This window comes from Lepisma saccharinum, chromosome 7, assembly GCF_977018435.1.
Source record: "Lepisma saccharinum chromosome 7, izLepSacc3.1, whole genome shotgun sequence".
NCBI classification, from domain to species: domain Eukaryota; kingdom Metazoa; phylum Arthropoda; class Insecta; order Zygentoma; family Lepismatidae; genus Lepisma; species Lepisma saccharinum.
The window spans coordinates 56,957,186-57,101,364 of NC_139235.1; positions in this window are offsets into that span (position 1 = coordinate 56,957,186).

A 144,179-nucleotide genomic window follows, 5' to 3' on the forward strand; every position below is an offset into this window, starting at 1 on the left:
ATTGATTGTAAAATCACTTCAGTATCTTCTATAGTAACGGAGATATGCGAGTTTGAAATTTTATATAATGTTATTTTAAAACGTGATTCCTTAGTTTGTATTACATTTTTTCAACAATGAAAATTGTTATTTCAGATCTTCACGACGACGACTACAATCACGCAAAAAAATATTGTTTACTTTATTGTTATGAGAGTTTCCATGGTAACTAAGCATGAATATTACACATGGATTCAATTTTTCCGGATGTGCCAATAGAGAGCGTCGACCTGATTCCATTGATTGTAAAATCACTTCAGTATCTTCTATAGTAACGGAGATATGCGAGTTTGAAATTTTATATAATGTTATTTTAAAACGTGATTCCTTAGTTTGTATTACATTGTTTCAACGATCAAAATGTTTTTTTCAAATCTCCAGGACGACGGCTACAATCACGCACAAATAGATTGTTTACATGATTGTTATGAGAGTTTACATGGTAACAAAGCATGAATATTACACATGATTCAATTTTTCCGGATGTGTCAATAGAAAGCGTCGACCTGATTCCATTGAGTGTAAAGTACACTTCAGTATCTTCTATAGTAACGGATATAAGCGAGTGTGAAATTTTATATAATGTTATTTTAAAACGTGATTCTTTATTTTGTATTACATTGTTTCAACAATCAAAATGGTTATTTCAAATCACGACGACGACTACTACATTGGCGCACAAATAGATTGTTTACCTGATTGTTATGAGAGTTTCCATTCTAACTAAGCATGAATATTACACATGGATTCAATTTTTCGGGATGTGCCAAAAGAGAGCGTTGACCTGATTCCGTTGAGTGTCAAGTCACTTCAGTATCTTCTATAGTAACGGAGATATGCGAGTTTGAAATTTTACATAATGTTATCTTAAAACGTGATTCCTTAGTATGTATTACATTGTTTCAAAAATCAAAAGGGTTATTTCAAATCTCCACGACGACGACTACGATCACGCACAAATAATTGTTTACATGATTGTTATGAGAGTTTCCATGGTAACTAAGCATGAATATTACACATGGATTCAATTTTTCGGGATGAGCCAATAGAGAGCGTCGACCTGATTCCATTGAGTGTAAAATCATTTCAGTATCTTCTATAGTAACGGAGATATGCGAGTTTGAAATTTTATATAATGTTATTTTAAAACGTGATTCCTTAGTTTGTATTACATTTTTTCAACAATGAAAATTGTTATTTCAGATCTTCACGACGACGACTACAATCACGCAAAAAAATAGTGTTTACTTTATTGTTATGAGAGTTTCCATGGTAACTAAGCATGAATATTACACATGGATTCAATTTTTCCGGATGTGCCAATAGAAAGCGTCGACCTGATTACATTGAGTGTAAAATCATTTCAGTATCTTCTATAGTAACGGATATAAGCGAGTGTGAAATTCTATATAATGTTATTTTAAAACGTGATTCTTTATTTTGTATTACATTGTTTCAACAATCAAAATGGTTATTTCAAATCACGACGACGACTACTACATTGGCGCACAAATAGATTGTTTACCTGATTGTTATGAGAGTTTCCATTCTAACTAAGCATGAATATTACACATGGATTCAATTTTTCGGGATGTGCCAAAAGAGAGCGTTGACATGATTCCGTTGAGTGTCAAGTCACTTCAGTATCTTCTATAATAACGGAGATATGCGAGTTTGAAATTTTATATAATGTTATTTTAAAACGTGAGGCCTTAGGTTGTACTACATTGTTTAAACAATGAAAATGGTGATTTCAAATCTCCACGACGACGACTACAATCATTCACAAATAGATTGATTACATGATTGTTATGGGAGTTTCCATGGTAACTAAGCATGAATATTCTACATGGATTCAATTTTCCTGATGAGCCAATAGAGAGTTTCGACCTGATTTCATTGAGTGTAAAATCACCTCTGTATCTTCTATAGTAACGGATATATGCGAGTTTGAAATGTTATATAATGTTATCGTAAAGCGTGAGGCCTTAGTTTGTATTACATTGTTTCAACAGTCAAAATGGTTATTTCAAATCTCCACGACGACGACTACAATCACGCAAAAATAGATTGTTTACATGATTGTTATGAGAGTTTCCATGGTAACTAAGCATGAATATTACACATGGATTCATTTTTTTCGGATGAGCCAATAGAGAGCGTCGACCTGATTCCATTGAGTGTAAAATCACTTCAGTATCTTCTATAGTAACGGAGATATGCAAGTTTGAAATTTTACATAATGTTATCTTAAAACGTGATTCCTTAGTTTGTATTACATTGCTTCAACAATCAAAAGGGTTATTTCAGATCTCCACGACGACGACTACAATCACGCAAAAAAATATTGTTTACTTTATCGTTATGAGAGTTTCCATGGTAACTAAGCATGAATATTACGCATGGATTCAATTTTTCCGGATGAACCAATAGAGAGCTTCGAATTGATTCCATTGATTGTAAAATCACTTCAGTATTTTCTATAGTAACGGAGATATGCGAGTTTGAAATTTTATATAATGTTATCTTAAAACGTGATACCTTAGTTTGTATTACATTGTTTCAACAATGAAAATGGTTATTTCAGATCTCCACGACGACGACTACAATCACGCAAAAAAATATTGTTTACTTTATCGTTATGAGAGTTTCCATGGTAACTAAGCATGAATATTACACATGGATTCAATTTTTCCGGATGAGCCAATAGAGAGCGTTGACCTGATTCCATTGAGTGTAAAATCATTTCAGTATCTTCTATAGTAACGGAGATGTGCGAGTTTGAAATTTTATATAATGTTATCGTGAAACGTGAGGCCTTAGGTTGTATTACATTGTTTCAACAATCAAAATGTTTATTTCAAATCTCCACGACGACGACTACAATCATGCACAAATAGATTGCTTACTTGATTGTTATGAGACTTTCCATGGTAACTAAGCATGAATATTACACATGATTTCAATTTTTCCGGATGTGCTAATAGAGAGCGTCGACCTGATTCCATTGAGTGTAAAGTACACTTCAGTATCTTCTATAGTAACGGATATATGCGAGTGTGAAATTTTATATAATGTTATTTTAAAACGTGTTTCTTTGGTTTGTATTACATTGTTTCAACAAACAAAATGGTTATTTCAAATCACGACGACGACTACTACATTGGCGCACAAATAGATTGTTCACCTGATTGTTATGAGAGTTTCCATTGTAACTAAGCATGAATATTACACATGGATTCAATTTTTCGGGATGAGCCAATAGAGAGCGTCGACCTGATTCCATTGATTGTAAAATCACTTCAGTATCTTCTATAGTAACGGAGATATGCGAGTTTGAAATTTTATATTATGTTATTTTAAAACGTGATTCCTTAGTTTGTATTACATTGTTTCAACAATGAAAATTGTTTTTTCAGATCTCCACGACGACGACTACAATCACGCAAAAAAATATTGTTTACTTTATTGTTATGAGAGTTTCCATGGTAACTAAGCATGAATATTACACATGGATTCAATTTTTCCGGATGAGGAAATAGAGAGCGTTGACCTGATTCCATTGATTGTAAAATCACTTCAGTATCTTCTATAGTAACGGAGATATGCGAGTTTGTAATTTTATATAATGTTATCGTAATGCGTGAGGCCTTAGTTTGTATTACATTGTTTCAACGATCAAAATGTTTTTTTCAAATCTCCACGACGACGGCTACAATCACGCATAAATAGATTGTTTACATGATTGTTATGAGAGTTTACATGGTAACAAAGCATGAATATTACACATGGATTCAATTTTTCCGGATGTGCCAATAGAGAGCGTCGACCTGATTCCATTGAGTGTAAAGTACACTTCAGTATCTTCTATAGTAACGTATATAAGCGAGTGTGAAATTTTATATAATGTTATTTTAAAACGTGATTCTTTAGTTTGTTTTGCATTGTTTCAACAATCAAAATGGTTATTTCAAATCACGACCACGACTACTACATTGGCGCACAAATAGATTGTTTACCTGATTGTTATGAGAGTTTCCATTCTAACTAAGCATGAATATTACACATGGATTCAATTTTTCGGGATGTGCCAAAAGAGAGCGTTGACCTGATTCCATTGAGTGTAAAATCACCTCAGAATCTTCTACAGTAACGGATATATGCGAGTTTGAAATGTTATATAATGTCATCGTAAAACGTGATTACTTAGTTTGTATTACATTGTTTCAACAATCAAAATTGTTATTTCAAATCTCAACAACGACGACTACAATCATTCACAAATAGATTGTTTACATGATTGTTATGGGAGTTTGCATGGTAACTAAGCATGAATATTCCACATGGATTCAATTTTCAGGATGAGCCAATAGAGAGTTTCGACCTGATTCCATTGAGTGTAAAATCACCTCAGTATCTTCTATAGTAACGGATATATGCGAGTTTGAAATGTTATATAATGTTATCGTAAAGCGTGAGGCCTTAGTTTGTATTACATTGTTTCAACAGTCAAAATGGTTATTTCAAATCTCCACGACGACGACTACAATCACGCAAAAATAGATTGCTTACTTGATTGTTTTGAGACTTTCCATGGTAACTAAGCATGAATATTACACATGATTTCAATTTTTCCGGATGTGCCAATAGAGAGCGTCGACCTGATTCCATTGATTGTAAAATCACTTCAGTATCTTCTATAGTAACGGAGATATGCGAGTTTGTAATTTTATATAATGTTATCGTAATGCGTGAGGCCTTAGTTTGTATTACATTGTTTCAACGATCAAAATGTTTTTTTTCAAATCTCCACGACGACGGCTACAATCACGCATAAATAGATTGTTTACATGATTGTTATGAGAGTTTACATGGTAACAAAGCATGAATATTACACATGGATTCAATTTTTCCGGATGTGCCAATAGAGAGCGTCGACCTGATTCCATTGAGTGTAAAGTACACTTCAGTATCTTCTATAGTAACGTATATAAGCGAGTGTGAAATTTTATATAATGTTATTTTAAAACGTGATTCTTTAGTTTGTTTTGCATTGTTTCAACAATCAAAATGGTTATTTCAAATCACGACCACGACTACTACATTGGCGCACAAATAGATTGTTTACCTGATTGTTATGAGAGTTTCCATTCTAACTAAGCATGAATATTACACATGGATTCAATTTTTCGGGATGTGCCAAAAGAGAGCGTTGACCTGATTCCATTGAGTGTAAAATCACCTCAGAATCTTCTATAGTAACGGATATATGCGAGTTTGAAATGTTTTATAATGTTATCGTAAAACGTGATTACTTAGTTTGTATTACATTGTTTCAACAATCAAAATTGTTATTTCAAATCTCAACGACGACGACTACAATCATTCACAAATAGATTGTTTACATGATTGTTATGGGAGTTTCCATGGTAACTAAGCATGAATATTCCACATGGATTCAATTTTCAGGATGAGCCAATAGAGAGTTTCGACCTGATTCCATTGAGTGTAAAATCACCTCAGTATCTTCTATAGTAACGGATATATGCGAGTTTGAAATGTTATATAATGTTATCGTAAAGCGTGAGGCCTTAGTTTGTATTACATTGTTTCAAAAATCAAAAGGGTTATTTCAAATCTCCACGACGACGACTACGATCACGCACAAAAAATTGTTTACATGATTGTTATGAGAGTTTCCATGGTAACTAAGCATGAATATTACACATGGATTCAATTTTTCAGGATGAGCCAATAGAGAGCGTCGACCTGATTACATTGAGTGTAAAATCATTTCAGTATCTTCTATAGTAACGGATATAAGCGAGTGTGAAATTCTATATAATGTTATTTTAAAACGTGATTCTTTATTTTGTATTACATTGTTTCAACAATCAAAATGGTTATTTCAAATCACGACGACGACGACTACAATCACGCAAAAAAATATTGTTTACTTTATTGTTATGAGAGTTTCCATGGTAACTAAGCATGAATATTACACATGGATTCAATTTTTCCGGATGTGCCAATAGAGAGCGTCGACCTGATTCCATTGATTGTAAAATCACTTCAGTATCTTCTATAGTAACGGAGATATGCGAGTTTGTAATTTTATATAATGTTATTGTAATGCGTGAGGCCTTAGTTTGTATTACATTGTTTCAACGATCAAAATGTTTTTTTCAAATCTCCAGGACGACGGCTACAATCACGCACAAATAGATTGTTTACATGATTGTTATGAGAGTTTACATGGTAACAAAGCATGAATATTACACATGGATTCAATTTTTCCGGATGTGCCAATAGAAAGCGTCGACCTGATTACATTGAGTGTAAAATCATTTCAGTATCTTCTATAGTAACGGATATAAGCGAGTGTGAAATTCTATATAATGTTATTTTAAAACGTGATTCTTTATTTTGTATTACATTGTTTCAACAATCAAAATGGTTATTTCAAATCACGACGACGACTACTACATTGGCGCACAAATAGATTGTTTACCTGATTGTTATGAGAGTTTCCATTCTAACTAAGCATGAATATTACACATGGATTCAATTTTTCGGGATGTGCCAAAAGAGAGCGTTGACCTGATTCCGTTGAGTGTCAAGTCACTTCAGTATCTTCTATAGTAACGGAGATATGCGAGTTTGAAATTTTACATAATGTTATCTTAAAACGTGATTCCTTAGTATGTATTACATTGTTTCAAAAATCAAAAGGGTTATTTCAAATCTCCACGACGACGACTACGATCACGCACAAATAATTGTTTACATGATTGTTATGAGAGTTTCCATGGTAACTAAGCATGAATATTACACATGGATTCAATTTTTCGGGATGAGCCAATAGAGAGCGTCGACCTGATTCCATTGAGTGTAAAATCATTTCAGTATCTTCTATAGTAACGGAGATATGCGAGTTTGAAATTTTATATAATGTTATTTTAAAACGTGATTCCTTAGTTTGTATTACATTTTTTCAACAATGAAAATTGTTATTTCAGATCTTCACGACGACGACTACAATCACGCAAAAAAATAGTGTTTACTTTATTGTTATGAGAGTTTCCATGGTAACTAAGCATGAATATTACACATGGATTCAATTTTTCCGGATGTGCCAATAGAAAGCGTCGACCTGATTACATTGAGTGTAAAATCATTTCAGTATCTTCTATAGTAACGGATATAAGCGAGTGTGAAATTCTATATAATGTTATTTTAAAACGTGATTCTTTATTTTGTATTACATTGTTTCAACAATCAAAATGGTTATTTCAAATCACGACGACGACTACTACATTGGCGCACAAATAGATTGTTTACCTGATTGTTATGAGAGTTTCCATTCTAACTAAGCATGAATATTACACATGGATTCAATTTTTCGGGATGTGCCAAAAGAGAGCGTTGACATGATTCCGTTGAGTGTCAAGTCACTTCAGTATCTTCTATAATAACGGAGATATGCGAGTTTGAAATTTTATATAATGTTATTTTAAAACGTGAGGCCTTAGGTTGTACTACATTGTTTAAACAATGAAAATGGTGATTTCAAATCTCCACGACGACGACTACAATCATTCACAAATAGATTGATTACATGATTGTTATGGGAGTTTCCATGGTAACTAAGCATGAATATTCTACATGGATTCAATTTTCCTGATGAGCCAATAGAGAGTTTCGACCTGATTTCATTGAGTGTAAAATCACCTCTGTATCTTCTATAGTAACGGATATATGCGAGTTTGAAATGTTATATAATGTTATCGTAAAGCGTGAGGCCTTAGTTTGTATTACATTGTTTCAACAGTCAAAATGGTTATTTCAAATCTCCACGACGACGACTACAATCACGCAAAAATAGATTGTTTACATGATTGTTATGAGAGTTTCCATGGTAACTAAGCATGAATATTACACATGGATTCATTTTTTTCGGATGAGCCAATAGAGAGCGTCGACCTGATTCCATTGAGTGTAAAATCACTTCAGTATCTTCTATAGTAACGGAGATATGCAAGTTTGAAATTTTACATAATGTTATCTTAAAACGTGATTCCTTAGTTTGTATTACATTGCTTCAACAATCAAAAGGGTTATTTCAGATCTCCACGACGACGACTACAATCACGCAAAAAAATATTGTTTACTTTATCGTTATGAGAGTTTCCATGGTAACTAAGCATGAATATTACGCATGGATTCAATTTTTCCGGATGAACCAATAGAGAGCTTCGAATTGATTCCATTGATTGTAAAATCACTTCAGTATTTTCTATAGTAACGGAGATATGCGAGTTTGAAATTTTATATAATGTTATCTTAAAACGTGATACCTTAGTTTGTATTACATTGTTTCAACAATGAAAATGGTTATTTCAGATCTCCACGACGACGACTACAATCACGCAAAAAAATATTGTTTACTTTATCGTTATGAGAGTTTCCATGGTAACTAAGCATGAATATTACACATGGATTCAATTTTTCCGGATGAGCCAATAGAGAGCGTTGACCTGATTCCATTGAGTGTAAAATCATTTCAGTATCTTCTATAGTAACGGAGATGTGCGAGTTTGAAATTTTATATAATGTTATCGTGAAACGTGAGGCCTTAGGTTGTATTACATTGTTTCAACAATCAAAATGTTTATTTCAAATCTCCACGACGACGACTACAATCATGCACAAATAGATTGCTTACTTGATTGTTATGAGACTTTCCATGGTAACTAAGCATGAATATTACACATGATTTCAATTTTTCCGGATGTGCTAATAGAGAGCGTCGACCTGATTCCATTGAGTGTAAAGTACACTTCAGTATCTTCTATAGTAACGGATATATGCGAGTGTGAAATTTTATATAATGTTATTTTAAAACGTGTTTCTTTGGTTTGTATTACATTGTTTCAACAAACAAAATGGTTATTTCAAATCACGACGACGACTACTACATTGGCGCACAAATAGATTGTTCACCTGATTGTTATGAGAGTTTCCATTGTAACTAAGCATGAATATTACACATGGATTCAATTTTTCGGGATGAGCCAATAGAGAGCGTCGACCTGATTCCATTGATTGTAAAATCACTTCAGTATCTTCTATAGTAACGGAGATATGCGAGTTTGAAATTTTATATTATGTTATTTTAAAACGTGATTCCTTAGTTTGTATTACATTGTTTCAACAATGAAAATTGTTATTTCAGATCTCCACGACGACGACTACAATCACGCAAAAAAATATTGTTTACTTTATTGTTATGAGAGTTTCCATGGTAACTAAGCATGAATATTACACATGGATTCAATTTTTCCGGATGAGGAAATAGAGAGCGTTGACCTGATTCCATTGATTGTAAAATCACTTCAGTATCTTCTATAGTAACGGAGATATGCGAGTTTGTAATTTTATATAATGTTATCGTAATGCGTGAGGCCTTAGTTTGTATTACATTGTTTCAACGATCAAAATGTTTTTTTCAAATCTCCACGACGACGGCTACAATCACGCATAAATAGATTGTTTACATGATTGTTATGAGAGTTTACATGGTAACAAAGCATGAATATTACACATGGATTCAATTTTTCCGGATGTGCCAATAGAGAGCGTCGACCTGATTCCATTGAGTGTAAAGTACACTTCAGTATCTTCTATAGTAACGTATATAAGCGAGTGTGAAATTTTATATAATGTTATTTTAAAACGTGATTCTTTAGTTTGTTTTGCATTGTTTCAACAATCAAAATGGTTATTTCAAATCACGACCACGACTACTACATTGGCGCACAAATAGATTGTTTACCTGATTGTTATGAGAGTTTCCATTCTAACTAAGCATGAATATTACACATGGATTCAATTTTTCGGGATGTGCCAAAAGAGAGCGTTGACCTGATTCCATTGAGTGTAAAATCACCTCAGAATCTTCTACAGTAACGGATATATGCGAGTTTGAAATGTTATATAATGTCATCGTAAAACGTGATTACTTAGTTTGTATTACATTGTTTCAACAATCAAAATTGTTATTTCAAATCTCAACAACGACGACTACAATCATTCACAAATAGATTGTTTACATGATTGTTATGGGAGTTTGCATGGTAACTAAGCATGAATATTCCACATGGATTCAATTTTCAGGATGAGCCAATAGAGAGTTTCGACCTGATTCCATTGAGTGTAAAATCACCTCAGTATCTTCTATAGTAACGGATATATGCGAGTTTGAAATGTTATATAATGTTATCGTAAAGCGTGAGGCCTTAGTTTGTATTACATTGTTTCAACAGTCAAAATGGTTATTTCAAATCTCCACGACGACGACTACAATCACGCAAAAATAGATTGCTTACTTGATTGTTTTGAGACTTTCCATGGTAACTAAGCATGAATATTACACATGATTTCAATTTTTCCGGATGTGCCAATAGAGAGCGTCGACCTGATTCCATTGATTGTAAAATCACTTCAGTATCTTCTATAGTAACGGAGATATGCGAGTTTGTAATTTTATATAATGTTATCGTAATGCGTGAGGCCTTAGTTTGTATTACATTGTTTCAACGATCAAAATGTTTTTTTTCAAATCTCCACGACGACGGCTACAATCACGCATAAATAGATTGTTTACATGATTGTTATGAGAGTTTACATGGTAACAAAGCATGAATATTACACATGGATTCAATTTTTCCGGATGTGCCAATAGAGAGCGTCGACCTGATTCCATTGAGTGTAAAGTACACTTCAGTATCTTCTATAGTAACGTATATAAGCGAGTGTGAAATTTTATATAATGTTATTTTAAAACGTGATTCTTTAGTTTGTTTTGCATTGTTTCAACAATCAAAATGGTTATTTCAAATCACGACCACGACTACTACATTGGCGCACAAATAGATTGTTTACCTGATTGTTATGAGAGTTTCCATTCTAACTAAGCATGAATATTACACATGGATTCAATTTTTCGGGATGTGCCAAAAGAGAGCGTTGACCTGATTCCATTGAGTGTAAAATCACCTCAGAATCTTCTATAGTAACGGATATATGCGAGTTTGAAATGTTTTATAATGTTATCGTAAAACGTGATTACTTAGTTTGTATTACATTGTTTCAACAATCAAAATTGTTATTTCAAATCTCAACGACGACGACTACAATCATTCACAAATAGATTGTTTACATGATTGTTATGGGAGTTTCCATGGTAACTAAGCATGAATATTCCACATGGATTCAATTTTCAGGATGAGCCAATAGAGAGTTTCGACCTGATTCCATTGAGTGTAAAATCACCTCAGTATCTTCTATAGTAACGGATATATGCGAGTTTGAAATGTTATATAATGTTATCGTAAAGCGTGAGGCCTTAGTTTGTATTACATTGTTTCAAAAATCAAAAGGGTTATTTCAAATCTCCACGACGACGACTACGATCACGCACAAAAAATTGTTTACATGATTGTTATGAGAGTTTCCATGGTAACTAAGCATGAATATTACACATGGATTCAATTTTTCAGGATGAGCCAATAGAGAGCGTCGACCTGATTCCATTGATTGTAAAATCACTTCAGTATCTTCTATAGTAACGGAGATATGCGAGTTTGAAATTTTATATAATGTTATTTTAAAACGTGATTCCTTAGTTTGTATTACATTTTTTCAACAATGAAAATTGTTATTTCAGATCTTCACGACGACGACTACAATCACGCAAAAAAATATTGTTTACTTTATTGTTATGAGAGTTTCCATGGTAACTAAGCATGAATATTACACATGGATTCAATTTTTCCGGATGTGCCAATAGAGAGCGTCGACCTGATTCCATTGATTGTAAAATCACTTCAGTATCTTCTATAGTAACGGAGATATGCGAGTTTGTAATTTTATATAATGTTATTGTAATGCGTGAGGCCTTAGTTTGTATTACATTGTTTCAACGATCAAAATGTTTTTTTCAAATCTCCAGGACGACGGCTACAATCACGCACAAATAGATTGTTTACATGATTGTTATGAGAGTTTACATGGTAACAAAGCATGAATATTACACATGGATTCAATTTTTCCGGATGTGCCAATAGAAAGCGTCGACCTGATTCCATTGATTGTAAAATCACTTCAGTATCTTCTATAGTAACGGAGATATGCGAGTTTGAAATTTTATATAATGTTATTTTAAAACGTGATTCCTTAGTTTGTATTACATTTTTTCAACAATGAAAATTGTTATTTCAGATCTTCACGACGACGACTACAATCACGCAAAAAAATATTGTTTACTTTATTGTTATGAGAGTTTCCATGGTAACTAAGCATGAATATTACACATGGATTCAATTTTTCCGGATGTGCCAATAGAGAGCGTCGACCTGATTCCATTGATTGTAAAATCACTTCAGTATCTTCTATAGTAACGGAGATATGCGAGTTTGAAATTTTATATAATGTTATTTTAAAACGTGATTCCTTAGTTTGTATTACATTGTTTCAACGATCAAAATGTTTTTTTCAAATCTCCAGGACGACGGCTACAATCACGCACAAATAGATTGTTTACATGATTGTTATGAGAGTTTACATGGTAACAAAGCATGAATATTACACATGATTCAATTTTTCCGGATGTGTCAATAGAAAGCGTCGACCTGATTCCATTGAGTGTAAAGTACACTTCAGTATCTTCTATAGTAACGGATATAAGCGAGTGTGAAATTTTATATAATGTTATTTTAAAACGTGATTCTTTATTTTGTATTACATTGTTTCAACAATCAAAATGGTTATTTCAAATCACGACGACGACTACTACATTGGCGCACAAATAGATTGTTTACCTGATTGTTATGAGAGTTTCCATTCTAACTAAGCATGAATATTACACATGGATTCAATTTTTCGGGATGTGCCAAAAGAGAGCGTTGACCTGATTCCGTTGAGTGTCAAGTCACTTCAGTATCTTCTATAGTAACGGAGATATGCGAGTTTGAAATTTTACATAATGTTATCTTAAAACGTGATTCCTTAGTTTGTATTACATTGTTTCAAAAATCAAAAGGGTTATTTCAAATCTCCACGACGACGACTACGATCACGCACAAAAAATTGTTTACATGATTGTTATGAGAGTTTCCATGGTAACTAAGCATGAATATTACACATGGATTCAATTTTTCGGGATGAGCCAATAGAGAGCGTCGACCTGATTCCATTGAGTGTAAAATCATTTCAGTATCTTCTATAGTAACGGAGATATGCGAGTTTGAAATTTTATATAATGTTATTTTAAAACGTGATTCCTTAGTTTGTATTACATTTTTTCAACAATGAAAATTGTTATTTCAGATCTTCACGACGACGACTACAATCACGCAAAAAAATATTGTTTACTTTATTGTTATGAGAGTTTCCATGGTAACTAAGCATGAATATTACACATGGATTCAATTTTTCCGGATGTGCCAATAGAAAGCGTCGACCTGATTACATTGAGTGTAAAATCATTTCAGTATCTTCTATAGTAACGGATATAAGCGAGTGTGAAATTTTATATAATGTTATTTTAAAACGTGATTCTTTATTTTGTATTACATTGTTTCAACAATCAAAATGGTTATTTCAAATCACGACGACGACTACTACATTGGCGCACAAATAGATTGTTTACCTGATTGTTATGAGAGTTTCCATTCTAACTAAGCATGAATATTACACATGGATTCAATTTTTCGGGATGTGCCAAAAGAGAGCGTTGACATGATTCCGTTGAGTGTCAAGTCACTTCAGTATCTTCTATAATAACGGAGATATGCGAGTTTGAAATTTTATATAATGTTATTTTAAAACGTGAGGCCTTAGGTTGTACTACATTGTTTAAACAATGAAAATGGTGATTTCAAATCTCCACGACGACGACTACAATCATTCACAAATAGATTGATTACATGATTGTTATGGGAGTTTCCATGGTAACTAAGCATGAATATTCTACATGGATTCAATTTTCCTGATGAGCCAATAGAGAGTTTCGACCTGATTTCATTGAGTGTAAAATCACCTCTGTATCTTCTATAGTAACGGATATATGCGAGTTTGAAATGTTATATAATGTTATCGTAAAGCGTGAGGCCTTAGTTTGTATTACATTGTTTCAACAGTCAAAATGGTTATTTCAAATCTCCACGACGACGACTACAATCACGCACAAATAGATTGTTTACATGATTGTTATGAGAGTTTCCATGGTAACTAAGCATGAATATTACACATGGATTCATTTTTTTCGGATGAGCCAATAGAGAGCGTCGACCTGATTCCATTGAGTGTAAAATCACTTCAGTATCTTCTATAGTAACGGAGATATGCAAGTTTGAAATTTTACATAATGTTATCTTAAAACGTGATTCCTTAGTTTGTATTACATTGCTTCAACAATCAAAAGGGTTATTTCAGATCTCCACGACGACGACTACAATCACGCAAAAAAATATTGTTTACTTTATCGTTATGAGAGTTTCCATGGTAACTAAGCATGAATATTACGCATGGATTCAATTTTTCCGGATGAACCAATAGAGAGCTTCGAATTGATTCCATTGATTGTAAAATCACTTCAGTATTTTCTATAGTAACGGAGATATGCGAGTTTGAAATTTTATATAATGTTATCTTAAAACGTGATACCTTAGTTTGTATTACATTGTTTCAACAATGAAAATGGTTATTTCAGATCTCCACGACGACGACTACAATCACGCAAAAAAATATTGTTTACTTTATCGTTATGAGAGTTTCCATGGTAACTAAGCATGAATATTACACATGGATTCAATTTTTCCGGATGAGCCAATAGAGAGCGTTGACCTGATTCCATTGAGTGTAAAATCATTTCAGTATCTTCTATAGTAACGGAGATGTGCGAGTTTGAAATTTTATATAATGTTATCGTGAAACGTGAGGCCTTAGGTTGTATTACATTGTTTCAACAATCAAAATGTTTATTTCAAATCTCCACGACGACGACTACAATCATGCACAAATAGATTGCTTACTTGATTGTTATGAGACTTTCCATGGTAACTAAGCATGAATATTACACATGATTTCAATTTTTCCGGATGTGCTAATAGAGAGCGTCGACCTGATTCCATTGAGTGTAAAGTACACTTCAGTATCTTCTATAGTAACGGATATATGCGAGTGTGAAATTTTATATAATGTTATTTTAAAACGTGTTTCTTTGGTTTGTATTACATTGTTTCAACAAACAAAATGGTTATTTCAAATCACGACGACGACTACTACATTGGCGCACAAATAGATTGTTCACCTGATTGTTATGAGAGTTTCCATTGTAACTAAGCATGAATATTACACATGGATTCAATTTTTCGGGATGAGCCAATAGAGAGCGTCGACCTGATTCCATTGATTGTAAAATCACTTCAGTATCTTCTATAGTAACGGAGATATGCGAGTTTGAAATTTTATATTATGTTATTTTAAAACGTGATTCCTTAGTTTGTATTACATTGTTTCAACAATGAAAATTGTTATTTCAGATCTCCACGACGACGACTACAATCACGCAAAAAAATATTGTTTACTTTATTGTTATGAGAGTTTCCATGGTAACTAAGCATGAATATTACACATGGATTCAATTTTTCCGGATGAGGAAATAGAGAGCGTTGACCTGATTCCATTGATTGTAAAATCACTTCAGTATCTTCTATAGTAACGGAGATATGCGAGTTTGTAATTTTATATAATGTTATCGTAATGCGTGAGGCCTTAGTTTGTATTACATTGTTTCAACGATCAAAATGTTTTTTTCAAATCTCCACGACGACGGCTACAATCACGCATAAATAGATTGTTTACATGATTGTTATGAGAGTTTACATGGTAACAAAGCATGAATATTACACATGGATTCAATTTTTCCGGATGTGCCAATAGAGAGCGTCGACCTGATTCCATTGAGTGTAAAGTACACTTCAGTATCTTCTATAGTAACGTATATAAGCGAGTGTGAAATTTTATATAATGTTATTTTAAAACGTGATTCTTTAGTTTGTTTTGCATTGTTTCAACAATCAAAATGGTTATTTCAAATCACGACCACGACTACTACATTGGCGCACAAATAGATTGTTTACCTGATTGTTATGAGAGTTTCCATTCTAACTAAGCATGAATATTACACATGGATTCAATTTTTCGGGATGTGCCAAAAGAGAGCGTTGACCTGATTCCATTGAGTGTAAAATCACCTCAGAATCTTCTACAGTAACGGATATATGCGAGTTTGAAATGTTATATAATGTCATCGTAAAACGTGATTACTTAGTTTGTATTACATTGTTTCAACAATCAAAATTGTTATTTCAAATCTCAACAACGACGACTACAATCATTCACAAATAGATTGTTTACATGATTGTTATGGGAGTTTGCATGGTAACTAAGCATGAATATTCCACATGGATTCAATTTTCAGGATGAGCCAATAGAGAGTTTCGACCTGATTCCATTGAGTGTAAAATCACCTCAGTATCTTCTATAGTAACGGATATATGCGAGTTTGAAATGTTATATAATGTTATCGTAAAGCGTGAGGCCTTAGTTTGTATTACATTGTTTCAACAGTCAAAATGGTTATTTCAAATCTCCACGACGACGACTACAATCACGCAAAAATAGATTGCTTACTTGATTGTTTTGAGACTTTCCATGGTAACTAAGCATGAATATTACACATGATTTCAATTTTTCCGGATGTGCCAATAGAGAGCGTCGACCTGATTCCATTGATTGTAAAATCACTTCAGTATCTTCTATAGTAACGGAGATATGCGAGTTTGTAATTTTATATAATGTTATCGTAATGCGTGAGGCCTTAGTTTGTATTACATTGTTTCAACGATCAAAATGTTTTTTTTCAAATCTCCACGACGACGGCTACAATCACGCATAAATAGATTGTTTACATGATTGTTATGAGAGTTTACATGGTAACAAAGCATGAATATTACACATGGATTCAATTTTTCCGGATGTGCCAATAGAGAGCGTCGACCTGATTCCATTGAGTGTAAAGTACACTTCAGTATCTTCTATAGTAACGTATATAAGCGAGTGTGAAATTTTATATAATGTTATTTTAAAACGTGATTCTTTAGTTTGTTTTGCATTGTTTCAACAATCAAAATGGTTATTTCAAATCACGACCACGACTACTACATTGGCGCACAAATAGATTGTTTACCTGATTGTTATGAGAGTTTCCATTCTAACTAAGCATGAATATTACACATGGATTCAATTTTTCGGGATGTGCCAAAAGAGAGCGTTGACCTGATTCCATTGAGTGTAAAATCACCTCAGAATCTTCTATAGTAACGGATATATGCGAGTTTGAAATGTTTTATAATGTTATCGTAAAACGTGATTACTTAGTTTGTATTACATTGTTTCAACAATCAAAATTGTTATTTCAAATCTCAACGACGACGACTACAATCATTCACAAATAGATTGTTTACATGATTGTTATGGGAGTTTCCATGGTAACTAAGCATGAATATTCCACATGGATTCAATTTTCAGGATGAGCCAATAGAGAGTTTCGACCTGATTCCATTGAGTGTAAAATCACCTCAGTATCTTCTATAGTAACGGATATATGCGAGTTTGAAATGTTATATAATGTTATCGTAAAGCGTGAGGCCTTAGTTTGTATTACATTGTTTCAAAAATCAAAAGGGTTATTTCAAATCTCCACGACGACGACTACGATCACGCACAAAAAATTGTTTACATGATTGTTATGAGAGTTTCCATGGTAACTAAGCATGAATATTACACATGGATTCAATTTTTCAGGATGAGCCAATAGAGAGCGTCGACCTGATTCCATTGATTGTAAAATCACTTCAGTATCTTCTATAGTAACGGAGATATGCGAGTTTGAAATTTTATATAATGTTATTTTAAAACGTGATTCCTTAGTTTGTATTACATTTTTTCAACAATGAAAATTGTTATTTCAGATCTTCACGACGACGACTACAATCACGCAAAAAAATATTGTTTACTTTATTGTTATGAGAGTTTCCATGGTAACTAAGCATGAATATTACACATGGATTCAATTTTTCCGGATGTGCCAATAGAGAGCGTCGACCTGATTCCATTGATTGTAAAATCACTTCAGTATCTTCTATAGTAACGGAGATATGCGAGTTTGTAATTTTATATAATGTTATCGTAATGCGTGAGGCCTTAGTTTGTATTACATTGTTTCAACGATCAAAATGTTTTTTTCAAATCTCCATTACGACGGCTACAATCACGCACAAATAGATTGTTTACATGATTGTTATGAGAGTTTACATGGTAACAAAGCATGAATATTACACATGGATTCAATTTTTCCGGATGTGCCAATAGAAAGCGTCGACCTGATTCCATTGAGTGTAAAGTACACTTCAGTATCTTCTATAGTAACGGATATAAGCGAGTGTGAAATTTTATATAATGTTATTTTAAAACGTGATTCTTTATTTTGTATTACATTGTTTCAACAATCAAAATGGTTATTTCAAATCACGACGACGACTACTACATTGGCGCACAAATAGATTGTTTACCTGATTGTTATGAGAGTTTCCATTCTAACTTAGCATGAATATTACACATGGATTCAATTTTTCCGGATGAGCCAATAGAGAGCGTCGACCTGATTCCATTGAGTGTAAAATCACTTCAGTATCTTCTATAGTAACGGAGATATGCAAGTTTGAAATTTTACATAATGTTATCTTAAAACGTGATTCCTTAGTTTGTATTACATTGTTTCAAAAATCAAAAGGGTTATTTCAAATCTCCACGACGACGACTACGATCACGCACAAAAAATTGTTTACATGATTGTTATGAGAGTTTCCATGGTAACTAAGCATGAATATTACACATGGATTCAATTTTTCCGGATGAACCAATAGAGATCTTCGAATTGATTCCATTGATTGTAAAATCACTTCAGTATTTTCTATAGTAACGGAGATATGCGAGTTTGAAATTTTATATAATGTTATCTTAAAACGTGATACCTTAGTTTGTATTACATTGTTTCAACAATGAAAATGGTTATTTCAGATCTCCACGACGACGACTACAATCACGCAAAAAAATATTGTTTACTTTATCGTTATGAGAGTTTCCATGGTAACTAAGCATGAATATTACACATGGATTCAATTTTTCCGGATGAGCCAATAGAGAGCGTTGACCTGATTCCATTGAGTGTAAAATCATTTCAGTATCTTCTATAGTAACGGAGATGTGCGAGTTTGAAATTTTATATAATGTTATCGTGAAACGTGAGGCCTTAGGTTGTATTGCATTGTTTCAACAATCAAAATGTTTATTTCAAATCTCCACGACGACGACTACAATCATGCACAAATAGATTGCTTACTTGATTGTTATGAGACTTTCCATGGTAACTAAGCATGAATATTACACATGATTTCAATTTTTCCGGATGTGCTAATAGAGAGCGTCGACCTGATTCCATTGAGTGTAAAGTACACTTCAGTATCTTCTATAGTAACGGATATATGCGAGTGTGAAATTTTATATAATGTTATTTTAAAACGTGTTTCTTTGGTTTGTATTATATTGTTTCAACAAACAAAATGGTTATTTCAAATCACGACGACGACTACTACATTGGCGCACAAATAGATTGTTCACCTGATTTTTATGAGAGTTTCCATTGTAACTAAGCATGAATATTACACATGGATTCAATTTTTCGGGATGAACCAATAGAGAGCGTCGACCTGATTCCATTGATTGTAAAATCACTTCAGTATCTTCTATAGTAACGGAGATATGCGAGTTTGAAATTTTATATAATGTTATTTTAAAAAGTGATTCCTTAGTTTGTATTACATTGTTTCAACAATGAAAATTGTTATTTCAGATCTCCACGACGACAACTACAATCACGCAAAAAAATATTGTTTACTTTATTGTTATGAGAGTTTCCATGGTAACTAAGCATGAATATTACACATGGATTCAATTTTCCGGATGAGCCAATAGAGAGTTTCGACCTGATTCCATTGAGTGTAAAATCACTTCAGTATCTTCTATAGTAACGGAGATATGCAAGTTTGAAATTTTACATAATGTTATCTTAAAACGTGATTCCTTAGTTTGTATTACATTGCTTCAACAATCAAAAGGGTTATTTCAGATCTCCACGACGACGACTACAATCACGCAAAAAATATTGTTTACTTTATCGTTATGAGAGTTTCCATGGTAACTAAGCATGAATATTACGCATGGATTGAATTTTTCGGGTTGAACAAATAGAGAGCTTCGAATTGATTCCATTGATTGTAAAATCACTTCAGCATTTTCTATAGTAACGGAGATATGCGAGTTTGAAATTTTATATAATGTTATCTTAAAACGTGATACCTTAGTTTGTATTACATTGTTTCAACAATGAAAATGGTTATTTCAGATCTCCACGACGACGACTACAATCACGCAAAAAAATATTGTTTACTTTATCGTTATGAGAGTTTCCATGGTAACTAAGCATGAATATTACACATGGATTCAATTTTTCCGGATGAGCCAATAGACAACGTTGACCTGATTCCATTGAGTGTAAAATCATTTCAGTATCTTCTATAGTAACGGAGATGTGCGAGTTTGAAATTTTATATAATGTTATCGTGAAACGTGAGGCCTTAGGTTGTATTACATTGTTTCAACAATCAAAATGTTTATTTCAAATCTCCACGACGACAACTACAATCATGCACAAATAGATTGCTTACTTGATTGTTATGAGACTTTCCATGGTAACTAAGCATGAATATTACACATGATTTCAATTTTTCCGGATGTGCTAATAGAGAGCGTTGACCTGATTCCATTGAGTGTAAAATACACTTCAGTATCTTTTATAGTAACGGATATATGCGAGTGTGAAATTTTATATAATGTTATTTTAAAACGTGTTTCTTTGGTTTGTATTACATTGTTTAAACAAACAAAATGGTTATTTCAAATCACGACGACGACTACTACATTGGCGCACAAATAGATTGTTCACCTGATTGTTATGAGAGTTTCCATTGTAACTAAGCATGAATATTACACATGGATTCAATTTTTCGGGATGTGCCAAAAGAGAGCGTTGACCTGATTCCATTGAGTGTCAAGTCACTTCAGTATCTTCTATAGTAACGGAGATATGCGAGTTTGAAATTTTATATAATGTTATTTTAAAACGTGAGGCGTTAGGTTGTACTACATTGTTTAAACAATGAAAATGGTGATTTCAAATCTCTATGATGCCGACTACAATCGCGCACAAATAGATTTTTTTACATCATTTTTATGAGAGTTTCCACGGTAACTAAACATGAATATTACACATGGATTCAATTTTCCGGATGAGCCAATAGAGAGTTTCGACCTGATTCCATTGAGTGTAAAATCACCTCAGTATCTTCTATAGTAACGGATATATGCGAGTGTGAAATGTTATATAATGTTATCGTAAAACGTGATTACTTAGTTTGTATTACATTGTTTCAACAATCAAAATTGTTATTTCAAATCTCCACGACGACGACTACAATCATTCACAAATAGATTGTTTACATGATTGTTATGGGAGTTTCCATGGTAACTAAGCATGAATATTCCACATGGATTCATTTTTCCGGATGAGCCAATGGAGAGCGTCGACCTGATTCCATTGAGTGTAAAGTACACTTCAGTATCTTCTATAGTAACGGATATATGCGAGTGTGAAATTTTATATAATGTTATTTTAAAACGTGTTTCTTTGGTTTGTATTACATTGTTTCAACAATCAAAATGGTTATTTCAAATCACGACGACGACTACTACATTGGCGCACAAATAGATTGTTCACCTGTTTGTTATGAGAGTTTCCATTGTAACTAAGCATGAATATTACACATGGATTCAATTTTTCGGGATGAGCCAATAGAGAGCGTCGACCTGATTCCATTGATTGTAAAATCACTTCAGTATCTTCTATAGTAACGGAGATATGCGAGTTTGAAATTTTATATAATGTTATTTTAAAACGTGATTCCTTAGTTTGTATTACATTTTTTCAACAATGAAAATTGTTATTTCAGATCTTCACGACGACGACTACAATCACGCACAAATAGATTGTTTACATGATTGTTATGAGAGTTTCCATGGTAACTAAGCATGAATATTACACATGGATTCAATTTCTCGGGATGTGCCAAAAGAGAGCGTTGACCTGATTCCGTTGAGTGTCAAGTCACTTCAGTATCTTCTATAGTAACGGAGATATGCGAGTTTGAAATTTTATATAATGTTATTTTAAAACGTGAGGCCTTAGGTTGTACTACATTGTTTAAACAATGAAAATGGTGATTTCAAATCTCCACGACGACGACTACAATCATTCACAAATAGATTGTTTACATGATTGTTATGGGAGTTTCCATGGTAACTAAGCATGAATATTCCACATGGATTCAATTTTCCTGATGAGCCAATAGAGAGCGTCGACCTGATTCCATTGAGTGTAAAATCACTTCAGTATCTTCTATAGTAACGGAGATATGCAAGTTTGAAATTTTACATAATGTTATCTTAAAACGTGATTCCTTAGTTTGTATTACATTGTTTCAAAAATCAAAAGGGTTATTTCAAATCTCCACGACGACGACTACGATCACGCACAAAAAATTGTTTACATGATTGTTATGAGAGTTTCCATGGTAACTAAGCATGAATATTACACATGGATTCAATTTTTCCGGATGAACCAATAGAGAGCTTCGAATTGATTCCATTGATTGTAAAATCACTTCAGTATTTTCTATAGTAACGGAGATATGCGAGTTTGAAATTTTATATAATGTTATCTTAAAACGTGATACCTTAGTTTGTATTACATTGTTTCAACAATGAAAATGGTTATTTCAGATCTCCACGACGACGACTACAATCACGCAAAAAAATATTGTTTAATTTATCGTTATGAGAGTTTCCATGGTAACTAAGCATGAATATTACACATGGATTCAATTTTTCCGGATGAGCCAATAGAGAGCGTTGACCTGATTCCATTGAGTGTAAAATCATTTCAGTATCTTCTATAGTAACGGAGATGTGCGAGTTTGAAATTTTATATAATGTTATCGTGAAACGTGAGGCCTTAGGTTGTATTACATTGTTTCAACAATCAAAATGTTTATTTCAAATCTCCACGACGACGACTACAATCATGCACAAATAGATTGCTTACTTGATTGTTATGAGACTTTCCATGGTAACTAAGCATGAATATTACACATGATTTCAATTTTTCCGGATGTGCTAATAGAGAGCGTCGACCTGATTCCATTGAGTGTAAAGTACACTTCAGTATCTTCTATATAACGGATATATGCGAGTGTGAAATTTTATATAATGTTATTTTAAAACGTGTTTCTTTGGTTTGTATTACATTGTTTCAACAAACAAAATGGTTATTTCAAATCACGACGACGACTACTACATTGGCGCACAAATAGATTGTTCACCTGATTGTTATGAGAGTTTCCATTGTAACTAAGCATGAATATTACACATGGATTCAATTTTTCGGGATGAGCCAATAGAGAGCGTCGACCTGATTCCATTGATTGTAAAATCACTTCAGTATCTTCTATAGTAACGGAGATATGCGAGTTTGAAATTTTATATAATGTTATTTTAAAAAGTGATTCCTTAGTTTGTATTACATTGTTTCAACAATAAAAATTGTTATTTCAGATCTCCACGACGACAACTACAATCACGCAAAAAAATATTGTTTACTTTATTGTTATGAGAGTTTCCATGGTAACTAAGCATGAATATTACACATGGATTCAATTTTCCGGATGAGCCAATAGAGAGTTTCGACCTGATTTCATTGAGTGTAAAATCACCTCAGTATCTTCTATAGTAACGGATATATGCGAGTTTGAAATGTTATATAATGTTATCGTAAAGCGTGAGGCCTTAGTTTGTATTACATTGTTTCAACAGTCAAAATGGTTATTTCAAATCTCCACGACGACGACTACAATCACGCACAAATAGATTGTTTACATGATTGTTATGAGAGTTTCCATGGTAACTAAGCATGAATATTACACATGGATTCATTTTTTTCGGATGAGCCAATAGAGAGCGTCGACCTGATTCCATTGAGTGTAAAATCACTTCAGTATCTTCTATAGTAACGGAGATATGCAAGTTTGAAATTTTACATAATGTTATCTTAAAACGTGATTCCTTAGTTTGTATTACATTGCTTCAACAATCAAAAGGGTTATTTCAGATCTCCACGACGACGACTACAATCACGCAAAAAATATTGTTTACTTTATCGTTATGAGAGTTTCCATGGTAACTAAGCATGAATATTACGCATGGATTCAATTTTTCCGGATGAACCAATAGAGAGCTTCGAATTGATTCCATTGATTGTAAAATCACTTCAGCATTTTCTATAGTAACGGAGATATGCGAGTTTGAAATTTTATATAATGTTATCTTAAAACGTGATACCTTAGTTTGTATTACATTGTTTCAACAATGAAAATGTTTATTTCAGATCTCCACGACGACGACTACAATCACGCAAAAAAATATTGTTTACTTTATCGTTATGAGAGTTTCCATGGTAACTAAGCATGAATATTACACATGGATTCAATTTTTCCGGATGAGCCAATAGAGAACGTTGACCTGATTCCATTGAGTGTAAAATCATTTCAGTATCTTCTATAGTAACGGAGATGTGCGAGTTTGAAATTTTATATAATGTTATCGTGAAACGTGAGGCCTTAGGTTGTATTACATTGTTTCAACAATCAAAATGTTTATTTCAAATCTCCACGACGACAACTACAATCATGCACAAATAGATTGCTTACTTGATTGTTATGAGACTTTCCATGGTAACTAAGCATGAATATTACACATGATTTCAATTTTTCCGGATGTGCTAATAGAGAGCGTTGACCTGATTCCATTGAGTGTAAAGTACACTTCAGTATCTTTTATAGTAACGGATATATGCGAGTGTGAAATTTTATATAATGTTATTTTAAAACGTGTTTCTTTGGTTTGTATTACATTGTTTCAACAAACAAAATGGTTATTTCAAATCACGACGACGACTACTACATTGGCGCACAAATAGATTGTTCACCTGATTGTTATGAGAGTTTCCATTGTAACTAAGCATGAATATTACACATGGATTCAATTTTTCGGGATGTGCCAAAAGAGAGCGTTGACCTGATTCCATTGAGTGTCAAGTCACTTCAGTATCTTCTATAGTAACGGAGATATGCGAGTTTGAAATTTTATATAATGTTATTTTAAAACGTGAGGCGTTAGGTTGTACTACATTGTTTAAACAATGAAAATGGTGATTTCAAATCTCTATGATGCCGACTACAATCGCGCACAAATAGATTTTTTTACATCATTTTTATGAGAGTTTCCACGGTAACTAAACATGAATATTACACATGGATTCAATTTTCCGGATGAGCCAATAGAGAGTTTCGACCTGATTTCATTGAGTGTAAAATCACCTCAGTATCTTCTATAGTAACGGATATATGCGAGTGTGAAATGTTATATAATGTTATCGTAAAACGTGATTACTTAGTTTGTATTACATTGTTTCAACAATCAAAATTGTTATTTCAAATCTCCACGACGACGACTACAATCATTCACAAATAGATTGTTTACATGATTGTTATGGGAGTTTCCATGGTAACTAAGCATGAATATTCCACATGGATTCATTTTTCCGGATGAGCCAATGGAGAGCGTCGACCTGATTCCATTGAGTGTAAAGTACACTTCAGTATCTTCTATAGTAACGGATATATGCGAGTGTGAAATTTTATATAATGTTATTTTAAAACGTGTTTCTTTGGTTTGTATTACATTGTTTCAACAATCAAAATGGTTATTTCAAATCACGACGACGACTACTACATTGGCGCACAAATAGATTGTTCACCTGTTTGTTATGAGAGTTTCCATTGTAACTAAGCATGAATATTACACATGGATTCAATTTTTCGGGATGAGCCAATAGAGAGCGTCGACCTGATTCCATTGATTGTAAAATCACTTCAGTATCTTCTATAGTAACGGAGATATGCGAGTTTGAAATTTTATATTATGTTATTTTAAAACGTGATTCCTTAGTTTGTATTACATTGTTTCAACAATGAAAATTGTTATTTCAGATCTCCACGACGACGACTACAATCAAGCAAAAAAATATTGTTTACTTTATTGTTATGAGAGTTTCCATGGTAACTAAGCATGAATATTACACATGGATTCAATTTTTCCGGATGTGCCAATAGAGAGCGTCGACCTGATTCCATTGATTGTAAAATCACTTCAGTATCTTCTATAGTAACGGAGATATGCGAGTTTGTAATTTTATATAATGTTATCGTAATGCGTGAGGCCTTAGTTTGCATTACATTGTTTCAACGATCAAAATGTTTTTTTCAAATCTCCACGACGACGGCTACAATCACGCATAAATAGATTGTTTACATGATTGTTATGAGAGTTTACTTGGTAACAAAGCATGAATATTACACATGGATTAAATTTTTCCGGATGTGCCAATAGAGAGCGTCGACCTGATTCCATTGAGTGTAAAGTACACTTCAGTATCTTCTATAGTAACGTATATAAGCGAGTGTGAAATTTTATATAATGTTATTTTAAAACGTGATTCTTTAGTTTGTATTGCATTGTTTCAGCAATCAAAATGGTTATTTCAAATCACGACCACGACTACTTCATTGGCGCACAAATAGATTGTTTACCTGATTGTTATGAGAGTTTCCATTCTAACTAAGCATGAATATTACAAATGGATTCAATTTTTCGGGATGTGCCAAAAGAGAGCGTTGACCTGATTCCATTGTGTGTAAAATCACCTCAGTATCTTCTATAGTAACGGATATATGCGAGTTTGAAATGTTATATAATGTTATCGTAAAACGTGATTACTTAGTTTGTATTACATTGTTTCAACAATCAAAATTGTTATTTCAAATCTCAACGACGACGACTACAATAATTCACAAATAGATTGTTTACATGATTGTTATGGGAGTTTCCATGGTAACTAAGCATGAATATTCCACATGGATTCAATTTTCAGGATGAGCCAATAGAGAGTTTCGACCTGATTCCATTGAGTGTAAAATCACCTCAGTATCTTCTATAGTAACGGATATATGCGAGTTTGAAATTTTATATAATGTTATCGTAAAGAGTGAGGCCTTAGTTTGTATTACATTGTTTCAACAGTCAAAATGGTTATTTCAAATCTCCACGACGACGACTACAATCACGCACAAATAGATTGTTTACATGATTGTTATGAGAGTTTCCATGGTAACTAAGCATGAATATTACACATGGATTCAATTTTCCGGATGACCCAATAGAGAGTTTCGACCTGATTGCATTGAGTGTAAAATCACCTCAGTATCTTCTATAGTAACGGATATATGCGAGTTTGAAATGTTATATAATGTTATCGTAAAGCGTGAGGCCTTAGTTTGTATTACATTGTTTCAACAGTCAAAATGGTTATTTCAAATCTCCACGACGACGACTACAATCACGCACAAATAGATTCTTTACATGATTGTTATGGGAGTTTCCATGGTAACTAAGCATGAATATTACACGTGGATTCAATTTTCCGGATGACCCAATAGAGAGTTTCGGTCTGATTCCATTGAGTGTAAAATCACCTCAGTATCTTCTATAGTAACGGATATATGCGAGTTTGAAATGTTATATAATGTTATCGTAAAACGTGAGGCCTTAGTTTGTATTACATTGTTTCAACAGTCAAAATGGTTATTTCAAATCTCCACGACGACGACTACAATCACGCACAATTAGATTGTTTACATGATTGTTATGAGAGTTTCCATGGTAACTAAGGATGAATATTACACATGGATTCATTTTATTCGGATGAGCCAATAGAGAGCGTCGACCTGATTCCATTGAGTGTAAAATCACTTCAGTATCTTCTATAGTAACGGAGATATGCAAGTTTGAAATTTTACATAATGTTATCTTAAAACGTGATTCCTTAGTTTGTATTACATTGCTTCAACAATCAAAAGGGTTATTTCAAATCTCCACGACGACGACTACAATCACGCACAAATAGATTGTTTACATGATTCTTATGAGATTTTCCATGGTAACTAAGCATGAATATTACACATGGATTCAATTTTTTCGAATGAGCCAATAGAGTGTTTCGACCTGATTCCATTGAGGGTAAAATCACTTCAGTATCTTCTATAGTAACGGAGATATGCAAGTTTCAAATTTTACATAATGTTATCTTAAAACGTGATTCCTTATTTTGTATTACATTGTTTCAAAAATCAAAAGGGTTATTTCAAATCTCCACGACGACGACTACAATCACGAACAAAAAATTGTTTACATGATTGTTATGAGAGTTTCCATGGTAACTAAGCATGAATATTACACATGGATTCAATTTTTCCTGATGAGCTAATAGAGAGCGTCGACCTGATTCCATTGAGTGTAAAATCATTTCAGTATCTTCTATAGTAACGGAGATGTGCGAGTTTGAAATTTTATATAATGTTATCGTAAAACGTGAGGCCTTAGGTTGTATTACTTTGTTTCAACCATCAAAATGTTTATTTCAAATCTCCACGACGACGACTACAATCACGCAAAAATAGATTGCTTACTTGATTGTTATGAGACTTTCCATGGTAACTAAGCATGAATATTCCACATGGATTCATTTTTCCGGATGAGCCAATGGAGAGCGTCGACCTGATTCCATTGAGTGTAAAGTACACTTCAGTATCTTCTATAGTAACGGATATATGCGAGTGTGAAATTTTATATAATGTTATTTTAAAACGTGTTTCTTTGGTTTGTATTACATTGTTTCAACAATCAAAATGGTTATTTCAAATCACGACGACGACTACTACATTGGCGCACAAATAGATTGTTCACCTGATTGTTATGAGAGTTTCCATTGTAACTAAGCATGAATATTACACATGGATTCATTTTATTCGGATGAGCGAATAGAGAGCGTCGACCTGATTCCATTGATTGTAAAATCACTTCAGTATCTTCTATAGTAACGGAGATATGCGAGTTTGAAATTTTATATTATGTTATTTTAAAACGTGATTCCTTAGTTTGTATTACATTGTTTCAACAATGAAAATTGTTATTTCAGATCTCCACGACGACGACTACAATCACGCAAAAAAAAATTGTTTACTTTATTGTTATGAGAGTTTCCATGGTAACTAAGCATGAATATTACACATGGATTCAATTTTTCCGGATGAGGAAATAGAGAGCGTTGACCTGATTCCATTGAGTGTAAAATCATTTCAGTATCTTCTATAGTAACGGAGATGTGCGAGTTTGAAATTTTATATAATGTTATCGTAAAACGTGAGGCCTTAGGTTGTATAACACTGTTTCAACAATCAAAATGTTTATTTCAAATCTCCACGACGACGACTACAATCACGCAAAAATAGATTGCTTACTTGATTGTTATGAGACTTTCCATGGTAACTAAGCATGAATATTACACATGATTTCAATTTTTCCGGATGTGCCATAAGAGAGCGTCGACCTGATTCCATTGATTGTAAAATCACTTCAGTATCTTCTATAGTAACGGAGATATGCGAGTTTGTAATTTTATATAATGTTATCGTAATGCGTGAGGCCTTAGTTTGTATTACATTGTTTCAACGATCAAAATGTTTTTTTCAAATCTCCACGACGACGTCTACAATCACGCATAAATAGATTGTTTACATGATTCTTATGAGATTTTCCATGGTAACTAAGCATGAATATTACACATGGATTAAATTTTTCCGGATGTGCCAATAGAGAGCGTCGACCTGATTCCATTGAGTGTAAAATCACCTCAGTATCTTCTATAGTAACGGATATATGCGAGTTTGAAATGTTATATAATGTTATCGTAAAACTTGATTACTTAGTTTGTATTACATTGTTTCAACAATCAAAATTGTTATTTCAAATCTCAACGACGACGACTACAATCATTCACAAATAGATTGTTTACATGATTGTTATGGGAGTTTCCATGGTAACTAAGCATGAATATTACACATGGATTCAATTTTTCCGGATGAGCCAATAGAGAGCGTTGACCTGATTCCATTGAGTGTAAAATCATTTCAGTATCTTCTATAGTAACGGAGATGTGCGAGTTTGAAATTTTATATAATGTTATCGTGAAACGTGAGGTCTTAGGTTGTATTACATTGTTTCAACAATCAAAATGTTTATTTCAAATCTCCACGACGACAACTACAATCATGCACAAATAGATTGCTTACTTGATTGTTATGAGACTTTCCATGGTAACTAAGCATGAATATTACACATGATTTCAATTTTTCCGGATGTGCTAATAGAGAGCGTCGACCTGATTCCATTGAGTGTAAAGTACACTTCAGTATCTTCTATAGTAACGGATATATGCGAGTGTGAAATTTTATATAATGTTATTTTAAAACGTGTTTCTTTGGTTTGTATTACATTGTTTCAACAAACAAAATGGTTATTTCAAATCACGACAACGACTACTACATTGGCGCACAAATAGATTGTTCACCTGATTGTTATGAGAGTTTCCATTGTAACTAAGCATGAATATTACACATGGATTCAATTTTTCGGGATGAGCCAATAGAGAGCGTCGACCTGATTCCATTGATTGTAAAATAACTTCAGTATCTTCTATAGTAACTTAGATATGCGAGTTTGAAATTTTATATAATGTTATTTTAAAACGTGATTCCTTAGTTTGTATTACATTGTTTCAACAATGAAAATTGTTATTTCAGATCTCCACGACGACGACTACAATCATTCACAAATAGATTGTTTACTTTATTGTTATGAGAGTTTCCATGGTAACTAAGGATGAATATTACACATGGATTCATTTTATTCGGATGAGCCAATAGAGAGCGTCGACCTGATTCCATTGAGTGTAAAATCACTTCAGTATCTTCTATAGTAACGGAGATATGCAAGTTTGAAATTTTACATAATGTTATCTTAAAACGTGATTCCTTAGTTTGTATTACATTGCTTCAACAATCAAAAGGGTTATTTCAAATCTCCACGACGACGACTACAATCACGCACAAATAGATTGTTTACATGATTCTTATGAGATTTTCCATGGTAACTAAGCATGAATATTACACATGGATTGAATTTTCCGGATGAACCAATAGAGAGCGTCGACCTGATTCCTATGAGTGTAAAATCACTTCAGTATATTCTATAGTAACGGAGATATGCAAGTTTGAAATTTTACATAATGTTATCTTAAAACGTGATTCCTTAGTTTGTATTACATTGCTTCAACAATCAAAAGGGTTATTTCAAATCTCCAAGACGACGACTACAATCACGCACAAATAGATTGTTTACATGATTGTTATGAGTGTTTCCATGCTAACTAAGCATGAATATTACACATGGATTCAATTTTTTCGGATGAGCCAATAGAGTGTTTCGACCTGATTCCATTGAGGGTAAAATCACTTCAGTATCTTCTATAGTAACGGAGATATGCAAGTTTCAAATTTTACATAATGTTATCTTAAAACGTGATTCCTTAGTTTGTATTACATTGTTTCAAAAATCAAAAGGGTTATTTCAAATCTCCACGACGACGACTACAATCACGAACAAAAAATTGTTTACATGATTGTTATGAGAGTTTCCATGGTAACTAAGCATGAATATTACACATGGATTCAATTTTTCCTGATGAGCTAATAGAGAGCGTCGACCTGATTCCATTGAGTGTAAAATCATTTCAGTATCTTCTATAGTAACGGAGATGTGCGAGTTTGAAATTTTATATAATGTTATCGTAAAACGTGAGGCCTTAGGTTGTATTACTTTGTTTCAACCATCAAAATGTTTATTTCAAATCTCCACGACGACGACTACAATCACGCAAAAATAGATTGCTTACTTGATTGTTATGAGACTTTCCATGGTAACTAAGCATGAATATTCCACATGGATTCATTTTTCCGGATGAGCCAATGGAGAGCGTCGACCTGATTCCATTGAGTGTAAAGTACACTTCAGTATCTTCTATAGTAACGGATATATGCGAGTGTGAAATTTTATATAATGTTATTTTAAAACGTGTTTCTTTGGTTTGTATTACATTGTTTCAACAATCAAAATGGTTATTTCAAATCACGACGACGACTACTACATTGGCGCACAAATAGATTGTTCACCTGATTGTTATGAGAGTTTCCATTGTAACTAAGCATGAATATTACACATGGATTCAATTTTTCGGGATGAGCGAATAGAGAGCGTCGACCTGATTCCATTGATTGTAAAATCACTTCAGTATCTTCTATAGTAACGGAGATATGCGAGTTTGAAATTTTATATTATGTTATTTTAAAACGTGATTCCTTAGTTTGTATTACATTGTTTCAACAATGAAAATTGTTATTTCAGATCTCCACGACGACGACTACAATCACGCAAAAAAAAATTGTTTACTTTATTGTTATGAGAGTTTCCATGGTAACTAAGCATGAATATTACACATGGATTCAATTTTTCCGGATGAGGAAATAGAGAGCGTTGACCTGATTCCATTGAGTGTAAAATCATTTCAGTATCTTCTATAGTAACGGAGATGTGCGAGTTTGAAATTTTATATAATGTTATCGTAAAACGTGAGGCCTTAGGTTGTATAACACTGTTTCAACAATCAAAATGTTTATTTCAAATCTCCACGACGACGACTACAATCACGCAAAAATAGATTGCTTACTTGATTGTTATGAGACTTTCCATGGTAACTAAGCATGAATATTACACATTATTTCAATTTTTCCGGATGTGCCATAAGAGAGCGTCGACCTGATTCCATTGATTGTAAAATCACTTCAGTATCTTCTATAGTAACGGAGATATGCGAGTTTGTAATTTTATATAATGTTATCGTAATGCGTGAGGCCTTAGTTTGTATTACATTGTTTCAACGATCAAAATGTTTTTTTCAAATCTCCACGACGACGGCTACAATCACGCATAAATAGATTGTTTACATGATTCTTATGAGATTTTCCATGGTAACTAAGCATGAATATTACACATGGATTCAATTTTTCCCGATGTGCCAATAGAGAGCGTCGACCTGATTCCATTGAGTGTAAAATCACCTCAGTATCTTCTATAGTAACGGATATATGCGAGTTTGAAATGTTATATAATGTTATCGTAAAACTTGATTACTTAGTTTGTATTACATTGTTTCAACAATCAAAATTGTTATTTCAAATCTCAACGACGACGACTACAATCATTCACAAATAGATTGTTTACATGATTGTTATGGGAGTTTCCATGGTAACTAAGCATGAATATTACACATGGATTCAATTTTTCCGGATGAGCCAATAGAGAGCGTTGACCTGATTCCATTGAGTGTAAAATCATTTCAGTATCTTCTATAGTAACGGAGATGTGCGAGTTTGAAATTTTATATAATGTTATCGTGAAACGTGAGGCCTTAGGTTGTATTACATTGTTTCAACAATCAAAATGTTTATTTCAAATCTCCACGACGACAACTACAATCATGCACAAATAGATTGCTTACTTGATTGTTATGAGACTTTCCATGGTAACTAAGCATGAATATTACACATGATTTCAATTTTTCCGGATGTGCTAATAGAGAGCGTCGACCTGATTCCATTGAGTGTAAAGTACACTTCAGTATCTTCTATAGTAACGGATATATGCGAGTGTGAAATTTTATATAATGTTATTTTAAAACGTGTTTCTTTGGTTTGTATTACATTGTTTCAACAAACAAAATGGTTATTTCAAATCACGACAACGACTACTACATTGGCGCACAAATAGATTGTTCACCTGATTGTTATGAGAGTTTCCATTGTAACTAAGCATGAATATTACACATGGATTCAATTTTTCGGGATGAGCCAATAGAGAGCGTCGACCTGATTCCATTGATTGTAAAATAACTTCAGTATCTTCTATAGTAACTTAGATATGCGAGTTTGAAATTTTATATAATGTTATTTTAAAACGTGATTCCTTAGTTTGTATTACATTGTTTCAACAATGAAAATTGTTATTTCAGATCTCCACGACGACGACTACAATCATTCACAAATAGATTGTTTACTTTATTGTTATGAGAGTTTCCATGGTAACTAAGCATGAATATTACACATGATTTCAATTTTTCCGGATGAGCCAATAGAGAGCGTTGACCTGATTCCATTGAGTGTAAAATCATTTCAGTATCTTCTATAGTAACGGAGATGTGCGAGTTTGAAATTTTATATAATGTTATCGTAAAACGTGAGGCCTCAGGTTGTATTACATTGTTTCAATAATCAAAATGTTTATTTCAAATCTCCACGACGACGACTACAATCACGCAAAAATAGATTGCTTACTTGATTGTTATGAGACTTTCCATGGTAACTAAGCATGAATATTACACATGATTTCAATTTTTCCGGATGTGCCAATAGAGAGCGTCGACCTGATTCCATTGATTGTAAAATCACTTCAGTATCTTCTATAGTAACGGAGATATGCGAGTTTGTAATTTTATATAATGTTATCGTAATGCGTGAGGCCTTAGTTTGTATTACATTGTTTCAACGATCAAAATGTTTTTTTCAAATCTCCACGACGACGGCTACAATCACGCACAAATAGATTGTTTACATGATTGTTATGAGAGTTTCCATGGTAACTAAGCATGAATATTACACATGGATTCAATTTTTCGGGATGAGCCAATAGAGAGCGTCGACCTGATTCCATTGATTGTAAAATAACTTCAGTATCTTCTATAGTAACGGAGATATGCGAGTTTGAAATTTTATATAATGTTATTTTAAAACGTGATTCCTTAGTTTGTATTACATTGTTTCAACAATGAAAATTGTTATTTCAGATCTCCACGACGACGACTACAATCATTCACAAATAGATTGTTTACATGATTGTTATGAGAGTTTACATGGTAACAAAGCATGAATATTACACATGGATTCAATTTTTCCGGATGTGCCAATATTGAGCGTCGACCTGATTCCATTGAGTGTAAAGTACACTTCAGTATCTTCTATAGTAACGTATATAAGCGAGTGTGAAATTTTATATAATGTTATTTTAAAACGTGATTCTTTAGTTTGTTTTGCATTGTTTCAACAATCAAAATGGTTATTTCAAATCACGACCACGACTACTACATTGGCGCACAAATAGATTGTTTACCTGATTGTTATGAGAGTTTCCATTCTAACTAAGCATGAATATTACACATGGATTCAATTTTTCGGGATGTGCCAAAAGAGAGCGTTGACCTGATTCCATTGAGTGTAAAATCACCTCAGAATCTTCTATAGTAACGGATATATGCGAGTTTGAAATGTTTTATAATGTTATCGTAAAACGTGATTACTTAGTTTGTATTACATTGTTTCAACAATCAAAATTGTTATTTCAAATCTCAACGACGACGACTACAATCATTCACAAATAGATTGTTTACATGATTGTTATGGGAGTTTCCATGGTAACTAAGCATGAATATTCCACATGGATTCAATTTTCAGGATGAGCCAATAGAGAGTTTCGACCTGATTCCATTGATTGTAAAATCACCTCAGTATCTTCTATAGTAACGGATATATGCGAGTTTGAAATGTTATATAATGTTATCGTAAAGCGTGAGGCCTTAGTTTGTATTACATTGTTTCAAAAATCAAAAGGGTTATTTCAAATCTCCACGACGACGACTACGATCACGCACAAAAAATTGTTTACATGATTGTTATGAGAGTTTCCATGGTAACTAAGCATGAATATTACACATGGATTCAATTTTTCAGGATGAGCCAATAGAGAGCGTCGACCTGATTCCAATGATTGTAAAATCACTTCAGTATCTTCTATAGTAACGGAGATATGCGAGTTTGAAATTTTATATAATGTTATTTTAAAACGTGATTCCTTAGTTTGTATTACATTTTTTCAACAATGAAAATTGTTATTTCAGATCTTCACGACGACGACTACAATCACGCAAAAAAATATTGTTTACTTTATTGTTATGAGAGTTTCCATGGTAACTAAGCATGAATATTACACATGGATTCAATTTTTCCGGATGTGCCAATAGAGAGCGTCGACCTGATTCCATTGATTGTAAAATCACTTCAGTATCTTCTATAGTATCGGAGATATGCGAGTTTGTAATTTTATATAATGTTATCGTAATGCGTGAGGCCTTAGTTTGTATTACATTGTTTCAACGATCAAAATGTTTTTTTCAAATCTCCAGGACGACGGCTACAATCACGCACAAATAGATTGTTTAAATAATTGTTATGAGAGTTTACATGGTAACAAAGCATGAATATTACACTTGGATTCAATTTTTCCGGATGTGCCAATAGAAAGCGTCGACCTGATTCCATTGAGTGTAAAGTACACTTCAGTATCTTCTATAGTAACGGATATAAGCGAGTGTGAAATGTTATATAATGTTATCGTAAAGCGTGAGGCCTTAGTTTGTATTACATTGTTTCAAAAATCAAAAGGGTTATTTCAAATCTCCACGACGACGACTACGATCACGCACAAAAAATTGTTTACATGATTGTTATGAGAGTTTCCATGGTAACTAAGCATGAATATTACACATGGATTCAATTTTTCAGGATGAGCCAATAGAGAGCGTCGACCTGATTCCATTGATTGTAAAATCACTTCAGTATCTTCTATAGTAACGGAGATATGCGAGTTTGAAATTTTATATAATGTTATTTTAAAACGTGATTCCTTAGTTTGTATTACATTTTTTCAACAATGAAAATTGTTATTTCAGATCTTCACGACGACGACTACAATCACGCAAAAAAATATTGTTTACTTTATTGTTATGAGAGTTTCCATGGTAACTAAGCATGAATATTACACATGGATTCAATTTTTCCGGATGTGCCAATAGAGAGCGTCGACCTGATTCCATTGATTGTAAAATCACTTCAGTATCTTCTATAGTAACGGAGATATGCGAGTTTGAAATTTTATATAATGTTATTTTAAAACGTGATTCCTTAGTTTGTATTACATTGTTTCAACGATCAAAATGTTTTTTTCAAATCTCCAGGACGACGGCTACAATCACGCACAAATAGATTGTTTACATGATTGTTATGAGAGTTTACATGGTAACAAAGCATGAATATTACACATGATTCAATTTTTCCGGATGTGCCAATAGAAAGCGTCGACCTGATTCCATTGAGTGTAAAGTACACTTCAGTATCTTCTATAGTAACGGATATAAGCGAGTGTGAAATTTTATATAATGTTATTTTAAAACGTGATTCTTTATTTTGTATTACATTGTTTCAACAATCAAAATGGTTATTTCAAATCACGACGACGACTACTACATTGGCGCACAAATAGATTGTTTACCTGATTGTTATGAGAGTTTCCATTCTAACTAAGCATGAATATTACACATGGATTCAATTTTTCGGGATGTGCCAAAAGAGAGCGTTGACCTGATTCCGTTGAGTGTCAAGTCACTTCAGTATCTTCTATAGTAACGGAGATATGCGAGTTTGAAATTTTACATAATGTTATCTTAAAACGTGATTCCTTAGTTTGTATTACATTGTTTCAAAAATCAAAAGGGTTATTTCAAATCTCCACGACGACGACTACGATCACGCACAAAAAATTGTTTACATGATTGTTATGAGAGTTTCCATGGTAACTAAGCATGAATATTACACATGGATTCAATTTTTCCGGATGTGCCAATAGAGAGCGTCGACCTGATTCCATTGATTGTAAAATCACTTCAGTATCTTCTATAGTAACGGAGATATGCGAGTTTGTAATTTTATATAATGTTATCGTAATGCGTGAGGCCTTAGTTTGTATTACATTGTTTCAACGATCAAAATGTTTTTTTCAAATCTCCACGACGACGGCTACAATCACGCACAAATAGATTGTTTACATGATTGTTATGAGAGTTTCCATGGTAACTAAGCATGAATATTACACATGGATTCAATTTTTCGGGATGAGCCAATAGAGAGCGTCGACCTGATTCCATTGATTGTAAAATAACTTCAGTATCTTCTATAGTAACGGAGATATGCGAGTTTGAAATTTTATATAATGTTATTTTAAAACGTGATTCCTTAGTTTGTATTACATTGTTTCAACAATGAAAATTGTTATTTCAGATCTCCACGACGACGACTACAATCATTCACAAATAGATTGTTTACATGATTGTTATGAGAGTTTACATGGTAACAAAGCATGAATATTACACATGGATTCAATTTTTCCGGATGTGCCAATATTGAGCGTCGACCTGATTCCATTGAGTGTAAAGTACACTTCAGTATCTTCTATAGTAACGTATATAAGCGAGTGTGAAATTTTATATAATGTTATTTTAAAACGTGATTCTTTAGTTTGTTTTGCATTGTTTCAACAATCAAAATGGTTATTTCAAATCACGACCACGACTACTACATTGGCGCACAAATAGATTGTTTACCTGATTGTTATGAGAGTTTCCATTCTAACTAAGCATGAATATTACACATGGATTCAATTTTTCGGGATGTGCCAAAAGAGAGCGTTGACCTGATTCCATTGAGTGTAAAATCACCTCAGAATCTTCTATAGTAACGGATATATGCGAGTTTGAAATGTTTTATAATGTTATCGTAAAACGTGATTACTTAGTTTGTATTACATTGTTTCAACAATCAAAATTGTTATTTCAAATCTCAACGACGACGACTACAATCATTCACAAATAGATTGTTTACATGATTGTTATGGGAGTTTCCATGGTAACTAAGCATGAATATTCCACATGGATTCAATTTTCAGGATGAGCCAATAGAGAGTTTCGACCTGATTCCATTGAGTGTAAAATCACCTCAGTATCTTCTATAGTAACGGATATATGCGAGTTTGAAATGTTATATAATGTTATCGTAAAGCGTGAGGCCTTAGTTTGTATTACATTGTTTCAAAAATCAAAAGGGTTATTTCAAATCTCCACGACGACGACTACGATCACGCACAAAAAATTGTTTACATGATTGTTATGAGAGTTTCCATGGTAACTAAGCATGAATATTACACATGGATTCAATTTTTCAGGATGAGCCAATAGAGAGGGTCGACCTGATTCCAATGATTGTAAAATCACTTCAGTATCTTCTATAGTAACGGAGATATGCGAGTTTGAAATTTTATATAATGTTATTTTAAAACGTGATTCCCTAGTTTGTATTACATTTTTTCAACAATGAAAATTGTTATTTCAGATCTTCACGACGACGACTACAATCACGCAAAAAAATATTGTTTACTTTATTGTTATGAGAGTTTCCATGGTAACTAAGCATGAATATTACACATGGATTCAATTTTTCCGGATGTGCCAATAGAGAGCGTCGACCTGATTCCATTGATTGTAAAATCACTTCAGTATCTTCTATAGTAACGGAGATATGCGAGTTTGTAATTTTATATAATGTTATCGTAATGCGTGAGGCCTTAGTTTGTATTACATTGTTTCAACGATCAAAATGTTTTTTTCAAATCTCCAGGACGACGGCTACAATCACGCACAAATAGATTGTTTACATGATTGTTATGAGAGTTTACATGGTAACAAAGCATGAATATTACACTTGGATTCAATTTTTCCGGATGTGCCAATAGAAAGCGTCGACCTGATTCCATTGAGTGTAAAGTACACTTCAGTATCTTCTATAGTAACGGATATAAGCTAGTGTGAAATGTTATATAATGTTATCGTAAAGCGTGAGGCCTTAGTTTGTATTACATTGTTTCAAAAATCAAAAGGGTTATTTCAAATCTCCACGACGACGACTACGATCACGCACAAAAAATTGTTTACATGATTGTTATGAGAGTTTCCATGGTAACTAAGCATGAATATTACACATGGATTCAATTTTTCAGGATGAGCCAATAGAGAGCGTCGACCTGATTCCATTGATTGTAAAATCACTTCAGTATCTTCTATAGTAACGGAGATATGCGAGTTTGAAATTTTATATAATGTTATTTTAAAACGTGATTCCTTAGTTTGTATTACATTTTTTCAACAATGAAAATTGTTATTTCAGATCTTCACGACGACGACTACAATCACGCAAAAAAATATTGTTTACTTTATTGTTATGAGAGTTTCCATGGTAACTAAGCATGAATATTACACATGGATTCAATTTTTCCGGATGTGCCAATAGAGAGCGTCGACCTGATTCCATTGATTGTAAAATCACTTCAGTATCTTCTATAGTAACGGAGATATGCGAGTTTGAAATTTTATATAATGTTATTTTAAAACGTGATTCCTTAGTTTGTATTACATTGTTTCAACGATCAAAATGTTTTTTTCAAATCTCCAGGACGACGGCTACAATCACGCACAAATAGATTGTTTACATGATTGTTATGAGAGTTTACATGGTAACAAAGCATGAATATTACACATGATTCAATTTTTCCGGATGTGCCAATAGAAAGCGTCGACCTGATTCCATTGAGTGTAAAGTACACTTCAGTATCTTCTATAGTAACGGATATAAGCGAGTGTGAAATTTTATATAATGTTATTTTAAAACGTGATTCTTTATTTTGTATTACATTGTTTCAACAATCAAAATGGTTATTTCAAATCACGACGACGACTACTACATTGGCGCACAAATAGATTGTTTACCTGATTGTTATGAGAGTTTCCATTCTAACTAAGCATGAATATTACACATGGATTCAATTTTTCGGGATGTGCCAAAAGAGAGCGTTGACCTGATTCCGTTGAGTGTCAAGTCACTTCAGTATCTTCTATAGTAACGGAGATATGCGAGTTTGAAATTTTACATAATGTTATCTTAAAACGTGATTCCTTAGTTTGTATTACATTGTTTCAAAAATCAAAAGGGTTATTTCAAATCTCCACGACGACGACTACGATCACGCACAAAAAATTGTTTACATGATTGTTATGAGAGTTTCCATGGTAACTAAGCATGAATATTACACATGGATTCAATTTTTCGGGATGAGCCAATAGAGAGCGTCGACCTGATTCCATTGAGTGTAAAATCATTACAGTATCTTCTATAGTAACGGAGATATGCGAGTTTGAAATTTTATATAATGTTATTTTAAAACGTGATTCCTTAGTTTGTATTACATTTTTTCAACAATGAAAATTGTTATTTCAGATCTTCACGACGACGACTACAATCACGCAAAAAAATATTGTTTACTTTATTGTTATGAGAGTTTCCATGGTAACTAAGCATGAATATTACACATGGATTCAATTTTTCCGGATGTGCCAATAGAAAGCGTCGACCTGATTACATTGAGTGTAAAATCATTTCAGTATCTTCTATAGTAACGGATATAAGCGAGTGTGAAATTTTATATAATGTTATTTTAAAACGTGATTCTTTATTTTGTATTACATTGTTTCAACAATCAAAATGGTTATTTCAAATCACGACGACGACTACTACATTGGCGCACAAATAGATTGTTTACCTGATTGTTATGAGAGTTTCCATTCTAACTAAGCATGAATATTACACATGGATTCAATTTTTCGGGATGTGCCAAAAGAGAGCGTTGACATGATTCCGTTGAGTGTCAAGTCACTTCAGTATCTTCTATAATAACGGAGATATGCGAGTTTGAAATTTTATATAATGTTATTTTAAAACGTGAGGCCTTAGGTTGTACTACATTGTTTAAACAATGAAAATGGTGATTTCAAATCTCCACGACGACGACTACAATCATTCACAAATAGATTGATTACATGATTGTTATGGGAGTTTCCATGGTAACTAAGCATGAATATTCTACATGGATTCAATTTTCCTGATGAGCCAATAGAGAGTTTCGACCTGATTTCATTGAGTGTAAAATCACCTCTGTATCTTCTATAGTAACGGATATATGCGAGTTTGAAATGTTATATAATGTTATCGTAAAACGTGATTCCTTAGTTTGTATTACATTGCTTCAACAATCAAAAGGGTTATTTCAGATCTCCACGACGACGACTACAATCACGCAAAAAAATATTGTTTACTTTATCGTTATGAGAGTTTCCATGGTAACTAAGCATGAATATTACGCATGGATTCAATTTTTCCGGATGAACCAATAGAGAGCTTCGAATTGATTCCATTGATTGTAAAATCACTTCAGTATTTTCTATAGTAACGGAGATATGCGAGTTTGAAATTTTATATAATGTTATCTTAAAACGTGATACCTTAGTTTGTATTACATTGTTTCAACAATGAAAATGGTTATTTCAGATCTCCACGACGACGACTACAATCACGCAAAAAAATATTGTTTACTTTATCGTTATGAGAGTTTCCATGGTAACTAAGCATGAATATTACACATGGATTCAATTTTTCCGGATGAGCCAATAGAGAGCGTTGACCTGATTCCATTGAGTGTAAAATCATTTCAGTATCTTCTATAGTAACGGAGATGTGCGAGTTTGAAATTTTATATAATGTTATCGTGAAACGTGAGGCCTTAGGTTGTATTACATTGTTTCAACAATCAAAATGTTTATTTCAAATCTCCACGACGACGACTACAATCATGCACAAATAGATTGCTTACTTGATTGTTATGAGACTTTCCATGGTAACTAAGCATGAATATTACACATGATTTCAATTTTTCCGGATGTGCTAATAGAGAGCGTCGACCTGATTCCATTGAGTGTAAAGTACACTTCAGTATCTTCTATAGTAACGGATATATGCGAGTGTGAAATTTTATATAATGTTATTTTAAAACGTGTTTCTTTGGTTTGTATTACATTGTTTCAACAAACAAAATGGTTATTTCAAATCACGACGACGACTACTACATTGGCGCACAAATAGATTGTTCACCTGATTGTTATGAGAGTTTCCATTGTAACTAAGCATGAATATTACACATGGATTCAATTTTTCGGGATGAGCCAATAGAGAGCGTCGACCTGATTCCATTGATTGTAAAATCACTTCAGTATCTTCTATAGTAACGGAGATATGCGAGTTTGAAATTTTATATTATGTTATTTTAAAACGTGATTCCTTAGTTTGTATTACATTGTTTCAACAATGAAAATTGTTATTTCAGATCTCCACGACGACGACAACAATCACGCAAAAAAATATTGTTTACTTTATTGTTATGAGAGTTTCCATGGTAACTAAGCATGAATATTACACATGGATTCAATTTTTCCGGATGAGGAAATAGAGAGCGTTGACCTGATTCCATTGATTGTAAAATCACTTCAGTATCTTCTATAGTAACGGAGATATGCGAGTTTGTAATTTTATATAATGTTATCGTAATGCGTGAGGCCTTAGTTTGTATTACATTGTTTCAACGATCAAAATGTTTTTTTCAAATCTCCACGACGACGGCTACAATCACGCATAAATAGATTGTTTACATGATTGTTATGAGAGTTTACATGGTAACAAAGCATGAATATTACACATGGATTCAATTTTTCCGGATGTGCCAATAGAGAGCGTCGACCTGATTCCATTGAGTGTAAAGTACACTTCAGTATCTTCTATAGTAACGTATATAAGCGAGTGTGAAATTTTATATAATGTTATTTTAAAACGTGATTCTTTAGTTTGTTTTGCATTGTTTCAACAATCAAAATGGTTATTTCAAATCACGACCACGACTACTACATTGGCGCACAAATAGATTGTTTTCCTGATTGTTATGAGAGTTTCCATTCTAACTAAGCATGAATATTACACATGGATTCAATTTTTCGGGATGTGCCAAAAGAGAGCGTTGACCTGATTCCATTGAGTGTAAAATCACCTCAGAATCTTCTACAGTAACGGATATATGCGAGTTTGAAATGTTATATAATGTCATCGTAAAACGTGATTACTTAGTTTGTATTACATTGTTTCAACAATCAAAATTGTTATTTCAAATCTCAACAACGACGACTACAATCATTCACAAATAGATTGTTTACATGATTGTTATGGGAGTTTGCATGGTAACTAAGCATGAATATTCCACATGGATTCAATTTTCAGGATGAGCCAATAGAGAGTTTCGACCTGATTCCATTGAGTGTAAAATCACCTCAGTATCTTCTATAGTAACGGATATATGCGAGTTTGAAATGTTATATAATGTTATCGTAAAGCGTGAGGCCTTAGTTTGTATTACATTGTTTCAACAGTCAAAATGGTTATTTCAAATCTCCACGACGACGACTACAATCACGCACAAAAAATTGTTTACATGATTGTTATGAGAGTTTCCATGGTAACTAAGCATGAATATTACACATGGATTCAATTTTTCAGGATGAGCCAATAGAGAGCGTCGACCTGATTCCATTGATTGTAAAATCACTTCAGTATCTTCTATAGTAACGGAGATATGCGAGTTTGAAATTTTATATAATGTTATTTTAAAACGTGGTTCCTTAGTTTGTATTACATTGTTTCAACGATCAAAATGTTTTTTTCAAATCTCCACGACGACGGCTACAATCACGCATAAATAGATTGTTTACATGATTGTTATGAGAGTTTACTTGGTAACAAAGCATGAATATTACACATGGATTAAATTTTTCCGGATGTGCCAATAGAGAGCGTCGACCTGATTCCATTGAGTGTAAAGTACACATCAGTATTTTCTATAGTAACGTATATAAGCGAGTGTGAAATTTTATATAATGTTATTTTAAAACGTGATTCTTTAGTTTGTATTGCATTGTTTCAACAATCAAAATGGTTATTTCAAATCACGACCACGACTACTTCATTGGCGCACAAATAGATTGTTTACCTGATTGTTATGAGAGTTTCCATTCTAACTAAGCATGAATATTACACATGGATTCAATTTTTCGGGATGTGCCAAAAGAGAGCGTTGACCTGATTCCATTGAGTGTAAAATCACCTCAGTATCTTCTATAGTAACGGATATATGCGAGTTTGAAATGTTATATAATGTTATCGTAAAACGTGATTACTTAGTTTGTATTACATTGTTTCAACAATCAAAATTGTTATTTCAAATCTCAACGACGACGACTACAATAATTCACAAATAGATTGTTTACATGATTGTTATGGGAGTTTCCATGGTAACTAAGCATGAATATTCCACATGGATTCAATTTTCAGGATGAGCCAATAGAGAGTTTCGACCTGATTTCATTGAGTGTAAAATCACCTCAGTATCTTCTATAGTAACGGATATATGCGAGTTTGAAATGTTATATAATGTTATCGTAAAGCGTGAGGCCTTAGTTTGTATTACATTGTTTCAACAGTCAAAATGGTTATTTCAAATCTCCACGACGACGACTACAATCACGCACAAATAGATTGTTTACATGATTGTTATGAGAGTTTCCATGGTAACTAAGCATGAATATTACACATGGATTCAATTTTTCCGGATGAGCCAATAGAGAGCGTCGACCTGATTCCATTGAGTGTAAAATCACTTCAGTATCTTCTATAGTAACGGAGATATGCAAGTTTGAAATTTTACATAATGTTATCTTAAAACGTGATTCCTTAGTTTGTATTACATTGTTTCAAAAATCAAAAGGGTTATTTCAAATCTCCACGACAACGACTACAATCACGCACAAAAAATTGTTTACATGATTGTTATGAGAGTTTCCATGGTAACTAAGAATGAATATTACACATGGATTCAATTTTTCAGGATGAGCCAATAGAGAGCGTCGACCTGATTGCATTGAGTGTAAAATCACCTCAGTATCTTCTATAGTAACGGATATATGCGAGTTTGAAATGTTATATAATGTTATCGTAAAGCGTGAGGCCTTAGTTTGTATTACATTGTTTCAACAGTCAAAATGGTTATTTCAAATCTCCACGACGACGACTACAATCACGCACAAATAGATTCTTTACATGATTGTTATGGGAGTTTCCATGGTAACTAAGATTGAATATTACACATGGATTCAATTTTCCGGATGACCCAATAGAGAGTTTCGACCTGATTCCATTGAGTGTAAAATCACCTCAGTATCTTCTATAGTAACGGATATATGCGAGTTTGAAATGTTATATAATGTTATCGTAAAACGTGAGGCCTTAGTTTGTATTACATTGTTTCAACAATCAAAATGGTTATTTCAAATCTCCACGACGACGACTACAATCACGCACAATTAGATTGTTTACATGATTGTTATGAGAGTTTCCATGGTAACTAAAGATGAATATTACACATGGATTCATTTTATTCGGATGAGCCAATAGAGAGCGTCGACCTGATTCCATTGAGTGTAAAATCACTTCAGTATCTTCTATAGTAACGGAGATATGCAAGTTTGAAATTTTACATAATGTTATCTTAAAACGTGATTCCTTAGTTTGTATTACATTGCTTCAACAATCAAAATGGTTATTTCAAATCACGACGACGACTACTACATTGGCGCACAAATAGATTGTTTACCTGATTGTTATGAGAGTTTCCATTCTAACTAAGCATGAATATTACACATGGATTCAATTTTTCGGAATGTGCCAAAAGAAAGCGTTGACCTGATTCCATTGAGTGTCAAGTCACTTCAGTATCTTCTATAGTAACGGAGATATGCGAGTTTGAAATTTTATATAATGTTATTTTAAAACGTGAGGCGTTAGGTTGTACTACATTGTTTAAACAATGAAAATGGTGATTTCAAATCTCTATGATGCCGACTACAATCGCACACAAATAGATTTTTTTACATCATTTTTATGAGAGTTTCCATGGTAACTAAACATGAATATTACACATGGATTCAATTTTCCGGATGAGCCAAAAGAGAGTTTCGACCTGATTCCATTGAGTGTAAAATCACCTCAGTATCTTCTATAGTAACGGATATATGCGAGTGTGAAATGTTATATAATGTTATCGTAAAACGTGATTACTTAGTTTGTATTACATTGTTTCAACAATCAAAATTGTTATTTCAAATCTCCACGACGACGACTACAATCATTCACAAATAGATTGTTTACATGATTGTTATGGGAGTTTCCATGGTAACTAAGCATGAATATTCCACATGGATTCATTTTTCCGGATGAGCCAATGGAGAGCGTCGACCTGATTCCATTGAGTGTAAAGTACACTTCAGTATCTTCTATAGTAACGGATATATGCGAGTGTGAAATTTTATATAATGTTATTTTAAAACGTGTTTCTTTGGTTTGTATTACATTGTTTCAACAATCAAAATCGTTATTTCAAATCACGACGACGACTACTACATTGGCGCACAAATAGATTGTTCACCTGATTGTTATGAGAGTTTCCATTGTAACTAAGCATGAATATTACACATGGATTCAATTTTTCGGGATGAGCCAATAGAGAGCGTCGACCTGATTCCATTGATTGTAAAATCACTTCAGTATCTTCTATAGTAACGGAGATATGCGAGTTTGAAATTTTATATTATGTTATTTTAAAACGTGATTCCTTAGTTTGTATTACATTGTTTCAACAATGAAAATTGTTATTTCAGATCTCCACGACGACGACTACAATCACGCAAAAAAATATTGTTTACTTTATTGTTATGAGAGTTTCCATGGTAACTAAGCATGAATATTACACATGGATTCAATTTTTCCGGATGAGGAAATAGAGAGCGTTGACCTGATTCCATTGAGTGTAAAATCATTTCAGTATCTTCTATAGTAACGGAGATGTGCGAGTTTGAAATTTTATATAATGTTATCGTAAAACGTGAGGCCTTAGGTTGTATAACACTGTTTCAACAATCAAAATGTTTATTTCAAATCTCCACGACGACGACTACAATCACGCAAAAATAGATTGCTTACTTGATTGTTATGAGACTTTCCATGGTAACTAAGCATGAATATTACACATGATTTCAATTTTTCCGGATGTGCCATAAGAGTGCGTCGACCTGATTCCATTGATTGTAAAATCACTTCAGTATCTTCTATAGTAACGGAGATATGCGAGTTTGTAATTTTATATAATGTTATCGTAATGCGTGAGGCCTTAGTTTGTATTACATTGTTTCAACGATCAAAATGTTTTTTTCAAATCTCCACGACGACGGCTACAATCACGCATAAATAGATTGTTTACATGATTCTTATGAGATTTTCCATGGTAACTAAGCATGAATATTACACATGGATTCAATTTTTCCGGATGTGCCAATAGAGAGCGTCGACCTGATTCCATTGAGTGTAAAATCACCTCAGTATCTTCTATAGTAACGGATATATGCGAGTTTGAAATGTTATATAATGTTATCGTAAAACGTGATTACTTAGTTTGTATTACATTGTTTCAACAATCAAAATTGTTATTTCAAATCTCAACGACGACGACCACAATCATTCACAAATAGATTGTTTACATGATTGTTATGGGAGTTTCCATGGTAACTAAGCATGAATATTCCACATGGATTCAATTTTCAGGATGAGCCAATAGAGAGTTTCGACCTGATTCCATTGAGTGTAAAATCACCTCAGTATCTTCTATAGTAACGGATATATGCGAGTTTGAAATGTTATATAATGTTATCGTAAAGCGTGAGGCCTTAGTTTGTATTACATTGTTTCAACAGTCAAAATGGTTATTTCAAATCTCCACGACGACGACTACAATCACGCACAAATAGATTGTTTACATGATTGTTATGAGAGTTTCCATGGTAACTAAGCATGAATATTACACATGGAATCAATTTTTCCGGATGAGCCAATAGAGAGCGTCGACCTGATTCCATTGAGTGTAAAATCACTTCAGTATCTTCTATAGTAACGGAGATATGCAAGTTTGAAATTTTACATAATGTTATCTTAAAACGTGATTCCTTAGTTTGTATTACATTGTTTCAAAAATCAAAAGGGTTATTTCAAATCTCCACGACAACGACTACAATCACGCACAAAAAATTGTTTACATGATTGTTATGAGAGTTTCCATGGTAACTAAGAATGAATATTACACATGGATTCAATTTTCTGGATGAACCAATAGAGAGCGTCGACCTGATTCCATTGAGTGTAAAATCACTTCAGTATCTTCTATAAAAACGGAGATATGCAAGTTTGAAATTTTACATAATGTTATCTTAAAACGTGATTCCTTAGTTTGTATTACATTGCTTCAACAATCAAAAGGGTTATTTCAAATCTCCAAGACGACGACTACAATCACGCACAAATAGATTGTTTACATGATTGTTATGAGTGTTTCCATGGTAACTAAGCATGAATATTACACATGGATTCAATTTTTTCGGATGAGCCAATAGAGTGTTTCGACCTGATTCCATTGAGGGTAAAATCACTTCAGTATCTTCTATAGTAACGGAGATATGCAAGTTTGAAATTTTACATAATGTTATCTTAAAACGTGATTCCTTAGTTTGTATTACATTGTTTCAAAAATCAAAAGGGTTATTTCAAATCTCCACGACGACGACTACAATCACGCACAAAAAATTGTTTACATGATTGTTATGAGAGTTTCCATGGTAACTAAGCATGAATATTACACATGGATTCAATTTTTCCTGATGAGCTAATAGAGAGTGTCGACCTGATTCCATTGAGTGTAAAATCATTTCAGTATCTTCTATAGTAACGGAGATGTGCGAGTTTGAAATTTTATATAATGTTATCGTAAAACGTGAGGCCTTAGGTTGTATTACTTTGTTTCAACCATCAAAATGTTTATTTCAAATCTCCACGACGACGACTACAATCACGCAAAAATAGATTGCTTACTTGATTGTTATGAGACTTTCCATGGTAACTAAGCATGAATATTACACATGATTTCAATTTTTCTGGATGTGCCAATAGAGAGCGTCGACCTGATTCCATTGAGTGTAAAGTAAAATTCAGTATCTTCTATAGTAACGGATATAAGCGAGTGTGAAATTTTATATAATGTTATTTTAAAACGTGATTCTTTAGTTTGTATTACATTGTTTCAACAATCAAAATGGTTATTTCAAATCACGACGACGACTACTACATTGGCGCACAAATAGATTGTTTACCTGATTGTTATGAGAGTTTCCATTCTAACTAAGCATGAATATTACACATGGATTCAATTTTTCGGAATGTGCCAAAAGAGAGCGTTGACCTGATTCCATTGAGTGTCAAGTCACTTCAGTATCTTCTATAGTAACGGAGATATGCGAGTTTGAAATTTTATATAATGTTATTTTAAAACGTGAGGCGTTAGGTTGTACTACATTGTTTAAACAATGAAAATGGTGATTTCAAATCTCTATGATGCCGACTACAATCGCGCACAAATAGATTTTTTTACATCATTTTTATGAGAGTTTCCATGGTAACTAAACATGAATATTACACATGGATTCAATTTTCCGGATGAGCCAATAGAGAGTTTCGACCTGATTCCATTGAGTGTAAAATCACCTCAGTATCTTCTATAGTAACGGATATATGCGAGTGTGAAATGTTATATAATGTTATCGTAAAACGTGATTACTTAGTTTGTATTACATTGTTTCAACAATCAAAATTGTTATTTCAAATCTCCACGACGACGACTACAATCATTCACAAATAGATTGTTTACATGATTGTTATGGGAGTTTCCATGGTAACTAAGCATGAATATTCCACATGGATTCATTTTTCCGGATGAGCCAATGGAGAGCGTCGACCTGATTCCATTGAGTGTAAAGTACACTTCAGTATCTTCTATAGTAACGGATATATGCGAGTGTGAAATTTTATATAATGTTATTTTAAAACGTGTTTCTTTGGTTTGTATTACATTGTTTCAACAATCAAAATGGTTATTTCAAATCACGACGACGACTACTACATTGGCGCACAAATAGATTGTTCACCTGATTGTTATGAGAGTTTCCATTGTAACTAAGCATGAATATTACACATGGATTCAATTTTTCGGGATGAGCCAATAGAGAGCGTCGACCTGATTCCATTGATTGTAAAATCACTTCAGTATCTTCTATAGTAACGGAGATATGCGAGTTTGAAATTTTATATTATGTTATTTTAAAACGTGATTCCTTAGTTTGTATTACATTGTTTCAATAATGAAAATTGTTATTTCAGATCTCCACGACGACGACTACAATCACGCAAAAAAATATTGTTTACTTTATTGTTATGAGAGTTTCCATGGTAACTAAGCATGAATATTACACATGGATTCAATTTTTCAGGATGAGCCAATAGAGAGCGTCGACCTGATTCCATTGATTGTAAAATCACTTCAGTATCTTCTATAGTAACGGAGATATGCGAGTTTGAAATTTTATATAATGTTATTTTAAAACGTGGTTCCTTAGTTTGTATTACATTGTTTCAACGATCAAAATGTTTTTTTCAAATCTCCACGACGACGGCTACAATCACGCATAAATAGATTGTTTACATGATTGTTATGAGAGTTTACTTGGTAACAAAGCATGAATATTACACATGGATTAAATTTTTCCGGATGTGCCAATAGAGAGCGTCGACCTGATTCCATTGAGTGTAAAGTACACATCAGTATTTTCTATAGTAACGTATATAAGCGAGTGTGAAATTTTATATAATGTTATTTTAAAACGTGATTCTTTAGTTTGTATTGCATTGTTTCAACAATCAAAATGGTTATTTCAAATCACGACCACGACTACTTCATTGGCGCACAAATAGATTGTTTACCTGATTGTTATGAGAGTTTCCATTCTAACTAAGCATGAATGTTACACATGGATTCAATTTTTCGGGATGTGCCAAAAGAGAGCGTTGACCTGATTCCATTGAGTGTAAAATCACCTCAGTATCTTCTATAGTAACGGATATATGCGAGTTTGAAATGTTATATAATGTTATCGTAAAACGTGATTACTTAGTTTGTATTACATTGTTTCAACAATCAAAATTGTTATTTCAAATCTCAACGACGACGACTACAATAATTCACAAATAGATTGTTTACATGATTGTTATGGGAGTTTCCATGGTAACTAAGCATGAATATTCCACATGGATTCAATTTTCAGGATGAGCCAATAGAGAGTTTCGACCTGATTTCATTGAGTGTAAAATCACCTCAGTATCTTCTATAGTAACGGATATATGCGAGTTTGAAATGTTATATAATGTTATCGTAAAGCGTGAGGCCTTAGTTTGTATTACATTGTTTCAACAGTCAAAATGGTTATTTCAAATCTCCACGACGACGACTACAATCACGCACAAATAGATTGTTTACATGATTGTTATGAGAGTTTCCATGGTAACTAAGCATGAATATTACACATGGATTCAATTTTTCCGGATGAGCCAATAGAGAGCGTCGACCTGATTCCATTGAGTGTAAAATCACTTCAGTATCTTCTATAGTAACGGAGATATGCAAGTTTGAAATTTTACATAATGTTATCTTAAAACGTGATTCCTTAGTTTGTATTACATTGTTTCAAAAATCAAAAGGGTTATTTCAAATCTCCACGACAACGACTACAATCACGCACAAAAAATTGTTTACATGATTGTTATGAGAGTTTCCATGGTAACTAAGAATGAATATTACACATGGATTCAATTTTTCAGGATGAGCCAATAGAGAGCGTCGACCTGATTGCATTGAGTGTAAAATCACCTCAGTATCTTCTATAGTAACGGATATATGCGAGTTTGAAATGTTATATAATGTTATCGTAAAGCGTGAGGCCTTAGTTTGTATTACATTGTTTCAACAGTCAAAATGGTTATTTCAAATCTCCACGACGACGACTACAATCACGCACAAATAGATTCTTTACATGATTGTTATGGGAGTTTCCATGGTAACTAAGCATGAATATTACACATGGATTCAATTTTCCGGATGACCCAATAGAGAGTTTCGACCTGATTCCATTGAGTGTAAAATCACCTCAGTATCTTCTATAGTAACGGATATATGCGAGTTTGAAATGTTATATAATGTTATCGTAAAACGTGAGGCCTTAGTTTGTATTACATTGTTTCAACAGTCAAAATGGTTATTTCAAATCTCCACGACGACGACTACAATCACGCACAATTAGATTGTTTACATGATTGTTATGAGAGTTTCCATGGTAACTAAAGATGAATATTACACATGGATTCATTTTATTCGGATGAGCCAATAGAGAGCGTCGACCTGATTCCATTGAGTGTAAAATCACTTCAGTATCTTCTATAGTAACGGAGATATGCAAGTTTGAAATTTTACATAATGTTATCTTAAAACGTGATTCCTTAGTTTGTATTACATTGCTTCAACAATCAAAATGGTTATTTCAAATCACGACGACGACTACTACATTGGCGCACAAATAGATTGTTTACCTGATTGTTATGAGAGTTTCCATTCTAACTAAGCATGAATATTACACATGGATTCAATTTTTCGGAATGTGCCAAAAGAGAGCGTTGACCTGATTCCATTGAGTGTCAAGTCACTTCAGTATCTTCTATAGTAACGGAGATATGCGAGTTTGAAATTTTATATAATGTTATTTTAAAACGTGAGGCGTTAGGTTGTACTACATTGTTTAAACAATGAAAATGGTGATTTCAAATCTCTATGATGCCGACTACAATCGCACACAAATAGATTTTTTTACATCATTTTTATGAGAGTTTCCATGGTAACTAAACATGAATATTACACATGGATTCAATTTTCCGGATGAGCCAATAGAGAGTTTCGACCTGATTCCATTGAGTGTAAAATCACCTCAGTATCTTCTATAGTAACGGATATATGCGAGTGTGAAATGTTATATAATGTTATCGTAAAACGTGATTACTTAGTTTGTATTACATTGTTTCAACAATCAAAATTGTTATTTCAAATCTCCACGACGACGACTACAATCATTCACAAATAGATTGTTTACATGATTGTTATGGGAGTTTCCATGGTAACTAAGCATGAATATTCCACATGGATTCATTTTTCCGGATGAGCCAATGGAGAGCGTCGACCTGATTCCATTGAGTGTAAAGTACACTTCAGTATCTTCTATAGTAACGGATATATGCGAGTGTGAAATTTTATATAATGTTATTTTAAAACGTGTTTCTTTGGTTTGTATTACATTGTTTCAACAATCAAAATCGTTATTTCAAATCACGACGACGACTACTACATTGGCGCACAAATAGATTGTTCACCTGATTGTTATGAGAGTTTCCATTGTAACTAAGCATGAATATTACACATGGATTCAATTTTTCGGGATGAGCCAATAGAGAGCGTCGACCTGATTCCATTGATTGTAAAATCACTTCAGTATCTTCTATAGTAACGGAGATATGCGAGTTTGAAATTTTATATTATGTTATTTTAAAACGTGATTCCTTAGTTTGTATTACATTGTTTCAACAATGAAAATTGTTATTTCAGATCTCCACGACGACGACTACAATCACGCAAAAAAATATTGTTTACTTTATTGTTATGAGAGTTTCCATGGTAACTAAGCATGAATATTACACATGGATTCAATTTTTCCGGATGATGAAATAGAGAGCGTTGACCTGATTCCATTGAGTGTAAAATCATTTCAGTATCTTCTATAGTAACGGAGATGTGCGAGTTTGAAATTTTATATAATGTTATCGTAAAACGTGAGGACTTAGGTTGTATAACACTGTTTCAACAATCAAAATGTTTATTTCAAATCTCCACGACGACGACTACAATCACGCAAAAATAGATTGCTTACTTGATTGTTATGAGACTTTCCATGGTAACTAAGCATGAATATTACACATGATTTCAATTTTTCCGGATGTGCCATAAGAGTGCGTCGACCTGATTCCATTGATTGTAAAATCACTTCAGTATCTTCTATAGTAACGGAGATATGCGAGTTTGTAATTTTATATAATGTTATCGTAATGCGTGAGGCCTTAGTTTGTATTACATTGTTTCAACGATCAAAATGTTTTTTTCAAATCTCCACGACGACGGCTACAATCACGCATAAATAGATTGTTTACATGATTCTTATGAGATTTTCCATGGTAACTAAGCATGAATATTACACATGGATTCAATTTTTCCGGATGTGCCAATAGAGAGCGTCGACCTGATTCCATTGAGTGTAAAATCACCTCAGTATCTTCTATAGTAACGGATATATGCGAGTTTGAAATGTTATATAATGTTATCGTAAAACGTGATTACTTAGTTTGTATTACATTGTTTCAACAATCAAAATTGTTATTTCAAATCTCAACGACGACGACCACAATCATTCACAAATAGATTGTTTACATGATTGTTATGGGAGTTTCCATGGTAACTAAGCATGAACATTCCACATGGATTCAATTTTCAGGATGAGCCAATAGAGAGTTTCGACCTGATTCCATTGAGTGTAAAATCACCTCAGTATCTTCTATAGTAACGGATATATGCGAGTTTGAAATGTTATATAATGTTATCGTAAAGCGTGAGGCCTTAGTTTGTATTACATTGTTTCAACAGTCAAAATGGTTATTTCAAATCTCCACGACGACGACTACAATCACGCACAAATAGATTGTTTACATGATTGTTATGAGAGTTTCCATGGTAACTAAGCATGAATATTACACATGGAATCAATTTTTCCGGATGAGCCAATAGAGAGCGTCGACCTGATTCCATTGAGTGTAAAATCACTTCAGTATCTTCTATAGTAACGGAGATATGCAAGTTTGAAATTTTACATAATGTTATCTTAAAACGTGATTCCTTAGTTTGTATTACATTGTTTCAAAAATCAAAAGGGTTATTTCAAATCTCCACGACAACGACTACAATCACGCACAAAAAATTGTTTACATGATTGTTATGAGAGTTTCCATGGTAACTAAGAATGAATATTACACATGGATTCAATTTTCCGGATGAACCAATAGAGAGCGTCGACCTGATTCCATTGAGTGTAAAATCACTTCAGTATCTTCTATAAAAACGGAGATATGCAAGTTTGAAATTTTACATAATGTTATCTTAAAACGTGATTCCTTAGTTTGTATTACATTGCTTCAACAATCAAAAGGGTTATTTCAAATCTCCAAGACGACGACTACAATCACGCACAAATAGATTGTTTACATGATTGTTATGAGTGTTTCCATGGTAACTAAGCATGAATATTACACATGGATTCAATTTTTTCGGATGAGCCAATAGAGTGTTTCGACCTGATTCCATTGAGGGTAAAATCACTTCAGTATCTTCTATAGTAACGGAGATATGCAAGTTTGAAATTTTACATAATGTTATCTTAAAACGTGATTCCTTAGTTTGTATTACATTGTTTCAAAAATCAAAAGGGTTATTTCAAATCTCCACGACGACGACTACAATCACGCACAAAAAATTGTTTACATGATTGTTATGAGAGTTTCCATGGTAACTAAGCATGAATATTACACATGGATTCAATTTTTCCTGATGAGCTAATAGAGAGCGTCGACCTGATTCCATTGAGTGTAAAATCATTTCAGTATCTTCTATAGTAACGGAGATGTGCGAGTTTGAAATTTTATATAATGTTATCGTAAAACGTGAGGCCTTAGGTTGTATTACTTTGTTTCAACCATCAAAATGTTTATTTCAAATCTCCACGACGACGACTACAATCACGCAAAAATAGATTGCTTACTTGATTGTTATGAGACTTTCCATGGTAACTAAGCATGAATATTACACATGATTTCAATTTTTCTGGATGTGCCAATAGAGAGCGTCGACCTGATTCCATTGAGTGTAAAGTAAAATTCAGTATCTTCTATAGTAACGGATATAAGCGAGTGTGAAATTTTATATAATGTTATTTTAAAACGTGATTCTTTAGTTTGTATTACATTGTTTCAACAATCAAAATGGTTATTTCAAATCACGACGACGACTACTACATTGGCGCACAAATAGATTGTTTACCTGATTGTTATGAGAGTTTCCATTCTAACTAAGCATGAATATTACACATGGATTCAATTTTTCGGAATGTGCCAAAAGAGAGCGTTGACCTGATTCCATTGAGTGTCAAGTCACTTCAGTATCTTCTATAGTAACGGAGATATGCGAGTTTGAAATTTTATATAATGTTATTTTAAAACGTGAGGCGTTAGGTTGTACTACATTGTTTAAACAATGAAAATGGTGATTTCAAATCTCTATGATGCCGACTACAATCGCGCACAAATAGATTTTTTTACATCATTTTTATGAGAGTTTCCATGGTAACTAAACATGAATATTACACATGGATTCAATTTTCCGGATGAGCCAATAGAGAGTTTCGACCTGATTCCATTGAGTGTAAAATCACCTCAGTATCTTCTATAGTAACGGATATATGCGAGTGTGAAATGTTATATAATGTTATCGTAAAACGTGATTACTTAGTTTGTATTACATTGTTTCAACAATCAAAATTGTTATTTCAAATCTCCACGACGACGACTACAATCATTCACAAATAGATTGTTTACATGATTGTTATGGGAGTTTCCATGGTAACTAAGCATGAATATTCCACATGGATTCATTTTTCCGGATGAGCCAATGGAGAGCGTCGACCTGATTCCATTGAGTGTAAAGTACACTTCAGTATCTTCTATAGTAACGGATATATGCGAGTGTGAAATTTTATATAATGTTATTTTAAAACGTGTTTCTTTGGTTTGTATTACATTGTTTCAACAATCAAAATGGTTATTTCAAATCACGACGACGACTACTACATTGGCGCACAAATAGATTGTTCACCTGATTGTTATGAGAGTTTCCATTGTAACTAAGCATGAATATTACACATGGATTCAATTTTTCGGGATGAGCCAATAGAGAGCGTCGACCTGATTCCATTGATTGTAAAATCACTTCAGTATCTTCTATAGTAACGGAGATATGCGAGTTTGAAATTTTATATTATGTTATTTTAAAACGTGATTCCTTAGTTTGTATTACATTGTTTCAATAATGAAAATTGTTATTTCAGATCTCCACGACGACGACTACAATCACGCAAAAAAATATTGTTTACTTTATTGTTATGAGAGTTTCCATGGTAACTAAGCATGAATATTACACATGGATTCAATTTTTCCGGATGAGGAAATAGAGAGCGTTGACCTGATTCCATTGAGTGTAAAATCATTTCAGTATCTTCTATAGTAACGGAGATGTGCGAGTTTGAAATTTTATATAATGTTATCGTAAAACGTGAGGCCTTAGGTTGTATAACACTGTTTCAACAATCAAAATGTTTATTTCAAATCTCCACGACGACGACTACAATCACGCAAAAATAGATTGCTTACTTGATTGTTATGAGACTTTCCATGGTAACTAAGCATGAATATTACACATGATTTCAATTTTTCCGGATGTGCCATAAGAGTGCGTCGACCTGATTCCATTGATTGTAAAATCACTTCAGTATCTTCTATAGTAACGGAGATATGCGAGTTTGTAATTTTATATAATGTTATCGTAATGCGTGAGGCCTTAGTTTGTATTACATTGTTTCAACGATCAAAATGTTTTTTTCAAATCTCCACGACGACGGCTACAATCACGCATAAATAGATTGTTTACATGATTCTTATGAGATTTTCCATGGTAACTAAGCATGAATATTACACATGGAATCAATTTTTCCGGATGAGCCAATAGAGAGCGTCGACCTGATTCCATTGAGTGTAAAATCACTTCAGTATCTTCTATAGTAACGGAGATATGCAAGTTTGAAATTTTACATAATGTTATCTTAAAACGTGATTCCTTAGTTTGTATTACATTGTTTCAAAAATCAAAAGGGTTATTTCAAATCTCCACGACAACGACTACAATCACGCACAAAAAATTGTTTACATGATTGTTATGAGAGTTTCCATGGTAACTAAAAATGAATATTACACATGGATTCAATTTTTCAGGATGAGCCAATAGAGAGCGTCGACCTGATTGCATTGAGTGTAAAATCACCTCAGTATCTTCTATAGTAACGGATATATGCGAGTTTGAAATGTTATATAATGTTATCGTAAAGCGTGAGGCCTTAGTTTGTATTACATTGTTTCAACAGTCAAAATGGTTATTTCAAATCTCCACGACGACGACTACAATCACGCACAAATAGATTGTTTACATGATTGTTATGAGAGTTTCCATGGTAACTAAGCATGAATATTACACATGGAATCAATTTTTCCGGATGAGCCAATAGAGAGCGTCGACCTGATTCCATTGAGTGTAAAATCACTTCAGTATCTTCTATAGTAACGGAGATATGCAAGTTTGAAATTTTACATAATGTTATCTTAAAACGTGATTCCTTAGTTTGTATTACATTGTTTCAAAAATCAAAAGGGTTATTTCAAATCTCCACGACAACGACTACAATCACGCACAAAAAATTGTTTACATGATTGTTATGAGAGTTTCCATGGTAACTAAAAATGAATATTACACATGGATTCAATTTTTCAGGATGAGCCAATAGAGAGCGTCGACCTGATTGCATTGAGTGTAAAATCACCTCAGTATCTTCTATAGTAACGGATATATGCGAGTTTGAAATGTAATATAATGTTATCGTAAAGCGTGAGGCCTTAGTTTGTATTACATTGTTTCAACAGTCAAAATGGTTATTTCAAATCTCCACGACGACGACTACAATCACGCACAAATAGATTCTTTACATGATTGTTATGGGAGTTTCCATGGTAACTAAGCATGAATATTACACATGGATTCAATTTTCCGGATGACCCAATAGAGAGTTTCGACCTGATTCCATTGAGTGTAAAATCACCTCAGTATCTTCTATAGTAACGGATATATGCGAGTTTGAAATGTTATATAATGTTATCGTAAAACGTGAGGCCTTAGTTTGTATAACATTGTTTCAACAGTCAAAATGGTTATTTCAAATCTCCACGACGACGACTACAATCACGCACAATTAGATTGTTTACATGATTGTTATGAGAGTTTCCATGGTAACTAAGCATGAATATTACACATGGATTCATTTTATTCGGATGAGCCAATAGAGAGCGTCGACCTGATTCCATTGAGTGTAAAATCACTTCAGTATCTTCTATAGTAACGGAGATATGCAAGTTTGAAATTTTACATAATGTTATCTTAAAACGTGATTCCTTAGTTTGTATTACATTGCTTCAACAATCAAAAGGGTTATTTCAAATCTCCACGACGACGACTACAATCACGCACAAATAGATTGTTTACATGATTCTTATGAGATTTTCCATGGTAACTAAGCATGAATATTACACATGGATTGAATTTTCCGGATGAACCAATAGAGAGCGTCGACCTGATTCCTATGAGTGTAAAATCACTTCAGTATATTCTATAGTAACGGAGATATGCAAGTTTGAAATTTTACATAATGTTATCTTAAAACGTGATTCCTTAGTTTGTATTACATTGCTTCAACAATCAAAAGGGTTATTTCAAATCTCCAAGACGACGACTACAATCACGCACAAATAGATTGTTTACATGATTGTTATGAGTGTTTCCATGGTAACTAAGCATGAATATTACACATGGATTCAATTTTTTCTGATGAGCCAATAGAGTGTTTCGACCTGATTCCATTGAGGGTAAAATCACTTCAGTATCTTCTATAGTAACGGAGATATGCAAGTTTGAAATTTTACATAATGTTATCTTAAAACGTGATTCCTTAGTTTGTATTACATTGTTTCAAAAATCAAAAGGGTTATTTCAAATCTCCACGACGACGACTACAATCACGCACAAAAAATTGTTTACATTATTGTTATGAGAGTTTCCATGGTAACTAAGCATGAATATTACACATGGATTCAATTTTTCCTGATGAGCTAATAGAGAGCGTCGACCTGATTCCATTGAGTGTAAAATCATTTCAGTATCTTCTATAGTAACGGAGATGTGCGAGTTTGAAATTTTATATAATGTTATCGTAAAACGTGAGGCCTTAGGTTGTATTACTTTGTTTCAACCATCAAAATGTTTATTTCAAATCTCCACGACGACGACTACAATCACGCAAAAATAGATTGCTTACTTGATTGTTATGAGACTTTCCATGGTAACTAAGCATGAATATTACACATGATTTCAATTTTTCCGGATGTGCCAATAGAGAGCTTCGACCTGATTCCATTGAGTGTAAAGTAAACTTCAGTATCTTCTATAGTAACGGATATAAGCGAGTGTGAAATTTTATATAATGTTATTTTAAAACGTGATTCTTTAGTTTGTATTACATTGTTTCAACAATCAAAATGGTTATTTCAAATCACGACGACGACTACTACATTGGCGCACAAATAGATTGTTTACCTGATTGTTATGAGAGTTTCCATTCTAACTAAGCATGAATATTACACATGGATTCAATTTTTCGGAATGTGCCAAAAGAGAGCGTTGACCTGATTCCATTGAGTGTCAAGTCACTTCAGTATCTTCTATAATAACGGAGATATGCGAGTTTGAAATTTTATATAATGTTATTTTAAAACGTGAGGCGTTAGGTTGTACTACATTGTTTAAACAATGAAAATGGTGATTTCAAATCTCTATGATGCCGACTACAATCGCGCACAAATAGATTTTTTTACATCATTTTTATGAGAGTTTCCATGGTAACTAAACATGAATATTACACATGGATTCAATTTTCCGGATGAGCCAATAGAGAGTTTCGACCTGATTCCATTGAGTGTAAAATCAACTCAGTATCTTCTATAGTAACGGATATATGCGAGTGTGAAATGTTATATAATGTTATCGTAAAACGTGATTACTTAGTTTGTATTACATTGTTTCAACAATCAAAATTGTTATTTCAAATCTCCACGACGACGACTACAATCATTCACAAATAGATTGTTTACATGATTGTTATGGGAGTTTCCATGGTAACTAAGCATGAATATTCCACATGGATTCATTTTTCCGGATGAGCCAATGGAGAGCGTCGACCTGATTCCATTGAGTGTAAAGTACACTTCAGTATCTTCTATAGTAACGGATATATGCGAGTGTGAAATTTTATATAATGTTATTTTAAAACGTGTTTCTTTGGTTTGTATTACATTGTTTCAACAATCAAAATGGTTATTTCAAATCACGACGACGACTACTACATTGGCGCACAAATAGATTGTTCACCTGATTGTTATGAGAGTTTCCATTGTAACTAAGCATGAATATGACACATGGATTCAATTTTTCGGGATGAGCCAATAGAGAGCGTCGACCTGATTCCATTGATTGTAAAATCACTTCAGTATCTTCTATAGTAACGGAGATTTGCGAGTTTGAAATGTTATATAATGTTATCGTAAAGCGTGATTACTTAGTTTGTATTACATTGTTTCAACAATCAAAATTGTTATTTCAAATCTCAACGACGACGACTACAATCATTCACAAATAGATTGTTTACATGATTGTTATGGGAGTTTCCATGGTAACTAAGCATGAATATTCCACATGGATTCAATTTTCAGGATGAGCCAATAGAGAGTTTCGACCTGATTCCATTGAGTGTAAAATCACCTCAGTATCTTCTATAGTAACGGATATATGCGAGTTTGAAATGTTATATAATGTTATCGTAAAGCGTGAGGCCTTAGTTTGTATTACATTGTTTCAACAGTCAAAATGGTTATTTCAAATCTCCACGACGACGACTACAATCACGCACAAATAGATTGTTTACATGATTGTTATGAGAGTTTCCATGGTAACTAAGCATGAATATTACACATGGAATCAATTTTTCCGGATGAGCCAATAGAGAGCGTCGACCTGATTCCATTGAGTGTAAAATCACTTCAGTATCTTCTATAGTAACGGAGATATGCAAGTTTGAAATTTTACATAATGTTATCTTAAAACGTGATTCCTTAGTTTGTATTACATTGTTTCAAAAATGAAAAGGGTTATTTCAAATCTCCACGACGACGACTACAATCACGCACAAATAGATTGTTTACATGATTCTTATGAGATTTTCCATGGTAACTAAGCATGAATATTACACATGGATTGAATTTTCCGGATGAACCAATAGAGAGTGTCGACCTGATTCCTATGAGTGTAAAATCACTTCAGTATATTCTATAGTAACGGAGATATGCAAGTTTGAAATTTTACATAATGTTATCTTAAAACGTGATTCCTTAGTTTGTATTACATTGCTTCAACAATCAAAAGGGTTATTTCAAATCTCCAAGACGACGACTACAATCACGCACAAATAGATTGTTTACATGATTGTTATGAGTGTTTCCATGGTAACTAAGCATGAATATTACACATGGATTCAATTTTTTCTGATGAGCCAATAGAGTGTTTCGACCTGATTCCATTGAGGGTAAAATCACTTCAGTATCTTCTATAGTAACGGAGATATGCAAGTTTGAAATTTTACATAATGTTATCTTAAAACGTGATTCCTTAGTTTGTATTACATTGTTTCAAAAATCAAAAGGGTTATTTCAAATCTCCACGACGACGACTACAATCACGCACAAAAAATTGTTTACATTATTGTTATGAGAGTTTCCATGGTAACTAAGCATGAATATTACACATGGATTCAATTTTTCCTGATGAGCTAATAGAGAGCGTCGACCTGATTCCATTGAGTGTAAAATCATTTCAGTATCTTCTATAGTAACGGAGATGTGCGAGTTTGAAATTTTATATAATGTTATCGTAAAACGTGAGGCCTTAGGTTGTATTACTTTGTTTCAACCATCAAAATGTTTATTTCAAATCTCCACGACGACGACTACAATCACGCAAAAATAGATTGCTTACTTGATTGTTATGAGACTTTCCATGGTAACTAAGCATGAATATTACACATGATTTCAATTTTTCCGGATGTGCCAATAGAGAGCTTCGACCTGATTCCATTGAGTGTAAAGTAAACTTCAGTATCTTCTATAGTAACGGATATAAGCGAGTGTGAAATTTTATATAATGTTATTTTAAAACGTGATTCTTTAGTTTGTATTACATTGTTTCAACAATCAAAATGGTTATTTCAAATCACGACGACGACTACTACATTGGCGCACAAATAGATTGTTTACCTGATTGTTATGAGAGTTTCCATTCTAACTAAGCATGAATATTACACATGGATTCAATTTTTCGGAATGTGCCAAAAGAGAGCGTTGACCTGATTCCATTGAGTGTCAAGTCACTTCAGTATCTTCTATAATAACGGAGATATGCGAGTTTGAAATTTTATATAATGTTATTTTAAAACGTGAGGCGTTAGGTTGTACTACATTGTTTAAACAATGAAAATGGTGATTTCAAATCTCTATGATGCCGACTACAATCGCGCACAAATAGATTTTTTTACATCATTTTTATGAGAGTTTCCATGGTAACTAAACATGAATATTACACATGGATTCAATTTTCCGGATGAGCCAATAGAGAGTTTCGACCTGATTCCATTGAGTGTAAAATCACCTCAGTATCTTCTATAGTAACGGATATATGCGAGTGTGAAATGTTATATAATGTTATCGTAAAACGTGATTACTTAGTTTGTATTACATTGTTTCAACAATCAAAATTGTTATTTCAAATCTCCACGACGACGACTACAATCATTCACAAATAGATTGTTTACATGATTGTTATGGGAGTTTCCATGGTAACTAAGCATGAATATTCCACATGGATTCATTTTTCCGGATGAGCCAATGGAGAGCGTCGACCTGATTCCATTGAGTGTAAAGTACACTTCAGTATCTTCTATAGTAACGGATATATGCGAGTGTGAAATTTTATATAATGTTATTTTAAAACGTGTTTCTTTGGTTTGTATTACATTGTTTCAACAATCAAAATGGTTATTTCAAATCACGACGACGACTACTACATTGGCGCACAAATAGATTGTTCACCTGATTGTTATGAGAGTTTCCATTGTAACTAAGCATGAATATTACACATGGATTCAATTTTTCGGGATGAGCCAATAGAGAGCGTCGACCTGATTCCATTGATTGTAAAATCACTTCAGTATCTTCTATAGTAACGGAGATATGCGAGTTTGAAATTTTATATTATGTTATTTTAAAACGTGATTCCTTAGTTTGTATTACATTGTTTCAATAATGAAAATTGTTATTTCAGATCTCCACGACGACGACTACAATCACGCAAAAAAATATTGTTTACTTTATTGTTATGAGAGTTTCCATGGTAACTAAGCATGAATATTACACATGGATTCAATTTTTCCGGATGAGGAAATAGAGAGCGTTGACCTGATTCCATTGAGTGTAAAATCATTTCAGTATCTTCTATAGTAACGGAGATGTGCGAGTTTGAAATTTTATATAATGTTATCGTAAAACGTGAGGCCTTAGGTTGTATAACACTGTTTCAACAATCAAAATGTTTATTTCAAATCTCCACGACGACGACTACAATCACGCAAAAATAGATTGCTTACTTGATTGTTATGAGACTTTCCATGGTAACTAAGCATGAATATTACACATGATTTCAATTTTTCCGGATGTGCCATAAGAGTGCGTCGACCTGATTCCATTGATTGTAAAATCACTTCAGTATCTTCTATAGTAACGGAGATATGCGAGTTTGTAATTTTATATAATGTTATCGTAATGCGTGAGGCCTTAGTTTGTATTACATTGTTTCAACGATCAAAATGTTTTTTTCAAATCTCCACGACGACGGCTACAATCACGCATAAATAGATTGTTTACATGATTCTTATGAGATTTTCCATGGTAACTAAGCATGAATATTACACATGGAATCAATTTTTCCGGATGAGCCAATAGAGAGCGTCGACCTGATTCCATTGAGTGTAAAATCACTTCAGTATCTTCTATAGTAACGGAGATATGCAAGTTTGAAATTTTACATAATGTTATCTTAAAACGTGATTCCTTAGTTTGTATTACATTGTTTCAAAAATCAAAAGGGTTATTTCAAATCTCCACGACAACGACTACAATCACGCACAAAAAATTGTTTACATGATTGTTATGAGAGTTTCCATGGTAACTAAAAATGAATATTACACATGGATTCAATTTTTCAGGATGAGCCAATAGAGAGCGTCGACCTGATTGCATTGAGTGTAAAATCACCTCAGTATCTTCTATAGTAACGGATATATGCGAGTTTGAAATGTTATATAATGTTATCGTAAAGCGTGAGGCCTTAGTTTGTATTACATTGTTTCAACAGTCAAAATGGTTATTTCAAATCTCCACGACGACGACTACAATCACGCACAAATAGATTGTTTACATGATTGTTATGAGAGTTTCCATGGTAACTAAGCATGAATATTACACATGGAATCAATTTTTCCGGATGAGCCAATAGAGAGCGTCGACCTGATTCCATTGAGTGTAAAATCACTTCAGTATCTTCTATAGTAACGGAGATATGCAAGTTTGAAATTTTACATAATGTTATCTTAAAACGTGATTCCTTAGTTTGTATTACATTGTTTCAAAAATCAAAAGGGTTATTTCAAATCTCCACGACAACGACTACAATCACGCACAAAAAATTGTTTACATGATTGTTATGAGAGTTTCCATGGTAACTAAAAATGAATATTACACATGGATTCAATTTTTCAGGATGAGCCAATAGAGAGCGTCGACCTGATTGCATTGAGTGTAAAATCACCTCAGTATCTTCTATAGTAACGGATATATGCGAGTTTGAAATGTAATATAATGTTATCGTAAAGCGTGAGGCCTTAGTTTGTATTACATTGTTTCAACAGTCAAAATGGTTATTTCAAATCTCCACGACGACGACTACAATCACGCACAAATAGATTCTTTACATGATTGTTATGGGAGTTTCCATGGTAACTAAGCATGAATATTACACATGGATTCAATTTTCCGGATGACCCAATAGAGAGTTTCGACCTGATTCCATTGAGTGTAAAATCACCTCAGTATCTTCTATAGTAACGGATATATGCGAGTTTGAAATGTTATATAATGTTATCGTAAAACGTGAGGCCTTAGTTTGTATAACATTGTTTCAACAGTCAAAATGGTTATTTCAAATCTCCACGACGACGACTACAATCACGCACAATTAGATTGTTTACATGATTGTTATGAGAGTTTCCATGGTAACTAAGCATGAATATTACACATGGATTCATTTTATTCGGATGAGCCAATAGAGAGCGTCGACCTGATTCCATTGAGTGTAAAATCACTTCAGTATCTTCTATAGTAACGGAGATATGCAAGTTTGAAATTTTACATAATGTTATCTTAAAACGTGATTCCTTAGTTTGTATTACATTGCTTCAACAATCAAAAGGGTTATTTCAAATCTCCACGACGACGACTACAATCACGCACAAATAGATTGTTTACATGATTCTTATGAGATTTTCCATGGTAACTAAGCATGAATATTACACATGGATTGAATTTTCCGGATGAACCAATAGAGAGCGTCGACCTGATTCCTATGAGTGTAAAATCACTTCAGTATATTCTATAGTAACGGAGATATGCAAGTTTGAAATTTTACATAATGTTATCTTAAAACGTGATTCCTTAGTTTGTATTACATTGCTTCAACAATCAAAAGGGTTATTTCAAATCTCCAAGACGACGACTACAATCACGCACAAATAGATTGTTTACATGATTGTTATGAGTGTTTCCATGGTAACTAAGCATGAATATTACACATGGATTCAATTTTTTCTGATGAGCCAATAGAGTGTTTCGACCTGATTCCATTGAGGGTAAAATCACTTCAGTATCTTCTATAGTAACGGAGATATGCAAGTTTGAAATTTTACATAATGTTATCTTAAAACGTGATTCCTTAGTTTGTATTACATTGTTTCAAAAATCAAAAGGGTTATTTCAAATCTCCACGACGACGACTACAATCACGCACAAAAAATTGTTTACATTATTGTTATGAGAGTTTCCATGGTAACTAAGCATGAATATTACACATGGATTCAATTTTTCCTGATGAGCTAATAGAGAGCGTCGACCTGATTCCATTGAGTGTAAAATCATTTCAGTATCTTCTATAGTAACGGAGATGTGCGAGTTTGAAATTTTATATAATGTTATCGTAAAACGTGAGGCCTTAGGTTGTATTACTTTGTTTCAACCATCAAAATGTTTATTTCAAATCTCCACGACGACGACTACAATCACGCAAAAATAGATTGCTTACTTGATTGTTATGAGACTTTCCATGGTAACTAAGCATGAATATTACACATGATTTCAATTTTTCCGGATGTGCCAATAGAGAGCTTCGACCTGATTCCATTGAGTGTAAAGTAAACTTCAGTATCTTCTATAGTAACGGATATAAGCGAGTGTGAAATTTTATATAATGTTATTTTAAAACGTGATTCTTTAGTTTGTATTACATTGTTTCAACAATCAAAATGGTTATTTCAAATCACGACGACGACTACTACATTGGCGCACAAATAGATTGTTTACCTGATTGTTATGAGAGTTTCCATTCTAACTAAGCATGAATATTACACATGGATTCAATTTTTCGGAATGTGCCAAAAGAGAGCGTTGACCTGATTCCATTGAGTGTCAAGTCACTTCAGTATCTTCTATAATAACGGAGATATGCGAGTTTGAAATTTTATATAATGTTATTTTAAAACGTGAGGCGTTAGGTTGTACTACATTGTTTAAACAATGAAAATGGTGATTTCAAATCTCTATGATGCCGACTACAATCGCGCACAAATAGATTTTTTTACATCATTTTTATGAGAGTTTCCATGGTAACTAAACATGAATATTACACATGGATTCAATTTTCCGGATGAGCCAATAGAGAGTTTCGACCTGATTCCATTGAGTGTAAAATCAACTCAGTATCTTCTATAGTAACGGATATATGCGAGTGAGAAATGTTATATAATGTTATCGTAAAACGTGATTACTTAGTTTGTATTACATTGTTTCAACAATCAAAATTGTTATTTCAAATCTCCACGACGACGACTACAATCATTCACAAATAGATTGTTTACATGATTGTTATGGGAGTTTCCATGGTAACTAAGCATGAATATTCCACATGGATTCATTTTTCCGGATGAGCCAATGGAGAGCGTCGACCTGATTCCATTGAGTGTAAAGTACACTTCAGTATCTTCTATAGTAACGGATATATGCGAGTGTGAAATTTTATATAATGTTATTTTAAAACGTGTTTCTTTGGTTTGTATTACATTGTTTCAACAATCAAAATGGTTATTTCAAATCACGACGACGACTACTACATTGGCGCACAAATAGATTGTTCACCTGATTGTTATGAGAGTTTCCATTGTAACTAAGCATGAATATGACACATGGATTCAATATTTCGGGATGAGCCAATAGAGAGCGTCGACCTGATTCCATTGATTGTAAAATCACTTCAGTATCTTCTATAGTAACGGAGATTTGCGAGTTTGAAATGTTATATAATGTTATCGTAAAGCGTGATTACTTAGTTTGTATTACATTGTTTCAACAATCAAAATTGTTATTTCAAATCTCAACGACGACGACTACAATCATTCACAAATAGATTGTTTACATGATTGTTATGGGAGTTTCCATGGTAACTAAGCATGAATATTCCACATGGATTCAATTTTCAGGATGAGCCAATAGAGAGTTTCGACCTGATTCCATTGAGTGTAAAATCACCTCAGTATCTTCTATAGTAACGGATATATGCGAGTTTGAAATGTTATATAATGTTATCGTAAAGCGTGAGGCCTTAGTTTGTATTACATTGTTTCAACAGTCAAAATGGTTATTTCAAATCTCCACGACGACGACTACAATCACGCACAAATAGATTGTTTACATGATTGTTATGAGAGTTTCCATGGTAACTAAGCATGAATATTACACATGGAATCAATTTTTCCGGATGAGCCAATAGAGAGCGTCGACCTGATTCCATTGAGTGTAAAATCACTTCAGTATCTTCTATAGTAACGGAGATATGCAAGTTTGAAATTTTACATAATGTTATCTTAAAACGTGATTCCTTAGTTTGTATTACATTGTTTCAAAAATGAAAAGGGTTATTTCAAATCTCCACGACGACGACTACAATCACGCACAAATAGATTGTTTACATGATTCTTATGAGATTTTCCATGGTAACTAAGCATGAATATTACACATGGATTGAATTTTCCGGATGAACCAATAGAGAGTGTCGACCTGATTCCTATGAGTGTAAAATCACTTCAGTATATTCTATAGTAACGGAGATATGCAAGTTTGAAATTTTACATAATGTTATCTTAAAACGTGATTCCTTAGTTTGTATTACATTGCTTCAACAATCAAAAGGGTTATTTCAAATCTCCAAGACGACGACTACAATCACGCACAAATAGATTGTTTACATGATTGTTATGAGTGTTTCCATGGTAACTAAGCATGAATATTACACATGGATTCAATTTTTTCTGATGAGCCAATAGAGTGTTTCGACCTGATTCCATTGAGGGTAAAATCACTTCAGTATCTTCTATAGTAACGGAGATATGCAAGTTTGAAATTTTACATAATGTTATCTTAAAACGTGATTCCTTAGTTTGTATTACATTGTTTCAAAAATCAAAAGGGTTATTTCAAATCTCCACGACGACGACTACAATCACGCACAAAAAATTGTTTACATTATTGTTATGAGAGTTTCCATGGTAACTAAGCATGAATATTACACATGGATTCAATTTTTCCTGATGAGCTAATAGAGAGCGTCGACCTGATTCCATTGAGTGTAAAATCATTTCAGTATCTTCTATAGTAACGGAGATGTGCGAGTTTGAAATTTTATATAATGTTATCGTAAAACGTGAGGCCTTAGGTTGTATTACTTTGTTTCAACCATCAAAATGTTTATTTCAAATCTCCACGACGACGACTACAATCACGCAAAAATAGATTGCTTACTTGATTGTTATGAGACTTTCCATGGTAACTAAGCATGAATATTACACATGATTTCAATTTTTCCGGATGTGCCAATAGAGAGCTTCGACCTGATTCCATTGAGTGTAAAGTAAACTTCAGTATCTTCTATAGTAACGGATATAAGCGAGTGTGAAATTTTATATAATGTTATTTTAAAACGTGATTCTTTAGTTTGTATTACATTGTTTCAACAATCAAAATGGTTATTTCAAATCACGACGACGACTACTACATTGGCGCACAAATAGATTGTTTACCTGATTGTTATGAGAGTTTCCATTCTAACTAAGCATGAATATTACACATGGATTCAATTTTTCGGAATGTGCCAAAAGAGAGCGTTGACCTGATTCCATTGAGTGTCAAGTCACTTCAGTATCTTCTATAATAACGGAGATATGCGAGTTTGAAATTTTATATAATGTTATTTTAAAACGTGAGGCGTTAGGTTGTACTACATTGTTTAAACAATGAAAATGGTGATTTCAAATCTCTATGATGCCGACTACAATCGCGCACAAATAGATTTTTTTACATCATTTTTATGAGAGTTTCCATGGTAACTAAACATGAATATTACACATGGATTCAATTTTCCGGATGAGCCAATAGAGAGTTTCGACCTGATTCCATTGAGTGTAAAATCAACTCAGTATCTTCTATAGTAACGGATATATGCGAGTGTGAAATGTTATATAATTGTATCGTAAAACGTGATTACTTAGTTTGTATTACATTGTTTCAACAATCAAAATTGTTATTTCAAATCTCCACGACGACGACTACAATCATTCACAAATAGATTGTTTACATGATTGTTATGGGAGTTTCCATGGTAACTAAGCATGAATATTCCACATGGATTCATTTTTCCGGATGAGCCAATGGAGAGCGTCGACCTGATTCCATTGAGTGTAAAGTACACTTCAGTATCTTCTATAGTAACGGATATATGCGAGTGTGAAATTTTATATAATGTTATTTTAAAACGTGTTTCTTTGGTTTGTATTACATTGTTTCAACAATCAAAATGGTTATTTCAAATCACGACGACGACTACTACATTGGCGCACAAATAGATTGTTCACCTGATTGTTATGAGAGTTTCCATTGTAACTAAGCATGAATATGACACATGGATTCAATTTTTCGGGATGAGCCAATAGAGAGCGTCGACCTGATTCCATTGATTGTAAAATCACTTCAGTATCTTCTATAGTAACGGAGATTTGCGAGTTTGAAATGTTATATAATGTTATCGTAAAGCGTGATTACTTAGTTTGTATTACATTGTTTCAACAATCAAAATTGTTATTTCAAATCTCAACGACGACGACTACAATCATTCACAAATAGATTGTTTACATGATTGTTATGGGAGTTTCCATGGTAACTAAGCATGAATATTCCACATGGATTCAATTTTCAGGATGAGCCAATAGAGAGTTTCGACCTGATTCCATTGAGTGTAAAATCACCTCAGTATCTTCTATAGTAACGGATATATGCGAGTTTGAAATGTTATATAATGTTATCGTAAAGCGTGAGGCCTTAGTTTGTATTACATTGTTTCAACAGTCAAAATGGTTATTTCAAATCTCCACGACGACGACTACAATCACGCACAAATAGATTGTTTACATGATTGTTATGAGAGTTTCCATGGTAACTAAGCATGAATATTACACATGGAATCAATTTTTCCGGATGAGCCAATAGAGAGCGTCGACCTGATTCCATTGAGTGTAAAATCACTTCAGTATCTTCTATAGTAACGGAGATATGCAAGTTTGAAATTTTACATAATGTTATCTTAAAACGTGATTCCTTAGTTTGTATTACATTGTTTCAAAAATCAAAAGGGTTATTTCAAATCTCCACGACGACGACTACAATCACGCACAAAAAATTGTTTACATGATTGTTATGAGAGTTTCCATGGTAACTAAGCATGAATATTACACATGGATTCAATTTTTCCTGATGAGCTAATAGAGAGCGTCGACCTGATTCCATTGAGTGTAAAATCATTTCAGTATCTTCTATAGTAACGGAGATGTGCGAGTTTGAAATTTTATATAATGTTATCTTAAAACGTGAGGCCTTAGGTTGTATTACTTTGTTTCAACCATCAAAATGTTTATTTCAAATCTCCACGACGACGACTACAATCACGCAAAAATAGATTGCTTACTTGATTGTTATGAGACTTTCCATGGTAACTAAGCATGAATATTACACATGATTTCAATTTTTCCGGATGTGCCAATAGAGAGCTTCGACCTGATTCCATTGAGTGTAAAGTAAACTTCAGTATCTTCTATAGTAACGGATATAAGCGAGTGTGAAATTTTATATAATGTTATTTTAAAACGTGATTCTTTAGTTTGTATTACATTGTTTCAACAATCAAAATGGTTATTTCAAATCACGACGACGACTACTACATTGGCGCACAAATAGATTGTTTACCTGATTGTTATGAGAGTTTCCATTCTAACTAAGCATGAATATTACACATGGATTCAATTTTTCGGAATGTGCCAAAAGAGAGCGTTGACCTGATTCCATTGAGTGTCAAGTCACTTCAGTATCTTCTATAATAACGGAGATATGCGAGTTTGAAATTTTATATAATGTTATTTTAAAACGTGAGGCGTTAGGTTGTACTACATTGTTTAAACAATGAAAATGGTGATTTCAAATCTCTATGATGCCGACTACAATCGCGCACAAATAGATTTTTTTACATCATTTTTATGAGAGTTTCCATGGTAACTAAACATGAATATTACACATGGATTCAATTTTCCGGATGAGCCAATAGAGAGTTTCGACCTGATTCCATTGAGTGTAAAATCAACTCAGTATCTTCTATAGTAACGGATATATGCGAGTGTGAAATGTTATATAATGTTATCGTAAAACGTGATTACTTAGTTTGTATTACATTGTTTCAACAATCAAAATTGTTATTTCAAATCTCCACGACGACGACTACAATCATTCACAAATAGATTGTTTACATGATTGTTATGGGAGTTTCCATGGTAACTAAGCATGAATATTCCACATGGATTCATTTTTCCGGATGAGCCAATGGAGAGCGTCGACCTGATTCCATTGAGTGTAAAGTACACTTCAGTATCTTCTATAGTAACGGATATATGCGAGTGTGAAATTTTATATAATGTTATTTTAAAACGTGTTTCTTTGGTTTGTATTACATTGTTTCAACAATCAAAATGGTTATTTCAAATCACGACGACGACTACTACATTGGCGCACAAATAGATTGTTCACCTGATTGTTATGAGAGTTTCCATTGTAACTAAGCATGAATATGACACATGGATTCAATTTTTCGGGATGAGCCAATAGAGAGCGTCGACCTGATTCCATTGATTGTAAAATCACTTCAGTATCTTCTAAAGTAACGGAGATTTGCGAGTTTGAAATGTTATATAATGTTATCGTAAAGCGTGATTACTTAGTTTGTATTACATTGTTTCAACAATCAAAATTGTTATTTCAAATCTCAACGACGACGACTACAATCATTCACAAATAGATTGTTTACATGATTGTTATGGGAGTTTCCATGGTAACTAAGCATGAATATTCCACATGGATTCAATTTTCAGGATGAGCCAATAGAGAGTTTCGACCTGATTCCATTGAGTGTAAAATCACCTCAGTATCTTCTATAGTAACGGATATATGCGAGTTTGAAATGTTATATAATGTTATCGTAAAGCGTGAGGCCTTAGTTTGTATTACATTGTTTCAACAGTCAAAATGGTTATTTCAAATCTCCACGACGACGACTACAATCACGCACAAATAGATTGTTTACATGATTGTTATGAGAGTTTCCATGGTAACTAAGCATGAATATTACACATGGAATCAATTTTTCCGGATGAGCCAATAGAGAGCGTCGACCTGATTCCATTGAGTGTAAAATCACTTCAGTATCTTCTATAGTAACGGAGATATGCAAGTTTGAAATTTTACATAATGTTATCTTAAAACGTGATTCCTTAGTTTGTATTACATTGTTTCAAAAATCAAAAGGGTTATTTCAAATCTCCACGACAACGACTACAATCACGCACAAAAAATTGTTTACATGATTGTTATGAGAGTTTCCATGGTAACTAAGAATGAATATTACACATGGATTCAATTTTTCAGGATGTGCCAATAGAGAGCGTCGACCTGATTGCATTGAGTGTAAAATCACCTCAGTATCTTCTATAGTAACGGATATATGCGAGTTTGAAATGTTATATAATGTTATCGTAAAGCGTGAGGCCTTAGTTTGTATTACATTGTTTCAACAGTCAAAATGGTTATTTCAAATCTCCACGACGACGACTACAATCACGCACAAATAGATTCTTTACATGATTGTTATGGGAGTTTCCATGGTAACTAAGCATGAATATTACACATGGATTCAATTTTCCGGATGACCCAATAGAGAGTTTCGACCTGATTCCATTGAGTGTAAAATCACCTCAGTATCTTCTATAGTAACGGATATATGCGAGTTTGAAATGTTATATAATGTTATCGTAAAACGTGAGGCCTTAGTTTGTATTACATTGTTTCAACAGTCAAAATGGTTATTTCAAATCTCCACGACGACGACTACAATCACGCACAATTAGATTGTTTACATGATTGTTATGAGAGTTTCCATGGTAACTAAGCATGAATATTACACATGGATTCATTTTATTCGGATGAGCCAATAGAGAGCGTCGACCTGATTCCATTGAGTGTAAAATCACTTCAGTATCTTCTATAGTAACGGAGATATGCAAGTTTGAAATTTTATATAATGTTATTTTAAAACGTGAGGCGTTAGGTTGTACTACATTGTTTAAACAATGAAAATGGTGATTTCAAATCTCTATGATGCCGACTACAATCGCGCACAAATAGATTTTTTTACATCATTTTTATGAGAGTTTCCATGGTAACTAAACATGAATATTACACATGGATTCAATTTTCCGGATGAGCCAATAGAGAGTTTCGACCTGATTCCATTGAGTGTAAAATCACCTCAGTATCTTCTATAGTAACGGATATATGCGAGTGTGAAATGTTATATAATGTTATCGTAAAACGTGATTACTTAGTTTGTATTACATTGTTTCAACAATCAAAATTGTTATTTCAAATCTCCACGACGACGACTACAATCATTCACAAATAGATTGTTTACATGATTGTTATGGGAGTTTCCATGGTAACTAAGCATGAATATTCCACATGGATTCATTTTTCCGGATGAGCCAATGGAGAGCGTCGACCTGATTCCATTGAGTGTAAAGTACACTTCAGTATCTTCTATAGTAACGGATATATGCGAGTGTGAAATTTTATATAATGTTATTTTAAAACGTGTTTCTTTGGTTTGTATTACATTGTTTCAACAATCAAAATGGTTATTTCAAATCACGACGACGACTACTACATTGGCGCACAAATAGATTGTTCACCTGATTGTTATGAGAGTTTCCATTGTAACTAAGCATGAATATTACACATGGATTCAATTTTTCCTGATGAGCTAATAGAGAGCGTCGACCTGATTCCATTGAGTGTAAAATCATTTCAGTATCTTCTATAGTAACGGAGATGTGCGAGTTTGAAATTTTATATAATGTTATCGTAAAACGTGAGGCCTTAGGTTGTATTACTTTGTTTCAACCATCAAAATGTTTATTTCAAATCTCCACGACGACGACTACAATCACGCAAAAATAGATTGCTTACTTGATTGTTATGAGACTTTCCATGGTAACTAAGCATGAATATTACACATGATTTCAATTTTTCCGGATGTGCCAATAGAGAGCTTCGACCTGATTCCATTGAGTGTAAAGTAAACTTCAGTATCTTCTATAGTAACGGATATAAGCGAGTGTGAAATTTTATATAATGTTATTTTAAAACGTGATTCTTTAGTTTGTATTACATTGTTTCAACAATCAAAATGGTTATTTCAAATCACGACGACGACTACTACATTGGCGCACAAATAGATTGTTTACCTGATTGTTATGAGAGTTTCCATTCTAACTAAGCATGAATATTACACATGGATTCAATTTTTCGGAATGTGCCAAAAGAGAGCGTTGACCTGATTCCATTGAGTGTCAAGTCACTTCAGTATCTTCTATAATAACGGAGATATGCGAGTTTGAAATTTTATATAATGTTATTTTAAAACGTGAGGCGTTAGGTTGTACTACATTGTTTAAACAATGAAAATGGTGATTTCAAATCTCTATGATGCCGACTACAATCGCGCACAAATAGATTTTTTTACATCATTTTTATGAGAGTTTCCATGGTAACTAAACATGAATATTACACATGGATTCAATTTTCCGGATGAGCCAATAGAGAGTTTCGACCTGATTCCATTGAGTGTAAAATCAACTCAGTATCTTCTATAGTAACGGATATATGCGAGTGTGAAATGTTATATAATGTTATCGTAAAACGTGATTACTTAGTTTGTATTACATTGTTTCAACAATCAAAATTGTTATTTCAAATCTCCACGACGACGACTACAATCATTCACAAATAGATTGTTTACATGATTGTTATGGGAGTTTCCATGGTAACTAAGCATGAATATTCCACATGGATTCATTTTTCCGGATGAGCCAATGGAGAGCGTCGACCTGATTCCATTGAGTGTAAAGTACACTTCAGTATCTTCTATAGTAACGGATATATGCGAGTGTGAAATTTTATATAATGTTATTTTAAAACGTGTTTCTTTGGTTTGTATTACATTGTTTCAACAATCAAAATGGTTATTTCAAATCACGACGACGACTACTACATTGGCGCACAAATAGATTGTTCACCTGATTGTTATGAGAGTTTCCATTGTAACTAAGCATGAATATGACACATGGATTCAATTTTTCGGGATGAGCCAATAGAGAGCGTCGACCTGATTCCATTGATTGTAAAATCACTTCAGTATCTTCTATAGTAACGGAGATTTGCGAGTTTGAAATGTTATATAATGTTATCGTAAAGCGTGATTACTTAGTTTGTATTACATTGTTTCAACAATCAAAATTGTTATTTCAAATCTCAACGACGACGACTACAATCATTCACAAATAGATTGTTTACATGATTGTTATGGGAGTTTCCATGGTAACTAAGCATGAATATTCCACATGGATTCAATTTTCAGGATGAGCCAATAGAGAGTTTCGACCTGATTCCATTGAGTGTAAAATCACCTCAGTATCTTCTATAGTAACGGATATATGCGAGTTTGAAATGTTATATAATGTTATCGTAAAGCGTGAGGCCTTAGTTTGTATTACATTGTTTCAACAGTCAAAATGGTTATTTCAAATCTCCACGACGACGACTACAATCACGCACAAATAGATTGTTTACATGATTGTTATGAGAGTTTCCATGGTAACTAAGCATGAATATTACACATGGAATCAATTTTTCCGGATGAGCCAATAGAGAGCGTCGACCTGATTCCATTGAGTGTAAAATCACTTCAGTATCTTCTATAGTAACGGAGATATGCAAGTTTGAAATTTTACATAATGTTATCTTAAAACGTGATTCCTTAGTTTGTATTACATTGTTTCAAAAATCAAAAGGGTTATTTCAAATCTCCACGACGACGACTACAATCACGCACAAAAAATTGTTTACATGATTGTTATGAGAGTTTCCATGGTAACTAAGCATGAATATTACACATGGATTCAATTTTTCCTGATGAGCTAATAGAGAGCGTCGACCTGATTCCATTGAGTGTAAAATCATTTCAGTATCTTCTATAGTAACGGAGATGTGCGAGTTTGAAATTTTATATAATGTTATCTTAAAACGTGAGGCCTTAGGTTGTATTACTTTGTTTCAACCATCAAAATGTTTATTTCAAATCTCCACGACGACGACTACAATCACGCAAAAATAGATTGCTTACTTGATTGTTATGAGACTTTCCATGGTAACTAAGCATGAATATTACACATGATTTCAATTTTTCCGGATGTGCCAATAGAGAGCTTCGACCTGATTCCATTGAGTGTAAAGTAAACTTCAGTATCTTCTATAGTAACGGATATAAGCGAGTGTGAAATTTTATATAATGTTATTTTAAAACGTGATTCTTTAGTTTGTATTACATTGTTTCAACAATCAAAATGGTTATTTCAAATCACGACGACGACTACTACATTGGCGCACAAATAGATTGTTTACCTGATTGTTATGAGAGTTTCCATTCTAACTAAGCATGAATATTACACATGGATTCAATTTTTCGGAATGTGCCAAAAGAGAGCGTTGACCTGATTCCATTGAGTGTCAAGTCACTTCAGTATCTTCTATAATAACGGAGATATGCGAGTTTGAAATTTTATATAATGTTATTTTAAAACGTGAGGCGTTAGGTTGTACTACATTGTTTAAACAATGAAAATGGTGATTTCAAATCTCTATGATGCCGACTACAATCGCGCACAAATAGATTTTTTTACATCATTTTTATGAGAGTTTCCATGGTAACTAAACATGAATATTTCACATGGATTCAATTTTCCGGATGAGCCAATAGAGAGTTTCGACCTGATTCCATTGAGTGTAAAATCAACTCAGTATCTTCTATAGTAACGGATATATGCGAGTGTGAAATGTTATATAATGTTATCGTAAAACGTGATTACTTAGTTTGTATTACATTGTTTCAACAATCAAAATTGTTATTTCAAATCTCCACGACGACGACTACAATCATTCACAAATAGATTGTTTACATGATTGTTATGGGAGTTTCCATGGTAACTAAGCATGAATATTCCACATGGATTCATTTTTCCGGATGAGCCAATGGAGAGCGTCGACCTGATTCCATTGAGTGTAAAGTACACTTCAGTATCTTCTATAGTAACGGATATATGCGAGTGTGAAATTTTATATAATGTTATTTTAAAACGTGTTTCTTTGGTTTGTATTACATTGTTTCAACAATCAAAATGGTTATTTCAAATCACGACGACGACTACTACATTGGCGCACAAATAGATTGTTCACCTGATTGTTATGAGAGTTTCCATTGTAACTAAGCATGAATATGACACATGGATTCAATTTTTCGGGATGAGCCAATAGAGAGCGTCGACCTGATTCCATTGATTGTAAAATCACTTCAGTATCTTCTATAGTAACGGAGATTTGCGAGTTTGAAATGTTATATAATGTTATCGTAAAGCGTGATTACTTAGTTTGTATTACATTGTTTCAACAATCAAAATTGTTATTTCAAATCTCAACGACGACGACTACAATCATTCACAAATAGATTGTTTACATGATTGTTATGGGAGTTTCCATGGTAACTAAGCATGAATATTCCACATGGATTCAATTTTCAGGATGAGCCAATAGAGAGTTTCGACCTGATTCCATTGAGTGTAAAATCACCTCAGTATCTTCTATAGTAACGGATATATGCGAGTTTGAAATGTTATATAATGTTATCGTAAAGCGTGAGGCCTTAGTTTGTATTACATTGTTTCAACAGTCAAAATGGTTATTTCAAATCTCCACGACGACGACTACAATCACGCACAAATAGATTGTTTACATGATTGTTATGAGAGTTTCCATGGTAACTAAGCATGAATATTACACATGGAATCAATTTTTCGGGATGAGCCAATAGAGAGCGTCGACCTGATTCCATTGAGTGTAAAATCACTTCAGTATCTTCTATAGTAACGGAGATATGCAAGTTTGAAATTTTACATAATGTTATCTTAAAACGTGATTCCTTAGTTTGTATTACATTGTTTCAAAAATCAAAAGGGTTATTTCAAATCTCCACGACAACGACTACAATCACGCACAAAAAATTGTTTACATGATTGTTATGAGAGTTTCCATGGTAACTAAGAATGAATATTACACATGGATTCAATTTTTCAGGATGTGCCAATAGAGAGCGTCGACCTGATTGCATTGAGTGTAAAATCACCTCAGTATCTTCTATAGTAACGGATATATGCGAGTTTGAAATGTTATATAATGTTATCGTAAAGCGTGAGGCCTTAGTTTGTATTACATTGTTTCAACAGTCAAAATGGTTATTTCAAATCTCCACGACGACGACTACAATCACGCACAAATAGATTCTTTACATGATTGTTATGGGAGTTTCCATGGTAACTAAGCATGAATATTACACATGGATTCAATTTTCCGGATGACCCAATAGAGAGTTTCGACCTGATTCCATTGAGTGTAAAATCACCTCAGTATCTTCTATAGTAACGGATATATGCGAGTTTGAAATGTTATATAATGTTATCGTAAAACGTGAGGCCTTAGTTTGTATTACATTGTTTCAACAGTCAAAATGGTTATTTCAAATCTCCACGACGACGACTACAATCACGCACAATTAGATTGTTTACATGATTGTTATGAGAGTTTCCATGGTAACTAAGCATGAATATTACACATGGATTCATTTTATTCGGATGAGCCAATAGAGAGCGTCGACCTGATTCCATTGAGTGTAAAATCACTTCAGTATCTTCTATAGTAACGGAGATATGCAAGTTTGAAATTTTATATAATGTTATTTTAAAACGTGAGGCGTTAGGTTGTACTACATTGTTTAAACAATGAAAATGGTGATTTCAAATCTCTATGATGCCGACTACAATCGCGCACAAATAGATTTTTTTACATCATTTTTATGAGAGTTTCCATGGTAACTAAACATGAATATTACACATGGATTCAATTTTCCGGATGAGCCAATAGAGAGTTTCGACCTGATTCCATTGAGTGTAAAATCACCTCAGTATCTTCTATAGTAACGGATATATGCGAGTGTGAAATGTTATATAATGTTATCGTAAAACGTGATTACTTAGTTTGTATTACATTGTTTCAACAATCAAAATTGTTATTTCAAATCTCCACGACGACGACTACAATCATTCACAAATAGATTGTTTACATGATTGTTATGGGAGTTTCCATGGTAACTAAGCATGAATATTCCACATGGATTCATTTTTCCGGATGAGCCAATGGAGAGCGTCGACCTGATTCCATTGAGTGTAAAGTACACTTCAGTATCTTCTATAGTAACGGATATATGCGAGTGTGAAATTTTATATAATGTTATTTTAAAACGTGTTTCTTTGGTTTGTATTACATTGTTTCAACAATCAAAATGGTTATTTCAAATCACGACGACGACTACTACATTGGCGCACAAATAGATTGTTCACCTGATTGTTATGAGAGTTTCCATTGTAACTAAGCATGAATATTACACATGGATTCAATTTTTCGGGATGAGCCAATAGAGAGCGTCGACCTGATTCCATTGATTGTAAAATCACTTCAGTATCTTCTATAGTAACGGAGATATGCGAGTTTGAAATTTTATATTATGTTATTTTAAAACGTGATTCCTTAGTTTGTATTACATTGTTTCAACAATGAAAATTGTTATTTCAGATCTCCACGACGACGACTACAATCACGCAAAAAAATATTGTTTACTTTATTGTTATGAGAGTTTCCATGGTAACTAAGCATGAATATTACACATGGATTCAATTTTTCCGGATGAGGAAATAGAGAGCGTTGACCTGATTCCATTGAGTGTAAAATCATTTCAGTATCTTCTATAGTAACGGAGATGTGCGAGTTTGAAATTTTATATAATGTTATCGTAAAACGTGAGGCCTTAGGTTGTATAACACTGTTTCAACAATCAAAATGTTTATTTCAAATCTCCACGACGACGACTACAATCACGCAAAAATAGATTGCTTACTTGATTGTTATGAGACTTTCCATGGTAACTAAGCATGAATATTACACATGATTTCAATTTTTCCGGATGTGCCATAAGAGAGCGTCGACCTGATTCCATTGATTGTAAAATCACTTCAGTATCTTCTATAGTAACGGAGATATGCGAGTTTGTAATTTTATATAATGTTATCGTAATGCGTGAGGCCTTAGTTTGTATTACATTGTTTCAACGATCAAAATGTTTTTTTCAAATCTCCACGACGACGGCTACAATCACGCATCAATAGATTGTTTACATGATTGTTATGAGAGTTTACATGGTAACAAAGCATGAATATTACACATGGATTCAATTTTTCCGGATGTGCCAATAGAGAGCGTCGACCTGATTCCATTGAGTGTAAAGTACACTTCAGAATCTTCTTTAGTAACGTATATAAGCGAGTGTGAAATTTTATATAATGTTATTTTAAAACGTGATTCTTTAGTTTGTTTTGCATTGTTTCAACAATCAAAATGGTTATTTCAAATCACGACCACGACTACTACATTGGCGCACAAATAGATTGTTTACCTGATTGTTATGAGAGTTTCCATTCTAACTAAGCATGAATATTACACATGGATTCAATTTTTCGGGATGTGCCAAAAGAGAGCGTTGACCTGATTCCATTGAGTGTAAAATCACCTCAGAATCTTCTATAGTAACGGATATATGCGAGTTTGAAATGTTATATAATGTTATCGTAAAACGTGATTACTTAGTTTGTATTACATTGTTTCAACAATCAAAATTGTTATTTCAAATCTCAACGACGACGACTACAATCATTCACAAATAGATTGTTTACATGATTGTTATGGGAGTTTCCATGGTAACTAAGCATGAATATTCCACATGGATTCAATTTTCAGGATGAGCCAATAGAGAGTTTCGACCTGATTCCATTGAGTGTAAAATCACCTCAGTATCTTCTATAGTAACGGATATATGCGAGTTTGAAATGTTATATAATGTTATCGTAAAGCGTGAGGCCTTAGTTTGTATTACATTGTTTCAACAGTCAAAATGGTTATTTCAAATCTCCACGACGACGACTACAATCACGCACAAATAGATTGTTTACATGATTGTTATGAGAGTTTCCATGGTAACTAAGCATGAATATTACACATGATTTCAATTTTTCCGGATGTGCCATAAGAGAGCGTCGACCTGATTCCATTGATTGTAAAATCACTTCAGTATCTTCTATAGTAACGGAGATATGCGAGTTTGTAATTTTATATAATGTTATCGTAATGCGTGAGGCCTTAGTTTGTATTACATTGTTTCAACGATCAAAATGTTTTTTTCAAATCTCCACGACGACGGCTACAATCACGCATAAATAGATTGTTTACATGATTGTTATGAGAGTTTACATGGTAACAAAGCATGAATATTACACATGGATTCAATTTTTCCGGATGTGCCAATAGAGAGCGTCGACCTGATTCCATTGAGTGTAAAGTACACTTCAGAATCTTCTTTAGTAACGTATATAAGCGAGTGTGAAATTTTATATAATGTTATTTTAAAACGTGATTCTTTAGTTTGTTTTGCATTGTTTCAACAATCAAAATGGTTATTTCAAATTACGACCACGACTACTACATTGGCGCACAAATAGATTGTTTACCTGATTGTTATGAGAGTTTCCATTCTAACTAAGCATGAATATTACACATGGATTCAATTTTTCGGGATGTGCCAAAAGAGAGCGTTGACCTGATTCCATTGAGTGTAAAATCACCTCAGAATCTTCTATAGTAACGGATATATGCGAGTTTGAAATGTTATATAATGTTATCGTAAAACGTGATTACTTAGTTTGTATTACATTGTTTCAACAATCAAAATTGTTATTTCAAATCTCAACGACGACGACTACAATCATTCACAAATAGATTGTTTACATGATTGTTATGGGATTTTCCATGGTAACTAAGCATGAATATTCCACATGGATTCAATTTTCAGGATGAGCCAATAGAGGGTTTCGACCTGATTCCATTGAGTGTAAAATCACCTCAGTATCTTCTATAGTAACGGATATATGCGAGTTTGAAATTTTATATAATGTTATCGTAAAGCGTGAGGGCTTAGTTTGTATTACATTGTTTCAACAGTCAAAATGGTTATTTCAAATCTCCACGACGACGACTACAATCACGCACAAATAGATTGTTTACATGATTGTTATGAGAGTTTCCATGGTAACTAAGCATGAATATTACACATGGATTCAATTTTTCCGGATGAGCCAATAGAGAGCGTCGACCTGATTCCATTGAGTGTAAAATCACTTCAGTATCTTCTATAGTAACGGAGATATGCAAGTTTGAAATTTTACATAATGTGATCTTAAAACGTGATTCCTTAGTTTGAATTACATTGTTTCAAAAATCAAAAGGGTTATTTCAAATCTCCACGACGACGACTACAATCACGCACAAAAAATTGTTTACATGATTGTTATGAGAGTTTCCATGATAACTAAGCATGAATATTACACATGGATTCAATTTTTCAGGATGAGCCAATAGAGAGCGTCGACCTGATTCCATTGATTGTAAAGTACACTTCAGTATCTTCTATAGTAACGTATATAAGCGAGTGTGAAATTTCATATAATGTTATTTTAAAACGTGATTCTTTAGTTTGTATTGCATTGTTTCAACAATCAAAATGGTTATTTCAAATCACGACCACGACTACAATCATTCACAAATAGATTGTTTACATGATTGTTATGGGAGTTTCCATGGTAACTAAGCATGAATATTCCACATGGATTCAATTTTCAGGATGAGCCAATAGAGAGTTTCGACCTGATTCCATTGAGTGTAAAATCACCTCAGTATCTTCTGTAGTAACGGATATATGCGAGTTTGAAATGTTTTATAATGTTATCGTAAAGCGTGAGGCCTTAGTTTGTATTACATTGTTTCAACAGTCAAAATGGTTATTTCAAATCTCCACGACGACGACTACAATCACGCACAAATAGATTGTTTACATGATTGTTATGAGAGTTTCCATGGTAACTATGCATGAATATTACACATGGATTCAATTTTTCCGGATGAGCCAATAGAGAGCGTCGACCTGATTCCATTGATTGTAAAATCACTTCAGTATCTTCTATAGTAACGGAGATATGCGAGTTTGAAATTTTATATAATGTTATTTTAAAACGTGATTCCTTAGTTTGTATTACATTGTTTCAACAATGAAAATTGTTATTTCAGATCTTCACGACGACGACTACAATCACGCAAAAAAATATTGTTTACTTTATTGTTATGAGAGTTTCCATGGTAATTAAGCATGAATATTACACATGGATTCAATTTTTCCGGATGAGGAAATAGAGAGCGTTGACCTGATTCCATTGAGTGTAAAATCATTTCAGTATCTTCTATAGTAACGGAGATGTGCGAGTTTGAAATTTTATATAATGTTATCGTAAAACGTGAGGCCTTAGGTTGTATTACATTGTTTCAACAATCAAAATGTTTATTTCAAATCTCCACGACGACGACTACAATCACGCAAAAATAGATTGCTTACTTGATTGTTATGAGACTTTCCATGGTAACTAAGCATGAATATTACACATGATTTCAATTTTTCCGGATGTGCCAATAGAGAGCGTCGACCTGATTCCATTGATTGTAAAATCACTTCAGTATCTTCTATAGTAACGGAGATATGCGAGTTTGAAATTTTATATAATGTTATCGTAAAACGTGAGGCCTTAGGTTGTATTACATTGTTTCAACAATCAAAATGTTTATTTCAAATCTCCACGACGACGACTACAATCACGCACAAATAGATTGTTTACATGATTGTTATGAGAGTTTACATGGTAACAAAGCATGAATATTACACATGGATTCAATTTTTCCGGATGTGCCAATAGAGAGCGTCGACCTGATTCCATTGAGTGTAAAGTACACTTCAGTATCTTCTATGGTAACGGATATATGCGAGTTTGAAATGTTATATAATGTTATCGTAAAGCGTGAGGCCTTAGTTTGTATTACATTGTTTCAACAGTCAAAATGGTTATTTCAAATCTCCACGACGACGACTACAATCACGCACAAATAGATTCTTTACATGATTGTTATGAGAGTTTCCATGGTAACTAAGCATGAATATTACACATGGATTCAATTTTTCCGGATGAGCCAATAGAGAGCGTCGACCTGATTCGATTGAGTGTAAAATCACTTCAGTATCTTCTATAGTAACGGAGATAATCAAGTTTGAAATTTTACATAATGTTATCTTAAAACGTGATTCCTTAATTTGTATTACATTGTTTCAAAAATCAAAAGGGTTATTTCAAATCTCCACGACAACGACTACAATCACGCACAAAAAATTGTTTACATGATTGTTATGAGAGTTTCCATGGTAACTAAGCATGAATATTACACATGGATTCAATTTTTCAGGATGAGCCAATAGAGAGCGTCGACCTGATTGCATTGAGTGTAAAATCACCTCAGTATCTTCTATAGTAACGGATATATGCGAGTTTGAAATTTTATATAATGTTATCGTAAAGCGTGAGGATTTAGTTTGTATTACATTGTTTCAACAGTCAAAATGGTTATTTCAATCTCCACGACGACGACTACAATCACGCACAAATAGATTCTTTACATGATTGTTATGGGACTTTCCATGGTAACTAAGCATGAATATTACACATGGATTCAATTTTCCGGATGAGCCAATAGAGAGTTTCGACCTGATTACATTGAGTGTAAAATCACCTCAGTATCTTCTATAGTAACGGATATATGCGAGTTTGAAATGTTATATAATGTTATCGTAAAACGTGAGGCCTTAGTTTGTACTACATTGTTTCAAGAGTCAAAATGGTTATTTCAAATCTCCACGACGACGACTATAATCACGCACAAATAGATTGTTTACATGATTGTTATGAGAGTTTCCATGGTAACTAAGCATGAATATTACACATGGATTCATTTTATTCGGATGAGCCAATAGAGAGCGTCGACCTGATTCCATTGAGTGTAAAATCACTTCAGTATCTTCTATAGTAACGGAGATATGCAAGTTTGAAATTTTACATAATGTTATCTTAAAACGTGATTCCTTAGTTTGTATTACATTGCTTCAACAATCAAAAGGGTTATTTCAAATCTCCACGACGACGACTACAATCACGCACAAATAGATTGTTTACATGATTTTTATGAGATTTTCCATGGTAACTAAGCATGAATATTACACATGGATTGAATTTTCCGGATGAACCAATAGAGAGCGTCGACCTGATTCCTATGAGTGTAAAATCACTTCAGTATATTCTATAGTAACGGAGATATGCAAGTTTGAAATTTTACATAATGTTATCTTAAAACGTGATTCCTTAGTTTGTATTACATTGCTTCAACAATCAAAAGGGTTATTTCAAATTTCCAAGACGACGACTACAATCACGCACAAATAGATTGTTTACATGATTGTTATGAGTGTTTCCATGGTAACTAAGCATGAATATTACACATGGATTCAATTTTTTCGGATGAGCCAATAGAGTGTTTCGACCTGATTCCATTGAGGGTAAAATCACTTCAGTATCTTCTATAGTAACGGAGATATGCAAGTTTGAAATTTTACATAATGTTATCTTAAAACGTGATTCCTTAGTTTGTATTACATTGTTTCAAAAATCAAAAGGGTTATTTCAAATCTCCACGACAACGACTACAATCACGCACAAAAAATTGTTTACATGATTGTTATGAGAGTTTCCATGGTAACTAAGCATGAATATTACACATGGATTCAATTTTTCCTGATGAGCTAACAGAGAGCGTCGACCTGATTCCATTGAGTGTAAAATCATTTCAGTATCTTCTATAGTAACGGAGATGTGCGAGTTTGAAATTTTATATAATGTTATCGTAAAACGTGAGGCCTTAGGTTGTATTACTTTGTTTCAACAATCAAAATGGTTATTTCAAATCACTACGACGACTACTACATTGGCGCACAAATAGATTGTTTACCTGATTGTTATGAGAGTTTCCATTCTAACTAAGCATGAATATTACACATGGATTCAATTTTTCGGGATGTGCCAAAAGAGAGCGTTGACCTGATTCCATTGAGTGTCAAGTCACTTCAGTATCTTCTATAGTAACGGAGATATGCGAGTTTGAAATTTTATGTAATGTTATTTTAAAACGTGAGGCGTTAGGTTGTACTACATTTTTTAAACAATGAAAATGGTGATTTCAAATCTCTATGATGCCGACTACAATCGCGCACAAATAGATTTTTTTACATCATTTTTATGAGAGTTTCCATGGTAACTAAACATGAATATTACACATGGATTCAATTTTCCGGATGAGCCAATAGAGAGTTTCGACCTGATTCCATTGAGTGTAAAATCACCTCAGTATCTTCTATAGTAACGGATATATGCGAGTGTGAAATGTTATATAATGTTATCGTAAAACGTGATTACTTAGTTTGTATTACATTGTTTCAACAATCAAAATTGTTATTTCAAATCTCCACGACGACGACTACAATCATTCACAAATAGATTGTTTACATGATTGTTATGGGAGTTTCCATGGTAACTAAGCATGAATATTCCACATGGATTCATTTTTCCGGATGAGCCAATGGAGAGCGTCGACCTGATTCCATTGAGTGTAAAGTACACTTCAGTATCTTCTATAGTAACGGATATATGCGAGTGTGAAATTTTATATAATGTTATTTTAAAACGTGTTTCTTTGGTTTGTATTACATTGTTTCAACAATCAAAATGGTTATTTCAAATCACGACGACGACTACTACATTGGCGCACAAATAGATTGTTCACCTGATTGTTATGAGAGATTCCATTGTAACTAAGCATGAATATTACACATGGATTCAATTTTTCGAAATGAGCCAATAGAGAGCGTCGACCTGATTCCATTGATTGTAAAATCACTTCAGTATCTTCTATAGTAACGGAGATATGCAAGTTTGAAATTTTATATTATGTTATTTTAAAACGTGATTCCTTAGTTTGTATTACATTGTTTCAACAACGAAAATTGTTATTTCAGATCTCCACGACGACGACTACAATCACGCAAAAAAATATTGTTTACTTTATTGTTATGAGAGTTTCCATGGTAACTAAGCATGAATATTACACATGGATTCAATTTTTCCGGATGAGGAATTAGAGAGCGTTGACCTGATTCCATTGAGTGTAAAATCATTTCAGTATCTTCTATAGTAACGGAGATGTGCGAGTTTGAAATTTTATATAATGTTATCGTAAAACGTGAGGCCTTAGGTTGTATAACATTGTTTCAACAATCAAAATGTTTATTTCAAATCTCCACGACGACGACTACAATCACGCAAAAATAGATTGCTTACTTGATTGTTATGAGACTTTCCATGGTAACTAAGCATGAATATTACACATGATTTCAATTTTTCCGGATGTGCCATAAGAGAGCGTCGACCTGATTCCATTGATTGTAAAATCACTTCAGTATCTTCTATAGTAACGGAGATATGCGAGTTTGTAATTTTATATAATGTTATCGTAATGCGTGAGGCCTTAGTTTGTATTACATTGTTTCAACGATCAAAATGTTTTTTTCAAATCTCCACGACGACGGCTACAATCACGCAAAATAGATTGTTTACATGATTGTTATGAGAGTTTACATGGTAACAAAGCATGAATATTACACATGGATTCAATTTTTCCGGATGTGCCAATAGAGAGCGTCGACCTGATTCCATTGAGTGTAAAGTACACTTCAGAATCTTCTTTAGTAACGTATATAAGCGAGTGTGAAATTTTATATAATGTTATTTTAAAACGTGATTCTTTAGTTTGTCTTGCATTGTTTCAACAATCAAAATGGTTATTTCAAATCACGACCACGACTACTACATTGGCGCACAAATAGATTGTTTACCTGATTGTTATGAGAGTTTCCATTCTAACTAAGCATGAATATTACACATGGATTCAATTTTTCGGGATGTGCCAAAAGAGAGCGTTGACCTGATTCCATTGAGTGTAAAATCACCTCAGAATCTTCTATAGTAACGGATATATGCGAGTTTGAAATGTTATATAATGTTATCGTAAAACGTGATTACTTAGTTTGTATTACATTGTTTCAACAATCAAAATTGTTATTTCAAATCTCAACGACGACGACTACAATCATTCACAAATAGATTGTTTACATGATTGTTATGGGAGTTTCCATGGTAACTAAGCATGAATATTCCACATGGATTCAATTTTCAGGATGAGCCAATAGAGAGTTTCGACCTGATTCCATTGAGTGTAAAATCACCTCAGTATCTTCTATAGTAACGGATATATGCGAGTTTGAAATGTTATATAATGTTATCGTAAAGCGTGAGGCCTTAGTTTGTATTACATTGTTTCAACAGTCAAAATGGTTATTTCAAATCTCCACGACGACGACTACAATCACGCACAAATAGATTGTTTACATGATTGTTATGAGAGTTTCCATGGTAACTAAGCATGAATATTACACATGGATTCAATTTTTCCGGATGGGCCAATAGAGAGTTTCGACCTGATTCCATTGATTGTAAAATCATTTCAGTATCTTCTATAGTAACGGAGATATGCGAGTTTGAAATTTTATATAATGTTATTTTAAAACGTGATTCCTTAGTTTGTATTACATTGTTTCAACAATGAAAATTGTTATTTCAGATCTTCACGACGACGACTACAATCACGCAAAAAAATATTGTTTACTTTATTGTTATGAGAGTTTCCATGGTAACTAAGCATGAATATTACACATGGATTTAATTTTTCCGGATGAGGAAATAGAGAGCGTTGACCTGATTCCATTGAGTGTAAAATCATTTCAGTATCTTCTATAGTAACAGAGATGTGCGAGTTTGAAATTTTATATAATGTTATCGTAATGCGTGAGGCCTTAGTTTGTATTACATTGTTTCAACGATCAAAATCTTTTTTCAAATCTCCACGACGAGGGCTACAATCACGCATAAATAGATTGTTTACATGATTGTTATGAGAGTTTACATGGTAACAAAGCATGAATATTACACATCGATTCAATTTTTCCGGATGTGATAATAGAGAGCGTCGACCTGATTCCATTGAGTGTAAAGTACACTTCAGTATCTTCTATAGTAACGGATATATGCGAGTTTGAAATGTTATATAATGTTATCGTAAAGCGTGAGGCCTTAGTTTGTATTACATTGTTTCAACAGTCAAAATGGTTATTTCAAATCTCCACGACGACGACTACAATCACGCACAAATAGATTCTTTACATGATTGTTATGGGAGTTTCCATGGTAACTAAGCATGAATATTACACATGGATTCAATTTTCCGGATGAGCCAATAGAGAGTTTCGACCTGATTCCATTGAGTGTAAAATCACCTCAGTATCTTCTATAGTAACGGATATATGCGAGTTTGAAATGTTATATAATGTTATCGTAAAACGTGAGGCCTTAGTTTGTACTACATTGTTTCAAGAGTCAAAATGGTTATTTCAAATCTCCACGACGACGACTATAATCACGCACAAATAGATTGTTTACATGATTGTTATGAGAGTTTCCATGGTAACTAAGCATGAATATTACACATGGATTCATTTTATTCGGATGAGCCAATAGAGAGCGTCGACCTGATTCCATTGAGTGTAAAATCACTTCAGTATCTTCTATAGTAACGGAGATATGCAAGTTTGAAATTTTACATAATGTTATCTTAAAACGTGATTCCTTAGTTTGTATTACATTGCTTCAACAATCAAAAGGGTTATTTCAAATCTCCACGACGACGACTACAATCACGCACAAATAGATTGTTTACATGATTTTTATGAGATTTTCCATGGTAACTAAGCATGAATATTACACATGGATTGAATTTTCCGGATGAACCAATAGAGAGCGTCGACCTGATTCCTATGAGTGTAAAATCACTTCAGTATATTCAATAGTAACGGAGATATGCAAGTTTGAAATTTTACGTAATGTTATCTTAAAACGTGATTCCTTAGTTTGTATTACATTGCTTCAACAATCAAAAGGGTTATTTCAAATTTCCAAGACGACGACTACAATCACGCACAAATAGATTGTTTACATGATTGTTATGAGTGTTTCCATGGTAACTAAGCATGAATATTAGACATGGATTCAATTTTTTCGGATGAGCCAATAGAGTGTTTCGACCTGATTCCATTGAGGGTAAAATCACTTCAGTATCTTCTATAGTAACGGAGATATGCAAGTTTGAAATTTTACATAATGTTATCTTAAAACGTGATTCCTTAGTTTGTATTACATTGTTTCAAAAATCAAAAGGGTTATTTCAAATCTCCACGACGACGACTACAATCACGCACAAAAAATTGTTTACATGATTGTTATGAGAGTTTCCATGGTAACTAAGCATGAATATTACACATGGATTCAATTTTTCCTGATGAGCTAATAGAGAGCGTCGACCTGATTCCATTGAGTGTAAAATCATTTCAGTATCTTCTATAGTAACGGAGATGTGCGAGTTTGAAATTTTATATAATGTTATCGTAAAACGTGAGGCCTTAGGTTGTATTACATTGTTTCAACCATCAAAATGTTTATTTCAAATCTCCACGACGACGACTACAATCACGCAAAAATAGATTGCTTACTTGATTGTTATGAGACTTTCCATGGTAACTAAGCATGAATATTACACATGATTTCAATTTTTCCGGATGTGCCAATAGAGAGCGTCGACCTGATTCCATTGAGTGTAAAGTAAACTTCAGTATCTTCTATAGTAACGGATATAAGCGAGTGTGAAATTTTATATAATGTTATTTTAAAACGTGATTCTTTAGTTTGTATTACATTGTTTCAACAATCAAAATGGTTATTTCAAATCACGACGACGACTACTACATTGGCGCACAAATAGATTGTTTACCTGATTGTTATGAGAGTTTCCATTCTAACTAAGCATGAATATTACACATGGATTCAATTTTTCGGGATGTGCCAAAAGAGAGCGTTGACCTGATTCCATTGAGTATCAAGTCACTTCAGTATCTTCTATAGTAACGGAGATATGCGAGTTTGAAATTTTATATAATGTTATTTTAAAACGTGAGGCCTTAGGTTGTACTACATTGTTTAAACAATGAAAATGGTGATTTCAAATCTCTATGATGCCGACTACAATCGCGCACAAATAGATTTTTTTACATGAATTTTATGAGAGTTTCCATGCTAACTAAACATGAATATTACACATGGATTCAATTTTCCGGATGAGCCAATAGAGAGCGTCGACCTGATTCCATTGAGTGTAAAATCACCTCAGTATCTTCTATAGTAACGGATATATGCGAGTTTGAAATGTTATATAATGTTATCGTAAAGCGTGAGGCCTTAGTTTGTATTACATTGTTTCAACAGTCAAAATGGTTATTTCAAATCTCCACGACGACGACTACAATCACGCACAAATAGATTGTTTACATGATTGTTATGAGAGTTTCCATGGTAACTAAGCATGAATATTACACATGGATTCAATTTTTCCGGATGAGCCAATAGAGAGTTTCGACCTGATTCCATTGAGTGTAAAATCACTTCAGTATCTTCTATAGTAACGGAGATATGCAAGTTTGAAATTTTATATAATGTTATCGTAAAACGTGATTCCTTAGTTTGTATTACATTGTTTCAACAATCAAAATTGTTATTTAAAATCTCCACGACGACGACTACAATCATTCACAAATAGATTGTTTACATGATTGTTATGGGGTTTCCATGGTAACTAAGCATGAATATTCCACATGGATTCAATATTCCGGATGAGCCAATAGAGAGTTTCGACCTGATTCTATTGAGTGTAAAATCACCTCAGTATTTTCTATAGTAACGGATATATGCGAGTTTGAAATGTTATATAATGTTATCGTAAAGCGTGAGGCCTTAGTTTGTATTACATTGTTTCAACAGTCAAAATGGTTATTTCAAATCTCCACGACGACGACTACAATCACGCACAAATAGATTGTTTACATGATTGTTATGAGAGTTTCCATGGTAACTAAGCATGAATATTACACATGGATTCAATTTTTCGAAATGAGCCAATAGAGAGCGTCGACCTGATTCCATTGATTGTAAAATCACTTCAGTATCTTCTATAGTAACGGAGATATGCAAGTTTGAAATTTTATATTATGTTATTTTAAAACGTGATTCCTTAGTTTGTATTACATTGTTTCAACAACGAAAATTGTTATTTCAGATCTCCACGACGACGACTACAATCACGCAAAAAAATATTGTTTACTTTATTGTTATGAGAGTTTCCATGGTAACTAAGCATGAATATTACACATGGATTCAATTTTTCCGGATGAGGAATTAGAGAGCGTTGACCTGATTCCATTGAGTGTAAAATCATTTCAGTATCTTCTATAGTAACGGAGATGTGCGAGTTTGAAATTTTATATAATGTTATCGTAAAACGTGAGGCCTTAGGTTGTATAACATTGTTTCAACAATCAAAATGTTTATTTCAAATCTCCACGACGACGACTACAATCACGCAAAAATAGATTGCTTACTTGATTGTTATGAGACTTTCCATGGTAACTAAGCATGAATATTACACATGATTTCAATTTTTCCGGATGTGCCATAAGAGAGCGTCGACCTGATTCCATTGATTGTAAAATCACTTCAGTATCTTCTATAGTAACGGAGATATGCAAGTTTGAAATTTTATATTATGTTATTTTAAAACGTGATTCCTTAGTTTGTATTACATTGTTTCAACAACGAAAATTGTTATTTCAGATCTCCACGACGACGACTACAATCACGCAAAAAAATATTGTTTACTTTATTGTTATGAGAGTTTCCATGGTAACTAAGCATGAATATTACACATGGATTCAATTTTTCCGGATGAGGAATTAGAGAGCGTTGACCTGATTCCATTGAGTGTAAAATCATTTCAGTATCTTCTATAGTAACGGAGATGTGCGAGTTTGAAATTTTATATAATGTTATCGTAAAACGTGAGGCCTTAGGTTGTATAACATTGTTTCAACAATCAAAATGTTTATTTCAAATCTCCACGACGACGACTACAATCACGCAAAAATAGATTGCTTACTTGATTGTTATGAGACTTTCCATGGTAACTAAGCATGAATATTACACATGATTTCAATTTTTCCGGATGTGCCATAAGAGAGCGTCGACCTGATTCCATTGATTGTAAAATCACTTCAGTATCTTCTATAGTAACGGAGATATGCGAGTTTGTAATTTTATATAATGTTATCGTAATGCGTGAGGCCTTAGTTTGTATTACATTGTTTCAACGATCAAAATGTTTTTTTCAAATCTCCACGACGACGGCTACAATCACGCAAAATAGATTGTTTACATGATTGTTATGAGAGTTTACATGGTAACAAAGCATGAATATTACACATGGATTCAATTTTTCCGGATGTGCCAATAGAGAGCGTCGACCTGATTCCATTGAGTGTAAAGTACACTTCAGAATCTTCTTTAGTAACGTATATAAGCGAGTGTGAAATTTTATATAATGTTATTTTAAAACGTGATTCTTTAGTTTGTCTTGCATTGTTTCAACAATCAAAATGGTTATTTCAAATCACGACCACGACTACTACATTGGCGCACAAATAGATTGTTTACCTGATTGTTATGAGAGTTTCCATTCTAACTAAGCATGAATATTACACATGGATTCAATTTTTCGGGATGTGCCAAAAGAGAGCGTTGACCTGATTCCATTGAGTGTAAAATCACCTCAGAATCTTCTATAGTAACGGATATATGCGAGTTTGAAATGTTATATAATGTTATCGTAAAACGTGATTACTTAGTTTGTATTACATTGTTTCAACAATCAAAATTGTTATTTCAAATCTCAACGACGACGACTACAATCATTCACAAATAGATTGTTTACATGATTGTTATGGGAGTTTCCATGGTAACTAAGCATGAATATTCCACATGGATTCAATTTTCAGGATGAGCCAATAGAGAGTTTCGACCTGATTCCATTGAGTGTAAAATCACCTCAGTATCTTCTATAGTAACGGATATATGCGAGTTTGAAATGTTATATAATGTTATCGTAAAGCGTGAGGCCTTAGTTTGTATTACATTGTTTCAACAGTCAAAATGGTTATTTCAAATCTCCACGACGACGACTACAATCACGCACAAATAGATTGTTTACATGATTGTTATGAGAGTTTCCATGGTAACTAAGCATGAATATTACACATGGATTCAATTTTTCCGGATGGGCCAATAGAGAGTTTCGACCTGATTCCATTGATTGTAAAATCATTTCAGTATCTTCTATAGTAACGGAGATATGCGAGTTTGAAATTTTATATAATGTTATTTTAAAACGTGATTCCTTAGTTTGTATTACATTGTTTCAACAATGAAAATTGTTATTTCAGATCTTCACGACGACGACTACAATCACGCAAAAAAATATTGTTTACTTTATTGTTATGAGAGTTTCCATGGTAACTAAGCATGAATATTACACATGGATTTAATTTTTCCGGATGAGGAAATAGAGAGCGTTGACCTGATTCCATTGAGTGTAAAATCATTTCAGTATCTTCTATAGTAACAGAGATGTGCGAGTTTGAAATTTTATATAATGTTATCGTAATGCGTGAGGCCTTAGTTTGTATTACATTGTTTCAACGATCAAAATCTTTTTTCAAATCTCCACGACGAGGGCTACAATCACGCATAAATAGATTGTTTACATGATTGTTATGAGAGTTTACATGGTAACAAAGCATGAATATTACACATCGATTCAATTTTTCCGGATGTGATAATAGAGAGCGTCGACCTGATTCCATTGAGTGTAAAGTACACTTCAGTATCTTCTATAGTAACGGATATATGCGAGTTTGAAATGTTATATAATGTTATCGTAAAGCGTGAGGCCTTAGTTTGTATTACATTGTTTCAACAGTCAAAATGGTTATTTCAAATCTCCACGACGACGACTACAATCACGCACAAATAGATTCTTTACATGATTGTTATGGGAGTTTCCATGGTAACTAAGCATGAATATTACACATGGATTCAATTTTCCGGATGAGCCAATAGAGAGTTTCGACCTGATTCCATTGAGTGTAAAATCACCTCAGTATCTTCTATAGTAACGGATATATGCGAGTTTGAAATGTTATATAATGTTATCGTAAAACGTGAGGCCTTAGTTTGTACTACATTGTTTCAAGAGTCAAAATGGTTATTTCAAATCTCCACGACGACGACTATAATCACGCACAAATAGATTGTTTACATGATTGTTATGAGAGTTTCCATGGTAACTAAGCATGAATATTACACATGGATTCATTTTATTCGGATGAGCCAATAGAGAGCGTCGACCTGATTCCATTGAGTGTAAAATCACTTCAGTATCTTCTATAGTAACGGAGATATGCAAGTTTGAAATTTTACATAATGTTATCTTAAAACGTGATTCCTTAGTTTGTATTACATTGCTTCAACAATCAAAAGGGTTATTTCAAATCTCCACGACGACGACTACAATCACGCACAAATAGATTGTTTACATGATTTTTATGAGATTTTCCATGGTAACTAAGCATGAATATTACACATGGATTGAATTTTCCGGATGAACCAATAGAGAGCGTCGACCTGATTCCTATGAGTGTAAAATCACTTCAGTATATTCAATAGTAACGGAGATATGCAAGTTTGAAATTTTACGTAATGTTATCTTAAAACGTGATTCCTTAGTTTGTATTACATTGCTTCAACAATCAAAAGGGTTATTTCAAATTTCCAAGACGACGACTACAATCACGCACAAATAGATTGTTTACATGATTGTTATGAGTGTTTCCATGGTAACTAAGCATGAATATTAGACATGGATTCAATTTTTTCGGATGAGCCAATAGAGTGTTTCGACCTGATTCCATTGAGGGTAAAATCACTTCAGTATCTTCTATAGTAACGGAGATATGCAAGTTTGAAATTTTACATAATGTTATCTTAAAACGTGATTCCTTAGTTTGTATTACATTGTTTCAAAAATCAAAAGGGTTATTTCAAATCTCCACGACGACGACTACAATCACGCACAAAAAATTGTTTACATGATTGTTATGAGAGTTTCCATGGTAACTAAGCATGAATATTACACATGGATTCAATTTTTCCTGATGAGCTAATAGAGAGCGTCGACCTGATTCCATTGAGTGTAAAATCATTTCAGTATCTTCTATAGTAACGGAGATGTGCGAGTTTGAAATTTTATATAATGTTATCGTAAAACGTGAGGCCTTAGGTTGTATTACATTGTTTCAACCATCAAAATGTTTATTTCAAATCTCCACGACGACGACTACAATCACGCAAAAATAGATTGCTTACTTGATTGTTATGAGACTTTCCATGGTAACTAAGCATGAATATTACACATGATTTCAATTTTTCCGGATGTGCCAATAGAGAGCGTCGACCTGATTCCATTGAGTGTAAAGTAAACTTCAGTATCTTCTATAGTAACGGATATAAGCGAGTGTGAAATTTTATATAATGTTATTTTAAAACGTGATTCTTTAGTTTGTATTACATTGTTTCAACAATCAAAATGGTTATTTCAAATCACGACGACGACTACTACATTGGCGCACAAATAGATTGTTTACCTGATTGTTATGAGAGTTTCCATTCTAACTAAGCATGAATATTACACATGGATTCAATTTTTCGGGATGTGCCAAAAGAGAGCGTTGACCTGATTCCATTGAGTATCAAGTCACTTCAGTATCTTCTATAGTAACGGAGATATGCGAGTTTGAAATTTTATATAATGTTATTTTAAAACGTGAGGCCTTAGGTTGTACTACATTGTTTAAACAATGAAAATGGTGATTTCAAATCTCTATGATGCCGACTACAATCGCGCACAAATAGATTTTTTTACATGAATTTTATGAGAGTTTCCATGCTAACTAAACATGAATATTACACATGGATTCAATTTTCCGGATGAGCCAATAGAGAGCGTCGACCTGATTCCATTGAGTGTAAAATCACCTCAGTATCTTCTATAGTAACGGATATATGCGAGTTTGAAATGTTATATAATGTTATCGTAAAGCGTGAGGCCTTAGTTTGTATTACATTGTTTCAACAGTCAAAATGGTTATTTCAAATCTCCACGACGACGACTACAATCACGCACAAATAGATTGTTTACATGATTGTTATGAGAGTTTCCATGGTAACTAAGCATGAATATTACACATGGATTCAATTTTTCCGGATGAGCCAATAGAGAGTTTCGACCTGATTCCATTGAGTGTAAAATCACTTCAGTATCTTCTATAGTAACGGAGATATGCAAGTTTGAAATTTTATATAATGTTATCGTAAAACGTGATTCCTTAGTTTGTATTACATTGTTTCAACAATCAAAATTGTTATTTAAAATCTCCACGACGACGACTACAATCATTCACAAATAGATTGTTTACATGATTGTTATGGGGTTTCCATGGTAACTAAGCATGAATATTCCACATGGATTCAATATTCCGGATGAGCCAATAGAGAGTTTCGACCTGATTCTATTGAGTGTAAAATCACCTCAGTATTTTCTATAGTAACGGATATATGCGAGTTTGAAATGTTATATAATGTTATCGTAAAGCGTGAGGCCTTAGTTTGTATTACATTGTTTCAACAGTCAAAATGGTTATTTCAAATCTCCACGACGACGACTACAATCACGCACAAATAGATTGTTTACATGATTGTTATGAGAGTTTCCATGGTAACTAAGCATGAATATTACACATGGATTCAATTTTTCCGGATGAGCCAATAGAGAGTTTCGACCTGATTCCATTGATTGTAAAATCATTTCAGTATCTTCTATAGTAACGGAGATATGCGAGTTTGAAATTTTATATAATGTTATTTTAAAACGTGATTCCTTAGTTTGTATTACATTGTTTCAACAATGAAAATTGTTATTTCAGATCTTCACGACGACGACTACAACCACGCAAAAAAATATTGTTTACTTTATTGTTATGAGAGTTTCCATGGTAACTAAGCATGAATATTACACATGGATTTAATTTTTCCGGATGAGGAAATAGAGAGCGTTGACCTGATTCCATTGAGTGTAAAATCATTTCAGTATCTTCTATAGTAACGGAGATGTGCGAGTTTGAAATTTTATATAATGTTATCGTAAAACGTGAGGCCTTAGTTTGTATTACATTGTTTCAACAATCAAAATGTTTATTTCAAATCTCCACGACGACGACTACAATCACGCAAAAATAGATTGCTTACTTGATTGTTATGAGACTTTCCATGGTAACTAAGCATGAATATTACACATGATTTCAATTTTTCCGGATGTGCCAATAGAGAGCGTCGACCTGATTCCATTGATTGTAAAATCACTTCAGTATCTTCTATAGTAACGGAGATATGCGAGTTTGTAATTTTATATAATGTTATCGTAATGCGTGAGGCCTTAGTTTGTATTACATTGTTTCAACGATCAAAATGTTTTTTTCAAATCTCCACGACGAGGGCTACAATCACGCATAAATAGATTGTTTACATGATTGTTATGAGAGTTTACATGGTAACAAAGCATGAATATTACACATCGATTCAATTTTTCCGGATGTGATAATAGAGAGCGTCGACCTGATTCCATTGAGTGTAAAGTACACTTCAGTATCTTCTATAGTAACGGATATATGCGAGTTTGAAATGTTATATAATGTTATCGTAAAGCGTGAGGCCTTAGTTTGTATTACATTGTTTCAACAGTCAAAATGGTTATTTCAAATCTCCACGACGACGACTACAATCACGCACAAATAGATTGTTTACATGATTGTTATGAGAGTTTCCATGGTAACTAAGCATGAATATTACACATGGATTCAATTTTTCCGGATGAGCCAATAGAGAGCGTCGACATGATTCCATTGAGTGTAAAATCACTTCAGTATCTTCTATAGTAACGGAGATATTCAAGTTTGAAATTTTACATAATGTTATCTTAAAACGTGATTCCTTAGTTTGTATTACATTGTTTCAAAAATCAAAAGGGTTATTTCAAATCTCCACGACAACGACTACAATCACGCACAAAAAATTGTTTACATGATTGTTATGAGAGTTTCCATGGTAACTAAGCATGAATATTACACATGGATTCAATTTTTCAGGATGAGCCAATAGAGAGCGTCGACCTGATTGCATTGAGTGTAAAATCACCTCAGTATCTTCTATAGTAACGGATATATGCGAGTTTGAAATGTTATATAATGTTATCGTAAAGCGTGAGGCCTTAGTTTGTATTACATTGTTTCAACAGTCAAAATGGTTATTTCAAATCTCCACGACGACGACTACAATCACGCACAAATAGATTCTTTACATGATTGTTATGGGAGTTTCCATGGTAACTAAGCATGAATATTACACATGGATTCAATTTTCCGGATGAGCCAATAGAGAGTTTCGACCTGATTCCATTGAGTGTAAAATCACCTCAGTATCTTCTATAGTAACGGATATATGCGAGTTTGAAATGTTATATAATGTTATCGTAAAACGTGAGGCCTTAGTTTGTACAGTCATGTTCAAAAAATCTGTCGCATGGATTTTTTCTAAGTCCAACGTCTTACGAAATTATGTTGGTAGCTCTGAAACAAGGAAGTGTTGTGAAATATACGATCCTCCAATCAGAGTGAAGTTCGATTCTGAGGAGCAGGAGGCGTGACTCACGGTCTTGTCCACAGGAAGTTCAACCAATGCAGCATTTCCAAATATGAGATAACGTCCCCATTGGTTAAACTCTTAAATACATTGACGTCGATACATTGTTTCAATAATGCGAATCGGCAGAAAGATTGCGCAAAAGTTTACTTTGTCGTTTTAATACTTTTAATCGTTTCAAATTAGTATTAAATTGTCCCAATTATAGTTCAAGAGCTTAATATAATGTATTCATGTATGTGTTTGACAATCATATATCACTCATTAGAACAATTTTCACATTGAGATGACATTTCATTTACATTTACGATAAAATAGTGGTTTGGGTGTAATAACAGTTTTCATTAATTAATTTAGAGATGCATTTGTATTTGTTGAGTTAATGATTAGGTTAATTCGTTATTTCTCGCAAAAAGAGGGAACCACAGCTGAAAGAAAATACACAACTTGTATTATTTAGGTCAAGAGTTCGTTTTAACATTACTTTTTGCACACATAGGCTAATCACGACTCGGGATACATTTAAATTGGAATCTGAAATATTATGCGACCTGACTGGAACTCGGAAAAGGACACACCGATTACAAGACGTCGATACATTACCACTTGGTCTGGCGAACGCCAATAATAATGAGGGGTTGTGGGAGTGGGAGAGGGGTGACGGAAAGTAGAAAATAAATAGTATTTTGGGGGGTATTTAATGTTATATTTATACACATACAAACCTAAGAAAATATTTATTTTGATACATGTGTGTGGGGGGTGGGGAAGGGGGAAAAGAGAGGGACAGAAAGATATTGGGAGAGATGGGACGAAGAGGTGATTGTGGAAAATGTTTTATTTGACGTTCAGTAATAAAAACAATCAAATTAATGATGATTATCTTATAAATACCATATTTAATGTAAATTTGTTTTAAAAATGGGGGCGGAGAGCTGTTTGTTTTACGTTCAGTGCAGGATAACAAGTGGAGACACATAGTGGTTCGTATCTCACTTTAAACTGTAGGTACAGGCCCCATTAGCCTATCTGTGTATAACGTGGATTTAGAATTCAGTAGAAAATAACGTCGATCTAGTATTTTGGATTTTAGATGCGTTGAGACCACTAAAATTTCCAATTCTTATAAGAAGAAATCTGTCCTCATATTACCATTTTGAAAGAGATAGAGTTAATTGTATAATCTTTCGTTGTTAGTTTCAAAGAAGACTAATTCAAATAGTAACAATGGGAACGAATAAAGCTTACGAAAAGTTTTTGCCACCGTGCGGATTTGAACCTACGACCATTAGAGTGACAACCCAGTGCGATAACCACTACCCCACGAGTTCGTTCCTTCTGACGGCATGATTATGAGTTAAGACCAATTCGTTCAATATGCATTAGAAATATAATCCCCACCCGCCTCTTTATAAACAACACACCCAAACGCTCCTTTGTAGCAAATGAAATAAAGGTGGTATGAATGTCACAAAACATTTAAGCAAAATCTACTATATTTACGACGCAATCGTTTTACATGGAGAGGCTACAGCTTCGAGAATTGAGGTTGTGGTTTGACTGTAATTGTAGGATACCCCATATCGATAAGCCAAGGCTCTAGTGTGCACTAGATTGGTTCATTTGTAGTGACGTGCTCAGGAATTTGTAAAGAGGTATGTGAATATAAAAATGTGTTAATGCAAATTTTTTAAACAGTGAGCTCATAATTTAATATCTCTCTGTCCATCTCATTATCCTACTTAGGAACTAATTAGTATTGCAGGAGTCATACTGAAAAGAATCTCACGTGACAATGACGAGAAATTAGTTTTCATATTTTAAAATCTCGAAAGGCCATGATCTATCTCCCGACTGTCAGTCTCCCTTCCACAATCCTACCTAGAGTTATCTTCAATTGGCAACGAGGTGACGTTGGTCAGCACGTCGAACCCTCGGCCGTTATAGAAGATATCTGAAACCAGGTTACACCAGTCACTCGTAGCTCCCCAATTTCCTCACGATGGTGGGTTGCCACCGGTCCTATACAGATAACAGGCCGAGAACCAAGGACGACTCGAATCCATGCCGTCCCGCTGCAGTCGGAGTCCAAAGCACAGAGTCTTAGACCGCACCGTTACAGAGGAGGAGAATTTTCATATTTTGTTTCCTATAAATGTCGACAATACATTAAATATATTACGCACCAAAAATTAGTGTAAAAAATAGCCGGTTCTATAAGAGATTCGAACCTTCGATCTTCACTCAACTAGGCTGCTATTTTTAACAATTTCCCATTTTCTCACTCAATAACCTTCGTTGAACGTTTGTCTTAAGAGTCGTTAGCAATCTTGTAAACCTTATTAACCTATCTGCTGTCTATCACAAATGTATTTTACAACCTGGAGTACATTTTGATGTCTGCAATTTAGAACTTGACTTTCGTGGTAAGTAATTCTCTACCGTCTACTATAATAAATAAATCAAAGTCTACATATCTCATATTTTGTAAATGCGAAATGTCATTGTTAAATGTTAGAAACTATTTCTTATTCCACCGTTAGTTCCAGATTAGCCACAGCATTCTGGAAACCAGCGTGAAACGTGTTTCCCACACTTCCAAGGTCAGGTGAACCCTTATCAATTGCATTGGATGCCTGTGAACATGTTACTTCATATGTCATGGTACTGTGGTGGATTTCTTCCCTTTCCCCTTTTACCTTGAACGGAAGTTATCCCCGACTGGGCACGACGAATCAATCACAGAAAAGCAGACTGTCTATAGTAAATCGCATGCCATGTATTATTTTGAGCTCCTAGGTTTTGGAAAGTGAAATAAAAAAAGTATGTAACATTAATTCATAATGGTTGACTTCTTTGGGTATTATTTCATGACTCTTTTCTACTTACTCCAAATAAACTTTTGTCTACTGTTTTCATTAGATCAATAAGTGTTTTGAAACATATATGTTAAGATTTTTTAAATTTGAATTATAATTTGTGTGCCTGAAAAGTTAGGGTATTTTACACCCGTCACGCTATACGGGTGATATATTTTACACCCGTCACGCTTATCATGACAAAAATAAAAGCGTGTCTGAAAACTAAAATATCCTTACCTGGGTTAAAAGCTGAGCCTGTAAAGCGACAGACAGTCAGCACAAACAAGGACAACACACACGCAGTCCTACAAAGATTATACTAACAATAGGTCCAGTCACCAGAGCCTCGTTAGTCTGCAAAATGCAGTTCAGGGTGTACTACATGGAAGTGAGGTTGGTTTAAATTTTAAATAGATATAAAAACAAATTGTTAGTGAGGAGGAATAAAAAGTTATATTTACAGCTAACATGCTGAGCTAAACACACTACAAGGGTGTAAGGGATGACCTTCCACGAAGTATGTACGCCCAATTGTTGCTTCCACGTAGTACACCCTGGACTTTAGTTTGCAGACGAACGAGGTTCTGGCGACTGGCCCCATGGCCAGTATAATTTTCTGTGTTGTCCTGTGTTTGGTCCTTGTGGGTGCTGAGTGCCTCTTTACAGCCTCAGCTTTTAACCGAATTCAGAATATTTTAATATTTTAGTTACAACACGACGTTACAGTTATGTTATTTTAGTTCTGGTAAGGGGCTGGACCCCGTATAAAGTGACAGGTGCAAAATAGCCTAAGTGCTGACGCATCCAAAATTTTGAATTCAAATTGAAATTCAAACACACTACATGCAATATTACATGTGGTACTGAAGAGAATATTTCACTTGTAGTTCCTCAACTGTAATTACACATTAGGCCTACTGAAAGTGTTCAGTAGGAAATCATTGATTTTGAGTAGATTTCCGAGAGACACAGTAGAGTACTACAATTGATAACAGTAGATTCTGTCTACTGTAAACAGTAGAAATTACGTAGGTTTATAACGACGATGAGAATGAAACAGAGGTAAAAACAATGATAATGAAATGCAGAAGCGACCTGGAGCAAACAGGAACGTAGAATGTCTGGCAGCGAGACGCAAGAGTTGATCAAGCGATTGTAGCATCAAATTTAGCTTAGAGCTCATAATTGATATTTCTACATGAGCTCAACATACAAGTTACATACAATGAGAGAATTGAATTGAGTTTACATCTCACGTGATATGAGTCGAAACTATTGTTGCAATTTGAACTGTGAAGTGAATCAATATTCAATTCGATTAACTAGTGAATGATGATGTGCTGAGATTTTGTAACGTGATGTGCCAAATGGCTGACAGTATAATAACTTATGGACACATTGATTTAATATATTTGAACAATCTTATAACGTACGATTTTGCATGAAATTTTATTACTTGCATCTACATCACTTCATTGCAAAGGCTACAAGGCATTTTATGGGTTGTAAAATTCTGTGTTCGATTCACCGTTCGGTTAACTCTGCGATTTTTATTTCTTATTAACCCGAAAAATTATTTATTGCATTTTACTTATTACGAAAATTCGTATATTATTTGCTTTGCGAAATGTAGAGAATATATTGTTTTTCGTGCTTTTTACAAGAATACAACTATGCATGGTGAACAAAAAATAATGTAATATAAATACTATTCACAAAAGGATGTCAATAGTATTTATTTGTTTTGTTTCTTGATAATTTTCTCTAAAATAAAAATGTATAACTTTCGCTGTACATGACATTTCGTCGAATATGACACATGGATCATTTTTATGAAAACCCTAGTAAAATGATGCGAAATTCAAAAACATATTCTGAAAAATTATTTTCAAAAATAACATTGAAAAATCATTAGAAAGGAGTGTTATTTTTTAAAAAATATATATAACATTTTTATTTCTTTCAATTATTAATTAAATACAATACTTAGTTGCTATATGTAATAATAATAGGGGTAATCGAACAGAAGTCAAACTTATAATCTTCGGCGTGTAATACTGATAGTCCATCACCGAAACACTTTAAAATCATAAAATAAATTGAAGTTTTTTTCTCGGAAATTACAGGCTAGTGCACGCTGGAACCTTGCCATACGAATATCTACCCTACCACTACAAGAAGCCACGTCACAACCTCAATTCTCGAAGGTGTAGCCTCTCCATGTAAAACGATTGCGTCGTAAATATAGTAGATTTTGCTTAAATGTTTTGTGACATTCATACCACCTTTATTTCATTTGCTACAAAGGAGCGTTTGGGTGTGTTGTTTATAAAGAGGCGGGTGGGGATTATATTTCTAATGCATATTGAACGAATTGGTCTTAACTCATAATCATGCCGTCAGAAGGAACGAACTCGTGGGGTAGTGGTTATCGCACTGGGTTGTCACTCTAATGGTCGTAGGTTCAAATCCGCACGGTGGCAAAAACTTTTCGTAAGCTTTATTCGTTCCCATTGTTACTATTTGAATTAGTTTTCTTTGAAACTAACAACGTAAGATTATAGAATTAACTCTATCTCTTTCAAAATGGTAATATGAGGACAGGTTTCTTCTTATAAGAATTGGAAATTTTAGTGGTCTCAACGCATCTAAAATCCAAAATACTAGATCGACGTTATTTTCTACTGAATTCTAAATCCACGTTATACACAAATAGGCTAATGGGGCCTGTACCTATAGTTTAAAGTGAGATACGAACCACTATGTGTCTCCACTTGTTATCCTGCACTGAACGTAAAACAAACAGCTCTCCGCCCCCATTTTTAAAACAAATTTACATTAAATATGGTATTTATAAGATAATCATCATTGATTTGATTGTTTTTATTACTGAACGTCAAATAAAACATTTTCCACAATCACCTCTTCGTCCCATCTTTCCCAATATCTTTCTGTCCCTCTCTTTTCCCCCTTTCCCACCCCCCAACACATGTATCAAAATAAATATTTTCTTAGGTTTGTATGTGTATAAATATAACATTAAATACCCCCAAAAATACTATTTATTTTCAACTTTCCGTCACCCCTCTCCCACTCTCACAACCCCTCATTATTATTGGCGTTCGCCAGACCAAGTGGTAATGTATCTGCGTCTTGTAATCGGTGTGTCCTTTTCCGAGTTCCAGTCAGACCGCATAATGTTTCAGATTCCAATTTAAATGTATCCCGAGTCGTGATTAGCCTATGTGTGCAAAAAGTGATGTTAAAACGAACTCTTGACCTAAACAATACAAGTTGTGTATTTTCTTTCAGCTGTGGTTCCCTCTTTTTGCGAGAAATAACGAATTAACCTAATCATTAACTCAACAAATACAAATGCATCTCTAAATTAATTAATGAAAACTGTTATTACACCCAAACCACTATTTTATCGTAAATGTAAATGAAATGTCATCTCACGTAGTGAAAACAATGTGAAAATTGTTCTAATGAGTGATATATGATTGTCAAACACATACATGAATACATTATATTAAGCTCTTGAACTATAATTGGGACAATTTAATACTAATTTGAAACGATTAAAAGTATTAAAACGACAAAGTAAACTTTTGCGCAATCTTTCTGCCGATTCGCATTATTGAAACAATATTTAACCAATGGGGACGTTATCTCATATTTGGAAATGCTACATTGGTTGAACTTCCTGTGGACAAGACCGTGAGTCACGCCTCCTGCTCCTCAGAATCGAACTTCACTCTGATTGGAGGATCGTATGTTTCACAACACTTCCTTGTTTCAGAGCTACCAACATAATTTCGTAAGACGTTGGACTTAGAAAAAATCCATGCGACAAATTTTTTGAACATGACTGTACTACATTGTTTCAAGAGTCAAAATGGTTATTTCAAATCTCCACGACGACGACTATAATCACGCACAAATAGATTGTTTACATGATTGTTATGAGAGTTTCCATGGTAACTAAGCATGAATATTACACATGGATTCATTTTATTCGGATGAGCCAATAGAGAGCGTCGACCTGATTCCATTGAGTGTAAAATCACTTCAGTATCTTCTATAGTAACGGAGATATGCAAGTTTGAAATTTTACATAATGTTATCTTAAAACGTGATTCCTTAGTTTGTATTACATTGCTTCAACAATCAAAAGGGTTATTTCAAATCTCCACGACGACGACTACAATCACGCACAAATAGATTGTTTACATGATTTTTATGAGATTTTCCATGGTAACTAAGCATGAATATTACACATGGATTGAATTTTCCGGATGAACCAATAGAGAGCGTCGACCTGATTCCTATGAGTGTAAAATCACTTCAGTATATTCAATAGTAACGGAGATATGCAAGTTTGAAATTTTACATAATGTTATCTTAAAACGTGATTCCTTAGTTTGTATTACATTGCTTCAACAATCAAAAGGGTTATTTCAAATTTCCAAGACGACGACTACAATCACGCACAAATAGATTGTTTACATGATTGTTATGAGTGTTTCCATGGTAACTAAGCATGAATATTACACATGGATTCAATTTTTTCGGATGAGCCAATAGAGTGTTTCGACCTGATTCCATTGAGGGTAAAATCACTTCAGTATCTTCTATAGTAACGGAGATATGCAAGTTTGAAATTTTACATAATGTTATCTTAAAACGTGATTCCTTAGTTTGTATTACATTGTTTCAAAAATCAAAAGGGTTATTTCAAATCTCCACGACGACGACTACAATCACGCACAAAAAATTGTTTACATGATTGTTATGAGAGTTTCCATGGTAACTAAGCATGAATATTACACATGGATTCAATTTTTCCTGATGAGCTAATAGAGAGCGTCGACCTGATTCCATTGAGTGTAAAATCATTTCAGTATCTTCTATAGTAACGGAGATGTGCGAGTTTGAAATTTTATATAATGTTATCGTAAAACGTGAGGCCTTAGGTTGTATTACATTGTTTCAACCATCAAAATGTTTATTTCAAATCTCCACGACGACGACTACAATCACGCAAAAATAGATTGCTTACTTGATTGTTATGAGACTTTCCATGGTAACTAAGCATGAATATTACACATGATTTCAATTTTTCCGGATGTGCCAATAGAGAGCGTCGACCTGATTCCATTGAGTGTAAAGTAAACTTCAGTATCTTCTATAGTAACGGATATAAGCGAGTGTGAAATTTTATATAATGTTATTTTAAAACGTGATTCTTTAGTTTGTATTACATTGTTTCAACAATCAAAATGGTTATTTCAAATCACGACGACGACTACTACATTGGCGCACAAATAGATTGTTTACCTGATTGTTATGAGAGTTTCCATTCTAACTAAGCATGAATATTACACATGGATTCAATTTTTCGGGATGTGCCAAAAGAGAGCGTTGACCTGATTCCATTGAGTATCAAGTCACTTCAGTATCTTCTATAGTAACGGAGATATGCGAGTTTGAAATTTTATATAATGTTATTTTAAAACGTGAGGCCTTAGGTTGTACTACATTGTTTAAACAATGAAAATGGTGATTTCAAATCTCTATGATGCCGACTACAATCGCGCACAAATAGATTTTTTTACATGAATTTTATGAGAGTTTCCATGGTAACTAAACATGAATATTACACATGGATTCAATTTTCCGGATGAGCCAATAGAGAGTTTCGACCTGATTCCATTGAGTGTAAAATCACCTCAGTATCTTCTATAGTAACGGATATATGCGAGTTTGAAATGTTATATAATTTTATCGTAAAGCGTGAGGCCTTAGTTTGTATTACATTGTTTCAACAGTCAAAATGGTTATTTCAAATCTCCACGACGACGACTAAAATCACGCACAAAAAATTGTTTACATGATTGTTATGAGAGTTTCCATGGTAACTAAGCATGAATATTACACATTGATTCAATTTTTCCGGATGAGACAATAGAGAGCGTCGACCTGATTCCATTGAGTGTAAAATCACCTCAGTATCTTCTTTAGTAACGGATATATGCGAGTTTGAAATGTTATATAATGTTATCGTAAAGCGTGAGGCCTTAGTTTGTATTACATTGTTTCAACAGTCAAAATGGTTATTTCAAATCTCCACGACGACGACTACAATCACACACAAATAGATTGTTTACATGATTGTTATGAGAGTTTCCATGGTAACTAAGCATGAATATTACACATGGATTCAATTTTTCCGGATGAGCCAATAGAGAGTTTCGACCTGATTCCATTGAGTGTAAAATCACTTCAGTATCTTCTATAGTAACGGAGATATGCAAGTTTGAAATTTTATATAATGTTATTTTAAAACGTGATTCCTTAGTTCGTATTACATTGTTTCAACAATCAAAATTGTTATTTAAAATCTCCACGACGACGACTACAATCATTCACAAATAGATTGTTTACATGATTGTTATGGGGTTTCCATGGTAACTAAGCATGAATATTCCACATGGATTCAATATTCCGGATGAGCCAATAGAGAGTTTCGACCTGATTCTATTGAGTGTAAAATCACCTCAGTATTTTCTATAGTGACGGATATATGCGAGTTTGAAATGTTATATAATGTTATCGTAATGCGTGAGGCCTTAGTTTGTATTACATTGTTTCAACAGTCAAAATGGTTATTTCAAATCTCCACGACGACGACTACAATCACGCACAAATAGATTGTTTACATGATTGTTATGAGAGTTTCCATGGTAACTAAGCATGAATATTACACATGGATTCAATTTTTCCGGATGAGCCAATAGAGAGTTTCGACCTGATTCCATTGATTGTAAAATCATTTCAGTATCTTCTATAGTAACGGAGATATGCGAGTTTGAAATTTTATATAATGTTATTTTAAAACGTGATTCCTTAGTTTGTATTACATTGTTTCAACAATGAAAATTGTTATTTCAGATCTTCACGACGACGACTACAATCACGCAAAAAAATATTGTTTACTTTATTGTTATGAGAGTTTCCATGGTAACTAAGCATGAATATTACACATGGATTTAATTTTTCCGGATGAGGAAATAGAGAGCGTTGACCTGATTCCATTGAGTGTAAAATCATTTCAGTATCTTCTATAGTAACGGAGATGTGCGAGTTTGAAATTTTATATAATGTTATCGTAATGCGTGAGGCCTTAGTTTGTATTACATTGTTTCAACGATCAAAATGTTTTTTTCAAATCTCCACGACGAGGGCTACAATCACGCATAAATAGATTGTTTACATGATTGTTATGAGAGTTTACATGGTAACAAAGCATGAATATTACACATCGATTCAATTTTTCCGGATGTGATAATAGAGAGCGTCGACCTGATTCCATTGAGTGTAAAGTACACTTCAGTATCTTCTATAGTAACGGATATATGCGAGTTTGAAATGTTATATAATGTTATCGTAAAGCGTGAGGCCTTAGTTTGTATTACATTGTTTCAACAGTCAAAATGGTTATTTCAAATCTCCACGACGACGACTACAATCACGCACAAATAGATTGTTTACATGATTGTTATGAGAGTTTCCATGGTAACTAAGCATGAATATTACACATGGATTCAATTTTTCCGGATGAGCCAATAGAGAGCGTCGACCTGATTCCATTGAGTGTAAAATCACTTCAGTATCTTCTATAGTAACGGAGATATTCAAGTTTGAAATTTTACATAATGTTATCTTAAAACGTGATTCCTTAGTTTGTATTACATTGTTTCAAAAATCAAAAGGGTTATTTCAAATCTCCACGACGACGACTACAATCACGCACAAAAAATTGTTTACATGATTGTTATGAGAGTTTCCATGGTAACTAAGCATGAATATTACACATGGATTCAATTTTTCCTGATGAGCTAATAGAGAGCGTCGACCTGATTCCATTGAGTGTAAAATCATTTCAGTATCTTCTATAGTAACGGAGATGTGCGAGTTTGAAATTTTATATAATGTTATCGTAAAACGTGAGGCCTTAGGTTGTATTACATTGTTTCAACCATCAAAATGTTTATTTCAAATCTCCACGACGACGACTACAATCACGCAAAAATAGATTGCTTACTTGATTGTTATGAGACTTTCCATGGTAACTAAGCATGAATATTACACATGATTTCAATTTTTCCGGATGTGCCAATAGAGAGCGTCGACCTGATTCCATTGAGTGTAAAGTAAACTTCAGTATCTTCTATAGTAACGGATATAAGCGAGTGTGAAATTTTATATAATGTTATTTTAAAACGTGATTCTTTAGTTTGTATTACATTGTTTCAACAATCAAAATGGTTATTTCAAATCACGACGACGACTACTACATTGGCGCACAAATAGATTGTTTACCTGATTGTTATGAGAGTTTCCATTCTAACTAAGCATGAATATTACACATGGATTCAATTTTTCGGGATGTGCCAAAAGAGAGCGTTGACCTGATTCCATTGAGTATCAAGTCACTTCAGTATCTTCTATAGTAACGGAGATATGCGAGTTTGAAATTTTATATAATGTTATTTTAAAACGTGAGGCCTTAGGTTGTACTACATTGTTTAAACAATGAAAATGGTGATTTCAAATCTCTATGATGCCGACTACAATCGCGCACAAATAGATTTTTTTACATGAATTTTATGAGAGTTTCCATGGTAACTAAACATGAATATTACACATGGATTCAATTTTTCCGGATGAGCCAATAGAGAGTTTCGACCTGATTCCATTGAGTGTAAAATCACTTCAGTATCTTCTATAGTAACGGAGATATGCAAGTTTGAAATTTTATATAATGTTATTTTAAAACGTGATTCCTTAGTTTGTATTACATTGTTTCAACAATCAAAATTGTTATTTAAAATCTCCACGACGACGACTAAAATCACGCACAAAAAATTGTTTACATGATTGTTATGAGAGTTTCCATGGTAACTAAGCATGAATATTACACATTGATTCAATTTTTCCGGATGAGACAATAGAGAGCGTCGACCTGATTCCATTGAGTGTAAAATCACCTCAGTATCTTCTTTAGTAACGGATATATGCGAGTTTGAAATGTTATATAATGTTATCGTAAAGCGTGAGGCCTTAGTTTGTATTACATTGTTTCAACAGTCAAAATGGTTATTTCAAATCTCCACGACGACGACTACAATCACACACAAATAGATTGTTTACATGATTGTTATGAGAGTTTCCATGGTAACTAAGCATGAATATTACACATGGATTCAATTTTTCCGGATGAGCCAATAGAGAGTTTCGACCTGATTCCATTGAGTGTAAAATCACTTCAGTATCTTCTATAGTAACGGAGATATGCAAGTTTGAAATTTTATATAATGTTATTTTAAAACGTGATTCCTTAGTTTGTATTACATTGTTTCAACAATCAAAATTGTTATTTAAAATCTCCACGACGACGACTACAATCATTCACAAATAGATTGTTTACATGATTGTTATGGGGTTTCCATGGTAACTAAGCATGAATATTCCACATGGATTCAATATTCCGGATGAGCCAATAGAGAGTTTCGACCTGATTCTATTGAGTGTAAAATCACCTCAGTATTTTCTATAGTGACGGATATATGCGAGTTTGAAATGTTATATAATGTTATCGTAATGCGTGAGGCCTTAGTTTGTATTACATTGTTTCAACAGTCAAAATGGTTATTTCAAATCTCCACGACGACGACTACAATCACGCACAAATAGATTGTTTACATGATTGTTATGAGAGTTTCCATGGTAACTAAGCATGAATATTACACATGGATTCAATTTTTCCGGATGAGCCAATAGAGAGCGTCGACCTGATTCCATTGAGTGTAAAATCACTTCAGTATCTTCTATAGTAACGGAGATATTCAAGTTTGAAATTTTACATAATGTTATCTTAAAACGTGATTCCTTAGTTTGTATTACATTGTTTCAAAAATCAAAAGGGTTATTTCAAATCTCCACGACGACGACTACAATCACGCACAAAAAATTGTTTACATGATTGTTATGAGAGTTTCCATGGTAACTAAGCATGAATATTACACATGGATTCAATTTTTCCTGATGAGCTAATAGAGAGCGTCGACCTGATTCCATTGAGTGTAAAATCATTTCAGTATCTTCTATAGTAACGGAGATGTGCGAGTTTGAAATTTTATATAATGTTATCGTAAAACGTGAGGCCTTAGGTTGTATTACATTGTTTCAACCATCAAAATGTTTATTTCAAATCTCCACGACGACGACTACAATCACGCAAAAATAGATTGCTTACTTGATTGTTATGAGACTTTCCATGGTAACTAAGCATGAATATTACACATGATTTCAATTTTTCCGGATGTGCCAATAGAGAGCGTCGACCTGATTCCATTGAGTGTAAAGTAAACTTCAGTATCTTCTATAGTAACGGATATAAGCGAGTGTGAAATTTTATATAATGTTATTTTAAAACGTGATTCTTTAGTTTGTATTACATTGTTTCAACAATCAAAATGGTTATTTCAAATCACGACGACGACTACTACATTGGCGCACAAATAGATTGTTTACCTGATTGTTATGAGAGTTTCCATTCTAACTAAGCATGAATATTACACATGGATTCAATTTTTCGGGATGTGCCAAAAGAGAGCGTTGACCTGATTCCATTGAGTATCAAGTCACTTCAGTATCTTCTATAGTAACGGAGATATGCGAGTTTGAAATTTTATATAATGTTATTTTAAAACGTGAGGCCTTAGGTTGTACTACATTGTTTAAACAATGAAAATGGTGATTTCAAATCTCTATGATGCCGACTACAATCGCGCACAAATAGATTTTTTTACATGAATTTTATGAGAGTTTCCATGGTAACTAAACATGAATATTACACATGGATTCAATTTTCCGGATGAGCCAATAGAGAGTTTCGACCTGATTCCATTGAGTGTAAAATCACCTCAGTATCTTCTATAGTAACGGATATATGCGAGTTTGAAATGTTATATAATTTTATCGTAAAGCGTGAGGCCTTAGTTTGTATTACATTGTTTCAACAGTCAAAATGGTTATTTCAAATCTCCACGACGACGACTAAAATCACGCACAAAAAATTGTTTACATGATTGTTATGAGAGTTTCCATGGTAACTAAGCATGAATATTACACATTGATTCAATTTTTCCGGATGAGACAATAGAGAGCGTCGACCTGATTCCATTGAGTGTAAAATCACCTCAGTATCTTCTTTAGTAACGGATATATGCGAGTTTGAAATGTTATATAATGTTATCGTAAAGCGTGAGGCCTTAGTTTGTATTACATTGTTTCAACAGTCAAAATGGTTATTTCAAATCTCCACGACGACGACTACAATCACACACAAATAGATTGTTTACATGATTGTTATGAGAGTTTCCATGGTAACTAAGCATGAATATTACACATGGATTCAATTTTTCCGGATGAGCCAATAGAGAGTTTCGACCTGATTCCATTGAGTGTAAAATCACTTCAGTATCTTCTATAGTAACGGAGATATGCAAGTTTGAAATTTTATATAATGTTATTTTAAAACGTGATTCCTTAGTTTGTATTACATTGTTTCAACAATCAAAATTGTTATTTAAAATCTCCACGACGACGACTACAATCATTCACAAATAGATTGTTTACATGATTGTTATGGGGTTTCCATGGTAACTAAGCATGAATATTCCACATTGATTCAATATTCCGGATGAGCCAATAGAGAGTTTCGACCTGATTCTATTGAGTGTAAAATCACCTCAGTATTTTCTATAGTGACGGATATATGCGAGTTTGAAATGTTATATAATGTTATCGTAATGCGTGAGGCCTTAGTTTGTATTACATTGTTTCAACAGTCAAAATGGTTATTTCAAATCTCCACGACGACGACTACAATCACGCACAAATAGATTGTTTACATGATTGTTATGAGAGTTTCCATGGTAACTAAGCATGAATATTACACATGGATTCAATTTTTCCGGATGAGCCAATAGAGAGTTTCGACCTGATTCCATTGATTGTAAAATCATTTCAGTATCTTCTATAGTAACGGAGATATGCGAGTTTGAAATTTTATATAATGTTATTTTAAAACGTGATTCCTTAGTTTGTATTACATTGTTTCAACAATGAAAATTGTTATTTCAGATCTTCACGACGACGACTACAATCACGCAAAAAAATATTGTTTACTTTATTGTTATGAGAGTTTCCATGGTAACTAAGCATGAATATTACACATGGATTTAATTTTTCCGGATGAGGAAATAGAGAGCGTTGACCTGATTCCATTGAGTGTAAAATCATTTCAGTATCTTCTATAGTAACGGAGATGTGCGAGTTTGAAATTTTATATAATGTTATCGTAATGCGTGAGGCCTTAGTTTGTATTACATTGTTTCAACGATCAAAATGTTTTTTTCAAATCTCCACGACGAGGGCTACAATCACGCATAAATAGATTGTTTACATGATTGTTATGAGAGTTTACATGGTAACAAAGCATGAATATTACACATCGATTCAATTTTTCCGGATGTGATAATAGAGAGCGTCGACCTGATTCCATTGAGTGTAAAGTACACTTCAGTATCTTCTATAGTAACGGATATATGCGAGTTTGAAATGTTATATAATGTTATCGTAAAGCGTGAGGCCTTAGTTTGTATTACATTGTTTCAACAGTCAAAATGGTTATTTCAAATCTCCACGACGACGACTACAATCACGCACAAATAGATTGTTTACATGATTGTTATGAGAGTTTCCATGGTAACTAAGCATGAATATTACACATGGATTCAATTTTTCCGGATGAGCCAATAGAGAGCGTCGACCTGATTCCATTGAGTGTAAAATCACTTCAGTATCTTCTATAGTAACGGAGATATTCAAGTTTGAAATTTTACATAATGTTATCTTAAAACGTGATTCCTTAGTTTGTATTACATTGTTTCAAAAATCAAAAGGGTTATTTCAAATCTCCACGACAACGACTACAATCACGCACAAAAAATTGTTTACATGATTGTTATGAGAGTTTCCATGGTAACTAAGCATGAATATTACACATGGATTCAATTTTTCAGGATGAGCCAATAGAGAGCGTCGACCTGATTGCATTGAGTGTAAAATCACCTCAGTATCTTCTATAGTAACGGATATATGCGAGTTTGAAATGTTATATAATGTTATCGTAAAACGTGAGGCCTTAGTTTGTACTACATTGTTTCAAGAGTCAAAATGGTTATTTCAAATCTCCACGACGACGACTATAATCACGCACAAATAGATTGTTTACATGATTGTTATGAGAGTTTCCATGGTAACTAAGCATGAATATTACACATGGATTCATTTTATTCGGATGAGCCAATAGAGAGCGTCGACCTGATTCCATTGAGTGTAAAATCACTTCAGTATCTTCTATAGTAACGGAGATATGCAAGTTTGAAATTTTACATAATGTTATCTTAAAACGTGATTCCTTAGTTTGTATTACATTGCTTCAACAATCAAAAGGGTTATTTCAAATCTCCACGACGACGACTACAATCACGCACAAATAGATTGTTTACATGATTTTTATGAGATTTTCCATGGTAACTAAGCATGAATATTACACCTAGATTGAATTTTCCGGATGAACCAATAGAGAGCGTCGACCTGATTCCTATGAGTGTAAAATCACTTCAGTATATTCTATAGTAACGGAGATATGCAAGTTTGAAATTTTACATAATAATATCTTAAAACGTGATTCCTTAGTTTGTATTACATTGCTTCAACAATCAAAAGGGTTATTTCAAATTTCCAAGACGACGACTACAATCACGCACAAATAGATTGTTTACATGATTGTTATGAGTGTTTCCATGGTAACTAAGCATGAATATTACACATGGATTCAATTTTTTCGGATGAGCAAATAGAGTGTTTCGACCTGATTCCATTGAGGGTAAAATCACTTCAGTATCTTCTATAGTAACGGAGATATGCAAGTTTGTAATTTTACATAATGTTATCTTAAAACGTGATTCCTTAGTTTGTATTACATTGTTTCAAAAATCAAAAGGGTTATTTCAAATCTCCACGACGACGACTACAATCACGCACAAAAAATTGTTTACATGATTGTTATGAGATTTTCCATGGTAACTAAGCATGAATATTACACATGGATTCAATTTTTCCGGATGAGCCAATAGAGAGCGTCGACCTGATTCCATTGAGTGTACAATCACCTCAGTATCTTCTATAGTAACGGATATATGCGAGTTTGAAATGTTATATAATGTTATCGTAAAGCGTGAGGCCTTAGTTTGTATTACATTGTTTCAACAGTCAAAATGGTTATTTCAAATCTCCACGACGACGACTACAATCACGCACAAATAGATTGTTTACATGATTGTTATGAGAGTTTCCATGGTAACTAAGCATGAATATTACACATGGATTCAATTTTTCCGGATGAGCCAATAGAGAGTTTCGACCTGATTCCATTGAGTGTAAAATCACTTCAGTATCTTCTATAGTAACGGAGATATGCAAGTTTGAAATTTTATATAATGTTATCGTAAAACGTGATTCCTTAGTTTGTATTACATTGTTTCAACAATCAAAATTGTTATTTAAAATCTCCACGACGACGACTACAATCATTCACAAATAGATTGTTTACATGATTGTTATGGGGTTTCCATGGTAACTAAGCATGAATATTCCACATGGATTCAATATTCCGGATGAGCCAATAGAGAGTTTCGACCTGATTCTATTGAGTGTAAAATCACCTCAGTATTTTCTATAGTAACGGATATATGCGAGTTTGAAATGTTATATAATGTTATCGTAAAGCGTGAGGCCTTAGTTTGTATTACATTGTTTCAACAGTCAAAATGGTTATTTCAAATCTCCACGACGACGACTACAATCACGCACAAATAGATTGTTTACATGATTGTTATGAGAGTTTCCATGGTAACTAAGCATGAATATTACACATGGATTCAATTTTCCGGATGAACCAATAGAGAGCGTCGACCTGATTCCATTGAGTGTAAAATCACTTCAGTATCTTCTATAGTAACGGAGATATGCAAGTTTGAAATTTTACATAATGTTATCTTAAAACGTGATTCCTTAGTTTGTATTACATTGCTTCAACAATCAAAAGGGTTATTTCAAATCTCCAAGACGACCACTACAATCACGCACAAATAGATTGTTTACATGATTGTTATGAGTGTTTCCATGGTAACTAAGCATGAATATTACACATGGATTCAATTTTTTCGGATGAGCCAATAGAGTGTTTCGACCTGATTCCATTGAGGGTAAAATCACTTCAGTATCTTCTATAGTAACGTAGATATGCAAGTTTGAAATTTTACATAATGTTATCTTAAAACGTGATTCCTTAGTTTGTATTACATTGTTTCAAAAATCAAAAGGGTTATTTCAAATCTGCACGACGACGACTACAATCACGCACAAAAAATTGTTTACATGATTGTTATGAGAGTTTCCATGGTAACTAAGCATGAATATTACACATGGATTCAATTTTTCCTGATGAGCTAATAGAGAGCGTCGACCTGATTCCATTGAGTGTAAAATCATTTCAGTATCTTCTATAGTAACGGAGATGTGCGAGTTTGAAATTTTATATAATGTTATCGTAAAACGTGAGGCCTTAGGTTGTATTACATTGTTTCAACCATCAAAATGTTTATTTCAAATCTCCACGACGACGACTACAATCACGCAAAAATAGATTGCTTACTTGATTGTTATGAGACTTTCCATGGTAACTAAGCATGAATATTACACATGATTTCAATTTTTCCGGATGTGCCAATAGAGAGCGTCGACCTGATTCCATTGAGTGTAAAGTAAACTTCAGTATCTTCTATAGTAACGGATATAAGCGAGTGTGAAATTTTATATAATGTTATTTTAAAACGTGATTCTTTAGTTTGTATTACATTGTTTCAACAATCAAAATGGTTATTTCAAATCACGACGACGACTACTACATTGGCGCACAAATAGATTGTTTACCTGATTGTTATGAGAGTTTCCATTCTAACTAAGCATGAATATTACACATGGATTCAATTTTTCGGGATGTGCCAAAAGAGAGCGTTGACCTGATTCCATTGAGTATCAAGTCACTTCAGTATATTCTATAGTAACGGAGATATGCGAGTTTGAAATTTTATATAATGTTATTTTAAAACGTGAGGCCTTAGGTTGTACTACATTGTTTAAACAATGAAAATGGTGATTTCAAATCTCTATGAGGCCGACTACAATCGCGCACAAATAGATTTTTTTTACATGATTTTTATGAGAGTTTCCATGGTAACTAAACATGAATATTACACATGGATTCAATTTTCCGGATGAGCCAATAGAGTTTCGACCTGATTCCATTGAGTGTAAAATCACCTCAGCATCTTCTATAGTAACGGATATATGCGAGTTTGAAATGTTATGTAATGTTATCGTAGAGCGTGAGGCCTTAGTTTGTATTACATTGTTTCAACAGTCAAAATGGTTATTTCAAATCTCCACGACGACGACTACAATCACGCACAAAAAATTGTTTACATGATTGTTATGAGAGTTTCCATGGTAACTAAGCATGAATATTACACATGGATTCAATTTTTCCGGATGAGCCAATAGAGAGCGTCGACCTGATTCCATTGAGTGTAAAATCACTTCAGTATCTTCTATAGTAACGGAGATATGCAAGTTTGAAATTTTACATAATGTTATCTTAAAACGTGATTCCTTGGTTTGTATTACATTGTTTCAAAAATCAAAAGGGTTATTTCAAATCTCCACGACGACGACTACAATCACGCACAAAAAATTGTTTACATGATTGTTATGAGAGTTTCCATGGTAACTAAGCATGAATATTACACATGGATTCAATTTTTCAGGATGAGCCAATAGAGAGCGTCGACCTGATTGCATTGAGTGTAAAATCACCTCAGTATCTTCTATAGTAACGGATATATGCGAGTTTGAAATGTTATATAATGTTATCGTAAAGCGTGAGGCCTTAGTTTGTATTACATTGTTTCAACAGTCAAAATGGTTATTTCAAATCTCCACGACGACGACTACAATCACGCACAAATAGATTGTTTACATGATTGTTATGGGAGTTTCCATGGTAACTAAGCATGAATATTCCACATGGATTCAATTTTCCGGATGAGCCAATAGAGAGTTTCGACCTGATTCCATTGAGTGTAAAATCACCTCAGTATCTTCTATAGTAACGGATATATGCGAGTTTGAAATGTTATATAATGTTATCGTAAAGCGTGAGGCCTTAGTTTGTATTACATTGTTTCAACAGTCAAAATGGTTATTTCAAATCTCCACGACGACGACTACAATCACGCACAAATAGATTGTTTACATGATTGTTATGAGAGTTTCCATGGTAACTAAGCATGAATATTACACATGGATTCATTTTATTCGGATGAGCCAATAGAGAGCGTCGACCTGATTCCATTGAGTGTAAAATCACTTCAGTATCTTCTATAGTAACGGAGATATGCAAGTTTGAAATTTTACATAATGTTATCTTAAAACGTGATTCCTTAGTTTGTATTACATTGCTTCAACTATCAAAAGGGTTATTTCAAATCTCCACGACGACGACTACAATCACGCACAAATAGATTGTTTACATGATTCTTATGAGATTTTCCATGGTAACTAAGCATGAATATTACACATGGATTGAATTTTCCGGATGAACCAATAGAGAGCGTCGACCTGATTCCTATGAGTGTAAAATCACTTCAGTATATTCTATAGTAACGGAGATATGCAAGTTTGAAATTTTACATAATGTTATCTTAAAACGTGATTCCTTAGTTTGTATTACATTGCTTCAACAATCAAAAGGGTTATTTCAAATCTCCAAGACGACGACTACAATCACGCACAAATAGATTGTTTACATGATTGTTATGAGTGTTTCCATGGTAACTAAGCATGAATATTACACATGGATTCAATTTTTTCGGATGAGCCAATAGAGTGTTTCGACCTGATTCCATTGAGGGTAAAATCACTTCAGTATCTTCTATAGTAACGGAGATATGCAAGTTTGTAATTTTACATAATGTTATCTTAAAACGTGATTCCTTAGTTTGTATTACATTGTTTCAAAAATCAAAAGGGTTATTTCAAATCTCCACGAGGACGACTACAATCACGCACAAAAAATTGTTTACATGATTGTTATGAGAGTTTCCATGGTAACTAAGCATGAATATTACACATGGATTCAATTTTTCCTGATGAGCTATTAGAGAGCGTCGACCTGATTCCATTGAGTGTAAAATCATTTCAGTATCTTCTATAGTAACGGAGATGTGCAAGTTTGAAATTTTATATAATGTTATCGTAAAACGTGAGGCCTTAGGTTGTATTACTTTGTTTCAACCATCAAAATGTTTATTTCAAATCTCCACGACGACGACTACAATCACGCAAAAATAGATTGCTTACTTGATTGTTATGAGACTTTCCATGGTAACTAAGCATGAATATTACACATGATTTCAATTTTTCCGGATGTGCCAATAGAGAGCGTCGACCAGATTCCATTGAGTGTAAAGTAAACTTCAGTATCTTCTATAGTAACGGATATAAGCGAGTGTGAAATTTTATATAATGTTATTTTAAAACGTGATTCTTTAGTTTGTATTACATTGTTTCAACAATCAAAATGGTTATTTCAAATCACGACGACGACTACTACATTGGCGCACAAATAGATTGTTTACCTGATTGTTATGAGAGTTTCCATTCTAACTAAGCATGAATATTACACATGGATTCAATTTTTCGGGATGTGCCAAAAGAGAGCGTTGACCTGATTCCATTGAGTATCAAGTCACTTCAGTATCTTCTATAGTAACGGAGATATGCGAGTTTGAAATTTTATATAATGTTATTTTAAAACGTGAGGCCTTAGGTTGTACTACATTGTTTAAACAATGAAAATGGTGATTTCAAATCTCTATGATGCCGACTACAATCGCGCACAAATAGATTTTTTTACATGAATTTTATGAGAGTTTCCATGGTAACTAAACATGAATATTACACATGGATTCAATTTTCCGGATGAGCCAATAGAGAGTTTCGACCTGATTCCATTGAGTGTAAAATCACCTCAGTATCTTCTATAGTAACGGATATATGCGAGTTTGAAATGTTATATAATGTTATCGTAAAGCGTGAGGCCTTAGTTTGTATTACATTGTTTCAACAGTCAAAATGGTTATTTCAAATCTCCACGACGACGACTACAATCACGCACAAATAGATTGTTTACATGATTGTTATGGGAGTTTCCATGGTAACTAAGCATGAATATTCCACATGGATTCAATTTTCCGGATGAGCCAATAGAGAGTTTCGACCTGATTCCATTGAGTGTAAAATCACCTCAGTATCTTCTATAGTAACGGATATATGCGAGTTTGAAATGTTATATAATGTTATCGTAAAGCGTGAGGCCTTAGTTTGTATTACATTGTTTCAACAGTCAAAATGGTTATTTCAAATCTCCACGACGACGACTACAATCACGCACAAATAGATTGTTTACATGATTGTTATGAGAGTTTCCATGGTAACTAAGCATGAATATTACACATGGATTAATTTTATTCGGATGAGCCAATAGAGAGCGTCGACCTGATTCCATTGAGTGTAAAATCACTTCAGTATCTTCTATAGTAACGGAGATATGCAAGTTTGAAATTTTACATAATGTTATCTTAAAACGTGATTCCTTAGTTTGTATTACATTGCTTCAACAATCAAAAGGGTTATTTCAAATCTCCACAACGACGACTACAATCACGCACAAATAGATTGTTTACATGATTCTTATGAGATTTTCCATGGTAACTAAGCATGAATATTACACATGGATTGAATTTTCCGGATGAACCAATAGAGAGCGTCGACCTGATTCCTATGAGTGTAAAATCACTTCAGTATATTCTATAGTAACGGAGATATGCAAGTTTGAAATTTTACATAATGTTATCTTAAAACGTGATTCCTTAGTTTGTATTACATTGCTTCAACAATCAAAAGGGTTATTTCAAATCTCCAAGACGACGACTACAATCACGCACAAATAGATTGTTTACATGTTTGTTATGAGTGTTTCCATGGTAACTAAGCATGAATATTACACATGGATTCAATTTTTTCGGATGAGCCAATAGAGTGTTTCGACCTGATTCCATTGAGGGTAAAATCACTTCAGTATCTTCTATAGTAACGGAGATAAGCAAGTTTGTAATTTTACATAATGTTATCTTAAAACGTGATGCCTTAGTTTGTATTACATTGTTTCAAAAATCAAAAGGGTTATTTCAAATCTCCACGACGACGACTACAATCACGCACAAAAAATTGTTTACATGATTGTTATGAGAGTTTCCATGGTAACTAAGCATGAATATTACACATGGATTCAATTTTTCCTGATGAGCTATTAGAGAGCGTCGACCTGATTCCATTGAGTGTAAAATCATTTCAGTATCTTCTATAGTAACGGAGATGTGCGAGTGTGAAATTTTATATAATGTTATCGTAAAACGTGAGGCCTTAGGTTGTATTACTTTGTTTCAACCATCAAAATGTTTATTTCAAATCTCCACGACGACGACTACAATCACGCAAAAATAGATTGCTTACTTGATTGTTATGAGACTTTCCATGGTAACTAAGCATGAATATTACACATGATTTCAATTTTTCCGGATGTGCCAAAAGAGAGCGTTGACCTGATTCCATTGAGTATCAAGTCACTTCAGTATCTTCTATAGTAACGGAGATATGCGAGTTTGAAATTTTATATAATGTTATTTTAAAACGTGAGGCCTTAGGTTGTACTACATTGTTTAAACAATGAAAATGGTGATTTCAAATCTCTATGATGCCGACTACAATCGCGCACAAATAGATTTTTTTACATGAATTTTATGAGAATTTCCATGGTAACTAAACATGAATATTACACATGGATTCAATTTTCCGGATGAGCCAATAGAGAGTTTCGACCTGATTCCATTGAGTGTAAAATCACCTCAGTATCTTCTATAGTAACGGATATATGCGAGTTTGAAATGTTATATAATGTTATCGTAAAACGTGATTCCTTAGTTTGTATTACATTGTTTCAACAATCAAAATTGTCATTTAAAATCTCCACGACGACGACTACAATCATTCACAAATAGATTGTTTACATGATTGTTATGGGGTTTCCATGGTAACTAAGCTTGAATATTCCACATGGATTCAATATTCCGGATGAGCCAATTGAGAGCGTCGACCTGATTCCATTGAGTGTAAAATCACCTCAGTATTTTCTATAGTAACGGAGATATGCAAGTTTGAAATTTTACATAATGTTATCTTAAAACGTGATTCCTTAGTTTGTATTACATTGCTTCAACAATCAAAAGGGTTATTTCAAATCTCCAAGACGACGACTACAATCACGCACAAATAGATTGTTTACAAGATTGTTATGAGTGTTTCCATGGTAACTAAGCATGAATATTACACATGGATTCAATTTTTTCGGATGAGCCAATAGAGTGTTTCGACCTGATTCCATTGAGGGTAAAATCACTTCAGTATCTTCTATAGTAACGGAGATATGCAAGTTTGTAATTTTACATAATGTTATCTTAAAACGTGATTCCTTAGTTTGTATTACATTGTTTCAAAAATCAAAAGGGTTATTTCAAATCTCCACGACGACGACTACAATCACGCACAAAAAATTGTTTACATGATTGTTATGAGAGTTTCCATGGTAACTAAGCATGAATATTACACATGGATTCAATTTTTCCTGATGAGCTATTAGAGAGCGTCGACCTGATTCCATTGAGTGTAAAATCATTTCAGTATCTTCTATAGTAACGGAGATGTGCAAGTTTGAAATTTTATATAATGTTATCGTAAAACGTGAGGCCTTAGGTTGTATTACTTTGTTTCAACCATCAAAATGTTTATTTCAAATCTCCACGACGACGACTACAATCACGCAAAAATAGATTGCTTACTTGATTGTTATGAGACTTTCCATGGTAACTAAGCATGAATATTACACATGATTTCAATTTTTCCGGATGTGCCAATAGAGAGCGTCGACCAGATTCCATTGAGTGTAAAGTAAACTTCAGTATCTTCTATAGTAACGGATATAAGCGAGTGTGAAATTTTATATAATGTTATTTTAAAACGTGATTCTTTAGTTTGTATTACATTGTTTCAACAATCAAAATGGTTATTTCAAATCACGACGACGACTACTACATTGGCGCACAAATAGATTGTTTACCTGATTGTTATGAGAGTTTCCATTCTAACTAAGCATGAATATTACACATGGATTCAATTTTTCGGGATGTGCCAAAAGAGAGCGTTGACCTGATTCCATTGAGTATCAAGTCACTTCAGTATCTTCTATAGTAACGGAGATATGCGAGTTTGAAATTTTATATAATGTTATTTTAAAACGTGAGGCCTTAGGTTGTACTACATTGTTTAAACAATGAAAATGGTGATTTCAAATCTCTATGATGCCGACTACAATCGCGCACAAATAGATTTTTTTACATGAATTTTATGAGAGTTTCCATGGTAACTAAACATGAATATTACACATGGATTCAATTTTCCGGATGAGCCAATAGAGAGTTTCGACCTGATTCCATTGAGTGTAAAATCACCTCAGTATCTTCTATAGTAACGGATATATGCGAGTTTGAAATGTTATATAATGTTATCGTAAAGCGTGAGGCCTTAGTTTGTATTACATTGTTTCAACAGTCAAAATGGTTATTTCAAATCTCCACGACGACGACTACAATCACGCACAAATAGATTGTTTACATGATTGTTATGGGAGTTTCCATGGTAACTAAGCATGAATATTCCACATGGATTCAATTTTCCGGATGAGCCAATAGAGAGTTTCGACCTGATTCCATTGAGTGTAAAATCACCTCAGTATCTTCTATAGTAACGGATATATGCGAGTTTGAAATGTTATATAATGTTATCGTAAAGCGTGAGGCCTTAGTTTGTATTACATTGTTTCAACAGTCAAAATGGTTATTTCAAATCTCCACGACGACGACTACAATCACGCACAAATAGATTGTTTACATGATTGTTATGAGAGTTTCCATGGTAACTAAGCATGAATATTACACATGGATTCATTTTATTCGGATGAGCCAATAGAGAGCGTCGACCTGATTCCATTGAGTGTAAAATCACTTCAGTATCTTCTATAGTAACGGAGATATGCAAGTTTGAAATTTTACATAATGTTATCTTAAAACGTGATTCCTTAGTTTGTATTACATTGCTTCAACAATCAAAAGGGTTATTTCAAATCTCCACGACGACGACTACAATCACGCACAAATAGATTGTTTACATGATTCTTATGAGATTTTCCATGGTAACTAAGCATGAATATTACACATGGATTGAATTTTCCGGATGAACCAATAGAGAGCGTCGACCTGATTCCTATGAGTGTAAAATCACTTCAGTATATTCTATAGTAACGGAGATATGCAAGTTTGAAATTTTACATAATGTTATCTTAAAACGTGATTCCTTAGTTTGTATTACATTGCTTCAACAATCAAAAGGGTTATTTCAAATCTCCAAGACGACGACTACAATCACGCACAAATAGATTGTTTACATGATTGTTATGAGTGTTTCCATGGTAACTAAGCATGAATATTACACATGGATTCAATTTTTTCGGATGAGCCAATAGAGTGTTTCGACCTGATTCCATTGAGGGTAAAATCACTTCAGTATCTTCTATAGTAACGGAGATATGCAAGTTTGTAATTTTACATAATGTTATCTTAAAACGTGATTCCTTAGTTTGTATTACATTGTTTCAAAAATCAAAAGGGTTATTTCAAATCTCCACGACGACGACTACAATCACGCACAAAAAATTGTTTACATGATTGTTATGAGAGTTTCCATGGTAACTAAGCATGAATATTACTCATGGATTCAATTTTTCCTGAAGAGCAATTAGAGAGCGTCGACCTGATTCCATTGAGTGTAAAATCATTTCAGTATCTTCTATAGTAACGGAGATGTGCGAGTGTGAAATTTTATATAATGTTATCGTAAAACGTGAGGCCTTAGGTTGTATTACTTTGTTTCAACCATCAAAATGTTTATTTCAAATCTCCACGACGACGACTACAATCACGCAAAAATAGATTGCTTACTTGATTGTTATGAGACTTTCCATGGTAACTAAGCATGAATATTACACATGATTTCAATTTTTCCGGATGTGCCAAAAGAGAGCGTTGACCTGATTCCATTGAGTATCAAGTCACTTCAGTATCTTCTATAGTAACGGAGATATGCGAGTTTGAAATTTTATATAATGTTATTTTAAAACGTGAGGCCTTAGGTTGTACTACATTGTTTAAACAATGAAAATGGTGATTTCAAATCTCTATGATGCCGACTACAATCGCGTACAAATAGATTTTTTTACATGAATTTTATGAGAGTTTCCATGGTAACTAAACATGAATATTACACATGGATTCAATTTTCCGGATGAGCCAATAGAGAGTTTCGACCTGATTCCATTGAGTGTAAAATCACCTCAGTATCTTCTATAGTAACGGATATATGCGAGTTTGAAATGTTATATAATGTTATCGTAAAGCGTGAGGCCTTAGTTTGTATTACATTGTTTCAACAGTCAAAATGGTTATTTAAAATCTCCACGACGACGACTACAATCATTCACAAATAGATTGTTTACATGATTGTTATGGGGTTTCCATGGTAACTAAGCTTGAATATTCCACATGGATTCAATATTCCGGATGAGCAAATAGAGAGTTTCGACCTGATTCCATTGAGTGTAAAATCACCTCAGTATCTTCTATAGTAACGGAGATGTGCAAGTTTGAAATTTTATATAATGTTATCGTAAAACGTGAGGCCTTAGGTTGTATTACTTTGTTTCAACCATCAAAATGTTTATTTCAAATCTCCACGACGACGACTACAATCACGCAAAAATAGATTGCTTACTTGATTGTTATGAGACTTTCCATGGTAACTAAGCATGAATATTACACATGATTTCAATTTTTCCGGATGTGCCAATAGAGAGCGTCGACCAGATTCCATTGAGTGTAAAGTAAACTTCAGTATCTTCTATAGTAACGGATATAAGCGAGTGTGAAATTTTATATAATGTTATTTTAAAACGTGATTCTTTAGTTTGTATTACATTGTTTCAACAATCAAAATGGTTATTTCAAATCACGACGACGACTACTACATTGGCGCACAAATAGATTGTTTACCTGATTGTTATGAGAGTTTCCATTCTTACTAAGCATGAATATTACACATGGATTCAATTTTTCGGGATGTGCCAAAAGAGAGCGTTGACCTGATTCCATTGAGTATCAAGTCACTTCAGTATCTTCTATAGTAACGGAGATATGCGAGTTTGAAATTTTATATAATGTTATTTTAAAACGTGAGGCATTAGGTTGTACTACATTGTTTAAACAATGAAAATGGTGATTTCAAATCTCTATGATGCCGACTACAATCGCGCACAAATAGATTTTTTTACATGAATTTTATGAGAGTTTCCATGGTAACTAAACATGAATATTACACATGGATTCAATTTTCCGGATGAGCCAATAGAGAGTTTCGACCTGATTCCATTGAGTGTAAAATCACCTCAGTATCTTCTATAGTAACGGATATATGCGAGTTTGAAATGTTATATAATGTTATCGTAAAGCGTGAGGCCTTAGTTTGTATTACATTGTTTCAACAGTCAAAATGGTTATTTCAAATCTCCACGACGACGACTACAATCACGCACAAAAAATTGTTTACATGATTGTTATGAGAGTTTCCATGGTAACTAAGCATGAATATTACACATTGATCCAATTTTTCCGGATGAGCCAATAGAGAGCGTCGACCTGATTCCATTGAGTGTAAAATCACCTCAGTATCTTCTATAGTAACGGATATATGCGAGTTTGAAATGTTATATAATGTTATCGTAAAGCGTGAGGCCTTAGTTTGTATTACATTGTTTCAACAGTCAAAATGGTTATTTCAAATCTCCACGACGACGACTACAATCACGCACAAATAGATTGTTTACATGATTGTTATGGGAGTTTCCATGGTAACTAAGCATGAATATTCCACATGGATTCAATTTTCCGGATGAGCCAATAGAGAGTTTCGACCTGATTCCATTGAGTGTAAAATCACCTCAGTATCTTCTATAGTAACGGATATATGCGAGTTTGAAATGTTATATAATGTTATCGTAAAGCGTGAGGCCTTAGTTTGTATTACATTGTTTCAACAGTCAAAATGGTTATTTCAAATCTCCACGACGACGACTACAATCACGCACAAATAGATTGTTTACATGATTGTTATGAGAGTTTCCATGGTAACTAAGCATGAATATTACACATGGATTAATTTTATTCGGATGAGCCAATAGAGAGCGTCGACCTGATTCCATTGAGTGTAAAATCACTTCAGTATCTTCTATAGTAACGGAGATATGCAAGTTTGAAATTTTACATAATGTTATCTTAAAACGTGATTCCTTAGTTTGTATTACATTGCTTCAACAATCAAAAGGGTTATTTCAAATCTCCACGACGACGACTACAATCACGCACAAATAGATTGTTTACATGATTCTTATGAGATTTTCCATGGTAACTAAGCATGAATATTACACATGGATTGAATTTTCCGGATGAACCAATAGAGAGCGTCGACCTGATTCCTATGAGTGTAAAATCACTTCAGTATATTCTATAGTAACGGAGATATGCAAGTTTGAAATTTTACATAATGTTATCTTAAAACGTGATTCCTTAGTTTGTATTACATTGCTTCAACAATCAAAAGGGTTATTTCAAATCTCCAAGACGACGACTACAATCACGCACAAATAGATTGTTTACATGATTGTTATGAGTGTTTCCATGGTAACTAAGCATGAATATTACACATGGATTCAATTTTTTCGGATGAGCCAATAGAGTGTTTCGACCTGATTCCATTGAGGGTAAAATCACTTCAGTATCTTCTATAGTAACGGAGATATGCAAGTTTGTAATTTTACATAATGTTATCTTAAAACGTGATTCCTTAGTTTGTATTACATTGTTTCAAAAATCAAAAGGGTTATTTCAAATCTCCACGACGACGACTACAATCACGCACAAAAAATTGTTTACATGATTGTTATGAGAGTTTCCATGGTAACTAAGCATGAATATTACACATGGATTCAATTTTTCCTGATGAGCTATTAGAGAGCGTCGACCTGATTCCATTGAGTGTAAAATCATTTCAGTATCTTCTATAGTAACGGAGATGTGCGAGTGTGAAATTTTATATAATGTTATCGTAAAACGTGAGGCCTTAGGTTGTATTACTTTGTTTCAACCATCAAAATGTTTATTTCAAATCTCCACGACGACGACTACAATCACGCAAAAATAGATTGCTTACTTGATTGTTATGAGACTTTCCATGGTAACTAAGCATGAATATTACACATGATTTCAATTTTTCCGGATGTGCCAAAAGAGAGCGTTGACCTGATTCCATTGAGTATCAAGTCACTTCAGTATCTTCTATAGTAACGGAGATATGCGAGTTTGAAATTTTATATAATGTTATTTTAAAACGTGAGGCCTTAGGTTGTACTACATTGTTTAAACAATGAAAATGGTGATTTCAAATCTCTATGATGCCGACTACAATCGCGCACAAATAGATTTTTTTACATGAATTTTATGAGAGTTTCCATGGTAACTAAACATGAATATTACACATGGATTCAATTTTCCGGATGAGCCAATAGAGAGTTTCGACCTGATTCCATTGAGTGTAAAATCACCTCAGTATCTTCTATAGTAACGGATATATGCGAGTTTGAAATGTTATATAATGTTATCGTAAAGCGTGAGGCCTTAGTTTGTATTACATTGTTTCAACAGTCAAAATGGTTATTTCAAATCTCCACGACGACGACTACAATCACGCACAAAAAATTGTTTACATGATTGTTATGAGAGTTTCCATGGTAACTAAGCATGAATATTACACATTGATCCAATTTTTCCGGATGAGCCAATAGAGAGCGTCGACCTGATTCCATTGAGTGTAAAATCACCTCAGTATCTTCTATAGTAACGGATATATGCGAGTTTGAAATGTTATATAATGTTATCGTAAAGCGTGAGGCCTTAGTTTGTATTACATTGTTTCAACAGTCAAAATGGTTATTTCAAATCTCCACGACGACGACTACAATCACGCACAAATAGATTGTTTACATGATTGTTATGATAGTTTCCATGGTAACTAAGCATGAATATTACACATGGATTCAATTTTTCCGGATGAGCCAATAGAGAGTTTCGACCTGATTCCATTGAGTGTAAAATCACTTCAGTATCTTCTATAGTAACGGAGATATGCAAGTTTGAAATTTTATATAATGTTATCGTAAAACGTGATTCCTTAGTTTGTATTACATTGTTTCAACAATCAAAATTGTTATTTAAAATCTCCACGACGACGACTACAATCATTCACAAATAGATTGTTTACATGATTGTTATGGGGTTTCCATGGTAACTAAGCTTGAATATTCCACATGGATTCAATATTCCGGATGAGCCAATAGAGAGTTTCGACCTGATTCCATTGAGTGTAAAATCACCTCAGTATCTTCTATAGTAACGGAGATGTGCAAGTTTGAAATTTTATATAATGTTATCGTAAAACGTGAGGCCTTAGGTTGTATTACTTTGTTTCAACCATCAAAATGTTTATTTCAAATCTCCACGACGACGACTACAATCACGCAAAAATAGATTGCTTACTTGATTGTTATGAGACTTTCCATGGTAACTAAGCATGAATATTACACATGATTTCAATTTTTCCGGATGTGCCAATAGAGAGCGTCGACCAGATTCCATTGAGTGTAAAGTAAACTTCAGTATCTTCTATAGTAACGGATATAAGCGAGTGTGAAATTTTATATAATGTTATTTTAAAACGTGATTCTTTAGTTTGTATTACATTGTTTCAACAATCAAAATGGTTATTTCAAATCACGACGACGACTACTACATTGGCGCACAAATAGATTGTTTACCTGATTGTTATGAGAGTTTCCATTCTAACTAAGCATGAATATTACACATGGATTCAATTTTTCGGGATGTGCCAAAAGAGAGCGTTGACCTGATTCCATTGAGTATCAAGTCACTTCAGTATCTTCTATAGTAACGGAGATATGCGAGTTTGAAATTTTATATAATGTTATTTTAAAACGTGAGGCCTTACGTTGTACTACATTGTTTAAACAATGAAAATGGTGATTTCAAATCTCTATGATGCCGACTACAATCGCGCACAAATAGATTTTTTTACGTGAATTTTATGAGAATTTCCATGGTAACTAAACATGAATATTACACATGGATTCAATTTTCCGGATGAGCCAATAGAGAGTTTCGACCTGATTCCATTGAGTGTAAAATCACCTCAGTATCTTCTATAGTAACGGATATATGCGAGTTTGAAATGTTATATAATGTTATCGTAAAGCGTGAGGCCTTAGTTTGTATTACATTGTTTCAACAGTCAAAATGGTTATTTCAAATCTCCACGACGACGACTACAATCACGCACAAATAGATTGTTTACATGATTGTTATGGGAGTTTCCATGGTAACTAAGCATGAATATTCCACATGGATTCAATTTTCCGGATGAGCCAATAGAGAGTTTCGACCTGATTCCATTGAGTGTAAAATCACCTCAGTATCTTCTATAGTAACGGATATATGCGAGTTTGAAATGTTATATAATGTTATCGTAAAGCGTGAGGCCTTAGTTTGTATTACATTGTTTCAACAGTCAAAATGGTTATTTCAAATCTCCACGACGACGACTACAATCACGCACAAATAGATTGTTTACATGATTGTTATGGGAGTTTCCATGGTAACTAAGCATGAATATTCCACATGGATTCAATTTTCCGGATGAGCCAATAGAGAGTTTCGACCTGATTCCATTGAGTGTAAAATCACCTCAGTATCTTCTATAGTAACGGATATATGCGAGTTTGAAATGTTATATAATGTTATCGTAAAGCGTGAGGCCTTAGTTTGTATTACATTGTTTCAACAGTCAAAATGGTTATTTCAAATCTCCACGACGACGACTACAATCACGCACAAATAGATTGTTTACATGATTGTTATGAGAGTTTCCATGGTAACTAAGCATGAATATTACACATGGATTCATTTTATTCGGATGAGCCAATAGAGAGCGTCGACCTGATTCCATTGAGTGTAAAATCACTTCAGTATCTTCTATAGTAACGGAGATATGCAAGTTTGAAATTTTACATAATGTTATCTTAAAACGTGATTCCTTAGTTTGTATTACATTGCTTCAACAATCAAAAGGGTTATTTCAAATCTCCACGACGACGACTACAATCACGCACAAATAGATTGTTTACATGATTCTTATGAGATTTTCCATGGTAACTAAGCATGAATATTACACATGGATTGAATTTTCCGGATGAACCAATAGAGAGCGTCGACCTGATTCCTATGAGTGTAAAATCACTTCAGTATATTCTATAGTAACGGAGATATGCAAGTTTGAAATTTTACATAATGTTATCTTAAAACGTGATTCCTTAGTTTGTATTACATTGCTTCAACAATCAAAAGGGTTATTTCAAATCTCCAAGACGACGACTACAATCACGCACAAATAGATTGTTTACATGATTGTTATGAGTGTTTCCATGGTAACTAAGCATGAATATTACACATGGATTCAATTTTTTCGGATGAGCCAATAGAGTGTTTCGACCTGATTCCATTGAGGGTAAAATCACTTCAGTATCTTCTATAGTAACGGAGATATGCAAGTTTGTAATTTTACATAATGTTATCTTAAAACGTGATTCCTTAGTTTGTATTACATTGTTTCAAAAATCAAAAGGGTTATTTCAAATCTCCACGACGACGACTACAATCACGCACAAAAAATTGTTTACATGATTGTTATGAGAGTTTCCATGGTAACTAAGCATGAATATTACACATGGATTCAATTTTTCCTGATGAGCTATTAGAGAGCGTCGACCTGATTCCATTGAGTGTAAAATCATTTCAGTATCTTCTATAGTAACGGAGATGTGCGAGTGTGAAATTTTATATAATGTTATCGTAAAACGTGAGGCCTTAGGTTGTATTACTTTGTTTCAACCATCAAAATGTTTATTTCAAATCTCCACGACGACGACTACAATCACGCAAAAATAGATTGCTTACTTGATTGTTATGAGACTTTCCATGGTAACTAAGCATGAATATTACACATGATTTCAATTTTTCCGGATGTGCCAAAAGAGAGCGTTGACCTGATTCCATTGAGTATCAAGTCACTTCAGTATCTTCTATAGTAACGGAGATATGCGAGTTTGAAATTTTATATAATGTTATTTTAAAACGTGAGGCCTTAGGTTGTACTACATTGTTTAAACAATGAAAATGGTGATTTCAAATCTCTATGATGCCGACTACAATCGCGCACAAATAGATTTTTTTACATGAATTTTATGAGAGTTTCCATGGTAACTAAACATGAATATTACACATGGATTCAATTTTCCGGATGAGCCAATAGAGAGTTTCGACCTGATTCCATTGAGTGTAAAATCACCTCAGTATCTTCTATAGTAACGGATATATGCGAGTTTGAAATGTTATATAATGTTATCGTAAAGCGTGAGGCCTTAGTTTGTATTACATTGTTTCAACAGTCAAAATGGTTATTTCAAATCTCCACGACGACGACTACAATCACGCACAAAAAATTGTTTACATGATTGTTATGAGAGTTTCCATGGTAACTAAGCATGAATATTACACATTGATCCAATTTTTCCGGATGAGCCAATAGAGAGCGTCGACCTGATTCCATTGAGTGTAAAATCACCTCAGTATCTTCTATAGTAACGGATATATGCGAGTTTGAAATGTTATATAATGTTATCGTAAAGCGTGAGGCCTTAGTTTGTATTACATTGTTTCAACAGTCAAAATGGTTATTTCAAATCTCCACGACGACGACTACAATCACGCACAAATAGATTGTTTACATGATTGTTATGAGAGTTTCCATGGTAACTAAGCATGAATATTACACATGGATTCAATTTTTCCGGATGAGCCAATAGAGAGTTTCGACCTGATTCCATTGAGTGTAAAATCACCTCAGTATCTTCTATAGTAACGGAGATGTGCAAGTTTGAAATTTTATATAATGTTATCGTAAAACGTGAGGCCTTAGGTTGTATTACTTTGTTTCAACCATCAAAATGTTTATTTCAAATCTCCACGACGACGACTACAATCACGCAAAAATAGATTGCTTACTTGATTGTTATGAGACTTTCCATGGTAACTAAGCATGAATATTACACATGATTTCAATTTTTCCGGATGTGCCAATAGAGAGCGTCGACCAGATTCCATTGAGTGTAAAGTAAACTTCAGTATCTTCTATAGTAACGGATATAAGCGAGTGTGAAATTTTATATAATGTTATTTTAAAACGTGATTCTTTAGTTTGTATTACATTGTTTCAACAATCAAAATGGTTATTTCAAATCACGACGACGACTACTACATTGGCGCACAAATAGATTGTTTACCTGATTGTTATGAGAGTTTCCATTCTAACTAAGCATGAATATTACACATGGATTCAATTTTTCGGGATGTGCCAAAAGAGAGCGTTGACCTGATTCCATTGAGTATCAAGTCACTTCAGTATCTTCTATAGTAACGGAGATATGCGAGTTTGAAATTTTATATAATGTTATTTTAAAACGTGAGGCCTTAGGTTGTACTACATTGTTTAAACAATGAAAATGGTGATTTCAAATCTCTATGATGCCGACTACAATCGCGCACAAATAGATTTTTTACATGAATTTTATGAGAGTTTCCATGGTAACTAAACATGAATATTACACATGGATTCAATTTTCCGGATGAGCCAATAGAGAGATTCGACCTGATTCCATTGAGTGTAAAATCACCTCAGTATCTTCTATAGTAACGGATATATGCGAGTTTGAAATGTTATATAATGTTATCGTAAAGCGTGAGGCCTTAGTTTGTATTACATTGTTTCAACAGTCAAAATGGTTATTTCAAATCTCCACGACGACGACTACAATCACGCACAAAAAATTGTTTACATGATTGTTATGAGAGTTTCCATGGTAACTAAGCATGAATATTACACATTGATCCAATTTTCCGGATGAGCCAATAGAGAGTTTCGACCTGATTCCATTGAGTGTAAAATCACCTCAGTATCTTCTATAGTAACGGATATATGCGAGTTTGAAATGTTATATAATGTTATCGTAAAGCGTGAGGCCTTAGTTTGTATTACATTGTTTCAACAGTCAAAATGGTTATTTCAAATCTCCACGACGACGACTACAATCACGCACAAATAGATTGTTTACATGATTGTTATGAGAGTTTCCATGGTAACTAAGCATGAATATTACACATGGATTCATTTTATTCGGATGAGCCAATAGAGAGCGTCGACCTGATTCCATTGAGTGTAAAATCACTTCAGTATCTTCTATAGTAACGGAGATATGCAAGTTTGAAATTTTACATAATGTTATCTTAAAACGTGATTCCTTAGTTTGTATTACATTGCTTCAACAATCAAAAGGGTTATTTCAAATCTCCACGACGACGACTACAATCACGCACAAATAGATTGTTTACATGATTCTTATGAGATTTTCCATGGTAACTAAGCATGAATATTACACATGGATTGAATTTTCCGGATGAACCAATAGAGAGCGTCGACCTGATTCCATTGAGTGTAAAATCACCTCAGTATTTTCAATAGTAACGGATATATGCGAGTTTGAAATGTTATATAATGTTATCGTAAAGCGTGAGGCCTTAGTTTGTATTACATTGTTTCAACAGTCAAAATGGTTATTTCAAATCTCCACGACGACGACTACAATCACGCACAAATAGATTGTTTACATGATTGTTATGAGAGTTTCCATGGTAACTAAGCATGAATATTACACATGGATTCAATTTTCCGGATGAACCAATAGAGAGCGTCGACCTGATTCCATTGAGTGTAAAATCACTTCAGTATCTTCTATAGTAACGGAGATATGCAAGTTTGAAATTTTACATAATGTTATCTTAAAACGTGATTCCTTAGTTTGTATTACATTGCTTCAACAATCAAAAGGGTTATTTCAAATCTCCAAGACGACGACTACAATCACGCACAAATAGATTGTTTACATGATTGTTATGAGAGTTTCCATGGTAACTAAGCATGAATATTACACATGGATTCAATTTTTTCGGATGAGCCAATAGAGTGTTTCGACCTGATTCCATTGAGGGTAAAATCACTTCAGTATCTTCTATAGTAACGGAGATATGCAAGTTTGAAATTTTACATAATGTTATCTTAAAACGTGATTCCTTAGTTTGTATTACATTGTTTCAAAAATCAAAATGTTTATTTCAAATCTCCACGACGACGACTACAATCACGCAAAAATAGATTGCTTACTTGATTGTTATGAGACTTTCCATGGTAACTAAGCATGAATATTACACATGGATTCAATTTTTCCTGATGAGCTAATAGAGAGCGTCGACCTGATTCCATTGAGTGTAAAATCATTTCAGTATCTTCTATAGTAACGGAGATGTGCGAGTTTGAAATTTTATATAATGTTATCGTAAAACGTGATTCTTTAGTTTGTATTACATTGTTTCAACAATCAAAATGGTTATTTCAAATCACGACGACGACTACTACATTGGCGCACAAATAGATTGTTTACCTGATTGTTATGAGAGTTTCCATTCTAACTAAGCATGAATATTACACATGGATTCAATTTTTCGGGATGTGCCAAAAGAGAGCGTTGACCTGATTCCATTGAGTATCAAGTCACTTCAGTATCTTCTATAGTAACGGAGATATGCGAGTTTGAAATTTTATATAATGTTATTTTAAAACGTGAGGCCTTAGGTTGTACTACATTGTTTAAACAATGAAAATGGTGATTTCAAATCTCTATGATGCCGACTACAATCGCGCACAAATAGATTTTTTTACATGATTTTTATGAGAGTTTCCATGGTAACTAAACATGAAAATTACACATGGATTCAATTTTCCGGATGAGCCAATAGAGAGTTTCGACCTGATTCCATTGAGTGTAAAATCACCTCAGTATCTTCTATAGTAACGGATATATGCGAGTTTGAAATGTTATATAATGTTATCGTAGAGCGTGAGGCCTTAGTTTGTATTACATTGTTTCAACAGTCAAAATGGTTATTTCAAATCTCCACGACGACGACTACAATCACGCACAAAAAATTGTTTACATGATTGTTATGAGAGTTTCCATGGTAACTAAGCATGAATATTACACATGGATTCAATTTTTCCGGATGAGCCAAAAGAGAGCGTTGACCTGATTCCATTGAGTGTAAAATCACCTCAGTATCTTCTATAGTAACGGATATATGCGAGTTTGAAATGTTATATAATGTTATCGTAAAGCGTGAGGCCTTAGTTTGTATTACATTGTTTCAACAGTCAAAATGGTTATTTCAAATCTCCACGACGACGACTACAATCACGCACAAAAAATTGTTTACATGATTGTTATGAGAGTTTCCATGGTAACTAAGCATGAATATTACACATTGATCCAATTTTCCGGATGAGCCAATAGAGAGTTTCGACCTGATTCCATTGAGTGTAAAATCACCTCAGTATCTTCTATAGTAACGGATATATGCGAGTTTGAAATGTTATATAATGTTATCGTAAAGCGTGAGGCCTTAGTTTGTATTACATTGTTTCAACAGTCAAAATGGTTATTTCAAATCTCCACGACGACGACTACAATCACGCACAAATAGATTGTTTACATGATTGTTATGAGAGTTTCCATGGTAACTAAGCATGAATATTACACATGGATTCATTTTATTCGGATGAGCCAATAGAGAGCGTCGACCTGATTCCATTGAGTGTAAAATCACTTCAGTATCTTCTATAGTAACGGAGATATGCAAGTTTGAAATTTTACATAATGTTATCTTAAAACGTGATTCCTTAGTTTGTATTACATTGCTTCAACAATCAAAAGGGTTATTTCAAATCTCCACGACGACGACTACAATCACGCACAAATAGATTGTTTACATGATTCTTATGAGATTTTCCATGGTAACTAAGCATGAATATTACACATGGATTGAATTTTCCGGATGAACCAATAGAGAGCGTCGACCTGATTCCATTGAGTGTAAAATCACCTCAGTATTTTCAATAGTAACGGATATATGCGAGTTTGAAATGTTATATAATGTTATCGTAAAGCGTGAGGCCTTAGTTTGTATTACATTGTTTCAACAGTCAAAATGGTTATTTCAAATCTCCACGACGACGACTACAATCACGCACAAATAGATTGTTTACATGATTGTTATGAGAGTTTCCATGGTAACTAAGCATGAATATTACACATGGATTCAATTTTCCGGATGAACCAATAGAGAGCGTCGACCTGATTCCATTGAGTGTAAAATCACTTCAGTATCTTCTATAGTAACGGAGATATGCAAGTTTGAAATTTTACATAATGTTATCTTAAAACGTGATTCCTTAGTTTGTATTACATTGCTTCAACAATCAAAAGGGTTATTTCAAATCTCCAAGACGACGACTACAATCACGCACAAATAGATTGTTTACATGATTGTTATGAGAGTTTCCATGGTAACTAAGCATGAATATTACACATGGATTCAATTTTTTCGGATGAGCCAATAGAGTGTTTCGACCTGATTCCATTGAGGGTAAAATCACTTCAGTATCTTCTATAGTAACGGAGATATGCAAGTTTGAAATTTTACATAATGTTATCTTAAAACGTGATTCCTTAGTTTGTATTACATTGTTTCAAAAATCAAAATGTTTATTTCAAATCTCCACGACGACGACTACAATCACGCAAAAATAGATTGCTTACTTGATTGTTATGAGACTTTCCATGGTAACTAAGCATGAATATTACACATGGATTCAATTTTTCCTGATGAGCTAATAGAGAGCGTCGACCTGATTCCATTGAGTGTAAAATCATTTCAGTATCTTCTATAGTAACGGAGATGTGCGAGTTTGAAATTTTATATAATGTTATCGTAAAACGTGATTCTTTAGTTTGTATTACATTGTTTCAACAATCAAAATGGTTATTTCAAATCACGACGACGACTACTACATTGGCGCACAAATAGATTGTTTACCTGATTGTTATGAGAGTTTCCATTCTAACTAAGCATGAATATTACACATGGATTCAATTTTTCGGGATGTGCCAAAAGAGAGCGTTGACCTGATTCCATTGAGTATCAAGT